This window comes from Neodiprion pinetum, chromosome 5, assembly GCF_021155775.2.
Source record: "Neodiprion pinetum isolate iyNeoPine1 chromosome 5, iyNeoPine1.2, whole genome shotgun sequence".
NCBI lineage: Eukaryota > Metazoa > Arthropoda > Insecta > Hymenoptera > Diprionidae > Neodiprion > Neodiprion pinetum.
The window spans coordinates 15,250,268-15,372,163 of NC_060236.1; the positions used below are offsets into that span (position 1 = coordinate 15,250,268).

General features: G+C 35.7%; 5 protein-coding genes and 1 long non-coding RNA gene across 12 annotated transcripts; 4 read left to right on the forward strand and 2 right to left on the reverse strand.

Annotated features, from left to right (window-relative positions):
* Positions 1-7,957: 7,957 nt before the first annotated feature.
* On the reverse strand, positions 7,958-69,414 carry LOC124220437 (transmembrane protein 135). 3 transcript variants are annotated; one of them, XM_046629313.2, is made up of 9 exons: positions 68,902-69,398; positions 67,394-67,524; positions 26,681-26,807; positions 18,681-18,835; positions 18,348-18,582; positions 18,023-18,190; positions 15,962-16,102; positions 12,052-12,218; positions 7,958-11,967 (listed from the first exon to the last, which is right to left on the reverse strand). In XM_046629313.2, the coding sequence occupies exons 1-9, from the start codon at positions 69,046-69,048 to the stop codon at positions 11,853-11,855; spliced, it is 1,386 nt and encodes a 461-aa protein (XP_046485269.1). In that variant the 5' UTR covers positions 69,049-69,398; the 3' UTR covers positions 7,958-11,852. The 3 variants fall into 3 exon arrangements, with proteins under 3 accessions (XP_046485269.1, XP_046485274.1, XP_068992903.1); XM_069136802.1 differs by lacking the exons at positions 7,958-11,967; positions 12,052-12,218; positions 15,962-16,102; ... (2 more) ...; positions 18,681-18,835; positions 26,681-26,807 and adding exons at positions 32,167-33,070; positions 33,154-33,421; positions 33,512-33,652 and having other exon boundaries at positions 68,902-69,414; XM_046629318.2 differs by lacking the exons at positions 7,958-11,967; positions 12,052-12,218; positions 15,962-16,102; ... (4 more) ...; positions 67,394-67,524; positions 68,902-69,398 and adding exons at positions 32,159-33,070; positions 33,154-33,421; positions 33,512-33,652; positions 33,734-34,570.
* On the forward strand, positions 30,664-31,978 carry LOC124220443 (uncharacterized). Its single transcript, XM_069136112.1, has 5 exons — positions 30,664-30,757; positions 30,974-31,159; positions 31,260-31,519; positions 31,634-31,763; positions 31,830-31,978. The coding sequence occupies exons 1-5, from the start codon at positions 30,664-30,666 to the stop codon at positions 31,976-31,978; spliced, it is 819 nt and encodes a 272-aa protein (XP_068992213.1).
* A 7,955-nt stretch (positions 69,415-77,369) lies between the features above and the next one.
* On the forward strand, positions 77,370-80,128 carry LOC124220440 (coiled-coil domain-containing protein 25). Of its 3 annotated transcripts, none has more exons than XM_046629327.2 (5): positions 77,370-77,564; positions 77,736-77,783; positions 78,342-78,429; positions 79,295-79,677; positions 79,906-80,128. In XM_046629327.2, the coding sequence occupies exons 3-5, from the start codon at positions 78,358-78,360 to the stop codon at positions 79,985-79,987; spliced, it is 537 nt and encodes a 178-aa protein (XP_046485283.1). In that variant the 5' UTR covers positions 77,370-77,564; positions 77,736-77,783; positions 78,342-78,357; the 3' UTR covers positions 79,988-80,128. The 3 variants fall into 3 exon arrangements, with proteins under 3 accessions (XP_046485283.1, XP_046485280.1, XP_046485282.1); XM_046629324.2 differs by having other exon boundaries at positions 77,373-77,586; positions 78,342-78,433; XM_046629326.2 differs by having other exon boundaries at positions 77,374-77,564; positions 78,342-78,433.
* Tgt (tRNA-guanine transglycosylase) lies at positions 79,807-88,183 on the reverse strand. 3 transcript variants are annotated; one of them, XM_069136804.1, is made up of 7 exons: positions 88,033-88,183; positions 86,087-86,176; positions 85,811-85,964; positions 84,227-84,359; positions 83,532-83,693; positions 83,249-83,417; positions 79,807-81,590 (listed from the first exon to the last, which is right to left on the reverse strand). In XM_069136804.1, exons 1-7 carry the CDS (start codon positions 88,093-88,095, stop codon positions 81,243-81,245), a joined length of 1,119 nt encoding a protein of 372 aa, XP_068992905.1. In that variant the 5' UTR covers positions 88,096-88,183; the 3' UTR covers positions 79,807-81,242. The 3 variants fall into 3 exon arrangements, with proteins under 3 accessions (XP_068992905.1, XP_046485273.1, XP_068992904.1); XM_046629317.2 differs by lacking the exon at positions 88,033-88,183 and adding an exon at positions 87,436-87,620; XM_069136803.1 differs by lacking the exon at positions 88,033-88,183 and adding an exon at positions 86,786-86,827.
* A 1,588-nt stretch (positions 88,184-89,771) lies between these two features.
* Positions 89,772-91,425, forward strand: LOC124220442 (uncharacterized). Its single transcript, XR_006883598.2, has 3 exons — positions 89,772-90,021; positions 90,266-90,502; positions 90,582-91,425. It is a non-coding gene; the product is annotated as an uncharacterized lncRNA (long non-coding RNA).
* Positions 91,426-92,246: 821 nt separating this feature from the next.
* On the forward strand, positions 92,247-121,594 carry DNApol-alpha180 (DNA polymerase alpha catalytic subunit). The gene is made up of 22 exons (XM_046629312.2): positions 92,247-92,552; positions 96,341-96,541; positions 96,701-97,010; positions 99,749-100,097; positions 103,319-103,711; positions 107,429-107,797; positions 109,426-109,636; positions 109,801-110,069; positions 111,004-111,120; positions 111,829-112,012; positions 112,257-112,394; positions 112,464-112,645; positions 112,944-113,184; positions 113,315-113,454; positions 113,553-113,758; positions 113,865-114,126; positions 114,574-114,748; positions 114,818-114,978; positions 115,785-116,033; positions 117,229-117,304; positions 118,999-119,141; positions 121,273-121,594. Exons 1-22 carry the CDS (start codon positions 92,537-92,539, stop codon positions 121,327-121,329), a joined length of 4,449 nt encoding a protein of 1,482 aa, XP_046485268.1. The 5' UTR covers positions 92,247-92,536; the 3' UTR covers positions 121,330-121,594.
* The last annotated feature ends 302 nt before the right edge of the window (positions 121,595-121,896 follow it).

A 121,896-nucleotide genomic window follows, 5' to 3' on the forward strand; every position in this document is an offset into this window, starting at 1 on the left:
TTATTCGTAAAGCACATGAAAATATCATACAGTCTTTGCACCGAACAAAACGATTATTTCATGTAAACAAATACTTTTTGCGGGTCAACAATATTTTCAATATTTCACAAGTGGTTCAATTTTATTTTTCTCAAACATTCATACCTACAGTTCTTCGGGGAATGTTTTTTGCGGAAGAAAATTTGTAGTTTCTGAACAGGATTCGGGATTTAAAAAAACAAGGAAACGCTATTTTATCAAATTTATTTTTTACACTATACAAAATGTTGTGTTACGTCCTTCAGACTTCATATTTCTCTTCCACGGTCTTATAATCTGTGGATTCGCTGTTAATGTCGAAGTATTTCAAAATTTCTGCTTCGAGACCGCGGAAATGTTCGTTCACTTGTAGTCCTAGTATTGTATGCCGACTTCGGTTCATAATATTTTGATTCACGGAGCTAAAATTGTCGTTTGGGCCCCACTTCCGATCGGGCAGTTGTCGGAAGATGCTCAGGAAGCGAAAAGCAAGGATATCATAGAATATAGAGAACATTTCTCGTAGAAATGTTTGAGAGAGAAATCGACGGAAGATGTTTTTCAACGCATGATGATTACAATCTGATCCTTACATTTCATGTATCCGGATATACATCTGGAAATCCTTGTAACTTTAAAGAACCTTTTCGTTTACACTGGTTAACCATTTCGACTCTGGGATTCTAAATTTTTACATGAAATTCGTTCTCAATGATCTCGAAAACATGAGTACACGAAGTTTTACTTAAATTCAATACAATTTTGTGCTATGGGTCGGTCACATTGGATCTGTCATTTTAAATATGAACATATTGCAAATTTGACTTCAGATTCGTGATCAGCGACCTCGATAACATTGAAACCCAAAATTTGGTTACAATTACAACCTTGGTGTACTTTTGCCGACTTTTGCGGCGACTTCACCCACTGTGCGTTGTCATGTTGAAGTATAATGTTTGTTCCAACGGATGTATAATCGAATAGGGATGGTCCAGGTGACTGTGAAACGTATGAAATAAAAAACAATCATGGCGGCATTATGTATACAATTGAATGAAACAAATACGGGATGATGATTTATTACTGCATTTCTACGCATCATATAAGGTAAGATAATTTATTGAATATGGAAATGTATAGCATACTATTGGATTACAGGTATTGAAATTTATATCAGTCAGGTAATCATTTCAATTGACATTTATATCAGGTAAGCAGTTAGTGATGCCGAAGAATCAATAGGTTGAGTTAGTGGTTGGTAGTCTCGTTGAAGTTGGTTCATTTTGATGAGACACGTAGAGAGTTAACTTTTGGCACACCTGCGGGCCACCTCTAGTATTTCGACATCATCTTGCCTAAGTGAAACGTCTTTCTGTTCCAACGGGTTGATAATATGGTAGGAATGGTCTGTGACTGTGAAACATCCAAAATAATAACACTAGTTTATATGGTTTCTGTTCGTAAAATGAAAAGTGATTTTTCTCAACAATTGAGGTGCACTCAGTTTCAAAAAAAATATAGAAATATCCAACACGTTGTTACGTCCGTGAACGTCGTTTATTCCCGAGCGGCAAGGAATAAACTGGTTCGGCTTCGCTTTTACATCCGGGGACAACCAGAAGTTGGGATAAGTGTTGTGTTATCAATAAATAACACTGATCGGAAAGAAAAAAAGAAATAAGGTTTTAGACATAAACCCTTGAACTATTTATTCTTATGAAAATAGAGTTTTTCTCTCTACCTCTGGCGGAGCCCGACTAACTGCAACATGGTTCGACACGTCTCTTAAGCTGGAATAACCACTTCATCAAAATCGAAAATGACCTATATGGGTATTTAGTGCTCTTTAGTTGCTAATTTGTTCCCCAAATTTTGATTTTGTTGCTCCAGTGATTTCGCCGAAATTGAGGGCGATGTCAAGTTTAAAAAAAGTTGGCAAAGCCAGGCAAACGGATGACGGAATATTAACGAAAAAATTATGAGAATTGGTTGCTAATTAGTTGCTCAAACAATACACTCATTTCGAACTGAAAGAATCAACCCCTGCTCCGGAAACCACCCCCAAGTCGTCACGTACAAACAATACGCTTGAAATGTAATTGAATGTACTGTACATTTTGTTTTCAACTAATAAATCACTAAATCACGTGAATTTGTCGTATCACCGATTTTGTTGCTCAACCCCCAACACCCGAAACTCACCCCCATGCCAACGGCGCTACACAGAAATGACAGAACGCGCGGATATAAAAATTCGTTAAAAATTGATTTCAGATCCGCGAATTAGTTGCTCTCGATGTACCGTATCACCGATTTTGTTGCTCAACCCCCAACACCCGAAACTCACCCCCATGCCAACGGCGCTACACAGAAATGACAGAACGCGCGGATATAAAAATTCGTCAAAAATTGATTTCAGATCCGCGAATTAGTTGCTCTCGATGTACCGTATCACCGATTTTGTTGCTCAACCCCCAACACCCGAAACTCACCCCCATGCCAACGGCGCTACACAGAAATGACAGAACGCGCGGATATAAAAATTCGTCAAAAATTGATTTCAGATCCGCGAATTAGTTGCTCTCGATGTACCGTATCACCGATTTTGTTGCTCAACCCCCAACACCCGAAACTCACCCCCATGCCAACGGCGCTACACAGAAATGACAGAACGCGCGGATATAAAAATTCGTCAAAAATTGATTTCAGATCCGCGAATTAGTTGCTCTCGATGTACCGTATCACCGATTTTGTTGCTCAACCCCCAACACCCGAAACTCACCCCCATGCCAACGGCGCTACACAGAAATGACAGAACGCGCGGATATAAAAATTCGTCAAAAATTGATTTCAGATCCGCGAATTAGTTGCTCTCGATGTACCGTATCACCGATTTTGTTGCTCAACCCCCAACACCCGAAACTCACCCCCATGCCAACGGCGCTACACAGAAATGACAGAACGCGCGGATATAAAAATTCGTCAAAAATTGATTTCAGATCCGCGAATTAGTTGCTCTCGATGTACCGTATCACCGATTTTGTTGCTCAACCCCCAACACCCGAAACTCACCCCCATGCCAACGGCGCTACACAGAAATGACAGAACGCGCGGATATAAAAATTCGTTAAAAATTGATTTCAGATCCGCGAATTAGTTGCTCTCGATGTACCGTATCACCGATTTTGTTGCTCAACCCCCAACACCCGAAACTCACCCCCATGCCAACGACTGTCATCTTGGACATAATTCCAAGTCATCAATATAAATTACAAGTTCTGAGATTTTCAGAAATATGTGCGTTATTCCGTTATTGCATAAAAAAAAAAAAAACATTACAGGGTTACCTGAGACTGCATTACAATACGTGACCCATTTTTACTCGGCCTTGAATGATATTTGGATTTTCTTGTTTTTCATGACATATACAGTTATATAAATCTCATCTTTATCCAAGTTTCAGTTTGTATTAATTATTTATTGTTAAAAAATCTTTTGTTTTGAGTGGAAATGATGCAAGGATATGTATACCTGCAATAAGTGGTAATTAAATTACAGGAATACATCTTCTGGCATTCTTGTTGCGTAAAATGAGACTTTTTTCAGATATTTGTATACGACATATTATATCAGTACCTCTTTGGGAAATTGATACGAGAGCGGAGGTGATAAGTTTGGAGGACAGGGATTTCGGATTCTTGGTCTCCTTTAGAAAATGCATAAAAATGGTATCTAATATGTTGAAACTGTTATGGGTAAAGTGTCGATCATGCGTTGCCCCCGTGTATGGGTGTTACCGTCCTCTAAAGGTGTAGAAAGACTACAAAATCCTCTACAAATGAACAAATGAGACTAGAGGTGAAATGAAATGCTGTTGAAATAATCGCGGAACAACCGACACATGTCATTAACATACCATAAACATAAACGCCTGTCAAGCCACGAGGAATTACATTGGGAGAATAAAATAATATTGGGCGTTCTACAGGCACTCAAAACTATTTAACTTGACACATTATTACAGCACGAATAGTTGGATTGGAAAGCCGAGTTGTAAAGTGGATAAGACTCGTGGGCGAGCTCATTCTCCGATCATGGCAATCTCATCAGCAGCGTTAACTTTGGACATTAGATATAGAGCCGAGCAACTTTGACACGTGAAACTCTAATTTTTATCAAGATAAGTTGACAAAGGGGTGATTTTAATGAATAAAGGGTGGAACGGCAGAATCCTAATAACAGCATATCAATGGAAAACGTGCGTTCCATCACTTTTCTGTACGTAGTTGGCATGGGGGTGAGTTTCGGGTGTTGGGGGTTGAGCAACAAAATCGGTGATACGGTACATCGAGAGCAACTAATTCGCGGATCTGAAATCAATTTTTGACGAATTTTTATATCCGCGCGTTCTGTCATTTCTGTGTAGCGCCGTTGGCATGGGGGTGAGTTTCGGGTGTTGGGGGTTGAGCAACAAAATCGGTGATACGGTACATCGAGAGCAACTAATTCGCGGATCTGAAATCAATTTTTAACGAATTTTTATATCCGCGCGTTCTGTCATTTCTGTGTAGCGCCGTTGGCATGGGGGTGAGTTTCGGGTGTTGGGGGTTGAGCAACAAAATCGGTGATACGGTACATCGAGAGCAACTAATTCGCGGATCTGAAATCAATTTTTAACGAATTTTTATATCCGCGCGTTCTGTCATTTCTGTGTAGCGCCGTTGGCATGGGGGTGAGTTTCGGGTGTTGGGGGTTGAGCAACAAAATCGGTGATACGACAAATTCACGTGATTTAGTGATTTATTAGTTGAAAACAAAATGTACAGTACATTCAATTACATTTCAAGCGTATTGTTTGTACGTGACGACTTGGGGGTGGTTTCCGGAGCAGGGGTTGATTCTTTCAGTTCGAAATGAGTGTATTGTTTGAGCAACTAATTAGCAACCAATTCTCATAATTTTTTCGTTAATATTCCGTCATCCGTTTGCCTGGCTTTGCCAACTTTTTTTAAACTTGACATCGCCCTCAATTTCGGCGAAATCACTGGAGCAACAAAATCAAAATTTGGGGAACAAATTAGCAACTAAAGAGCACTAAATACCCATATAGGTCATTTTCGATTTTGATGAAGTGGTTATTCCAGCTTAAGAGACGTTGGTTCGACTCGTGTTTCGGCCATATACACATATGTTACAATACATGCACTACACACATAAGTACATTACAACAGGTTGAATAACCGTTTGGATGTTTGGGATATCAACTATATATTTGTTTGAAGAATATGTGGAATAGTTTAAACGGAGAGTGTAGTTCACAATGTCGGTAAGAAAAGTTATACGTGAGGTTGTTGAGTGTTGAAATAGACTTGATCGTGTCGAACGTTGGAATAGGAATGGTACCGAGGTAAAGAGCAGGGGTAGAAGAAGGTGCGCAAATTCAAAATGGTGAGGAATAGAATTGGCAGAGTCGATAAAAAGCGAATGGCGTGAGCCACAACGGAAATAGGTAGGATAGGAATGAGACGATAAGGTTACTACAAGGATGATGGGAGAGTGACGATATGAGGGTGACGTGGGGCGATACGCCGGACGTAACAACGTCACGTTTCCGAAATACTTATTGTTTTTTATTTACAAAAAAAAATGCTTATAATACTTAAAAAATTAAAATTTTCAAAATCAAAAATTAAAAATGAATTGCCTTAGCTTTTTTCTTGCATTTATTTGTGTCTGTGTCCCATGAGTTATCATGAGTGATTGTTCATGAACATCAGCAAATTCATCTGAACTTGTGTCACTTTGAGTTTGAACTTCTTCGGATTCCGTGTTAGTGATCAATGTTTTGCTGCAACAACCGGGAGGTTCTGGAACTCGCTGTTTGTTTGAACAGTAAATAGATTTAGTAACCGAAGAAAAATCTCCATACATAATTTTATCTCTGCTCTTGCGATTAAAACCAAATGTCTTAGCGAGACAGAAGTAAGAGTCATTTTCGTGGCTGGATGGTTCCCTCTATATCATTGGCATATTAAAATTCAAAGATCTGTTTTCACCGGCAGCCCAGGAGCTTAGCGTTGTTCTACATCTATCACAAAATACGTGAGTAGCCCACTTTTTTGTCCTAGTTACAGACTGAAATTTTGAAATAACAAAAATATGCATCTTTCAGTGATTCCGTTATGGGATATCCTTTCTTACGACGTAATAAGTTCCCCACAAACGTAACAAAAACGGTCAGGATGCACTTTACATAACCTTTTTGACATTTTTAAAACAAATATTTATTTAACTGAACACTACACTGCATCAAAATTTTAGAATCAATTCAGAACCGACTTGTGGGTAGTCCCAAAATGAAACGTGATGAACTTTAGTCTTTGAAGTAATAAAAATAAAATAAATATATGTTTGCGTTTAGTTATTGCAACTAAGTAAAAGGATATCAGATTCACTGGAAAGACATAACTTTTTTTTTATTTTGTAAACTAGTGTAAGCAATTGAAGAAAAAATTCCATTTTATTTCTTCTCATTTTTCAAGCGTTTTTCATGTGAATCAATGTAATATAGCAGACACGGAATATAGTAGTGTATCGATGTCAACTGTGAGGTTTAGCGTAGTAGGCAGATTTCGTTTTTGACAGCATCGTTCGTTATTACCTTGAAGCTTCATGTTCCTCTTCTATCGGATTGGTAATTGAGACATATCCTAGGTGATGGTAGAGAACGTACAAATCAATAAACAGGTGAGTCATGCATTTGGTGAAAATGAAAAAGTTGAGACTCATCTACTTATCTTTCACATGTTGTGTCAATAAATGTAATCTAATGAGAATCAACGTACGTAACATACCGTGTGAATTGAGGTATCGTGACTCCTCTCCACTTATAGATGTGGTTAGCATTATATTGTCATATTCATGACGAACGAACAACCTTCTCCTGGTAATTTTCTTGCTAGCCATTTGTGCGTAACACAAATGTTTCTGATTGTTATTCAGGCTGTTCTGCAAATTTTTATGGATTACACAATATCGCATCTTTGTTAGTTTGATTCTTTATCAACACGTAGCTCAGGGAATCTGATTTATACAATCACAAGCGCTCGCAATGCAGGTGTCAGTCATGATTAACATCAATCGGCATGAAATCTCGGTCGCCGTACTTTTTCACTTTTACGAGACCCGATCACTGTTTCACACACTCAGTTATTTCGTAAAGTAATCGGCACAAACGATTTTTACCAAATTTACAAATTGAATTCAAAATTGGATAACATATGAATAAATTGTTGAATGTAAGACTACATTTGTATTTACCTCTAATCCAGTGCCGCCACATATGGCAAATTAACGGTACTGCTACGTAACAAGCGTAACAGCGTCTATCGGTCAGTTAGGATGAAGGACAAGCAGAGAAATGGTGAAGCGTTGTTTAGCCAAATTTCTTTCATTCAATGTATACCTCTAATAAATATATATTTCTCAAATAAAAGACTTAAATCCACCTTTATTTAAAATAAATAATAAATATTCATTTTAAATATGTTTACGATTGACAGCGTGACAGCGCCATGGGGTGGTTTGCTGCTATTACGGTCTAACGATCAACCGCGCCATCGGATGGTATAGTAATTGCTCTGCCAAGCGGCCATTTTTTTATCGAGTCACTTCACAACTTTATCATAAAATACCAACCGGATATGGATTTAGATTCATGCCAAAATTAATAGGCGGAGAGATTTTGATCGAATGCCTGTGTTTAAGACTTGAAGTCAATTGGTATATACGTCCGATCAGAATCTTCGATAATAAATTTCACGACCGAACTTGTAGCCACCTAGCGGCAACGCGACACGGGGGGATAACAAAAAAGATGGCTGGAGACATGAGCCACGCGTCAAGTGTACTCCTCTGTTATAATGATAAATAAAGCATATTATACAGTAATAAAGTGTTCATTTATTACAATAAATACGGAACCATTCAATCGATTTCGATCAGGCTTCAACACTGAGGTCGTAAGAACTCGGAGTACCAGCCATGTAACTCTTATTTGAGAATGGGTATGTTCCGATCTGCGAGCACTGTAAGGTGTGTCGTCAATTTAGTATACTGCGAAGCCGTTCCTGTATAGTTAGCTATACTGGTTACTGCTTAAAACGGAACGCAGTACAGTATACTGTGATCGACATTTTTTGGCGTTACTTTCATTTCATACATAATATTTGTTTCACATTGCAATAAACACAATTTATTCAAATTTTCCATTTTTGTTTTTAACGGCCGATATTTTTAAATGACAATATTCAATAATAATAATTATCAATAGTGGAAGCTGTTAAATTTCTGAACGCTGTTGATCACGTGATCAAAGCACTGAGAGCACCTTACCTCGAAAGCACCAGTGTTCACAGTAGAAAAATGGCGACGATTTATGACGTCATATATTTCCCTAGGATACTGCGACTGTATACTGTCCGTCTATAACGGAACGAATTTCTCCCCAGTAAGAGCACTGGACAGTGCTCGCAGTGTATATCGGAACATACCCAATATTCACTCGTTCCTGAGAATAACGCCATGCTTATACACGGTAAGATAGGGAAGTAGTTCGGCGGAGTAAATATGTAATTACTCTACCGAGAATCTTGATGCAAAAACTACGCAAATGGGCGATATATGCTATTAAATCGTAATTTTGAGCGTAGAACATTGAAAAATTATCTTAAAAAATCGTAGAAATTATTTTCATCAGGGAGTTTTTTTTCAACTTGATAACATCATACAGCTTTCTCAGACTTCAGATTTCCTAGGATTTGTTGTTTGCATTGCGATCTATGAATATTGATATCTTTATGAAAATACATTGAAACGTTTCGTACACGTGTGAAAATATGGTGTACCCTGAAACGTGGTTATTTATACGAATTATTGAGTGAAGAATCTCATTTGGAAAATTCAGTTTTCATTTTCAGCGGAGTGTAGCGCTAATTTCTCAGTGATACCACTGCCATCGTCTTCGATACTTCGAAATTTCGATGAAGGTAAGTTTCCGAATATTTAAAGGATATACGAATAGATATGAAAAATGTCCGTTAATACATTTAATGATATAAATAATTTCCTCACCTTAAGTCAAGTTTAATATACAACACATAAATAGATAACAAATTGTTTCGACTGTGTTTCAATGAATAATAATGGTAACAATTATGGGATGGAATGCATTTGTACATTTTAAGGGTACTGATAGTAAATTCTAATTATTCGATAAAATGAAAGACAAAATGTATATAAAAAAATATAAAATTTTTATGGGTGATTAAACCTAATGACATAAGCTTTTACGATTTTTTTTTTCATTCATGTGTTCTTGAGATATGAATTTTTGAAAAGTATTTTTTTCAATGTTTGTATTCAAGTACGAGTATACTTTAAGAAAAAAAAAAGAAAAAAACCTCATTATTGTCATTTGCGATATGATTTTTTCATTTAACCCTCAAACTTCACAATTTCGAAAGATTGGATACGTTTTTTTTTTTTTAAATACTCATAACAAACATTGTTTTTTTAAACAAATTATGCCGTCAAATTTGTCGTGGTCACATCTCATTTCATGTTTTTTTTCCAATTTCAAATTTTGTTCTGCAGAATAAAACGTCTGTATCAAATCAGACACCAGGTTTTTGTCAAATTTTGACTCCCTCTGGAACTCGTTTACTTAATTTTACTATCTTCAAGACTAGGGAGTGCTTTTAACAAAACTTTCGCGAGTTGAATCCTGCTATCAATATTAAATAATCTGTCCATGTTGCGATATTTTTTTCTACTAGGACAGCATACAATTCCTGGAAAAGTTGAATTTTTTTGTAATTAAATCTAAACTGATATGAATTTTTTCTATCGTACCTAACGCTAATTTAAGAAAATGTCAAATTTTTTTTTTGATTCTTTGTAGATTATTTTTTAATAAATGTCTATATAATCATGAAACACGTCTTTTTTGACCTGTCAAGTCACATCAGTTTAGATTTATATATTTACAAAAAAATCCGACTTTTCCACAAATTTCATGCTTTCCTAGTAGAAAGAAACATCACAGCATGGACAGATTATTGAATATTGATAGAAGGATTTAACTCGCAAAAGTTTTGTTAAAAATACTCCCTGATCTTCAAGATAGTACACTTAGCCAAACGAGTTCCAGAGTCAAAATTTAACAAAATCTTCTTGCCTGATTTGATGATACAGAAGTCATATTCTACAGAATTAAAAAATTAAAAGAAATTTTTTTTTTTAATTCATAACTCAATAACACACGAACGAAAAAAACCGAAAAAAATTGTAAAAGTTCATCTCATTAGGTGTAATCACCCATAAAAATTTTGATTGAATGAAAAATTCGAATTTTTATTCCCGTACGTTCTGGCGGAGAAAGCCCCATACATTATTTCCTTTTGCAGTCAATAAGTCTTCCACTAATTCAAAACCTGTTTACTAGGGTGGTAAAAAAAAATTATAGTTTTGGTCATTAAAATCCACATTACGGTCATTTGAAAACTACTGATTTTTACGAAGAAAGAGAAAATCGGTAGTGTTCTAATGATGATACTCATGCGTTGTTTTAGAAATTTGGAAAACTCGAAGAGGTCAGCTTCACGGATCTCTGCATGAATTTAACGAATATTTTAACTTTCAACGAAAAGCTACATTTTTCTATCACGAATGAATGAGAAATAAAAATTAAAAGAGCAACCTGTTGAACTTGAGCTAGAGAGCTCACCTTGCGGGAGGATTTGTTTTTTCTATCAAACACTGACATTTGAGGGGGTAAGAGCGAAAAAAAAACATTCTTTTTCAACCACCCTACTGTTTATACTCCAGAAATATGGTAAATGCTCTGAAAAAAATCAAGTAATGCGTATAAAAATTAAAAACGGCAAAAAATACGAGATTTATAAGTAGTTCAATTGTTTCTACATATCATGAATATCCGTATAATGATTTCACTTTATGATAAGTTTTACCAGGAATTACGAAGTTCGACAAACAGCAAAAAAATGGTTTACTGTTAAGGGCTTATCCCTCGCCCTTCGAATTAACCGATGAAAACAAAGAGAAAATATTCATGAAGCAATAGATGTGAACTTGCCGTCCATCTACAATGTACGCCAGCAAAACTAGTTTTCGTACAGTTTCACAAAATTAATTGACCTTTTGCAAACCAGCGCGACAGTTCCCATTAACAAGTAAAGGTTATTGAAAATTTTCTAAGGCACACATAACGCTGGATAATATTTAGCTTGAAACCACTGAATATCCGAATTTGAATCGGTTCGCAGGTGATCCATTACCTTAAAGTAGATATTATCATTATTATTACAAAAATGTCTTATAAAAATGACTTACTATCCTCAAATATATTTTCATGTTTGCATACAGCGTTTCATTATTTTTTACACTCCCCCCTCCTACGATAATAAACCTTTTTACTCTGTCCACCCAACTATAATTTTAGACTTTATTCAAGCAATTTTCTCGTTATCTGTTGATTACAGATAATTGTATTTTACCAAAAATGCCATGATTTGATATTCATACAATTAGTCACAATTTGATAATTGTTATAGTTTTTTCCTCGCGCCTACCTACAGAAATTTATGATACATTATAAAAAATTCGATTATTTAGGTATTGGCAAATATTCCTATATCAAGAAAAATATCCAATATGCATTGAATATAAGCAACTATAAGCCTCATAGGCTTGTTATGATTATGATCAATACCTTTCTTTCTTTGTTATAAAACGCGTGATGCATTTACTTCACGTTAAAACGAATAAGAAATCTGGTCAGTTGTTTGAGTTTTTCTGAGTACTTCTGCCAGAGAAGCACTAGTTCCTAAACCAAACTCATCCAACGGTTTTCTGGCCATTGTAGCTATTCTGTAATGAAAATCGAATTTTTTTGTCAACCATCAATTTACTTATAATCAATAATATCCAGTTGGTATGTTAAAACTGACGTACCTTCCTCCGGATAAATTGTGTAGGAATTTCCAGTACGAGGATCTCAAATTTTGCGGCTCAATAATCGCAGCATGAAAAAGAATCGCTGTACTAAAGCAATAAAGTACTATCATGAACCACTTGACCTCCGGTAGTTTTCCGGTGGCTACCCCACTATTCCAAAGTATCTGAAATTAAGAATATGCAAATATGTTTCGGAGGTAACAATTGTAGGTGCTTTTGAGACTGTCGACACAATCAGATTCTAAGGATAAGAGGTGGGGCATTTTTTTCGCTTGTAAGTTGGTCACGTAGAATGCGAGATATGCTATCATGTTTCGAAACTTTATCTCATGTCAGTTAATATGACGGATTACTTTCTTTCAATCAGTACCTGATATTGAACTTTGTTTAGGCAACGATTATTATATAGTAGGGCGGTTCCGAAAGGTGCCATTTTTCTAGATTCTGATCTCCAAGATATTTGCATTTTTTCGCTAAAAAATAGCTCACGCGATAGGGCTGGTCTGAATTTTTTTTTCTTTTATTACTACCTCAACGACGTTGAAATTTAAAAAAAAAAGCTATTTTCCACAATTTCGAAATTGGGGTATCCTGAAATCCTCCATCGGCTATGTTTTATATGACGAAACAAAAGTTTTTGCAAAACCTGAGGTACGTGCAATTTTTTTAGTGCCGAAAATTTTATATTGAAATACGTAAAAACTGATTTTTTTAACGTCCAAATATTAAAATATTTCGAATAAGAAGTTTCTTCTCTTCAAGCACTGTGTATATGGAGGACTATAATGTGTAGATGTTGTGTTTACCCTTTCGAATCCTTGCTTCCGATGAGAAGCCATGTAAGACAAGCAAAGCCGTCTAATGAATGATATGAATGAATGATATGATATATCTACACATTATAGTCCTCCGTATACACAGTGCTTGAAGAGAAGAAACTTCTTATTCACTCATAAACCGGGCACCGGAAAACAAATTCGAACTCACTGGTGATGAGAGAAATTAACGACAACAGAGTCAGGGCGGCTAGGTGGTCTAGTGGAGTAAGGCTCCGGTCAAGCATCTCTAGACACCAGGTTCGATTCCTGGCTTCGTCGTTAATTTTTCGAATTTACATTCTTTCATTAAAATATTTCACTGCTCTTTATTTCTCTTGTTACTTTACAATGAACAAGAGCTCACGCGAAACCGGATGAATGTTAGCGAATATTAAATACTGCCTCAACAAATTTTTTTTCTTTCAGGACTTTAGGAAAAGCCTTATAACGGAACGTTTATTGGGGTTTCATAAAAACTTTTGATTCACAAATGATAGCCACTGAAGGATTTAAGGATATCCTGACTTTGAAATTCCCGAAATAGCCTTTTTTCGAAATTTCAACGTCGTTGAGGCAGTAGAAAATTTTTTTTAGCCCAGCCCTTTCACGTGAGTTATATTTTAGTGAAGAAGTACGAAATCTGAAAAAGGCCCTTTTCTGAACCTCCCTATTATACAAGATGTATATTCTAAGTCGGGACAAATTTCTAGGGTGTATAAGGGCTATCAAGACAAGCATTTTGAGGTAAGACACGTATCGTGTTGTTGATTTCATACAAGAACACTGTAATGTGGTCTACGCCTGAATAAAATTTTTGATAAAAAACGATTACAACTGATTCATTATACCATGAACAAGCGCGCGGTACTAAAGCTTTCAAAGCAGACCATGGGTGTCTTAACTCAAAATGCTTTAGGCTAAGCAACCTAGAAAATAATAGGCGATTTTGTGACAAAAATCTCATCTGAAAACTAACTGTGCCACAATTTGAAGCACAGCTTGGAGATGAAAAATTCATGTTGATAACTCTCATTTCGGTAAAGGTTTATTTTATTAATGTTTAAAAGCGGAAAACCTGTTTCTTCAGTTTTTACAAAATGATGCATAGTAAAAATCAACATGTAATTGTGCCAAAACTACTGATCCAACAGCGCTCGCCTTTGCCCGCGGTAATCTGCATATAATTCGCTACTATGTCGCAGAAAGCCTACGCTACAACTTGTAAGTTGGCGGAGTTATAAATTTTTGAAAAATGATGGTTATTTAACGGTTTTTAGAGTTCTTTTCGATTAAAAATTACCCAATCTTGTCGATCTGAAGCTCATTTTGAAAGTATTTCAATTGTCTACAACTTTTCTCATTAGATTTCAAGGATTGTTTCATTAGTTTACATCCTAGAAGTACAAACTGAGGAAAAAATAGGTTGTCCGCTTTTAAACATTGATAAAAGAAAACCTTAACTGAACTGAGAGTTACAAACGTTTTCGTCCATAAGCCGTGCTTCGAATTGTGGCACAGTTAGTTTTCAGATGGGATGGTTGTCATAAAAAAACTTAGATTGATTAGTGTACTTGTCTTGGCACCCTCTAAACACCCTATAAATTTATCCCGAGTTAGACTATACAATTGAATGTTGATCGTGGTTATGGAGGTCGTGGAAACAAAAAAATCGGATAATTGTTAACGTTTCGGCCCGAGTGGGGGCCCTCTTCAGAACGAAAATTAATTTAGTTTATTGCCCACATCTTATCTGAAGATGTGTGTTGGATGAAAAACGAGCCAAGAACGGACGAACATCACAAAATAAAGGGCGAAGCAAGATGATCCGCCAACCGTTAAAGAGTGGAAATATAACGAGATAATTTTCAAAGTAATACATATTAGTCAAATATTATTTAAAAACTTGGATTAGGTCAACTTTATAAAATGTTAATTCGAGAATTTGAAAACTTTTAAAATTATTATTGCACCAGGAATGAAGTAATTAGAGTCAGCAACTTGTGGATCATCCGAACGTGTGGGCAAGAAGGAGGTGAATGTACAAACGTTAACAATTATCCGATTGTTTTGTTTCAACGACCTCCATAACCACGATCAACATTCATTTCAACTTCGAGGTCAAGAAAAATATATTGTTCATCATCTTAGACTATACACTGTGTATAGACATTTTGTACGTGATCAAAATCTATTATCAAAATATATCGTATAATTTAAAATAGAATTTTATCATAAGCTGATAAGTTACTGAACAAAAGTAAGACATTTTGGGTTGGGAAAGCCTAGAAAGCGCATAACTTATGCTAATCGATTTTTGGTGAATCATACTGTTCTATCTTGATAGGTAGCTACTTTCATTTTATTTTTAGAACTATTTTGAAATAGTCCGTATTTACAATCCAACGGTGAAAGTATTTGAAATTTGTCGTGATTTTATCTACATCAATAAAGACGCAAAATTCTGAGTAATAAATAAACATATGAGACATTCAGTCGCAAATCAAACAATTTTGACCGTCACTATTTTTAATTGCATTGAAATTTTTTTGAGGCGATAGGCAGCATTTCTAAACCTCCAATTGACTAAAAAAATAATTATAAATTCACCTTAGAATTACAAATATTCAAAGTTCCTCAAAGTTTCGCCTTTATTCAAATTGTTCAATAAAATTCTTTAAAATATCAGTTTTCATTTCGATCATTCTAAAATTGATCCCATGATGGAATAAAGTTTTTAAATATATTTCCGAGTATTACAAAAATTTTGAATTGACAAAACTTACAATTTTTGCTAGTATTTTTTTGGAAAATTTCAATACTACGAATTGATTGGCTTTTGGTTTTTATCCATTCAAATTTTCTTAGAGTCCGCAAAAAAAAAAAAAAAAGGAAAAACTCGTTTTATCAAGAGACCAATCGAGAATGATTCGTGTCGAATGAAATTTATTTGGCAAAATTTTCTAGACATTAACAAAAAGCGAAACTTTAAGAAGATTCAATAATTACTTGTTGAATATTACACTATTCATTGTATTTTCCTGTGAAATAGCAAACTTCTTTTATCATAAAAAATAATGCTTTATGTTCACCTGTAACGCTTTCCACATTACGTACAAAGCGATTGTATTATCTGGATACATCGTAAAAGCAACACTCGCCGCGATACCAGCTGGTATTGCATAATAGCGTGAATCTTTTCCAAAAGCTCTCCTCAACCCGCAAGACAGCATCTGGAATGTAAAATACAAACTCAAGGATATGGATGGGTTAGCGGTGGTGATATTTAATACAGATATATCATGTTGGTAAGTGTCTTCACCAGTCATCGAGTCAAAGTGGATGCGCCAATCATTTAACAGTTTTCAAACCAAAGTTATTTACAAGGTTCTGATCATTGCAGTCCGGAATAACATTATCATAGTAAATAATAATTGAATATATAATCATAACATATTGTAAAATCATCCTATATGAATTTTATCTTCAATTTGTTGAAACCGCGTAAAACTTAGGTTTGGTCCACCCCGAATGTTTGAAAATTTTAATTGCGACACTCTGATGTGTTAAATTTTATCTTCACTAGTTTTGATTGATTGTGAGTAAGCTTGTTGATCAAGCTAGCGGAATGACCTATCTGGAAATAGATTTTATCTCTTCTGCTGATTGGACTTGTCTGAAGAATGTCAAAAAGAAAACTTTTGTCTTGTAATGAGTTTCTTATGAGAGAGCGAAAGTTTTGAAGATTTTTAGGCGAGTTTCACGGAATTGTCGAAGAATTTTAGAACTAGTCCAGAAAAAATGATTACCTCAGTAATCGGAGTATTGCAAACTTTCTCGAACAAAGTATGAAAATCTCTGAAAATGTGTCCGATTTTGCGGGTAACCTTGAATGATTTTGGGTTTTTGTAAGAAAATCGACGAGTAAATTTATTCAGGTTTTTAGGCCGTTCCAATTTCGAATTAAGTAAATCTTTACAAACAATGATGAAATCAATTATTTTTCTACGTTATTTCAAAATTTTTCCGCAGAATTTTTTGAAGAAACTCAACATGTGTTTTAATTTTGTAAAAAATTCGATGAAATCTGAGACTTTTGTTAATACATTCTCGGCATAATTTTTCCACTAGGTAGTCACCGAAAAATATAAGTAGATAAGTTGAGTTGGAAATGCGTAATTCTCGCTTTTTCACCTCAACTAATCTCTAAACTATAATATTGAGGCAAAATTGCCGTGTAATTGAATAGTTACGCTAGTCTATCCGGTTTGTTGCCTTTAATTTGATTATACATTTTTGTATTTAGCATGCGTAAGCATTAACAGAAAAATATGAAAATTATTTCATTACATCGCAATATCTAAATATTTATATGTATACGACAAGGTATATATTTGGCATTATGAATTACCCTAGTCAACCAGAAAAACTGTTTTGTTGCCGTACTTTGCAAATGCTTTTTTTGCCTCGGTATGGGGCTAGTTAAATATGTTTGTAAAGAAAAAAAGAAACACCCATTTCTTTAGAAGAATCTATTTATTTAAAAAAAATAAAAAATGTGTTACGTCCGGTGTACCGCCACACGTCTCTCCCATCTCTTCACTCTTCCACATTCCTTGTAATAATCTTATAGTTTCTTTCCTGTTCTATTTCCATTCTGGCTCATGCCATTCGCTATTGACCTGACTCTGCTAATTCTGTTCCCCACTATTCTGGATTTTCGCACCTTTCGTCTATTTCTACTCTTTATCCCGGATTCATTCTTATTCCAACGTTCGATACGATCAATTCAAATCCAACACACAACAACCTCGCGTATAACTTTTTTCGCCAACATTGTGAACTATGCACTTCGTTTGGACTATTCCATAAATTTTTCAAACAAATATATAGTTGTTATCCCGAACATATAGACGGTTATTCAACTCTTGTCCTAACTTCCGGATGTCCTAGGACGTAAAACCGAACCAGTTCGTTCCTTACCGCTCGGGGATAAACAACGTTCACGGACGTAACAAATGTATGAACATTTTTACATTTAATTTTTCTTAAAGTATTGTGACGACCTTGAGAAGTTTTTTTTTTGTTGACCAGTGTTGTAATTACAGGTTTTATAAAAAAAAGACAGAAATAGATATGGAAATGCAACTTACTCTATATATTCCTGTAAATCCTCCAATAAACATTCCCAGGTACAAATTTTCTCTCCTAAATATTATCTGCTTGGCAATTTTTGGTCTACCGAATATTTTTTTCCACTGCAAAACCAATTTTATTGCTAATTGGACCCCAATTCCAATTCCGAACAGTTTAGTGCCTCCCTATAAATAACTCAAGTTGAAATATGCTGTGAAGTTCATTAGTTTTTATCAGATGACGTAAGCTATGTGTTTAGGGTCATTAAATCTATTTTTCCAGTAACCGAGAAGCTTGTTGAGATTTTTCCCGATTTAAGAAACTGTAGTTATTTTTACTCACCGATATAACGTAATGAGCACAACTGAAAGGATGTGGACAAGATAGATGTTTGTGCCGAGCTTTAAGTCTCTCAATTACATGTTTATACACAGCAAGGCCACGGTGGCAAGCATTAAATATTTGATTATTAGATTTATTGGTTATTCTACGTTTTTGTGAACATTTCGGGGCTAAAGTATGTGGCTCTCTTCTGATTTCACTGCAGTTATATCTCTCATATGGCCCAATAACAAATCTGAAGCAATAAAGGAAGATCCATCAGCGGGGTGTACTTCTATAATTTTACAAAGCACGTTACATCTTTTAAATGGTAAATATATTTAGTGTACTAACTGAAGGATTTTGAATATGGAATCCTGTTGGTTTTTCTCACTGCGAAAATAGTACAACATCATTGCTATACTAGCAGCAAAAATGTACACTTCACCACGTGGAATCACCGAGAAGTACCCTCTCCATACACCTGCTCTGAACACCGTTTCCGTAGCCTAAAAACATTTATTAAACAGATATATATATATATATATATATATTTGTGTATTGTCTTCGTGTTGAAATCATAATTAGTAGATTGTATACCACGGAGGTGAAGTAGGTCTTTTTGTGCCGAGCATAAGTTTACAATGTGAGTCGTATAGTCGGGGAGCTAGCGTCACGTTTTGTTGACTTGATGTGTAAACTAGTCACAACCCCTGTAAATGGCTCTACTATAAATATAGGAAAAACAATTTTGACTAAAAGTTATAGAAAACCGATTAATTACAAAGTTGTTATTAGTATTTTAACCCTTAGCGGCCACATGGGGTAACTCATTACCCCACGCTGAAAAACCTAGTTGTACAAGACATATATGGGTATTTCAAGACTTCTAACCAATCGTTTCTTATTTGTAGAAGAATTCTTCAACATTTCTAATGATTTTTATCACACTTGTCTACTACCGGCGGATATTACTTGTTATTTGTTACTTGTTAGACGTTACTTGTATCAATTTCAAAGGTTTTAGACCTCTAATTTCACTTTTTCTGAGCTTGGGGTAACTAGTTACCCCGTGTGGCCGCTAAGGGTTAATATCTAAATAATTATTAATGGAGTTATCGACTGAAACAGAAGAAAAAGTTCATTAAATGAACCAGAAGTCGTAATCAGTAAGTTTTATAAAAAAAAAATCATCCAAGAAAAAAGACGGGAAACTTAATGATCTATAATAACGGTTATTATAAGTGTTGGTCTAAAGTGCATGGTCGCCGAGATATAGGCAGATAACGTTTTCTCAGGATGGCGACTTTTTGCCATCGGAATTTGTCCGGATCTTGTGATTTTGTGCTCGGTACGTGATACTAAATCCGATTAAAAAATAAAATAACTGTTGTAATTTAGTGCGACGCAATATTAACCATTGACTGGCCTAAAGTATTATGGGCATGACACGACATTCGATTGCCGTTCATCAGGCGTATGCTCCATGAAACACATGGCACACCTTCAATTTCTTAAAGTGTAATCTGTTTACTCACAAAAAATCGAAAGTCTGTCAGTTTACAATAAATTTTAACCATTGTAAGCCATATTCTCCATGTGAGGCCCCCGACCGCCGCTGCACTAACTCCTCGTTTATTTGACTTGTCAAACTATCATATTCCACTGAAATGCTGTCAGACCGGTAATTTTGTGAGAATTATATCATAATGAACAGAAAATTCAAAGTCTGCTACTTTACACATGGACCCATTGAGTTTTTTACAAGGTGAGTTTGAGTGCCGAAAGACTTGCAATACTCTGCAATAGTGGTAGCAAAACGATTATTTATTATTTGTAACACTATAAAGAACCAATATACAAAGTTTGATATGTTTACCCATGGGTATGCAAAACTTTTCATTTAACAACATTTTAACTTGTTGTTGCTCCGCCATGTTTCGCTTACGCGCTAACTGTCTATAACCATTTTTATAAACACATCATAGACTATCTAACTTACAGGGGCATTTTGTGACGATAGCTCCCCGAATAGTAGGCGAGCGCATTCGCGAGCCAAAGACGAATATTGCAAATACGCTAGGCGAACAAAGCTTGGCCTCTATCGTGTGTTCGATATTTTATGTAATAAAACTCTGGTGCACAAGTTTTTTTCACAGCGCATGCAGTCGCCGACGACTCATATTGCAAACTTGATCTGCTTTTTAAACATGTACCAAACAGCTGGATGCAGCAAAAGCAACATGCTCTTATTGGCTGCTTGCTACGTACGTGGTGGTGGGGCTTCTGCTATATGCAACAATAACAACTGCTGTACGAAGTAGGTTCATGTCTACGTCCAACAGCAGCTTTCATGTACAGCAAGATGCTGAAGAAAATTCAGAATCATTGACCAATCAGAGCATTTTTGCTGCTGCTGCATCCGGCTGTTTGCTGCACGTAAAAAAGAAGCTTTATGCTTAGCGTGAAAAAACCTACTTTGCCTTCTTACAATTAGTACATATGCCCGCAGTTATTCCCGAACGGCTAATTTATCAAACAAGTTGATTACGATGGTAAAATGAAGTCAGCCTGCAGCGCTGCCGCCAGTCGGCCACAAACCCATTTTTTGTATTGTTGAAGTGTGTTATATATACGAAGATTAAACCTGTTTCGCGGCCCGGCGGTGATGGCGCTGCAGGCGGATTCCGCATTGCCAACGTTGTTTATTCAGCCAAAAAATTAACCGTCCACGAATCATTGCCCACATGTGTACACGCCTATTCCAACATTATTTGATCATATGTACTTTTCAATCTCTGTAGCGATTCTTATTTGGCGTTGGATAAAGGTGCGAACTAATACTTTGAACGTAGAACTCATAGTACAGTAATATCCAGTAATTCCTCAATCTTATGCGATAATGTTCAGGGGTTACCCCTAAATGTTTAAGCTTATGCGGAGGAGGATAGGCGGGTGAGGTGAGGTGCGTGTGTGTGTGTATGCGTGCGATGGCGGGGCAGGGGGCTTCAGCTACTATCTTGGGAAACACGTTTAACACATACCTCGTGAACCGTGCATCATACGATAAAAATAATAGAAACTTTTTGTGTAGATAATGAAATTCTTCAGAACTTTTATAGGGTTTTTTCCCAGTAGAGTGCATGGTTTTTGATTTACAATCTTTTCCAAATATGGTCATTACTAAATACAATATCGGCAACGGTTGATGAAACAGAAAAAATGGTGATAACCAAATTTTTACAATATGAAGTATATAGAATAAAATGTAGAATTTTCAATGTTTTCCAAGGGGTATGGCGATATTGACGTATGAGTGAGAATAACGTTAAAGTAAAATATCTACATATTTCAAACCTTCGTGATTAGAAAATGAAAAGTTCATAATTTTTAGTGGTTTTATAGGTATCATCTTGTAGCTGGATTCACCTGAAGCGAAATCAATTAATATTATTATGTTTCTTGTATTTCCGATACAATGTCCAGTTTTTCAAAGAGATTTCTTTTTCTGCCCTCTGCTGTTGTGCAGTCATGGTGTATCAAATCGAGACCTCAAACTGGTTGACACTAATCATAAGATAATAGAGAAACTAAAGTATTTCACCGCACCCGGTTAACGTTAATCTAGTGATGGTAGGTAAAGAAGCTTTCCGTAGATGAGGCGCTGAGCTGAAGTTGCCAAAACGTGTTTGAAACATAGCCTCGCGATACGTGCACCAAAATGAAGCCCTAATTAGAAAAAGAAAGCAACAGCGGGATACCGACCTCTCACTCCAATCGCTGAATTGGCGGGGGACACACCTATCTTTATACAAGTATACCTCCCTGCTTGCCTTATTGCTTTCCCTGCCTAGCGACTCTTCCCCACTCTTTCTACCGTGTAACAGTGAGATCGGTCTCCCACTGTGTCGCTTTCTCTGTCTACTTAGGGCTTCAGCTCGGTGTATGGACCGCGCAGTTTATCTCTATACCGAAAGAAATCTGTTGCGAGTATCGCATGGGATGCTATTGCTATTTTCGCATTCGAGTGTTCCATGCGAAAGAGGTACGACGAAGTTGCCATTATCGCATGATAACCATGCTATTTTAGTATGAAAATGTCCCATGCGAGAAAGACATGCACCGATGGGATTATCGCTCGAGAACAATGCGCTAAACGCACGAATACGCATATGCATATCTTCTTACGAAAAATTGCAAATTTTTTCGCGAAACGTGTGTTTCATTATTTCATTAGTAGAATGCGTCTGTAAAATTTAAGAAAAATCGGAATGATTGATTAAGATTTTTACCGAAAATCGTACAGTTTGACGTGGAACGAGTGATATTCTCACGCAAAGGTTGAACAAAGATAGAAATATGCTCCCCGTTAGTGAAAGAGAGATGATTTCCTCCCAACCCTATCTCTTCCGCTGCTAATTAAAAACAAGTATCTGAGAAACACAGATTTCTCCCAATTTTCCATCTTTCTCGGTGACACTCTCTCGGGCAGGGAAAGCCAACTGGTCAGAAAAAATACACGAGTGCCAAAAATTATTTCATTTAATTCTGCACGAAAGGAAAGGAATTCTTGAACCAACAAAATAGATTTTCTTCGAGTCAATTCACTTTAATCTAGTATAATAATTTATTCCAAATATAATAACTTTAAATAAACAATTTCTATGTACTTAATTTGTCAAAATGATTTAGTCAACTGAATTCCTCGATTCAACAAAAACCTTTCTGGTCGCTATCGAGTGAAGTATTGATTCAAATGAAGCTTCTAATGTTATTCCCAAATTAAGTTAACTAAATACCATTTCATTAGAAGTTTATGTACTGTTCCTCCATGTCGCGTGTTCGTTAGCAGAAACAATTGGGTACTTCCAATAAAATAAGTACATGAATCTAGTCAGCAAAAAATTTACATTGATCGAATGCTATACTATGTTGATCTAACCGGAGCTTGTTTGGCGTAACTGGTTAATCAGTTACACTAATTTGTTTACGAGGTAAAAGAAACACCACATGTTTCGAAACAAGTTGAGAATATATTCAACGTAAACATTAGTACTACTACTATATATACATCATACTGGTACATCCTACTAGTACTTTAAACGGCCACTAGGCGGTGAACTCTCTCGCTACGGAAGTAGTTTCAGAGATGGTTATAAAACCGGGTAGTCTGCTAAGGAAACAGATATGGAGAACGGAAGATAAATTTGTCATCAGACCTGTTACAAACGAAGAAAGCATAATACCAAGTTTCAAGTCATCCAAACTGATACTGACGACAAATAAGCAGAAACTATTGGTACATGGTCGATTCTTAATTCTACGTTACAACAATAAGTTTTTGAGTTTTATCCGATCAATATCGAGTAAATCCCACACAATTTTGATTTAACAGAATTATGAATGATATCATTACTGTAACTACAAATTTCACTACCTGCTTTAACCATTGAACTCTTGACTCAACAGAATATGAACAAGAATAAGCTTTACTTGTTTTGATAGAACAGTTTCATGTTTTTAAAATAAAACCATTGATCAGCGTTCAATCAGTTTTAGTCATTTCAATCACACATGTTCTTAATACAAAATTCACATTATCGCAAGAAACTCACGCCGTGTTATCTTGAATAAATTGATAATCAGCATGATCGTTCAGTCTTCATTCAATTGTATATTAAGTTGTCACAAGTATTTCATCCGACAAATTATTTTGTTGAACTAACAAGGAACATCCGCGAAGTGTCCGCCTCCGATTTTGATGAAACTTGGTAGGAATGTTAGGTACGTTAAAATAAGAGATACGTATTTTTTACATCGGCTGAAATTTATTTTGAGGGGGTGAACCCCCCCCCCTGAAATGCTATTTTTCACAGTTCTTAATATATTGCATAATAGAGCCTAATGTACAGATTGCAGGGAAACTTGCAGGGGAAATTGCAGGGGTTTCTGACGTTGCTCTTTCCAAATCTGAAGTCCAAATTTGAAAGTTCAAAATGGCGGATCCAACATCCGGAGATACAGGAGATACTACTGCTATCATTTCATCCCGTCATTGAACCAAAAATGGGTGAATTCTGAAGTACACCAGAAACAGATATGGATACCAATTTTCGTAGAGATGGCAGATATTGTAATGATTTTCTACCGCCGTTTTGGATTCGTCGCTTCGAATTCATAGTTTTCGTGGTCAGATCTATGACCAGCGACCTCTAAAACAGTTTCCACCGACTTTCGGTGAAGATTGATCGATCTTTCGTTATTGACGTCGGCCATGTTGGACCCGCCATTTTGAACTTTCAAATTTTGAAACAGCAACGTCAAAAACCCCTAGAAATCAAGTTTCCCTGCAATCTGTACATTACGTCCTATTATGCAATATATTAGAAATTGTCAAAAATAGCATTTTAGGGGGGTAGTTCACCCCCTTAAAATTGATTTCATAAGATTTTATAAAAAAAATACGCATCTCTTATTTTAGCGTACTTAAAATCCCTACCAAGTTTCATCAACATCGGAGGAAGACACTTCGCGGATGTTCTTGTAAGTAGGTAGTGATTTGCCGCATTCGACTACAGCATTTAGTTGAATCAATCGAATATTACTTGACTCAAATAATCCTTTCCCTCCGTGTATGGCAAAGATTTGAGATTGGTAGATCGCCCTGAGTCTGGATAGTAAACCGTAGATCTCGGGTCTGATCAAGTTGGCTATCCCTGCTCACGGCCAACACCGCGTTACAGCGAGCGTTCCAGCATTATTATATTTCAGTGATGGCTTGAAACAGGAATAGGCACATAGGTCAAGCTATGCCGTCCAGCGGCAGACAAGTACACGAAACATCAAAACGCGTTCGCCATCTAGTGGTAAGTGAGACAAAAGTCAAATCGAAAGTTTCGGCTAAATAATTAGCTGTGATAACGTATATCTGAATAGCCAATCGCGCTCAGGAACAGAATACTTGGCGTACAAGTGCGAAAAACATATGAATAAGAAACATACAAGTGAAACATCTTCACATGGCCTAATGGCAGAAATTGCCAGGACCAAGAGAATTGAACGTATGAACGAGAAGACGGTACAAGTGAAACAGGTATAACTGAGGTTTTACTGTAGTCTGAATAACTAGTTATAATTTTTAGATATTTTTGATGATTAACAAGACATTTTCCGACAAGAACATCAATTCTGTAAGAGATTGCATTATGAACGTACTTTTTTTCGCTCTGGCTCTCGGTTACTACAATTTACTGAAGGATTCATAAGTTGAAAACTTGGAAATCAAATTGTAAATAAAAAAATTCAAGTTGCAAAAATAATTTTTGGAATAATGAGGCATCAATCGAGATAGCTTGAATCATTGGACATCATTGCGAAATCAGTTAATTATCAATCACAAGATCGTGCTGGAAAAATCGCGCGGTAAGCATCGGGAATTTTGGAAAATCGTTGTGTCTTATGGTAAAGGCCAAATACGTAATTGCAATTCAATGTACTACAGCATTTCATTGAGTATCTACTGTTTTCTTGATTCTATCCAAGCCGAAAAACACTGAAAACTGCCCAGAACGCTCTAAAATCGCTGGAAATCAATGGCAATTAGTTGACACACTGGACATCAACGCAAATTACGTTATAAGGTAAAATTCAATTGAAATCACTCGAAATCAATGTATCTAACACCGTCGATGAGTAAATTGTGCTTGAAATTCTACAAAGAAGCTGGAGCAACTCGAGAATTATCTGGAATTCAGTAATACCTCAAAAATTGAAAGATACTAAAATTTTGCATATTGATTTCATCAAAGTTACTTTCATCACCTTAATATTACTGTAATTTCAACCTTGCCAAAACGTTATATTATACGCGTGGGATGTGTTTCATTGGTAAAATGAGACTGATATTTAAGTTTCGCAAATGGAGAATGTATAATTCGCATGTAAATGATTAATGCATATTTTTATCAACAAAAAAAAAAAAAATGAAAAAACTGAATTGAGAATTCAATCAGATCGCAGTGTTTTCAGAAAATTTTCTTGTTATTCGGAAAATTATACTGTGATCAATATTGTAATGGAGTTGGCGCAAAAATTTATCCTCTCATACTCAGAGAGTGCATAATTCGGTCTTCAAAATTGCGTCATCAATTTTTCGACCTTCCTTAAAGTAACGTTAGATACTGAGTATCCGTGACAAACAGCCACCTTTCCTAAACAAAATTCTTTTTAGCATAAGATTTGTCAATTGCAAGTGATTCAAAAGCGCATATAAAATGCAATATTTAGGTTTTTTTACAAGTGGTTTTCGACGGGGGGGGGGGCATTCAATTTGATGATTGAATGTTGAAACCTACGATGTTTGATACGTATAAACATAGCAGTGTACGCCGTGATGGCCTTTCTATCACAATGGCTGCGAGGTTGGACAAAAAAGATGGCAGGAACGATACTGTCAGAATGTTGAAGTTCCCAGATATCCGTCTGTAACAGAAATATTATAATTCATACAATAGCTACAATCGGACTTTACAGTTTTCAAACAAAAGAATTCCAATGAGTATTCATTATGCGCGGGCCATTATATTAACGAGCTATGACGATTTGTCCAATTTCATCTAATTGTAAAACTGTAAATTTATCGTAACTCCATATAACTTCCGCAAATATGATTAGGAGCTGGCCTTGAAACGCTACATTGAACTGCTATTTCAAGTGTACAGTTATGTTTCCAGTGAATTTATACTACTTGAGGAACGTTCGAATAGCCCCAGGCAAAATACAAAGTCAACACAAACACTAATGTGTGAAGAATATTGAATGACAGAAAACGCGAGACCTTTATAATATTATATGTATTACGTAGTAATAATTTTGTGAATATATTAACTATTTAAGGTTCCAATGCGTCGTTTTTATTATTCCTTTTCACTTATCTCTTTGTTTCTATTTATAAACAGCATCAAAGCATCAAATTGAAAAATTTGATAATTCGATGTCTGTGCAAAGCTGCAGCCATCCACCATGAATAAATCTTTTCTTAGACATTTCACGGTAGTGAATTGAACATTATATTTTACATTTTATTAAACGTATTAAACGTAGAAATGGTGATAAGGGGGCAATAAAGATACTTTTACTCCCGACAAAGTCATTTCTTGATGGTTGAAACTTCAAAACTTGGACGATTATCCACTTCCCCTGTAGTGTTTCCTGGCACTTCTCGAATCCAATTGGAAAAATAAACTCGCTATGATCAAAATAATATTTCCTCGCAATTTCGTTTACCGATGAGGCAGTCATAAGAGGAAATCGCACAATTTTCAATAATGTTAACACCTTTTTCGATAACACTCCACAGTGATACACCAGAATGAAGTTTCGGACAAAACCAGAAATCTCTATGTAAATTAGTCTCAGAGATCATGAATTGAATAGGGGTTTCGTGATTCCTGATAACGTCAAAGTACTAAACTATTTTGACGATCGGTCCCGAGGAACTTAAATTATCTTCTACAGTATTAACAGAACAGAATACTCAGTTCGCTCGTTGATGGAACATAGGTACAATAAACTGAACACTGAAAAACTTTATGTTCCCGAAAAGTCACTCAAAGGTCTCTGCTGATTTTTCTTGGGCTTGGGATGTCAAAAATTCTTCGTTTATCAGAGAAAATTCAATAATTCGTTGTTTTAAGGCGTATGGCTACAGGAGCAGGTATAAAATTATGTGCATATTCAACATTTTTTTTTAAATGAAAAAAAGTTTATTCATAAAAGTAATCACAGGTATATCAAACGTAGGTGTTGAGGTATAAAAAAAATTTTTTTTTTTATTCTTTCAAAAAGAAGATGGCCGCCCACAGCGCGTTTCCGGCCGCATATTTTGTTTGTTTACGCTCCGCTGCATGCAAAATTACATCCATAATTTTGGACCTCGAACAAAATAAAAAAATTTCGCGAAAACGAGTGTTTGTCGACTAGCGTCCTTCTCAAAGGCTAGGCTGTGCCTAACCGACTGAAACAGACGTTCGACAAGTCTAAACTTGTCTAGACTAGTCATGATTTCAATAACATCTGCCGTATACCTGCTCTAGTCCCCTAAAGTAGCTTCCCTCTAGCTCGTTGCGGACCAGGCGGCCTTGTACTAAAATTCGAAAACCGGGTATTTAGAGATTTTTCGCGGACATAATTTTTTGGGACATCATTTTTAAGGTCCTATTGGATCATTAAAAAAAAATCGATTTTTCGATATTTCTAGAGTGGTCTAACCCCTTAAAGTGACCAAAATCGAAAAATTAACATAGAATTACTTCAAAACTTGAATGGATTCTCTAGAACACAGCCTTTTAAACTGTGCAGCAGAGAGCCTGTGATTGTGAAATTAATTTAGCGCACCTAGGAACCCTGTAACTTGTTGCATTGAAGAGTTACACCGAATTTTCGAGTTTGGGGGTGATTTACCTCCGTTGGGGGTGGAGCATTTAATTCGCACGAGCAGTACCTATACCAAGAGCCTTTAATTCTAGAATGATTTTGACGCCTCTAGGAACCCTGTAACTTGTGCCGTCAAAGAGTTACACTGATTTTTCGAGTTCCGGGGGCGGTCTCACCTAGGGGTGGTTTTCAAAAAATTTGTTAAAGATGGATTCCTAGAGCCCTCAATGAGCCTTTAAGTCCGGCGTGAACAATATGTCGAAATGCCTCTTCGATGCCGTGGTTTTTGGCGTGACAGTTACAGGTTTATCTCGAGGTGGCACCGCCACAGGTTTATTTTATTAAACGTGGAGCTATTAATTCAAGAATAGCGCATTTAATGAGCCTTTAATTAGCCTTTAATTCTGGCCTCAACATTTTTTCGAAGTTTCTCCCCGTTTCCGCTATTTTTGGCTTGGTGGTTTCAGGTTTATCTCGAGCTGGCACTACTACAGGTTTTTTTTTTAAACACGGAGCATTTAATTCTCAAATAGAGCATTTAATTAACCTTTAATTAGCCCTCAATTATTCCTCAGGAGATTTATTGATTTTCGAATGTGGCGGTTCCAGCTTGATATAGCTACGCGGGTGCTGTAAACACGAGTCAGATGTTGCCCACCCGCACGTGTGATATGCGAGTCATACACGCTGTTTTCCAACTTCTGTGAAAAAAAAGTTTAATTTGAGAAGCAGACGAATGTTACATAGTATTTCAAAATAAGTAGATCAAGAGCAATCAAGAAGCATAGGCCCAGAGGCATAGGCCTAGCTTTATTTACTTCACGATATTCATGTTATGGATATGGATATTTACTTAACGCACAAACTTGAGGTTGAAATCAACTCAACCACGCGATGGTGGTGCGTAAAATCCGCGCGTAAAGTCAAGTTATCGGAAAGAGCACATGTGTCAAGAAGGCCCTAGATTGTAAAAATGAGAATGTCACAATCAGTTACAGGGTTACCCAACTGGCAATTTTGCGAAAAAAAATCCATCAACAAATAAATCGAACGGTCAATATTATCTGGCAATGAATTTTATGGCGATATTATAACAGATTTCGAGTTAAATATTTGGTATGAGGTAATTTTTCTATTCAAGACACTAGTGTGAAATTTTATACGTGTTTTTTCCGAAACTATGTTTTTCAAAACGGCGGGTACAATATCTCGAGCTGTAATCGATGAATCGTCTTCAAATTTAGAACACACACTCAAAGTGTATATATGTATTACTTTTTATTTTACTTTTTGGCTAACCAACAATTTTTTCGTTTTCGATGATAGTTTAATAGTCTCTCTATCTAATAAAAAAGTTTCAAACAAATGGACGTACAAAAAGATTATGATAACAATAGTAAAAAAAATATTATAATAACAATAGTATACGCATGAAGTTGGCGGTGGGGTGAGATCCCGAAAACAAAACAAAAAGCATCTAGCAAACCCTTTGACAGCTGTCATCGGCTGTTTATGACAGTCTTTGACAAATATCTTTATAGGTATCTGTTTCTGACGCGCAAAAAAATGAACATGCAAACGAAAATTATCAAGATGATTCCCGACGGGAATTGTCTTTTTCGTGCGTTGGCGTATTGTGTATACGGTACTCAAGATCGACACGCAGAGGTGAGACTGAGTATCGTTTCAAATATAGAGTGCGTTCCACTAAGCGTTCACAACGATCAAAATGCTCCTTTAGCCGTTCCACATAACGACCGCGGTCGTTGTGGTCGCGGCGAAAACGTCACTCATGACGTCATGACTAACGCTCACGCGAAGCTCACAACGACCCATCTCAAAAGGTGGGTCGGAGTGAGCGTTGAAAAAGTCAGCGGCACTTTCAAAACTAAAAGTCACAAAAATGGCGACCGTGACATTGACACTATATAATGCGGAAAAAGATATTTTAGTAGATGTGGATGTTTCTGCAGCAGATGCTCAACGTGCATCTACAGGTAAATATAATTATATGAAACAATTCTAAAAAAATTAATTACAGCTTATAATGAATACAAATATATTCATTTTTCCTTAATTCCCAATAACATAACCTATCTTTATGAATGAAAACTAAGTGAGCTGATGTTTAGAAATTGTGTGATTTTTTTTATTTAAAAAACTATGACAAATATTACAAACATTCACTCATGAAAATTTTATCTTTATTATAGATGCAGAATTTGCGACACGATTTTTGAATAAAGCTTTAAACGAACAACCACAAGCATCAACGTCTGTTGATCTTACTGATGAAAATCTTCAATTTTCTGAGGCTGACACAGATCAATTTATTAATCAAGAATTCCTCACTACAGAAGATACTGTTTATTCCAACTCTGAAACTCAAGAAAGCGAAGGTATTCATAAACAATGATCAATTGTATAATTATCTTCATTATTACATGTAGTATGTAACGGAGTTAATTAACTTTGTAATTGCATTTGTTTATATTTCAGCTTCTTTGTATAGGTGGAGCACGCCTTGTGTTTTGTTATTATTAGAGTCTTATAGAGCATTGGAAAAAGATTTTTATAGTGGAAAAATATCCCAAAAGAAAATTTGGGAAAAAGTTGCCAAAGAATTGAAGGTAAAAGGACATGATGTAACTGGACCACAATGTTCTTCAAAGCTACGAAGCTTAAAAAAAACTTACAAATCTATTAAAGATCATAATAATAAATCAGGAAATGACAGAAGGACTTGGCAGTTTTTTGATGTTCGTATAAATTCTTTAATAGTATTCTTAGCTTTAAAATGTAGCGAATTTTTTAATAATAATACAGACATTATTTCTTTCCAATCGTCGTAATGTATCATTAACTGTTATTAGATAATGGAAGAGATTTTTTCCAAAAAAGCTTGGTGTGATCCAGTTGCCGTTGCATCTTCTACGGGTTTATCAAAAAAATCATTAGAAACTAATGATAGTATGGGAGGATCTGATAGTGGATGTTCAATAAGTAGGTTAATTCTGTCTGAAAGCTTTGTTTCAATAAAATATTGTAAAAAATGGAATTTCATTTCAGAATCAAAGAAGACACCAGTTGCCACTTTATTAGGAAAAAGACTGAAGCAAAAAGAAGAACACGAAGCACAGAAAAATAAAAGACACAAAGAGCGAATGGAAATGGATGAAAAATTTCTCAACGTTCTAGAAAAATTAGCTAATAAATAATGAAAAATTTTAAATACTCCTTATAAATAAGTTTCAATATTTTTAAATTCTATTGAAAAAAAAAAATTTTAAAGCATTAAATTATACGTACAAACTAGATTATATCCTTTGTACTATTATTTAGTATTTTTTTTTATTAAAAACCAAAAAGTACATTTAATGTTATAATAATTCCTTAATAATAAGTTTTAATATTTTTAAATTCAATTGAAAAAAAAGTTTTAAACCATCAAATTCTACGTACAAACTAGATTATAACCTTTTCACGATTATTTAGTATTTTTTTTTATTAAAAACCAAAAAATACATTTTATGTTATTATAATTAATAAAGTTTCATATTTACAAAATTCAATTTTGTGCAATTTTTATGTTCAATTTTTGTTATTGACTTAAGATTATTATGGTATTAACAAATTTTTTGGAAAATTTGAAATTTTCATATTCCGTGAAAATATTTATTTTTCTTTGAAAAAATTTTCAACTGCCAAAGAAACTTTCATTACATTCTCATGATTTTAAGTGCTAAGGAATTATCATCCCGAACGGAAACATAGTTTACAATTAATCATCATAATTATTACAAAGAATTCATTATAATATCTCTTTTCAAAATTCCTGCATTACGTCTTACTTCGCGTGAATTATTACCATTATTTTCGTCATTAGGTTTGGGTATAGTGATAATAGTTATTTCATCTTCTCGTAAAATACAGATATTATGAATAACGCAACATGCAACAATATACTCTACCATTAAATCGACTCTTGCCATTGGTAGACAATTTAATAAGCTCCTCATTCGTCCTTTCAATAATCCGATGCATCTTTCAACAGTAACTCGAGCAGCTGATTGACGATAATTATATTTTTTCTGCTTCTCACTTAAATGTCCATTATCTCGATAAGGAGTAAGTAAGTGCTGATGTATTTCATAAGCAGAATCACCTAAAATATGACTGTCTTCAGGAAATGCATTGTCATCGTTCAAGTACTCTGCAACTTCTGACAAACGAAAAACTCTTTGATCATGAACAGATCCTGGATTTCCAGCATAACAATGGGTTATCAGAGCCTTGTGGTCACATACCAGCTACAAAACAAACTTAACTCCTTGTAAATCTATTAAATTATATACCAAAATTAATATACTTAAATGTAATAGTAATTAAATACCTGTAGTTGAACAGAATGGAATCCTTTCCGATTGATATAATCTACTGGACTTTGTTTTGGAGCATTTATACGAATGTGAGTCCCATCAATGGCTCCTATTGTTTTAGGAAAACCACTTGCTCTCTCAAATCCACGCATTACTTCAATAGCACCATCTCCCGTAGGCCATTGTATAAATCTTGAGGCTCTTCTGAATAAAGCATGACAAACTCGACGTACAGCCCTTACGGCAGTAGCTCGTCCTACGTTAAATCTGTCGCAGACGGATCTACCATAAAATTAAAAGGCCAAATTTTAGTAACATACTTCTGAACTGTGCTACATCAGACTAAGTAGTTTATTTCTAAAATGATGTAACCTGTAAGAATCTGTTGTAGCCATTTTCCAAATAGCAATCATTAATTGATGATAGGAGGAAATTGTAGGGCATCCAAGAACGTGTCGAACTAAATCTTCTCGTATTAAGTCATGTAAATAATTAAATGTATTTTTTGAAAGTCTGAAAATAACAACATAAACCTACATAAGATAAATTTTCTTAATTTACTATGTTATAGGTATGCGATAGGAAACCATTTACCTGAAATGACTTTTGAATTCATCATCTGAATAACGATAAACTACGTTATCGTAATCAATAATACGTGGTCGAAGTTTTCTTTTTTCACAATCATATTTTTGTAAAATTGTAGACCATTCTTCATCTGAACTGGATGAACTACTACTTTCTGGAGCATTATTACGACGCATTACTAAATATCCAACTGTTGCCGTCAAAGACATTTTAATAATATTTGAACGTAAGTTAATTAAATACAGCCCTGATTAGCAGTGTAATCAATAATTATTTGAGTTTATTTTTAAGGCTTACAGATTAAAACTTAACCTCTTCAATATTTTGTTTTCTTTTCACTAGCTCGCCATTTGTATTATTTACCTCCACGCTCAAAACGAACCATAATCTATTCCACTTGGGTTTATGACAGTAACGCTCGCAGGCAAGTGGAACGGGAAAAACTGTGGTCGTGAGCGTGATCGTTGTGAACGCTTAGTGGAACGCACCCATAGTGGATAATTAGTCTACATTTGCGGGTTTTATTACAGGTAATGAGTCAAACGGTGCTGTGATTAGGTCACCTGGTGATTACAAATCACATATGAATAAAAATGGAATATACGGGGGAGAAGCAGAATTAGCTGCAGCTGTGGACATTTTTAAGATATGTTTAATCGTGTATCGCGAAGAACAAGTTCATCCACACCGGATCGGATCACAAAATGAAACACAATTCTCGCTACTCTTCACCGGCGACGGAGACAGTGGACACTTTGATGTCTTACAGAACCAAAATAAAATTCAGATAGTGAGTAATAAGTATGAAAAGTAACAATCAAATAATAGTAAATCTAAATATATCACCATACAGTCAAAAGGACAGCCAGGATTTACGATGACAATGAAGAAAGGAGGAGTTTCAAGCAGCAGACAAGGCGATGAAGATGGTGGATGGTCGGAAGTATCACAAAAGAAAGAGGAAAATAAAATTGTAAGTGCGAAGAACCAAATAAGCCATAGAATAATATCCATCAAATATTCGTATAACCAGGTAAGAGGACGACCAGGATCGATGTTGACCACAAGAGAAAGAGGTGTTTTGCGGAATGAACAGCAACGCAAATATAAAGAAAAAAATAATATAAAGAAGGTTATTTTGGAGAATAACCGGCAGAGCGGTAGCAAAAATAATTCAGCAAGTCAAGGAGATAGATCGATATCAATAGAGAAGGAACACCAATTTTCAACCAACGAATGGAAGCTTAGATTGATGAAAAAAAGAAAAGTAAGCACAGAAGGAATTGAAGTGGACAGCAAGTGCAGACCTGTCATCAAATCAACATGAAGGAATTCGCCTGTCTACTAGACAATGCGTAAGGAAATAGTGAGGCGCGCAGCGCCGAGTGCCCGAGGCGCGTAGCGCCGAGATGGGGTTGGCGCGCGAAGCGCGCAGGGGCGAAGCCCCTAGTTATCAATAATATAATAATACAACGTATTCTTGAGCTGACAACATCAAAAAAAAAAACTACAAGAATTTTTTCCTCGTCACGAAATAGGGCTTCGTCAGCCGGAAGTTAATACAATTTAATTAATGAGCATATTTTTTTTTATGCCAGACCGCCGATAATTACGATATTATGTAGACCGATCGGCCGCGTACGAAAACCATGAAAAGATGCAAAAAAGACATATCATCATCAAATTGTATTTTTTTCTAATGAAACTTCTTGAATACACTCTTTAGGATGTACATGAGTTGGATATAAAAAAAAATATGAATATTGCATCAGCAGTTTTTACGAAATCAATTTCTGAAAAATTAGACTCTTTCGGCGCTCATCACAGTACAGTGACCCCTTAATATCACTCTAGGATTTTGGAAAATTCGATTATTTATTTTTTTGTTTAAACAATCTATTAGGGTCATAAAAATAATATACAGTTGGTCCTATAGTGAAAAAAAAATTCAAAAGGTTCAACTCTTGATGTCGCACACATTGCCTCGAAGCGCGCGTTGATTGCTCGTAAAGCTTTACACGCATTTTTCTCGTAACCACATTTTTTAAACTAGAAGGACAGATTAATTAAACACCGTTGCATACATCGATTTGAAATTTTGGCAGTAGCTACATAATTTCATTCTCTATGGGCGTACTTGGCCATTTTTTTTTTTTTTTTATTTAACGCAAACTTTTTTTTAGGAACTATTTACCGCATAGATGATAAAATTATTTGGTTTTTTGTTCTAGGTCTTATACTTTACGAGAAATCCGTGAAGGAGTTTTAAAAATAGGGAATTTCAGAGATTGGCTCTGTCACTGCCATTTTGAATCAAAATGATAATATAAATATTTTGTTCATACTTCAATATGTGTTAAATCAACCCTTTGAAATGAAAACTTATTCCTTTTTCCATACTCCCAGAATAAGTCGTTAAAGATAGGCTTTTGTTCAGGCCGTTAGAGTGGCGTTACCCTCTAAAAGCATGCGGCATTTTACGCATGCTCCTTAGATTTCGAAAACTAACTTTTCTATCTTAGGGTCCTGTATAGCGACAGGGTGTCTAGCTGGCAGGGAAATCTGGAAAACTGAGAATTGTCGGGGAATTTGTACGCGCCTAGAAAAACCGGAATATGGCAGGGAATTTTTATATTTTCTTCCTCATTAGTGTACGATTCTTGAAAATGTAGAAACTTACTCCCCCAGAGACAATTGAGGTGATCAATGTGAAAAGGGTACAATTGACAGAAAATATTGTTTTGGGGGGAATTTTAAGAATTGATAAATTGATATTGAGCACTACGTAAATTTTATGGAAAACATAAACAAGTACTAAAAACAGCTAATACTCTCAGATACAGGTTTTTACCTACATATTTCGAAAAAATGGTTAATCCTAATCTTTCGTTTGTTTCTCAAAATTGGAGTGCTTATTAATATGTTTGGTAATTGAGTTTAAGTAAAATTGAACTGAATGAAAAATTGGACTATTTTAACGTACAATGGAAACGTCTGTTGGCTATTTTTTAACTGATTTTCATGAAAAAAGTGAATTTGTCAGTAAAGTTAGGTTGAAATATGTCCTGGAAAAATTTCTATTCTCATTTGCAAAACCGGGAAATGTCAGAGAGTTTGATATGACATTGACGCTATCCACCCTGAACTGGAATAGATGAAAAATAATTTGTACGAGTATCCTATCCTAAATTTTGTGGGAGAGACCGGCGTCACGTCAGTAGTAACAGGGTGCCAATTGTTGTAGAGAAGATTACTCCGCCATATTGCCGATTTTATGTGAACCATTTGGACTCATTCACAGAGGTACCTGTCCTGTTTTTGTTCAGTAATGTTTCGCAGAATTTATGAAAATCCTCCCTATGCTATGTCCAATTATCTGTTCTTGCATTCGAACGTAAATATTTCCCTTCCACTATGATTTCATCGAGTATGTAAACCATGAGTGTTGTTAATAATTGATGTAAACTTTTTAAACGAACTGAGATGCTTTGACTATAAGTGACGTAGATTTTAATTTGAAGGTTATGATTCGGAGTACAGGATTTTCACTTGTTTATATACAATTACCGTAGATGTCAATTGTAAGATGCCAATTGGTGTCAATTATAACACTGTTCAAACCCCACTGATTCTTCCATGTTTATTCCTTACACAATTCCATATCCAATTTCAAAATCACTGCGAGGAAAAGGGTAAACAAAAAACCGAGTAAATCAGTCGACCGAGAATCTTTGGACGAAGATACATTTTATCTAATGTGCTTGGAGTCGTATTCTCAGAGCAAGAACGAACGGCTCCAATGCATCAAGTGTAAGAAATGGGCAATGCGTTATTGGTATGCAACAACTGTTAGTCTGATACTTTTATATATTGTTTAATTGTTGTCATTTATTTTGTAACAAAGATAGGGGAGAACGGGGCACGACGGACCCCCTTTAAAAATTTACCAAAAAAATTTATTTAGTCCGGCAAGGTGTCAATTGTAACATGTGTAGCAGTGTCTTGATTCGATTGTTAATAATAATACCGAGCGTTTTTTTTTTTTTTTTATAAATCTTCTCAATATTGTTACAACCGCCTCCGGTCTCCCTACATTATTGGAGATGAAGAATTCGCGAAAATTACGTGGTCTTTCTAGAATTCATATCGTTGGAAAAATGAAATCACTCAGAATCATTTTTAGGTAAAACTGATTTTTTTGCCAGAGTTCATAAAAGGAAGATTACGAATACGCTGCTCATTTTTATTTATTTTTTTTCAATTCATAATCGTTCGCGTATAAGTTCTCAACGCATTCACCGGTTTGGATGATTATTTTTTTTTTTTTTTATATGAAAGAGCTTGCGTCGCTGGAAGTCTCATGAAAATTTATAAATTGCAGACGGCCCCAAAAGTGGTCAGTTTTAGAGTTGTAGCCCGATGCGGTCAAAATTATTCTACGTCTATTCGCGCCTAAGTCCTCAACGGATTCATCGATTCCGAGGATCTTTTTCGAACTGAAAGTGCGTACTTCGCTGGTTGCCGTATGAAATTTTTAAAATGATATTGGTCCATTAATAGCCGGTTCTAGAACATCTAAATTTTCAGTCTAACGAGCCGCATTTTTCGTTGGTCTGCCCATATTGAAATACATACATGTCTATAGATGTATAAGCAAAAAAAAAAAAACTCAGATGGATTGAATAAAAGATTTTTAAAGAAAAAATATGACCCAATTCAAAATAATATGTTTAATTGAACAATACAACTACGCTCTAAAAGGAAGAAAAATATTTTTTTTTTATTTGTGATTTGATGAATCAAATTAAACTTTTCGTAGTTGGTGACAATTTTTTAATTTTGTAATTTTTTCTAATATAAATTAGATTATTGTCTATAAATCGCTATAAAGATTTGTGACAGATAATTATTTCCAATTCACGTGATTTTTTTTTGCATATATCTCTTTCCAAAGCTGGCCATTTAAGATATTACAAAAAAATTTCAAGGCCTCGATCAAATTTTTCAATATAAAAAAAAATTGTTGCAACAATTTTTTCACATGCTCAGGGTAGTTTCTTGGAAGATTTGTTCTGCTCTATAAATGGTATTGAATTATGAATATTCACACCATTTAGTTGCAGCAATGTTATTTAAAAGATTGTTTTAGGATCAGTATATTTTTTTTTTCAATACTCTCTTATTGATATGAAATATGACGACATCATCTGAGAAGGAAAAATCAAAACTTTTTGACAATTTCTAAACTATAAATGGCTTGCTAGAATCCCGCGATAAAAAACTGTGATATCTTGGGAGGCGCTCGGGTTATTAATAACGCAGTATCACTAAAGGCTATTGTACATTTATTACTCCGATTCTGTTACATACATTATCGAAGCGCTTTCTTCGAGGATCGGGAGCGAACTATAACTGAGATCGCGCTCTCTTGTACTCGCGCGGTTTCCGAGCCACATGATTAACATGAATCGTAATACACCACAACTCTTCCCTCTTATTTTTTTCTTACTTCTTTAATCGTTCGGAACGACGCAATAAACGGTGCGTTATCGTCGACTGACCTGGTATCGCTCGCAGTGCTGGTGTTCGCCTCCGGGAACTTTACAATTTAATCAATCAATATGTCATTTCCAGATTTTTCCGGATACGGCTTCACCTCTATACGTTACAGAAGACAGTTTCTGTATAATTTTTCCTTCGGTATGCTTATTGCTACGCGTGCTGAAATCATCGACCATTACTTTTTCGCCGATTTGTAATTCGACATTTCGCTTACCATTTTTGTCCCTAATTTGAGTTATTTGTTTATCGATAACATTCCCACCGACGTCTAGCCTGATTTGCCGCTCTTTACTATTTTGACAGTACACAAAGTAACGCATGTAGCATTGTTTAGTATAATTATTAGAGTGTTCCTCAAGCGTTCATTTCTGTATTTGAACCAGCTCAGCAGCTCATAAGTCGGTTAAAAAAAAATTAGAAAATATTAATTAAAAATTTCAGCATTCTAGTTCAACCAGAAAGGGTGTCTGTAAGCATAAATTCATTTTGAGTTTCGAATTTGGGCAGGAATCGCTAATAATCACTGACGATGAAAAATCTATGTGAAAAATGAATTATTACATCAGCTATTTGAACAGTATTTCTATCATAGCGGGGAAATGAGGAAAATATCATACCTTTATACGTTGACACTCCTGAAACAATTTAAACTTTGGCAGAAGAATTCTTTGAATACCGAAGATAAAAAAATGACGAATCATTTATAATTTAATTACAAATTGATCAGTCCTTATTCCCAATTTGCACTTATTATTCATTACTTGAAGTTGGCGATCGATCATCGTCGCCGAGTGTTTTAGTTTATCTCCAATATTCGAAGAATTCTTCTAATTTCTTTTTTTGGAGACGATCTGGAGAACTTTTCCAGATAAACTTTCTAAGGACCACTGTAATAATATATGACATTTTTGTTGAACTGTTTTTGAAAAAAGAATTTGCAAATTTTTGTAACTAATAGTAAGTGAAATAAAAAAATTGATAATTAATTATCCTGTATACTTCGATACTAACATAAATGCGTACTTGTGTTCTATTTCAAAATATTGATGGATCTATTTAGTAACTATTCTTTTTAAAGACCATTGTAAGGCTAAGTTATTATGTCAAATAATGACATATCTCTGTGTAAACAAATATTACTATGAATCATCAACAAGTTTGTAATTGACTTATTCTTTTGAATTAATTATGCTGTTGCATGCTTTGATGAGATGTGAAGTAGTTTTCTGTTCCGGAATATAACACAGAAATAAAATCAAAAAACTATACATCGTTACAACTGAATCAGTCTTTGATACCAAAGAATTAATGTTCTGTACATTTTCTCGTCAAAAAAACTGTCAGAAATTTGGGACCCCGAAGGCACCATAAATGATTTTGCATATACATATGTTCGCTCCTGACTGAAGAAGTTCCTACGTTGACCACCAGTGAACTCTGCCGGCAACTACAAGGATGGCGGCCACGGTGGTTCACTCTTAACCACAATCACCAGCGATGTTATAGGTACGTAAAACGAGGATGAGGTCAAAATTCGTAACAGTTTATAAAAAAAACTCTAGCTATTCCATTACTTTGAAAAGTTACTAAAATCACAAATCACCTCCCAATTGAAGCGAAGGATCCTAATAATTTTATAACTATAACCCGTGATAATAAATTCCAAGTAAAATGGTGATTTTTTTTCAATTTTATGACTTACGTTTACGTTACCAGCTTAACCTCGTGAATGAGTTTGGCATCGCTATTTGAATATTAACGCCCTATTTTGATACTAAATAACTGCACTAGTAGCGTTGCCTTCAGTGGCAAAAATTTGAGAAGACTTTTAGTGTCAATCAAAAATTCGAAGTAACCAAACAGCTGAGCCAAAAACTGCTTGACCTAGCACTAGCAAGTTGGTTGTTTCCAAATCAGTTGTTTGCAGGTTTGGTTGCTCCACTACTATGTACTCGTATGTACAAACCTACTCCCAAGCCAGTCGTTGCCTAATCTGGACCAAATTATTAAGCGCCTTGGTGAAAATGATTTCTAACATTTTCTACGAATTTTTATAAACATTGGAACATTTCTTACAATTTTTAACAAAAAAATTGTTTTCCTAAAAATTGTAAATATACATAGTTTCTCAGGAAAAATTTGGTATATTTTCATGAAAATGTGTATTTTTGTAGTAAAAAATCTACAAGACACTACAATTTTTAAAGAAAATTAACAAGTCTTCATGAATAACTATGCATATTTACAATTTTGTATGAAATAATACGAATCGTTACAATTTATATAAAAATTCGCAGCAGTCGAAATTTTCACCAGAGCATACCACTCGATTAATCTTTCACATTTATTTATTTCGAAAATAAGTATTTGTAAATTTTGTTGTTTCATCCTTCATGAGGAAAAACCATCCCTAAATTACCTATTCGTATAACAATTGGGGATAATTTTATCGGTGAGCTGATTGTGAGACTTTCATATTAAAAGTACTACTTTATTTATTTTGCATTTTTGTTTTTAAGTAAAAAATACATCATTATTATTAACTCTCTAATTTCATGTTGCAAAAGAATGTCATCGATAGCCATCCAATGTCAGAGAAGAAATGAAAAAAAAATGTAGAAATTATCAGCGATACATTCTTTTTTGTTTTACTACTATTAGCGGAGTGTCCAATGTGACCATTGACCACCATAGATTATATATTGTTTGGTTGTACTGGCAAGGGAACTGTAGTGGTAAATGAAGACGATTTTTCTTGACCTTGGTGAATTGTTGAATATTATTCTTGGATATGAAGGTCGGGAACATCAAAACACTTTTTTTGTGTTAACGTTTCAGCCCTGATGGGGGCCCTCCTCAGAACAATTTATTTAAAACATCTGTCACGATCAGAAATAATAAAATAATGTACAACTCAGTTATAACAAAATTAAATATGAAAGGTTTAGGTAATAAGCAGGGATGTTTATGCAAATATAAAGGAGCGGAATTACCTAGTGTGAACTGACACTTTCAATTACCGAAGAAAAGGAACCACTAGTATGTAGTGAATGCGTATTAGAATAATCGAATAAGAACAAAAGTTCATTTTTAAAAAAAAAACAAAAAAACATTACGACAGCGATACGAAACTCCCAAGCATTCATCCTTATTGTCAATTTAATAAAAACACATAGCGACCGATTTAGGTTTTGAGTCTGGAGCACTTTTGAACATGTGGAACGTCCAGTGTGTAGTGGGGGGAGACCGATATCAATCATTATCAGAGCAAGCACAGAGTCAACGGGTTAAATAGAAACCAGAATTTGTTAAGAAGGCAAAATCGAGAGCAAGCTCAGTCGGTAATAGATAGTTACGATGCGTATATCACAGAGGTGTAAATAGTACTCAGATGTTCAATATCTTGTCTTCGATTAACAGAATTGGGATGTGCAACAATATTGCACATTTCTAACAATAACCTATTGTAATACAATGGTTCAACGTCAATAATGCTGGCTTGAGAATAATTGAATGAATGGTTGAAATCAATGGCATGCCTCGTCAGTGCAGTGTAGTGGTAAATTTTGGTGAGCGGTCAGTAAATGCGTTACGTAAATTTCCGTTAACATTTCACTGCCAAGAACATAAATTCCATCAGTAAGACAATAAGATCAATGGATATCATAATATTAAGAATTATTATCTATTGTACATTGGAGAATACATTCAATATATCTATTAAAACTAAAAATGTATATAAACAATTAAGGAAAAGTTTACCTTGTATAAGAAGAGAATAAAATACTGGTCAGTATTACAAAATTCAAACGGGAGAGAAATGGTTCTTCAGATTAGATGACCAAAGACCATTGACATCTTCTCCAATAGATAAACGATGTAGATATATAAGATTTTGACACTTAATAAATAAATTAATAGTGAGATGTTCCACGAAGCACAAGTCATAAAATTAAAAAAGTTAAAAAAAAGGGTTAAAAAAGTTTCATAAGTTACAACGATGCTGACTACTGTAGTATTGGTATCCTTATCTCCCAGTTCTCCATATCAGAAACACTTTAGACAATGTGTGACATGTGGTCAGTAATAAGAGGTTTGTAAACATTGCTTAGGTGTTCGACGTCTCGTCTGAGGTTAACCGAATTTGAATGTCCTACAATATTGCACATTTCTAATAATAAGCGTTTATAATAATTAGGTTCTTCACCGAGGATGTTTACACTATCCTAATTAAAAGAATTGTTGATCTCATGTTTTGTTAGTGCCGTGTGTCAATCATCATTCTCATGCACATTACGTTGGTATTCTTTAAGCCTGGTATCGAGATGGCGGCCAGACTGTCCGATATAAACTTGATTGCAGTCTTTGCAAGATATTTTATAGACCACATTCAATCGTTTGCCCATAGGGATCCCATCCTTTCCAAAATCAAAGACCAGTTATAAATCCTTTGAATTTTTTCCCACAAACTTGACATTATATTTTGTAAACAACCTGTTCAAAGACTCAAAGAAACCAGATACATATGGGATGGAGATAAAGGTGGTGGCAGGTCTGTTGTTGTCATCTGCAGAAGCAGAATCAACATTGTTGTCAAGCAAATTATTGATGGGATAAGGAAACTGCCTGGAAAAAATTAAGAGAACAAGGTCCCTTAAGAAACAAAAACCTTGTTCCCTTGATTTTTTCAAAATTTCAATCAATCGGTCCAGGAAAACCGCTGAACCGATCGATCTACCGATTAAGGGGGACCTTTGGGGTACATTAGGCTGTAAAATTCTCTTCTAACCTATGCTTTCCCCCCAATATTGACGAAGATACAGTCGATTATCCAAAAAAAGGCAAAATGGCATTTTTTTGCTCTTTTTTCACGTTAACGCTACAGGTGGAAAAAATTTTTTTTGACATCAACCTTGACAGATTTTTGTAGGAAATTTTCTGTAGAAAAAGAAACTGCCCTTCGGCTCGCTGTGCGACCAGTAGTTCCAGAGATATCGGCACTTGAGTGAAAAAGGATCCTTTGGCATTCAAAATTCGATATCTCGAAGACAAATGGTCGTATCGAGGTTTAAAAAAAAGCATCTTGAAGCTGAATAAACAGGCTATGCGACCTATGCATTGGTTTAGCTCGGAAAAATTTTTCCATGCCCGTAGAGCGAAAAAAAAAATGTAAAAAATTTGGACAATTTTTTCTTCGTGCTTTATCCAAGGATTGCATGGCTAATAGTGCTTCAAAAAATTTTTAACCAGAAAATTCAAAAACTAGAGTCTTCAAGCTTCAAAGGCATTGTTTTTTTATTTCTTGTACGACCATTTTTCACTGAAATACAGCCTGTTGAAAATCACCAAAAAATTTCGAAAATTTTGATGTTCCCTTAATTTTTGCGAGGAGTATAGGTTAACGGGCCATCCCCTTACGTCACACGAATTTTAGAACTTTTAAACCCCTCCCCCCTCCTTGTCTCAGGTTGTCACATTTTTAGAACCCCCTCCCCCCTGATGTGACGTCACAAATTTTTCAAACTTATGCATATATTTAAAAATAATCGAAAGAAAACAGTTATTTTAATTTTCTTCTTATTTTTATTAAATAATCTTTAATAAAATCAACATAGAGTCAAATATTTATGATAACAGAAAGAAAAAACGACTAGTTAGGAATAGAAGTTAAATATTGTTGCGTGAGAGATAATCTTATAGCGAGAGTGCTAAATTATTAATAAAAATATCGATCAAGATCGAAAATTTTAAAAATTTTATATTCACATATAAATTTCGTGTTTTAGTATTTTAAATTTTAAAACGTGACGTCACAAAGCTTTTGACCCTCCCTGCCCCTTGTCACACTATGTCACATTACGGTGATACTCCCCCCCCCCCCCCCTCCCCCCCCATTAACATGTGACGTAATTTATGGATGGCCCCTAAGAGGGGAAAGGTAAGAATTGCGGATGACCTGACGAGAGAGGAAAGGAGAATTAAGAAAGTGATTGTGGAGGCGGCAATGAAAGACAGAGGAAAGGGGAGAAGGGTAAAGGTAGGTTATACGAAGATGTGGGTAGATGAGAAAGTGAGGTTGTGGGATGAAGCAGAAGGAGATTGGAGAGTACAGCAGGGAAACGAATAAGGGGGGAAAAGAAGAAAAAGGGGACGAGGAAGGATACGAAAGAGAGAGATGAAGGGGAGTATGAGAGTAAGAGAAAATATAGGATAGGTTTTTGGAATGTGGCGGGGTTGCGGAACAAGGGAAAAGACTTCTGGGAAGGGTTGAAAGATTGGGATGTTGCAATATTAGCGGAGACATGGGTGGATAAGAAAAAATGGGAGGAGATAAGGGAAAGTTGGAAAAGAAGTTTGGAAGCGATTATACCAAAAGGGAGAGGAAGGGCAAAGGGGTGATAGCACTAGGCGTGAAGGAGGATATTGAAGTAGGTAAAATAGGAAAGTGGGATATTGATGGATGGGTAGAAAGATAAGTTAAACTAGGGAAAGAATGGTGGTGGGTAATAGGGGTATATGTAAATGAGGATATGGAGAGAAAAAAGAAGCTAATGAGGGGATGGATGGAGGAAGTTGATAAGGATAAAACCGTGTTAATAGGGGGAGATTGTGATGTTAAGACAGGGACAGAAGGAGGGATAGAATATAATGAACAGGACGAAGAGGGTAGAAAGTCGAAACATAAAGTAGTGAATAAGGGAAGAAAAGAGTCATGCAAGTTCATCAATGAACGAGGGTGGGCAATAGCGAATGGGTGTGTGAGGGAGGAGGAAGAAGGGGAATGGACATTTGTAGGGGGGAGGGGATGTTCAGTTATAGATTTAGTATTGATTGATGAAAGAATTAAAGAAAGTATAGTGAAGTTGAGAGTAGAGGAAAGGACTGAATCGGATCAGATGCCAGTTGTAGTTAGGGTAGAAGTCAGGGGGTCTAAAAGTTGGTGGAGCAAGGCAGGAAGATGAGGGGGGGTATAGGAAGAGGAGTGTGGACGGAGGAAGGGGCACAGAAATGTAAGGAGGAATTTAGAAAGGAGGTTAGAGGAGAGTGAAATGTAGAGATGGAGTGGGAAAGTCTAAAGGAGAGGGTCAGAAAGGCTGTCGGGGAAACGGAGAAGGTGAGAGGGAGGAGTAAGCAGACATCGGGATGGTGGGGTGAAGAGTGTAGGGAAGGAAATCTGAGGGAGGCCTTGCAAAAGTTTAGAGACGGGAAAATAGACAGGAAAGTGTACTGTGAGGAAAAAAGGAAACATAGTAGACTGTGTGAAGGAAAAAAGAAAAAAGAAAAAGGAAAATGGGAAACTTGGGTAGGAAGTCTAAGGACAGAAAAACAAATCTGGGGGTGGTAAGCGAAGGGAGAAAGAAAACAAAGGGGATAAATAAGAACATAAGGATGGAAGCATGGGATTTACATATTAGAGAAGTTTTGGGAGGTGCAACAGAAAGGAGAAGTAGAGAAGGTAATAGGGGAGAGGAGGAGGGGGATATTACTTTACGGGAGGTCAAAGAAATGGTGAAAAAGTTGAAAGATAATAAAGCGATGGGGGAGGATGGGATTCCTAATGAAGCTTGGAAGTATGGGGGTGCAGAAATTACAAGGAAGTTGTGGGGAGTGTGCCAGAGGGTATGGAGAGAAGAAGAGTGGCCAGAGGACTGGAAAGAAGGGGTGGTGGTACCAATAGTAAAAAAGGGGAAAGGGAAAAGTGTAGAAGAATATAAAAAAGTTACGTTAACACAGACGGCGTATAAAATATATGTGGGAATACTGGAAAAAAGCTTAAAGGAAGAGGTGGAGAGCAAAAAGTTGTTGCCAGAAAGTCAGGCGAGATTTTGAGCAAGAAGGGGAACGATAGATAACATATACGTGATAAATTATTTGACAAATAGGGAAATTGCTAAAAATAAACGGCAAATAATAATACTAATGTATGTGGATTTCAAGGCGGCTTTTGACTCGGTCGACCGCGGGAGGTTAGTGGAAGACATGAGGAAGAGGGGGGTGAGGGAAGGATTGGTAAGAAGATGTGAGGAGGTGCTAAAAGAAACGTGGGGAAGGGTAAGAGTGGGGAAACAGGCAGGGGAAAAATTTGGACGGAAAAGGGAGTAAGGCAGGGCTGCCCACTGAGTCCCTTGTTATTCGTACTGTTTGTAGCGGATTTGGAGGACGAACTAGAGAAAGGGAGGTGGGGTGGAATATATTTATCCGGGAGAAAGAAGGTATATGCATTGGCGTACGCAGATGACGTGGCGTTGTTGGCAAAGGATGAAGATGATATGAAAGGTATGATTAGGACGTTGGAAAGGTATGTTAGTAGGAAAGGGTTGGAGGTTAATACGGGGAAAACGAAAATAATGAGGTGTAGGAAGGGGGGAGGGAGAAAAAGAAAGTGTTTTGGAATTGGCAGGGTAGGGAAATAGAAAAGGTGGACAAGTATAACTACCTAGGGTATGTGATGAAAGCAAATGGGGAACAAGGTGAGCACGTTAAGGAAAGGGTTAGGAAAGGAGCAAAAGTAATGGGGCAGGTATGGGGGATAGGAAAAAGAAAATTTGGGAAGGACTGGGGTAGAAGAATATGGTTGTTCGACAGGTTGGTATGGTCTGTGATTGGTTATGGAGTTGATATTTGGGGGTGGAAAACAAGAAAAGAAGTAGAGGATATGCAGGAAAGATATTTAAGATGGGTTCTTGGAGTATCCAGGAGGGTGGCAGGGTGCATGGTTAGGGAGGAATTACAAAGGGATATGTTGGAGCGAAGAGCAGGAATGAGAGCATGGGGTTATGAAAAGAGGTTAGAGGAAGGAAAAGGCGGGGAGTTTGCATGGAGATGTAGAATGGAAATAAGAGGGGGTGAGAGCGGGGACAGGATTAATGGGATGAGAAGCGGAGAGAAGAGACTTCTTCGAAGATAGAGGATGGGGATTGGTGGATGCGGAGAGAAGATGGGAGATGGGTGCAATGAGAGGCGAGGATTTAGTAAAAGTAGAAAGAAGGAGGCAGGAGGAAGAGAGATGGGAAAGAATTGTAGGTTCGAGAAGCAACAAGGAATATAAGTTTGTTAAGGGAAAGGGAGTGCCAGGATATCTTAAAAAAGGGTCGATGTAAAACTTCCGACTTTGAAATTGCCGGAGTTTGAAGGAGATTATAACGATTGGCTCTTCTTCAAGGATGCATATGTATACAAACGAAAGTATTTCGGTAATCCAGAAGTTTCAGTATTTGCGTAGCTCACTCAAGGGAGAAGCTTTACAGGTTATCGGCGGGTTGGAGACATCGGCAGAAAATTACGAGAGCGCTTGAGAGTTATTGGAAAATAATTATGAAAAAACCAAGTTGCTTATAAATGCTCACATCAGCAATTTCCTTAACTTTCCGGCTGTAGCGAAAGACAAGCCCGCGACTATAAAGCAACTTGTCGTGCACGTGCGCACACATCTTAAGGCGTTGAAAACGTTAATACTTCCCGTCAAGCATTGGGACGATCTCCTAATACATATGACAAAATGCAAATTTGATTACGTGACTCGGAAAGACTGGGAAGAAGAGTGCAATCGAGACAAGGAGAACCGGAAGACGTTAGAGGAATATTTAACGTTCTTAAATGAGAGATGTCGTACTCTGGAAATGATTGACAAAGGAAAAGTCAAACACGAGGCTTCAAAGCCTGCAACATCGAAGAAACAGGGCAGTTCGGTATCGTTGGCGACCGTTTCGCAACAGAACTGCGCAATTTGCAACAGTCCGCATGCAGTTTTCCAGTGTTCAAAATTTTTGCTGATGCCTGTGGCCAAGCGAATCGAAGAGGCAAAAACAAGGAGGTGTTGTCTAAGTTGTCTGGGTAAAGGACACTTTGCTCAAGTTTGCCGCGCATCCGCTTGTAAAAAATGCGGAAAGAAGCAGAACACACTCTTGCACCTCGGGCAAGAAGAAAAGCCAGCGACGACAGAAGAGTCATCGAAGAAAACGGTTATCGCACACTGTGTGAAAGGCCAAGAGAACCTCAAGGAGATTACAGATATATCATCAGTAGTCAGCTTCGTATGAAAGCCAAGCACGCAAATCGTGTTGTCAACTGCTCTCGTAGCCATTGAAGATGCAAACGGAATTCAACAAAGTTGCCGTGTCCTTCTAGATCCCGGTTCACAGTCAAATCTCATCACAAAGGAACTCGTCCGCGTCAGCAGATGGAACCTCCCATGTAAAAGACAAAACGAGATGATAAGCGGCGTGAATCAGACTCAAACAACTATCGGACGAATAGTTGAGGTCAAAATCAAGTCGATGCGTACCGCATATGAAGCGAAGATCGAATGTCTAGTGCTACCGCGCATTACCGAAAAACTACCGCAAGTAAGGATAGACACGAAGCTCATATTCTTGACGGAAAAACTAAATCTCACGGATCCGAGTTTTCACGAGCCAGGAGTCATAGACCTTCTTATTGGAGCTGGATTGTTCTGGGAAATGCTGTGTGCGGATTCCATCAAACAGGAAAAAGGGCTGCCAAGATTGCAAAATACGCTTCTAGGCTGGATCGTGGGAGGAGAGCTAATCGATGCAACGAACAAATGCTCTTCACGATTTTGCGGGTTGGTAACGAACGCAGCGTTGCAAACACAATTGGAGCGATTTTGGAATCAGGAGGAAACTCGGGAGACCCGACGTTGGACAAGAGAAGAGGCAGAATGTGAACGACAATTCTGTAAGACATTGAAACGTGATGCAAACGGGAGGTTCATTGTAGCCTTACCCCAGAAATCAAAGGCAGTACTGGGAGAATCAGAGTCACAAGCGAAAAGACAACTGTTTGCACTCGAAAAACGACTTAAGGCAAGTTCAGAGATCAAATCAAAATACATCGAATTTTTGAAAGAATACGAAGAGCAAGGACATATGTCTCTGGTGCCAGATGGTGCTCATTCTCGACCGGAAGACACATATGTGCTGCCGCATCAGCCGGTAGTTCGTCCGAAGAGTATTGCAACAAAGCTTCGGGTTGTGTTCAACGCCTCAGCAAAAACATCGCTCAGCACAGCCTTAAACGATCGGCTAATGATTGGGCCAAATCTTCTGAAGGATCTTTTCGATATTCTTCTGTGATTCAGAGCACATGAATTCGTTTTGACCGCCGACATTGCGGCCATGTTTCGACATGTCCTGGTGCGAGAGGAAGACCGTGACCTTCAAAGGATTCTTTGGAGATCGGATTCAACGCAACCGATTCAGTTGTACAGGATTAATACGGTTACCTACGGGACAGCGCCAGCGCCGTACTTGGCCACCCGCTGTTTCCGTCAACTAGCAGCCGAGGATGCGGAATTTCCGCAGGCAACAGAAGCACTCAATCGAGACTTCTATATAGACGACGTGCTTACGGGTACGGACACAATTGAGAAAGCAATCGCATTGCAACAGCAACTGTCACAGATTTTACAGCGAGGCCAGTTCAATCTAAGAAAATGGCCCTCGAACGACGACAAAATATTAGAAAGCTCATCGCAAAACAGAGAAGTGGACCCTCTTATGAGAATCGAGCAAGAAGGAGCAAAAAAGACGTTAGGCCTTCTATGGGATGCTAAGTTCGACGTTATGAAATATAAAGTACACATCGAGGAATCACCGAAAAGAACAAAAAGAGTGGTGTTGTCTACAATAGCACAGATTTTCGACCCGCTAGGCCTCTTGGCACCAGTACTCGTCAATGCAAAGAGCATAATGCAGCGGATGTGGCAGTTGCCAATAGGATGAGACGAAAGCCTGCTGCTGGATCTACAAGCAAGTTGGAAATAATACTACGGGTCGTTGCCAATAATTAACGACAAGCACATTTCGAGAAACATAAATCCGAAAAATTCCGAGGTAAGATTCGACCTCATCGGGTTTGGCGACGCCTCCGAAAAGGCCTACGGTGCGTGCATTTATGCAGTCTCGAGAAACTCGCAGGGTGTAATGATTTCACACCTAATCAGCTCCAAGAGTCGAGTGGCACCGCTCAAAACTATATCGCTACCTAAGCTTTAGCTGAACGCGGCACTATTACTTGCTAAACTGTGCAACACAGCGAAACCAGCTTTCGGCAACAAAATCCGGAACATAGTCCTCTGGAGCGACTCAACAATTGTATTGAGTTGGATCGCAACCTCGCCGAACATGCGCAAAACTTACGTTGCAAATTGTGTTACGCAGATTCAAGAGTTAACCCGAGAAGCATCGTGGTTGCATGTCCCGTCGAAGGACAACCCCGTGGATCTGATATCCAGAGGAATCTCGGTGGAGGAATGGATGCAAAGTAAGCTATGGTGGCACGGACCAGCGTGGCTGACCACAGGAGAATGGCCTAAGCAAAAGGCGATCGACATGGACACTTCGGAGATGAAAGTAGCAGCAGTACTCGCCGTAACGAGAGTGACATGCGATGCCCTGAAGGACTTCTCTTCATTTGACAAAATGCAACGAGTAATTGCATATTGCATTAGATTCAAGACGAACGCGTTACAAGTGAAGAGAAACGACGCGTTATTGGTGCAAGAACTCGCGCACGCGGAAACAGCAATCGCAAAGATGACGCAAGGAGAGTCGTTTTCACAAGAGCAACTCACGTTAAAGCAGAAACAGCAAGTACCAAAAGCAAGCAAACTCGCGCCACTCAGCCCTTATCTGGATGACGACGGAGGTATGAGAGTAGGTGGGAGACTGTCTCGAGCAAATATTACGGAAACAAAGAAGCACCCGGTCATCCTGCCGGACAGACACCACGTGACAAAGATTTTATTAAAAAGAGAGCATCAACGTTTGCTTCATTGCGGATCCAAGTAATTGTTGCATACGATTAGACAACGATACTGAATTCTCAACGGCCGTCGAGAATCTCAGAAAGTGACAAGAAGTTGTGTCGAATGTTATCGTCGCAATCCAAAATCACCAGAAGTATCAATGATTGATTTGCCACAAGAGCGCGTTCAAGGTTCACTGAAGCCCTTCACGAATGCTGGAGTGGACTATGCAGGGCCTTTACAGGTACGCGAGAGTCGCAGACGTGGAAGAGTGCATAGTTCTAAGGCTTGGTTCGCGGTGTTCGTATGCTTTGCAACAAAAGCAACGCATCTAGAGCTCGTCACGGAGTTGTCCACAGAAGCCTTTCTTTCTGCATTGCGAAGATTTGTGGCAAGGAGAGGAATCAGTTCACAGATAGTTTCCGACAATGGTACCAACTTTATCGGCGCAGCCCGCGAATTAAGAGAAGTTTATGATTTTTTGCAAAGGGAGCAACGAACGATCTCCGATCATTTGGCTAAGCAGCAAATTCAGTGGAAGTTCATACCACCAAGAGCGCCACATTTCGGTGACCTTTGGGAGGCGGCGGTCAAGTCGACAAAGCGTCATCTCAATACAGTGACCAAAGGTCTTGTATCGACATTTGAGGAGTATTACACACTTTTGACTGAAATTGAATCCATCCTAAACTCCCAACCTCTCACTCCGATATCAACCGATCCCAATAGCATCAAAGCGTTAACCCCAGTCCACTTCCTGATTGGGGACTTACTCGTATTGCCAGCGGAACACGATTACCTGGCAATTCCGGACAATAGACTTTCCAGGTGGCAACACCTGCAAAAGGTACGGCAGCACTTTTGGCAGAGATGGTCAAACGAATATCTGCAAGAGTTGCAAAAACGTCACAAGTGGTTAACTAAAGGTGACAACTTGAAAATCGGTACTTTGGTACTCTTGAAAGAAGATAACAACGCACCGCTTCATTGGATCATAAGGCGCGTAGTCGCAATGCACCCAGGAGATGACAACGTAGTAAGGGTGGCTACTGTGCGCACCTCAGGCGGGCTCTTTAAGAGAGCTGTGAGAAAGCTCTGTCCATTGCCAGAAGAAGAAGACTAAAATCGCAAAAAAGCCGGCCTCTGGCTTAATTAGTTTATTTTTTACCTACGTTTATTATAAATTTTCTATATTTCTTTATATCTTCTTCATTTAATAGAGTTCTCGTCAGAAATTTATTACTTTAATTTACTCTACTATGTTCCGACGAATGTTCAACCATGTCTTTTACGAAATACCGTTACTATAATTAATATCGTTATTCGCTGTCACTAGGCATGTTATATACAAGTATGTACAATAGTTTATTGAAAGAGAGTCTTTCAAGGGAGGCGGGATGTTCTCGAGTAGAGCGCCGCTCTTGGAGAAAAAGACGAAGCTTAGCGAAAAAGAAGAGAGAGCGAGTAGTAAGCAATATGGCGGCTATCAGCAAACAACGAAAAACAAAGACTCATACATTTGTGCAATAAAAACAAGCATTTTCATTTATCGTAAACATAGGTTAAGAGTGGTTGTGTAAGCAAAACGGGGGTCCGCAGATGTACCCCTGAAATTATGGGAGCAAATAAACATCATTATAACATGGAATGGCTCGTATACCATTGAAGAAATTAAAGTCATCTTGTGCTGTAAAACAATTACTTTTTGTTTCGGCGAAGTTTTAATTTTATCTGCCTGCTGCGACGTATCATGTGAGACATATGATAAAAATGAATCGATTTTTCTGGTTGACTGGCGCGTAAAAAACATTGGAGGTGAAAAAATTAAAATGGCTTGTCCCCACCGCTCTCGCGACTGTTTAAATTTTCACTAGAAGTTCGGACGGCCAGTTCAATAGATGCAGTCATTATGTGCAACCGAGCATCAATTGATATTACTGATTCTGACCTTTCAATTTTAAAATCATCACATGGTAGATGGCACAAAATTATATAAGTATGATATTGTTAAATTTATGAAACGAATACAACGAATGAGGGAAATCGAGATGTCTTTTATTTTATGAATCGGAACACGTCAGTTTAGCTCCAAGTCTATAGACTAATTCTCTTTCTCTTTTTCCATGCACGTGTCAAGTGCACATTATTGTACACCGATGAATACAAATCTCTACTTACTACGAACCCGACTATATATTGAATTACAATAATAATTAGTTATTTACTGTCACATTATTTCCGTATTCGGAGTAATTTGCATTACATTACTCATAATAAGTACTGCAATAATGGTAATTGTCGAAAAAATTATAAAAACATAAGGACTTCTTGCACCAGGAATAACAAATAATCACAATATTATCGCATCCTGGTATTTCACAATGTAAGGAACAAGTTTCTCCGAAACCGAAGTCCACAGGATTTTCGAATCTTTCTGGCTACACTTCTGTGTAACCACTTTTAAACTAAGAATACTTGAAAAGGTTGACATATTGTGGAGATGATAATTGATTGTGAGTCAGGGATTGCAATTCAATAATTTTATCGCTCAGATGTAAATTTAGATCATAATTCATCAATAAAACACTGCCAGAGAAATGTCTGACAAAATTTTTCCACACCCTAAATCCTTAAACGTCAAGGGGTTGGATCTCTCCGCTTGTTCCTTTAGGGATAATCTTCAATGTAACGTCTTTATTCGAAGGTGTTGCCTCACGTACAGCTGCAGGGCAGTGGCCACTCCATGAATCAATCAATAGTACACTTTCTGAACCAACGTTGGGGAAAAAAACATGTTGCAACCAAGTTTTAAAACGTTTTGAAAATATAATAATATAATATTTACTACTGTACACACAACTTTTTTATTTCCATAAGTGAATATGCATGAAATTTATAACCCATTTGTACCTGAAGTAAGTTTACCGGACTTCGATACTTCTATGTACACATTATCTGGTCTAAACAATGTATATTGCACAATTGGACCGAACATACATGACCGAATATTTTGGTTCTTTTAGGACCAAAAAAAGTGGGGAAAGAAGTATTCCTTCAGCTGATATAGTTGACTGAATTGTCTAACTGTGTGTAGTAGAAGCAGCTGACTGCACTAGACATTCCACCTTCTTTTTTCCTTGGACTGCTAAATTTCTTCCAGAATGCATCTCCAATTCGAAACCACTTTGATCTGAATTATACACATTCGATAAACCGTGTACTTTTATATTTTGCTTTACACCTTGTACAAATTGTTCAGCTGGTTCTCTCAAACTTTCGGCATTTTCAATCGTTTTTTTTGGTAATGAATTTATTAATTTTCCTCGATACAATACGATGGGCACTTTTGATTGAATTCACTCTATGTTCAGATGCTTTAAACCGAAAGTCTAGATGGCCTATTTCTTTTTGGGCTTGTAGCGCCCACCTTCGTAAATCACTATCGGACACTGGTAATCCAGCATCAACAGCGAATTCGAAGTTCCGCCATCTGCAGTCCACAAATTTCCTCGTTACTTACAGGCGTTTGAGTAATATAAATCGCTTGAAATGTTGTCACAAGTAACTGTACTCGTATAACGTTGAAGGGATTGATTTTCATCTTTGTTATGGAAAAGCATTAATGCACTTTCAAATTCAATTTAATCAAAACAATTTATGCAAACACACCACTGCCGATTTAAGAATATGAACTGAAAGCTGGCAGCATACAATGCTTCCAAAATTGCAAGGTCAGAATCAATAATATCAATTGATGCTCGGCTGCACATAATGACTGCATCTATTGAACTGGCCGCCCGAACTTCCAGTGAGAATTTAAACAGTCGCGAGAGCGGCGGGGACAAGCTATTTTAATTTTTTTACCTCTAATGTTTTTTACGCACCAGTCAACCAGAAAAACTGATTCATTTTTATCATATGTCTCGTATGATACGTCGCAACAGGCAGATAAAATTAAAACTTCGCCGAAACAGAAAGTAATTGTTTTGCATCGCAAGATAACTTTAATTTCTTCAATGGTATACAAGCCATTCCATGTTAACCTTCCGATTTTTTTCAATGTTTTGGAAAAGAATAATAACCAAAGTCCTAAATGTTTACAGAATTAGCCATGTTGATTCCAAAATTGTAAGCTCGCAATCGATTCCAGTAACCTCACAAACTACTAAAATACCGGGCTCCGAAAGATTTCACGAGCGTAAAAGAAACTATGCCAGAAACCGGTCGGCAATTTGTGGGCGTGGTTTTTGTTAGAAATAAATGTTTTGTAACCGAAATTTATTGAAACGAAGAAGCTCCTAGATTGTTACTTAGAAAGAGCTTTGTAATGTTAAATAAGACGAATTGAAGTAAAATAGTGCGATTCTAATGTGAATTCGGCTGCACGTGTATAAGGATAGTTCACCCCCTAAGTGACGTTATTTCGAAAAACGCAAAAACAGGTATCCCCTACTTTTTTCTGCTGTTTAAAATGCATTAATTTCATTAAAATCCGAACAATAGTTTTTTAGTTATAAACATTTTTCAACTTTCAACCCCTATAATTTTCGACTATTTAATCCTGTCGTAACCGGCCGAAATGCATTTTTCGTGATTCGTCATAGGAATTATTCTCCAATTGGTTTTATTCAAATATCTCAACTGGAAGTATGTGAAACTATGAAATAACCACTGAGGATGCCCAACTTTGGATGCTGATTTCACCCCTGTAATGATTCAAATATAACTGCGCAATGAACACGGCACGAGCGGATAAGGTTCCCAGGGAGTGGGACACCTGGTCACAAATTTAAAATTGAAGGAGTTTTTTGGTCTACGCTCTCTAGGAGGAAGGAGGTGCGGAGGTTCCCCTCTCTGAAATTAAGTCTTAACAGATCGAAAATCGACGAACGAATAATAATAAAGTAAATTTAAACTACAAGGACGAACATTTCAAATTAATTATTATACACTCCAAAAGTCAAGCCAAATATAAAGAGAGACGATGTAAAACGAAGAAACAACAAAAGTGAAATCCAAGAATACAGTGCCTCGACGAAAGACAGATATTTACAATTATTTATAATTTCAACAATATACACATGGAATGAATGAATTGTGGAATGGATGATGAATGAATTTTAAACCAAATAACCGCTCGTGTTTTAATGTATTTATAATTAAATTTAATTGCACTCTACTATTCGTACCTTATGAAATATACTTAATATTGATTACGGATAATTTTCAATTTTCAAAAAAGTCTTATAATTTGGCGCCCAACGCGAAGGCTCGAAAGCTGGCAAAAGTGTGAACAATTAGAGGTTAAGATAGAATTAAGAATTTAAAATTAATTGCATGGGTAGAGTAAAACGAACTCCAGTTTCTAGACCAAAAACTACACGTAGCGGCCAAAATATTCAATATATTAACATGTCACCTGGTTCGACAAATTAAAATTCAGACCGTGAAGACAATGCGACTGGAGGTGAAGGAGGTGATGATTTGAACAAATTGAGACTAGAACGACAAGAATTGGCTAACCAACAAAAAGAATTGGACAAGTCTTTGCGTGATAAGCAACAGCAGGACGCGATGATGGCAGAAATTCGATGTCTGACGGAAGAAAATGATGGACAACGTCAATTGGTAGAAAGATTGTCGGCAGTAGAACCAATTCAACAAAATCAAAATATTGAAGGAAGGTTAGTAGGAGGATTAATAAACTACTTTCAATCATTTCAAATAGAGATAAAAGTACCTAAATTTTCTGTGGAGGATAAGACAAATCCTAGAGAAATTTTAAATGACTTAGAAAGATATTTCGATGTGAAACACGTACCGACTGAACAAAAAATATTAGTCATTCATGGTGCATTAAATGGTAGAGCTCAAATTTGGTTTGATGAAAAAAAAAAGTAGGTTTAACGATTGGGAATGTTTTAAAACTGCATTTTTGAAAGAATTTTATTCCGTAGCTATAAGAATCAGGGGAAAAAATCGTCGGTCGATGCGTGAATTCAAAGGGAGTGAAAATAATTTGAAAACTTATTTTTTAAAACAAACTAAAGAAGCTCAGTATTTTGAACCCAAATTGACGGATTACGAAATAAATTACAGTATTATCCAACAACTGCCGATTGAAGTGAGGGAATCGTTAGTTGCAATTGATTTTTCCGACAATAATAAAGTTGAAGCCGCGTTAGCTCAGCTAGATTTAGCTTATGAAGAAAGAGAACGTGAGAAACCTCGAAATTCACAGTCTTATAGCAACAATTCGTATAATACCAGCGAAATCAATAAACCAGGTCATATTAACGCACAACCGAAATATCAACAGATTAGTCAACATAACGGGATATCTACAAATCCAAATTTTCAAAATACTGTACCAACAGCTGTTAGTGTTTGTTTACCAAACACAAGTTATCCGCCACCTACTTACTTTGGACAAAATCAAAGGTCGAATGGATATCATTTACAAACAACGAATCATAATAATAACAATAGTAATAACCAACGACAAAATTTAAACTGACTATCGGCGCGTTGAATCAAGGTCCAATAACGTGTCGTGACCCTTTTGATTGTATTACGGACCTATTTTATGATGTAACTGGTACTGAAAAAAATGTCCAAGAAAATTCAAGATTAACTGTACCAAAATGTCCACATATCTTAGTTACTGTTTTGGGGATTAAAATACATACACTTCTTGATACTGTCAAGTGACATGTATATCCGAAGAATTTTTCAATCGATTAATGACAACAATAAATTTAGATAGTCTCCCGGTTAGAAGAGTAATGGTAATCCCAGCTATTGGACGAAAAACTATAACTGTTAAAAAACAAGTTTTCTTACAATTGCATTTGGCAAATCAAGTTATAGAATATTTATGTCTTGTAATTCCACATTTATCTAATCGTATAATACTTGGTAATGATTGGTTATTGAAAAACGAAGTGATAATAAATTACAAAGATCGTATGTTAGAAGTTAACGGCGCGGCGGCGTTCATATCGGTATACCAACGGTGTTGTTTGATTTGGAACCTTTAAATAAATTGGTATCCTCTACAAATAATGGAGTAACTTTAATTCAAATGATAAATATGCAAAATGTTAATTTAGATTTAAGCGATGCAAATGATAAATTTGTTATTGATGAAGAAAATTGTGGAGTTGATGTGTTGATTCATAATGAACAACCACACTGCCATTTCGAAAATGAAATTGAATTGATAATTGATGAAAATAATATTTTTAATGATAAAAATGTTGATATACAGCATCTCAATTGTGAAATGTATAAAAACAATTTACCTCGTGAAAATGATTTTATTAGGTTAGTTAAAGCAATTGAAATAAATAATAATCATGAACAAGTACAAGAAACAAATGAGGTAACAAGATCTCAAAATTTAAAGAAAGATGAAAGATTTTTAATAAATGGAGAGAATACATAATTTTTTTAAAGAGTTTTCAAACTTCGTGCATAGTCTAACGACACTAAGTAATGTACAGATTGAAACTGTTTGCGCACTTCTTAAAAAGTACCAAGTTTTGTTTTCCAATAAACCCGGATGTACTCAAGTATATCAACATGAGATCAAAGTAACTAAACCAAATCCAATTGTACGAAAAACTTATCCAATTCCTTTAGCTTTGCGAGAGTTGGTAGACAAAGAGATAAAAAATTATGATAGCTATGGAAAGATTATTCTTGATGTGGATGATCTAGTTTTATTAAAGGTACCATTACCATCTAATGCAGCTGATAGAGTAACTCGTAATTTTTTTCACATATGAGGGATTCTCCGTCAACTCGGCCACTTTTTTTTCGACCATCTCAGATCTGCCCCATAATTGGTTATATCAAAGTACTACTAAAAGGTACTCTATGTGAATTTTTTCAGATTTTTTAATTAATTTTTTTATACCGGAACCTCGACCGAATTTGTGTGGCTTCATTTTTTTTACCCTAGAACCTCGATCCGTGCCACTCTGGCGATTTTTTGGCGATTTTGTCACACATATGGGCTATTCCGCGTCAACCGGATCAGTCATCTCTCAGATATTTTTTTAATTTGGCATGTGGCTTGTGTAGGGGGAGTTAGATTTTTGTGCCAAAGCGCGAATCTCATAATGCAAAATTCGATTTTTTATTAACAATAACAAATTAGACTTCCATTTTTTTCAAAAATTCATAACTTCGGCAAAAAATTGGACACAATATTTTTTTTTCAAATTACGCGGAAAGCTCCATAGAATTTAAAAAAAAATACGAAATGGTAAAAAAGAGTTGTTATCAATTGTTTATTTAACAATTAATTTTTCAAATATTTTTAAAACAGTGACTGAGACGACCAAAAAATTTTTTTAAAATTCTGACATGTTCCTTGAACTGTACTACCACCTGTGAATTAATTCCAGAGGGGCGTTTTTCTTCGTTTTCGAGTAAAAAATCATTAAAGGTGTTGATGCGCATGAAATTGCGGCGCGCCGAGTCTCTACGTAATGGCGGGCGGCCGGTTGCCGTCCACCGCTACCCTGCGGTGGCGTCGCAGCGTTATTTTAGAGTCATTTTCACGATGTAGGACATGATTGAAGAATCTGAAAAAAATACTGTACCTTCACAAGGCCTGCTCAAAGCGATAAGTGAAGTTTCAAGAATGTGTTTTTCACCGTTTTTTTATCACAGAGATTCAAAATAACGGTTTCACACCATGATAGTGCACATAAATGATAATAATTACATAACTTGCTACTTATTTTAGTACTGATAATCACCCCCGAAGATATGTGGAAGCTGCGAAATGAACGCACTTACAGTTATACATTTCATACAAATAAATCGCTTATTGTATGGATACAATCTATTAATCTTTGATCAAACTGGGCATTAAACTTAGAATGTGAGCAAAAGTTTTCATCATGACTTACATGGCTATCTTAGCGCATAGATTTACGGGTGAATGACTCATCAGAGGAAGAGTAAACCCTACATTCTACAGTTTTTATTGACAGAGGTAAAAATGAATGGAATCGTCGAGTGCCTTCGACCGTTATTGCTTGGTTCAATCGCGGCTTCAATAATTTTTCATGTTCTTCATGTTCGCTGTTGCTGCAGAAGTCAAACATGATATTTTTCAATGCACTCGCACTCCATTCGAATAATTGCCTTGGAGTCAAAATATGATTTTCATTGGGCCGCTGTAGGCTTGCACGTGCAGCAAATCTTTTCACAGTTCCACCAATGCTATCACATGGATTTTTTCCATGTGACGTTGCAAAGAAATGCCATTCAGCCTCGACATTAAAGTCGTCAAAATGATGAGTCAAATTGATGAAGTTACTTTTATTTTTATATTGTGCACTAGCACCGTCAGTAAAATAAATCATTTTTTTTGATAACTTCACTACCGAAGAACTCAAAAAGCCTACTGATTAGTTTCTTCTGAAACAGATGGACCGCGACTGTATTATGTTGTAAATTTTCTGAAATAATAACGAAGCTCTTATGCTTCAAGTCCTCATTTTCAACATAATACACAACAAAAGGATGGATGGTAGCTTGATTTTTATTCCAGTGGAAGCTTTGAATTTCATCTTGAACAACAAATGCATAGTTTTCAGCAAAGTCACCCAAAACTAAGAACTCCCCTGGTTGTAGACGACTTTTTCTGTCTTTCAAATATGCACTTTGCTGTTTAGCGATGAAATCATGTTTCTTGAGGGCTATCGTCTGTTCCTTTAGCGTCTCGAGGAACGTTTCCGTTTCTTGCGTGATCGTTTCTAAAACAGATCGATCCGTATGAGTCCACCGTTTGTAGCTGATACTTTTTACGAAATTATCGTCGAATAAACTTTCCATTTCATGTGTAACCATATCAAAACTTGGACAACTACTACAATCACCGACATAGCACAAAGGATTTGGAGAGTCACACGATATCTGCTTCATCAAATCGTGGTACGTTCTTTTGAATGTCTGACAAATTGAGCTAACCGCCACCAACATAAGTTTCACATTCTGGTGTATTTTGCAAACACAAACTGTATGCGTTCCTGTTGGTCCAGCTAAAATACACTGCTTTGGGCGGAGTTCCGCGAATTTTGTGAAACCAATTTTATCATTCGGATGCTGTTGCTTGAACGCGGCGTAAGCTTCCTTCAGATCACACAAAACAAGTCGTTTTTGGACTTGATGTTTTGAACCATCCACATCGCGAAGAGTGACAAAATCTTTCTGACCAGGCATGATCCGACTTATCTCATCAGAACAGTAAAATTCCATTACATAAGAGACAACATCATCACAAAGAGTGCGAGATGGTCTTGGATCTGGGGAGGATCCAAATCCACGCTCACTTTGCAATATTTTAGCTTTACGAGCCATTCTATATGAACAATCAAATTGTAACTCCAATTCTGTGGTGGACCAACTACGAGGACTCATTGTGAGATATTTAATTTTGTCCGCGACACAATTCACGTTGATAAACAATTCTTTCATATCACACAACAATTCTCAAGAAACATTTCCACACTGCTCTGTTCACTAATTGGTGAAGGTGAATCAAGATCGTCACCACTCGCATAATTATGATTTATATCAATTACCTCGTTTTTATCAGATGGAGTAATTGTGTTGCATTTGTACAATTTTATTCGACAATCCATGCACACATATTCTCCTAGGTCCGGAAACTTTTTCCGTAATGCTGGTGTCACTGGCTTTACCAAATTTCGGACCCAATTATGGCCAACCCTTTGGAAAGGATTACAGCACCGTTTCACAACTATTGTAGACATTGCTTTCAGAAATGAATTACTTGTGTGAAGAATGAGACTATATATTGCATTGATCGTTACACTGGTATTCGATTAAATGTTATGCATTTTGAAATGCTCGAAATTTATATTCGTTCAGAATAGTGCTTCACCCACCCAACAACCCTTCTGATTGGTTGAATTCCACCAATGGGGCTAACATAATGCAGGTGCAATTCTATGCACCTGATTTTAGCGAATCTATTTGCCTGAATTCTGTTATTTGACATTTGGTGACGTGTCTTCAACTGATTGAAAAATAGAATGACCAAATGACCCCTTCGCGGAATCGAGGTGGTGACCCAGATTACCTGGATAATAAAGAATTTAGGTGACGCATGCACAGGTGCAGGTATTCCATATCCTGGAACAACCCTTGACCTGTGTCCGTAATTCATGCGTGAATCATAATACGTCATAACAGATTTTGAATCTCTGTAATAAAAAAACGGTGAAAAACACATTCTTGAAACTTCACTTATCGCTTTGAGCAGGCCTTGTGAAGGTACAGTATTTTTTTCAGATTCTTCAATCATGTCCTACATCGTGAAAATGACTCTAAAATAACGCTGCGACGCCACCGCGGGGTAGCGATGGACGGCAACCGGCCGCCCGCCGTTACGTAGAGACTCGGCGCGCCGCAATTTCATGCGCATCGACACCTTTAATGATTTTTTACTCGAAAACGAAGAAAAACGCCCCTCTGGAATTAATTCACAGGTTGTAGTACAGTTTAAGGAACATGTCAGAATTTTAAAAAAATTTTTTGGTCGTCTCAGTCACTGTTTTAAAAATATTTGAAAAATTAATTGTTAAATAAACAATTGATAACAACTCTTTTTTACCATTTCATATTTTTTTTTAAATTCTATGGAGCTTTCCGCGTAATTTGAAAAAAAAAAATATTGTATCTAATTTTTTGCCGAAGTTATGAATTTTTGAAAAAAATGGAAGTCTAATTTGTTATTGTTAATAAAAAATCGAATTTTGCATTATAAGATTCGCGCTTTGGCACAAAAATCTAACTCCCCCTACACAATCCACATGCCAAATCAAAAAAATATCTGAGAGATGACTGATCCGGTTGACGCGGAATAGCCCATATTGGAAGACTGTAATTTTTTCAGCAAAAACAAGGGTCCTTTTTGAATAAAAAAAATAATTTCTTCCTTTTTTGGTAAAAAATCAGCGTTACTGAAACGTAAAAATTTTTTCAAAAATTCCTCTTGAAAGCTAACAAAAAACTACAACTTTTATGTAAAGTCATTTTTTTTCAGTTACTTCACGTTTCCGAGATATATTCATTTGAAAAAACGGCAATGTCTCAAATAATGAATTAAAAAATCTGAAAAAATTCACATAGAGTATCTTTTAGTAGTACTTTGATATAACCAATTATGGGGCAGATCTGAGATGGTCGAAAAAAAAGTGGCCGAGTTGACGGAGAATCCCTCATATGTAATATGATAATGTCTAAATGACCGTCTATGTATACTGTATACGTATATGTATAATGTATATTATCCGTAATTAACGTATTCTACGGATATTATACGTATTTCAGACGGCCACTTAGGCTTTATCTATACGTGTGTTCTATCTGTGAACTTACTCAAAATTGATCACGTGATGCCCAACTCTGCCATGTTAAATCACGAATTGAAATAAACTTGTCACAACGACTCGTAGCATTAATCAGTCATCAGGCAGTTAGCAATAAAAGTCTGCTAACCATTCTCAAATTACTGCACCAATTATTTCATATCTGCTTGACCTGCAAAAATCACCCGTACAACTCCCATAAGCCGCGTTTAATACCTGAAACTTCAGTACTGCCAGCCTGCATGTGAGACGCCAAACCTCAATGTGCTAATTTTCACCCAAAGAGCTTTCGCCATTATTTTCGGCACATAAAACATATGAAAACGTTGAAAATCAAATCAAAAAAGTTAAAAATTTATTTACCCGCATTGAAAATTTCATTAAAAGAAGTAAACCGTATGGTTAGGATTATTAAAAATTAACGAGCGAGGCAACTGAAATCAGGAGGTCCGGCATTAAACTAAGGAGGACACTTCAAGCACATGAACAAAAAACATGGCAGCCACTAAAAGTAGTCAAAAAATTCTCTGATTTTTTACTGTCTTTCCCTAACCAAATTCAGATACTTTCCCTCATTAAAATGCTAAGTAATAGTCCTAATAGAAGTAACTAATTAATATGATCATGAATTGATCGAAATTTAAAAATATGGACATAACCTATTGAATGGTGACGGAAAGAAATTTATACACATCCGAGCTTATGCACAGAAATATTCGTCTAAATTTATATTGTTACATAAACGTTTACAGCGACCATTTTCTAACTTATTTTCCGAAAATTTTAATACAATGTTCAGATCCTTATACAAACGTACTTATTACGCAGATAAGATATCCTTTATGGAGACTAAGACATCCTTTTATGTTATGCTAACCCCTGCTTCTTGTCCACCCTATTTATTATATCTTTATGGGTGCACAACGCTCGAAGAAATATACCCGAGAAGCAATGTTAGTTTTACGGAATTTATAAAAATGTCTCTCGTGTGAAATAAGACATTTTTCATCCAAAAAGCATTTTATTTCTCAACACGTTTTTATTAATTGGAAATGTCCAGCATTCGGTTTTTTCCAATTTTGATATTTCGTGGAAGAAGCTTAGCTTTTTCTCGTTCCGCTGGACCACCATTCATTTTCCCTGACCAACTGAGAAATTCTCTCACTTTTCTCCGACTTCCCGGACCAATTCAAGAATTTCCTGACTTTTCCCTAATTTCCAGTGGCTGACGAGTGGCCACCATGAAAAAGAGTATTTGAAAATATCCTCGATTTTGACTAGTTCGAAGATTTCCTGTTATATTTCTTTGTAGAACGATATGGATTGTCACATTTTCTTTCGTCCTACAAGCAATCATTTTTCATTTGTGTTGTAATTTAAAAAAGAAATCATCGTTCGTTTTCACTCTATCCTATTACGAAAGTATGGTCACGTAATGTCGCCATCGTAGTCACTCATGTATTATTATGTGACTCTCATTGTCTATACCGGGACAATCTCTTGAAACTTAAAAATCAACTGTGCATGCGCGAGTTTTATCGGCTGTTCGTGCAGACAGGCGATCTCGAGTTTCAACTGTCAAACTCTTTTTGGCGGCAATGTAGTTGATACGAATTGTCGAGGTTAGAATCTTAAATAATTGAGGTAGTGAATTGGAAAGGTTCGGGAAGCATTTGTTATTGAGTCGGAAAGTTGATTCTTCAAAGAACGGTCGGAATTTGATGCTTATGCTCTTTGAAAATTCAAACATACACATTTTGTGTACGGTGGCCCCCTGCATCGTAGACAAAAATATCGCTGCGGAAAGATTTCGCCGACCAATGAGATTGTATTATTTGGCGCATGCGCAATTTATTTTTAGGGCGTATAGTTGTATAGTACAGTAAGAGGGAATATCCCTAGGCTATGGCGACGCCATCTGTGCACCATACCACGCACACCGTTCCCGGCTGCATGCAGTTTTCGGGCGAGAGATTTCCTCTCTCGCGTGTGTATGTGCTTTCACCCAACCACGGACGCGCGTGCTGTACGCCCCGATAAATCTACGATTGCTTTAAATAAATACATCTTGAACTAAAACGATAGGTGCGACCAATAATTTATAATTATCTCCTACAAGAATTTGAGAAAAAAGCGGCACGGGACCTTTTCCCTTTCATTCAAACCGAAAGGTCACATTTGCGCATGAGACTTTATATTACTATACACGCGATATTTCATATTGGTATTTTTAGTATTTTTGTGACTTTCGCAGAACTATAAGTTACATCTCACTCCTGAATTCGCATTTATCCAGTGCTTTGCCAGAAATGTAAGGACCCCGAATACATAACCCACATCTACGTGTTCAAATAATTCTGACAACACAGGATAAGACATTGATACATAATACAGCACAACAAAAAAAAAAAAAGAAGGATTTATTGACATCTAATCTTACTTAAACCACTCAAACGTCAAGGGCAAAAAAACCACTGTTGACTAGTATAATAGATATATCTATAAAGCATAGCTGGTGAGCCTGTGAAAAAAACGAAATTGAAGTTTGCATTGTTTACGTAACTACTAATCGAGAAAAATAATCACCATTTTACAACTATAAATTCAATTTGTGTGGATTGTAGTTACAACATAAGAATTTGTCGATTTAATTGCAATGTAATTTACGATTTCACTACAATATAAAGTAAAATAGAGAATACTAAAAACTGTTTCGTTACTTAACGTTACGAACGTTGACTTAAGTAAAAAGTACAGTGACTGTAAGCTAAAGCACGAATAATCACGGCTTTAATCGTGTAGTTTAAAAAAAAAAAGGGTGGACTATCAATTTTAGAGAAGTTTGCAAAAGGTTTTTTTCAAAACTAATGTACTTATATCTCTGATTATCTCAATCAGGAAACTTTTTGTGCATCATACCTTAGGAAACAGAGGAAAATGGAGTAAGAAAACGCGCTCCATGACAAAAAAGCTGTCGATTGAAGCACACCGAGCACAGTTCGCCTGATGTCATCTTTTGAAGGAATCCTTCCTTTCATCAACAAAGTTACCTGCATTGTAAACAAAACACAATAGGTAGATCAATGATCGGTGACTGTGTTTTCTATGGTGTTTTCACAACAGTTTACAAACAATTTATTGTATAGTTAGACATACATTTGAAAAAAAAACAAGTGCCATTGTTTGCTGACATGCAGATTATAGGCAAACAATGCAAGTCAGTTTATAAAAATCAGTGTTAATACTGTATATGGGACATTCCATGCCAACTCAACCTGCTATTTCTAGGGTCAAAAAAGTAACTTCTGAATTACTTCAGGTTTTTCTGACCACTGGTTAAAAATTTGTCTTATTTTCGCGCTAATTTATACCCCAACATCGAAAAATTAAGTAATACAAAAATTCTTTGCAATGATGTGAATTAGAGGGAAATATTTTTTGCTGATTTCATTGACCACTCAATGCATTTTTTTTTTTCGCCAAACCAATCTAAAATCGCGATTATTATAGTGTTGGCCATCTTCGATTTTCATAAAATTTCTATCATATATTCCTGGTAAAAAAATTAAACTTTTGAGACATTGTCGAAGGTGGAGAAATCTTTGATTCAGAAGTCACAATCAAATGAATGTCAAAGAAACGAAAAATATGGGAGAACCTACTTGAAATAAATGTCTGCGGAATTGAATAATATCTTATTACTGAAATTACCAAAATCAAATTCGTTATTCATTTATTTAATATACTAGTGAAATTATCAAAATCAAATTAATTATTCATTTGTTTGATAAAGAAAAAAACGAGAGGTATATTTACATTTCTGCCGAAATGAGTTATATCTTACAACTGAAATTATCAAAATGAAATTAACTGTTCATTTAAGTGGTAAACAAAAAAGCGAGAGGTAAAAAGGAATACTAGGTATGTATGCATTTACTTCAGGTAGGTACCTACTCCCATTTTTTCGTTTCCTTGACATTCATTTGATTGTAACTGCTGCACCAAAAATTGCTCAATTTTCCGTAAGGTATCCAAAGTTTTGTATTTTCGCAAGGAATTTATGATGGAAATTTCATAAAAAATCAAGAATACCAACACTTTAGACTGGTTTTCCAAAAAAAAAAATTGCATCAAGTTGCCGAAATATCAACAAAAATTATTTCTTTTTCCTTCACGTCATCGCAAAGAATTTTTGTATAAACGTTTTTTTCGTACAACTGACGGATGTTGGGATATAAATTAGTGCGAAAATAGGATAGTTGTTTAACAATAAAAAAAAAAAATCTAAATGATTCAGGGTTTATTTTCTTTAACCCTGGAAATACTATGTTTAAGTTCGAGCCAAATCGGAAATAGTGAGGATTGGCGGCAGGTCGAGTTGACGTGAAATGCCCCATATGCATTTGCATACAAATATGCGCACTCACTAAATAGACGGTAGTATAAATCCGTAATGATTCTTGCAAGGCGTGGAGTCCCAGACCAGCGGTCGCGCTGACACATGAATTAGTCCAGGGATGAACATAGTCAATACAAGTTGCCGAAATTGAAAACTTGCTCAATCGAGGAGGCATATTTATTTCGTACCTTCGTCTTTTTTCTCTTTCACTCTTCACCCGTGCAGCACTACATGCGGATATTTAAAATTTTGCGGAGATAACCGTCGGGATAAACATATTACCGATCGTACGACAGTGGTTAGCAAATAACGGCGCAAATAAATTCTATATATCAACCATACACTTGCGCTGATAATTCTGCTGCGTCATGCGTTTCGTGTTTGAGAAGCCTTACGTCCTACTTATTAGTAAAAGCTGTACTGAACTGATAACGCTAAACGCTTAGGACAAAACTTTTAAGAACGACCAGACAACATCCACTCTCTACGACGCTGCGACAACTGACAACAACGGGACACTGATGACTGAACTGCGAATAGCCTTATAGAGAAAGTCAACGCATGTTATTAACTGGCCCCCTACCTGTCTGGATTGGTTGGAGCATAGACTTCTAGAGATAGACTGCGCGCTCTGTACACCGAGTTGGGGCCGTGACAAAACAGAGAAACAGCTGCAGGCATTCCCTTTCAGACTCTCACTTTAATGGGTGATTTGGCAGGGAAAACACTACGAAACCACGGTCGTATACCGGGACAATCTCTTGAAACTTGAAAATCAACTGCGCATGCGCCAAATAATTCAATCTCATTGGTCGGCGAAATCTTCCCGTGGCGATATTTTTGTCTGCGAAGCAGGAGGCCAGCGTACACAAAATGTGTACGTTTGAATTTTCAAAGAGCATAAGCATTAAATTCCGACCGTTCTTTGAAGAGTCAACTTTCCGACCCAATAACAAATGCTTCTCAAACCTTTCCGATTCACTACCTCAATTACTTGAGATTCTAACCTCGAAAATTCGTATCAACTACATCGCCGCCAGGAAGAGTTTGACAGCTGAAACTCATCCCGAGCCATCCCGGCCAGCCTGCACAAAGAGCCGATAAAACTCGCGCACGCGCAGTTGATTTTCAAGTTTCAAGATATTGTCCCAGTATACAGGTCAGAAAACTCAGTTGATCGGGAGGGGGGATCCCGCTTAAAGTATCATTCACAATTGACTTAGTGCTGTGGTTGGGGCAGTGGTAGTGTAATGCAGAAGTGTAAATGCGAATACCATGCAAGCGTTTATAATAATCGACTGTGAACAGTCACATCGTATTCGTGATTCTAAAATTTCGCACTGTACTATCACTGCCCCTACCACTGCACTAAGTCAATTGTGAATGATACTAAAGTGTAATACTTAAATATTATGACACTAAAGTATAATACTAAAGTATTATTTACAGTTGACTTAGTGTAGTGCTAGGGGCAGTGGTAGTGTGGTGTGATGTGACAGTGCAAAATAGCGTTCACAAATTGTCGATATTGCAGTGTAGAAAGATTTGACATTTCGAGCTTTAAGACATATTAAATGATATAACAAACTTTGTGGAGAATTATAAATAACTAGGGGCTTCGCCCCTCCCACCTTGGCGCTGCGCGCCTCATCGTTCAGCGCTTTGCGCCTCACTATTTCCATATACATTGTCTATTAGACAGTTGAATTCATTTATGCTGATTTGATGACAGGTCAACTATGAAGATATTTGTCAAAGACTGTCATAAACAGCCGATGACAGCTGTCAAAGGAAGTTTTGCTTGCTAGATGCTTTTTGTTTTGTTTTCGGCATCTCACCCCACCGCCAACTTCATGCGTATACTATTGTTATTATAATCTTTTTTACCTGTTGCTATTAAAGGCTTCAGGCTTCTTTTTCATTTGTTCAGGACTTTTTTATTAGAGAGAAAATGAATTTCTAATCAAAATAGTCTTGTGTACTGCCGCAATATTATTAAAAATATTTATTTGTAGGCACTTCTTTTTTTCTTAGCATCACGGAAGATTGCTAAAGATCGGTCCCATATTACCGGATTATTTTGTAATTTCTCGATAATTAATTGGTATATATCATGCATATTTTACGTCAATTGTATGTAAATATTTGAGGCAAATTTTCAAAGCATCTATTTTAATTGGTCGTGCGGTGGTTTGATTCGTGGTGCAATGGAGAAGCTTGGAGATTGCAAGGTTCTGCGGTCTTATTACAATTATTCACCTTTAACATTTCCCACCATCCAAGCATTTTGATTGGTTGATTAAACTTTGTAAACCAATCAAAATACTTGGATGGTGGGAATTGTGAAAAATGAAAAACCATAATAAGCCCCTTGTACTGTTCCCACTCCCACTACTGTCTACACAAATCGATTGCGAACGCTCACATGGTATACGTATTTCCAAGCTTCCGCACTGCCGCACTGCACTATCACTGTACCAAGTCAATTGTGAATGATACTTTACTGTCCATAAATAGTATAGTTCTAAGATTGGCCACATGGTTAGCGATATGCAAGGATCCCGGGCACTGATATACCAGAGAATATCTTGAAAGTTCGCAGTCGGTCATCGCCGACTCGGCACCACTCAAGTTCTTCGTCTATTTCTCGCAGGCTGGCCATCCCATCTTTAATTTTAAACTGTGAAAGGCCGTAAAACGATTGCATCGACGACGACGACCGGTATGCTTTGACAGGGAATGCCTCATAAATAAAACGAAAACAATCGTCGTCGTCGTCGATGCAATCATTTTACGGCCTTTCAGAGTAAAATTAAAGATGTTATGACCAGCTTGCGAGAAACAGAGGAAGAACTTGAGTGGTTCCGAGTCGGCGGTGACAGATTGCGTACTTTCAAGATATTATCTCGGTATGTAGGTGTATAGTTTTGCAATGTTTCGTCAACCAATCAGAAAGCTTAGATGGTGGGAAATGTGAAATTACATATTCGAATCCGCATGTATACGCCGTTGACTGAGGATATGCCTATATCCTCAATCACGTGTACGCCGTACACGAGCACACAGATTTATTGCAAGTCGGATTAGAGATCGGCTATATCGGTAGGAGGTGTTTGCACGTCATATACCTACAAATAAAAACTATGTCCTTAGTGAACAGAGTCAGGAGTACGGAACTCAAGTCCGTGCCAGACTACATCTATTACAATATTTATTCAACTACTAGTAAATATAAAAGTGTATTGTGTGACAGATTATTATTAACGTCGTTAAGCAAGAGTCTTTCACTCGCGCTCTTTGTGAGAAAGAAAAAGCACGGCTATACCAGAGATGAGTAGGGAGATCTCCAACGCTCGGCTTTTCGTGATACCAGCTAGATTGGAGCGTCGACGTGACACCTAGGCGGCCACGCACCGAAGGTGGCCCATTTCCGACCTGACACCTAGGCGGCCATGCACCGAAGGTGGCCCACAATCGTGTATATATAGATATACTCGGTCCCTCGAGCAAGTGGTTGCCAATCGCATCCTTGTCCCCGCTCGCACAGATGTTTCCAGGAATGCAAGAATTGGGATTTTTTTGTTTCAGTTATGAATGTCAGCGAATAAAAGTATCTCCAGATTTGATAAATCTTGGAATCAATTAGCGGACGCTGAACCAAATTAATTAACTATTCCCAGTCCGAATACTTTTTTTTTTTTTTTTAATATATATTATTTTTTTATTGATATGAAAATATGTGACGCCTGGTATTCTCGAATATTTGTGCACGCAGTCTATGGAAAAATATACGAAGCCAGCTCGATAACATTTATGCAAAATGTGCAATGGGCAAGTGGTTGGGGAAAATTTTTTTTTTCTCGAACTGAATCTTCCAGAGAAGCATCAGCGAATTCCAAGCAAGCTCCATAAACATACCGAGCAAACACGCGCTCACGGACGTAGCTGTGGTGTGGCTGAGTGGATACCACATGAGGATGAATTTTCAATCACAGGTTTTTGCGCGAAGTTTTCCTGTATTTAAGTTAATTACTGCTGCCTTTGTTATAATACTGCATTCAAGTCGTAAACAAAACACTAAAAAATAAGTTAACCACTTAATGTAAAACAAAATGTTAGATTGAGCTTAAAATTTAAGCCGGAGTTACATAAACTAAGATAATTACAAGTGCAACATTGTAAATATTGTACATTTATTGTTCACCTAAATAAATATGGTTTCCTCCTCAAAAAAAAAAAAAAAATGAGGATGGAGTGATGCGGGACACGGGTTCGATCGCAGTTCACTCTTTTTATTTTTTTTTAAATTCAATCCCGGCTTTTGTTTTAGTATTTTCGGAGAGAAAAAACAAATGAAAGAAAGAAAATTTCCAGAGCCGGTCGATTTTTTCCTTCTTTCCTTTTGCTTTTTGTTTTACTGAACCCACCCTTTTTGTAGTGGGGGTAACCCAGAAGAGAACAAATAATTGAAACAATAAAATTCCGAGTGTGAATCGATTTGTTCCTCGTTTTTGGCGCCTCTTTTTTAATAAGGAAAAGTTTTGACAGTAATGAAAAATAGAGATTACTAAAAACAAATGTATTGTTTTTTAATAACACCGGCCCACAAAAAAAAAAAAAGTGGTCTGTACTTTTGACCGGACCTACCTATCTTTATGTATTTTGACGCGCTGAATCCGAATCTGGAGTCAGTTTTGCCCGTACACCCTCAAAATTTTGAGTAAATTGCAAAAGACCATAAAAATCGCCAAAAATTAGCAGTTTTGGTAAGAAAAAAATTTGTGGAACTATAGACCAAGTATGATTTTTATGCATTTTGGTCCGCTAAACCCAAATCTGAAGTTTATTCAACCATAAGCCTTTTAAAATTTAATTGGGTCAGTGTTATTAAAAAACAACACATTTGTTTTTAGTAATCTCTATTTTCCATTACTGTCAAAACTTTTCCTTATTAAAAAAAAAACGCCCATTTTATATCAGTCTTGACGAGCATTTCTTAGGAATTCTGAGAGATGCGAGATCGGAACGACAAAATTAATTCAGTAGCAACAATGTATGGACCCCTCTCCTCTTCGGATATTGACAGCCAGTTAAGAGGCTTCACAGTGTTCAGTTTAATGCCAGCAGCTCTCGAGGTATCAAGATGGTAAGTGAATTACATAATTATTTTACATGCATGCAAAAACCGGCAGGTTTGACGCTCGTCTATTTACTTTGTAGATTAAAAAGAGAAAAAATGGGAAGGACCTGTAGTCGTATTTTATACTTTATTTAATTTTCCTTGAATTGTCAAACGTTTTTATTTTTGATTGTATAGGAAGAAGATGTGTGGGGAATTCCATTCTAGTGCCCAAGAATGTAGTACACATTTTCGATCGTTTTAACTTTTTTTTTTTTGGGAAAACATGTTCCTCAATTTCCAAATTTCCTTAATTTTTTGGTATTCAAATCGATTCTTAACAATTTTGCGCACAGGTGGGATTTCTTTAATTATTTTTTCCCTAAACCTGAGGATATTTCCCATCTGAGATCACTGTCGAAAGGCGAGATTCCGGAAATCATTAATTACCTTTTTTTCTAATTAAAAAGAAAATCACATAAGGCCACTAAGAGCTCGAAATGAAAATCTGAAAAAATTAGAGATGGTTTTTTGTATTCGAAGCCATTAACGTGAAAAATCCGTTTAACGACCATCCTAATAGATATACATTGTATGTTGGGCATTCCACGTCAAATTTGCAACCCATGTACCTCACCCTCTTCGCTTTTGATAATTGTTTGGTATGATGCTGCAACCACGGTTTCAATCGACTTAAAACAGCGTCGCAATTTTTTGCAGATTTCTTTAGCCACCACTGAAATAGAAAAAAATTGAAAAACCAATTCCGAAAACGCTTCTTTCAAAATTCTGAAAAAATTCACACTGATTTTATAATTAAAAATATGATTCTTAAGCACGAGACGATAATGGGATCTCTACATTTACTATAGTTTTCGCAAGTTTTTAGTTTTCTTGGATCTTTGAATAACTTGAAAAAAAAGAATGAAATGGTATGAACTATATTCAGGCCTTCTGGCATTCCTCTAGATTTCAGAAAAATTGAAATCCATTAATAATAGAGAAATTTATGACCGAATAAATAAATAGCAACTCCAATTCCGGCATGAGAAAAAAAACTTGCTAGAAAAGTAGTGATGTGACTTATGTGATTTTCTTTTTAATTAGAAAAAAAGGTAATTAATGATTTCCGGAATCTCGCCTATCGACAGTGATCTCAGATAGGAAATATCCTCAGGTTTAGGGAAAAAATAATTAAAGAAATCCCACCTGTGCGCAAAATTGTTAAGAATCGATTTGAATACCAAAAAATTAAGGAAATTTGGAAATTGAGGAACATGTTTTCCCAAAAAAAAAAAGTTAAAACGATCGAAAATGTGTACTACATTCTTGGGCACTAGAATGGAATTCCCCACACATCTTCTTCCTATACAATCAAAAATAAAAACGTTTGACAATTCAAGGAAAATTAAATAAAGTATAAAATACGACTACAGGTCCTTCCCATTTTTTCTCTTTTTAATCTATAAAGTAAATAGACGAGCGTCAAACCTGCCGGTTTTTGCATGCATGTAAAATAATTATGTAATTCACTTACCATCTTGATACCTCGAGAGCTGCTGGCATTAAACTGAACACTGTGAAGCCTCTTAACTGGCTGTCAATATCCGAAGAGGAGAGGGGTCCATACATTGTTGCTACTGAATTAATTTTGTCGTTCCGATCTCGCATCTCTCAGAATTCCTAAGAAATGCTCGTCAAGACTGATATAAAATGGGCGTTTTTTTTTTAATAAGGAAAAGTTTTGACAGTAATGGAAAATAGAGATTACTAAAAACAAATGTGTTGTTTTTTAATAACACTGACCCAATTAAATTTTAAAAGGCTTATGGTTGAATAAACTTCAGATTTGGGTTTAGCGGACCAAAATGCATAAAAATCATACTTGGTCTATAGTTCCACAAATTTTTTTCTTACCAAAACTGCTAATTTTTGGCGATTTTTATGGTCTTTTGCAATTTACTCAAAATTTTGAGGGTGTACGGGCAAAACTGACTCCAGATTCGGATTCAGCGCGTCAAAATACATAAAGATAGGTAGGTCCGGTCAAAAGTACAGACCACTTTTTTTTTTTTTGTGGGCCGGTGTTATTAAAAAACAATACATTTGTTTTTAGTAATCTCTATTTTTCATTACTGTCAAAACTTTTCCTTATTAAAAAAGAGGCGCCAAAAACGAGGAACAAATCGATTCACACTCGGAATTTTATTGTTTCAATTATTTGTTCTCTTCTGGGTTACCCCCACTACAAAAAGGGTGGGTTCAGTAAAACAAAAAGCAAAAGGAAAGAAGGAAAAAATCGACCGGCTCTGGAAATTTTCTTTCTTTCATTTGTTTTTTCTCTCCGAAAATACTAAAACAAAAGCCGGGATTGAATTTAAAAAAAAATAAAAAGAGTGAACTGCGATCGAACCCGTGTCCCGCATCACTCCATCCTCATTTTTTTTTTTTTTTTGAGGAGGAAACCATATTTATTTAGGTGAACAATAAATGTACAATATTTACAATGTTGCACTTGTAATTATCTTAGTTTATGTAACTCCGGCTTAAATTTTAAGCTCAATCTAACATTTTGTTTTACATTAAGTGGTTAACTTATTTTTTAGTGTTTTGTTTACGACTTGAATGCAGTATTATAACAAAGGCAGCAGTAATTAACTTAAATACAGGAAAACTTCGCGCAAAAACCTGTGATTGAAAATTCATCCTCATGTGGTATCCACTCAGCCACACCACAGCTACGTCCGTGAGCGCGTGTTTGCTCGGTATGTTTATGGAGCTTGCTTGGAATTCGCTGATGCTTCTCTGGAAGATTCAGTTCGAGAAAAAAAAAATTTTCCCCAACCACTTGCCCATTGCACATTTTGCATAAATGTTATCGAGCTGGCTTCGTATATTTTTCCATAGACTGCGTGCACAAATATTCGAGAATACCAGGCGTCACATATTTTCATATCAATAAAAAAATAATATATATTAAAAAAAAAAAAAAAAGTATTCGGACTGGGAATAGTTAATTAATTTGGTTCAGCGTCCGCTAATTGATTCCAAGATTTATCAAATCTGGAGATACTTTTATTCGCTGACATTCATAACTGAAACAAAAAAATCCCAATTCTTGCATTCCTGGAAACATCTGTGCGAGCGGGGACAAGGATGCGATTGGCAACCACTTGCTCGAGGGACCGAGTATATCTATATATACACGATTGTGGGCCACCTTCGGTGCATGGCCGCCTAGGTGTCAGGTCGGAAATGGGCCACCTTCGGTGCGTGGCCGCCTAGGTGTCACGTCGACGCTCCAATCTAGCTGGTATCACGAAAAGCCGAGCGTTGGAGATCTCCCTACTCATCTCTGGCTATACTGCGAACAGTGCATGCGCGAGCATGTAGCTATTCCATTCTGCGGACTTGGCCATTTTCATGCAATAAAATGAACCAACTTTTACATGCGGTGTTCGGTCTTCTTTCGTCGCATACCTATCTCTACTTGAGTGGTTGCAATGCAACAGTAACCAAGGAGTGAACTGTCATGAAAACATACATGAAAAAGTAACGACCGCTGTAAAATGGTATTTTATTTCATGAGTGACGGTAAGATTATTTACCATCTCATCATTTTAATAAACTAAGTAAAATTATTAAATATATGTGTACGGAAAAATACTATGAATTATTAACTTATTCCTTCGTAGATTTTAAGGTTAGGTTAAGTTCGATTATTAACTGTTATATTATTTTAGTGGTTCAGCCTCCCGTAACGCTTTTTATGGGTCTCGACAAGTATGAAAGTAAGATACCTTTTAACCTATTCTTTGTTTTAATCAATTTATTTTTTTTATATACTTTACTACCAACATGTTTTGGTAGTTTACCAATCACTAGGATTGCCTTAAAATTGAAGTATGTAATGTGTAAACGCTTTGAAGCATTCATATTTAATTTCCTGTCAACTCATTCGTCAGCAAAGATTTAAGAAATTATCGTTGGATAATATTTTCCACCATTTTTTTTTTCTAAATCACGAACTATCTCTGTTTGATAGAACTTTTTTTACTTAATAATATCCAGCTGTCAGATATGATGTTCAGCACGGTTCAAAAACTTTCTTAATCATATAGTAAAATTCAATGAAATTATCACAAAACTTATTTGAAACCCAACACTAGTGGGTAAAATTTTTGTCCAATTTGTATTTGGTGATCCAAATCTTTGAATGGGTCTTGACCCGTAACATTCCCAATTTGGTTGACTTTTTTTAATATTATTTAACACATCAAAAGTTTCCATCTGCTGGAACTTGATTCCAAGATGATTATTCTATGCATATTCAAGATCTCTGTTTTTAGATGAAGATCTCATAAAATGGGGTTGGCCGGAAGATGTCTGGTTCCATGTCGACAAATTCTCATCAGCTCATGTTTACTTGAGGTTAAAGCAAGTATGTTTTCGCTATGTGAGCCAATGAAAACTGCTGAAAAGAATGACATTCTTGTTCATATAGAACTGGACTATGATCATTTTTCTTCTATTTGCGACACTAACAATAAGGTTTCCTCAACAGTCTTCAGATTTTGAAAGCTATCTTGGTTGAATTCAAGAATTAACATTCGCAAATTAACAGTAAAATTCTTTTTTTTAAGGCGGTACATATGAGTAAATGACTGAAAAACTGGGTGGATTCTGGGAATACTTATCTACAACCAATTATTCAATTTGATGTAGGTTTGTTTTATTTAAAAGTGTGTGGATCGAGTTTCATTAGGACTTTTGTTTTTAGAATCAATTATTCAGAAGCATAATTCTTATTGTATTACCAATAACGTCAACCATTTCACTTGGTGACATGATTTCTGTACTTCAAATTTGAAGACAGTATTTTTCCTTTTACTCTTCAGCATGATCTGATTTTTTTTTTAAATGTAGTGACTGCTTGATGTTGAAAATCGATATTTTGCTCGAAGTTTAGAGATATTTTATTTATTTGAGAAATTACAATGTACAATCTCATTACGATAAGCTATCTAAGAATATTACGAAATGGCTAAGCCGTTTGTGATATCGCAAGCACTCGTGTTATCAAGCGAAATGGTTGGGATTACCATCAATAACATTGCTTTTTGTTAATCGATGGTGGTGAAAAGAAAAAATATGTAAATAAATCTTGATTTACACACTTTTGAATAAAATCAGCTCTTGCTAAATTAAATAATTGAATGTCAATAAATAAATTCTTCAAATTCATCCACTTTTTCAATTGACTACTTATAAATACCCCTCAATGTCGTTATATACTTGGCAGGGTCAAACAATAGATGATATTCCTGGGACTGTTCTGGAGGATGCAGCTCAATTGGTAAAAGCTAACAGTATAGAGGGTAATAAAATGAACGACATCGATGTTGTTTACACAATGTGGTCAAACCTGAAGAAAACGCAAGGAATGGAGGTTGGTCAAGTTGGTTTCCATAAAGAGAAGGAAGTGCGTAAAATGCGAGTTGCGAAACGCTTAAATACAGTCGTTAACCGATTGAACAAAACAAAGAGAGAAGAACATCCGAATTTCATGGCAGAGAGGGAAAACAGGGACCGAAGTGAACGTGATGATAAAAAGAAACTTCTCAGGGAACAGAAGGAGAACGAAAAAGCAGAAGAAAAGAGAAGGCAGGAAGAAGCAGAAATGAGGTAACAAATGAGCATTTCAAAAATCCTAATTAAAATCCTAAATGCCATTTGGCAATCATATGCTCTAAAATTTAATTTAGTTTATCAGTCAAGTGAAATTTCACTTTTATTATCATACACTACCTTGCATACAGAGTTAATTATTTCACGATTCAATGTACAATTCATTCATTCGTCGATTTACCTTTTTGCACTGCTTAAGTTTTTTTTTTTGCATCTGGTTTCCAGAAGCTACAATTCGCTGTTCAGCCCAAACAACATGACAACGAATACCGAGAACACTGGCTATGATTCGGACGACTTTATGTGATGCGTCTATTCTCAATGCTAACTAATATTACAAAATTGATTTATTGGTCGACTATGTCAACATTTACCTATCTTATATTCAGCCTGCTGTATTACTTTACAACATGCAATATTTAAAAAGAAAAAAAAAAAAAACTCATTAGTTGTCTGGCCATGTTTCGTACCTTACCATTTATCGTATTATAATGCTAGTTTTGTAGCTTCAAGTAGATATGTTAGCACAGCAGAATTCAGCATCAATCCAGATCTTTTCTGTGCAAGAAATTTCTCATAAAATGTAACTGATGAAACATAGTTTTATGATGAAGTTCACGCAAGCTGTGATTCAATGAAACACTGATTTGTAATCAATATTAAACATTATTATTTCCATCTTTTTTTACTACCAATAGATATATTTTCACAACGGACCAACTTGCCTATGGATGAATGCTGTCAATCGCGCGTTTCCATAGTATAACTACAGAGTTTAAATTGAATTTTTTTATAATCAAATTAGCAACAATGATAGCATATATATTTTTTTTCGGCAGAATGAAAGTTTAAATATTAGTTTCTCCATACAGAAGTGTACCTAAAATATAGGATTGTTGCGATAGGATTTTTCATGTGACTTTTCCCATTTAAATACGTAATTTATAAAAATATACCTATTCGTTTATTTACCGAATTTTTCACCATAACGGTGAGTACGGTAATTCTTATATGAATATAAGAAAATAATTGTATAGATAATCCAATTACTTTGAAAACTGATATTAGCTTTTCTAGGTTGGAGCAGGATCAAAAATCAGGAGTAAAATCAGGGCTTTTTGTATCTTGTTCGAAATGTTAAACTAAAGACGACTTTTCAAGTTCAACGAAAATAAATATTATGTATTATATTAATATTATTATGTATACAAAATTGAATCCAGTCCAGCTGTTGAGTTACATGGAATGAGGCACCTCTAGTTATTAAACTTGAGCTAAAAATCCTGTAGGTTGGGTAGATTTTTAGTTCAGTAAAAACGCATGTTAAGCTTTTGCTTCAGTAAAATAAAAAATAAAAAAAAGCTGTTTCAAAAACATGGGTTAGTGAACAGAAAAAGGAAAAATTTCACTAATTACAAAATGTAATTACAAATTCAAGCTGCAGGAAAAGTATGCAGTGAGTTCAGAATTCAGATGACTGTTTTCAACCAATGGAACGACAAGAAAGCCAAACCTTGTCTATTTAGTTTTAATTAAATTTATTTTCTAGTGTATTGAAGTAATCATTTCGATAATTTAATATCAACAGCTTCCAGTGCCTCTGTTATCCACGTTGGATATTCTCCATCCGGGTATAACTCTAACATAAATTTTCGAACAAACTGGGGAAATGTCTGCTCTTTGATACTGTCCCTGATATCTCTCATCAGTCTCAATTGGAAGTTGATGTTATGCACGCTCAGCAAGTGACAGGCCACGGTTTCCTGTGTCACTATTTGGTGTAAATAGGCACGAGTATAGTTCTTACAGGTTGAACAATCACAGGAATCGTCTATTGGTGCCGTGTCGTATTTGTACTGCTTTTGTCTCAAATTTAACTGACCTGTCCGTATCAGCGCACAGCCAAATCTCTGTAATGTTGTAATAGATGCACTGTTAATACTTAATATTAAGGCTTTGCGATGAATCGATTAATTATAGACGCTGATGAATTGGCTCTTTCACTTAATCGATTTTCGATTAGGCGATTTATGAATGATTTTATTTTTTATTTTATTATATTCACAAACAGGTAATAATAATAATAACCTTTATTTATTACAATTTTATTTCTAAACAAGGAAGAAAGGAGAATAGTAAAGCAGGTTGACAGTCGCAATAGAAACACCTGCATTGGCATGAGGGATAAGGGAAACTCCCGAAAACTTTGTCCAGGTGTAGCCGGACCCGAGTCCAAATCACCAACCAGCAACTCAGCGCCTGAATGGCGACCCGTCTTAAATTTTTGCAAGTTGCCATTCAGAGCCTTATTGGCAGGCCGGGGACTTGAACCCATGTCTTCCCACTCCGTACTCTGGTGCTAGCACCTAAGCTACTACGGTCAGTGGTACATAGTGTTTCGCTGAAATGATAGATGCAGCAATTCAAAGGGAACCCACAGGATGTAACAAGATAACGTGCACGTGGGCCCGATACTAAAAACTAACGTATGATCTAATTCACTTATAGATGAGATTGATGTTCGTGACCGTGTAGATAGTCTATAGATTCAATTTAGTTGGGTGACAGTCAGGGATAAAATGATGCAATTATAACAATCAGCTATGTTTTTTCAAAATGACGTTCCGGCAGGACCCCTCCTACCATCATCAGGTTTCTTTAATGTAAAATCAATCACAATTTTTACATGAGAATTTTTAGTGTTTACAAATTTACTAATGTACATAAATGCCACTGTTTATTGTTTAACCTTATTATTGAAACTAATGTGAAAAACTGAATTGTTCAAATCTTACATATATCGACATTCCTAAACGTTTGCGATGTTTGTTGCATGATATTCGAGAAGGAAGTGACTACCCACCTACCTATACCGATAGGACTGTTATCTTAATATTTATTTCAACAACTATGTTTGAACAGTAAGAAACCTGATGATGGTAGGTGGGGTCCTGCCGAAACGTCGTTTTGAAAAAAACATAACTGATTGCTATAATTGCATCATTTCATCTCTGACCGTCACCTAACTGAATTGAATCTGTAGAATTCACTGATACTAAGTCATTCGATATTGCTAGTGTGGAGAAAGAAAAACGTTAGACCAACATGTATTTCTATTCATTCTTGTGAGCTAAAGTTTTAATTTATCTTTAATAACGTTATGGCTGCACCTTAACATTTCCAGCAAATTCAGACGTTGGTTGAAAGTCGTGATAGCGGTGGAAACATGGTTTTTTTCATTGCGACTGTTTTTTCGATTGATCGCTTTGCTAATTGTTCTATTGATTAATTTTCCAAAGAATGGACTGATCAAGAATTTTGTTTCACTGTTCTTTCAATTAATCAAATAACTGGTCTCTTCCACTAATATTTTTACGATTAATCCATTGATCTGTTCTTTCAATTAATTGTTTTTCGGATGGAACAATGGATGGAAGTCTACGATTAATCGCACAGCCCTACTTCATAAAAAAAAAAGATGTTTTTGTGATTTTATTCCACAACCTTTCATGAAAATAACGTCTGCGGTAAAAATTCACCTAATTTGAAACATAAAAATTTCAATTACCGCTGTTCTGGTTGGAAAGACACAGTCGAACATATCCACTCCCAAAGCGCAGCATACGACTAAATCAACAGCAAATCCAACCCCCATTAAATACCTTGGTTTATCGACCGGTAGAACATTGGTTGACAAATGTACCATTCTCCAAAAATCATTCTTGCTTTCTCCACCACTGAAAATAACCATCAGATCAGACAAATAGTTACACATCACAACTACTAAACATCGCATATCTTATTTAGTAGTGTCGATAATTATCGACAATAAGCAATATATCCAAAATCACCTCAAACCTCCTATGGCAAAACCATTGACTTGCCGCTGTGTCAACAATTTAGCACTCTTTGTTCTGAGCTGTGGATCCAGTCCGCCTTGAACAATAGGAAAAATATTTTGCTCATCAGATTTCTGATGAGCCAAAAGGCACCTGTCTACCCATCTTGTGGTTCTAATGAGTGCAGAGAGAAAAAAGAATTTTATTATTCAGTGGCAGTATTGAAAGTCGGTTGCATTATGGTGGAATAATTTTTATTCCCAACTCAACTGTGATGGGCACTTTATTGACCTAAAAATTGAGACAAAAGTAGAATTTGACATACTTTTTTCCCGCATCTGCGGAAGAAAAGTTCTTATTCCCCACATTTGTAGAAACAAAGTTTTTATTTTCCGCTCATTTGCGGGAAAAAAGTAGCACTTTTGTTTAATGGGGACCACTTTTTAAGTGAATAAAGTGGCCACAGTTATCGAGAATAAAATCCTGTATGCAACAGCGGAATAAAACCGATTATTTCCTTGGGTGATTATTGTCTGCGCTTTGCTCAGGCAGGACACCCAGCCTCAGGAATAATCTTTGACTTTATTCCCTTATCACCTAATGTTAATATCTCTCAAACAGATTCTAGTCCAGCATCTGCAACTATTTTTTCTCCAATTATCGTGGACAGCAGGAAACAATAGTTTTTTTTTGCTCAAGTGAATTACCTATGCATTGCCTCTTCAACTCGAGGCCCGGTTACTTTTGCATGGACCACATCATCCAGCTGCATTATGATATCTGCACCAATTGTGTTTTGTATCTCAATTGAGTGTTCCGGTGTCAACACACATTCAGATCCTGAAAACAACTTACACAACAAAGAATTAAGGAATATCGCACCAATTCTAAATACTAATAAATGTGGAGTACTTGATTCACAGAAAATAATTTCTTTCAGCTCTAGGGAATATACTGTCTAAGCAAATGTTCCGAATGAGCGATGATATATTTGTAGCTAAGAATAGAATTTTTTTTCTTTTCATTAATTTATTAGATCGTGTGTGAAAATTGAAAATTGTTCAGGTTAACAACTCACTCTTTGCAAGGAATTTGAAAAGGTGATTTATAGTAACAAAAATGAGAAGTTCTTCATCGCGAACTTCATTGAGTTTTATTATACTTTTAATCAGTGATAATAGTACACTTGGCCAAGTGGATTTCACTCTAAAATGTTAAACCAATTTCAAATTAAATTTGCAATGTACATCTGCATATGACACTTGGTCAGAAAAACCAGGACAAAGTAAAAACATGTTAATAATCAGAGGATTAACTCCGCATTTACTACTTATATGTGAACGTTTCTGTTAACTTCAGTATATTACCGAATTCAGAGAGTAAAATTTGAGAAAGTTTCAAAAGTGGAAGCGAGCAAGCATACTGCAAGAACGTAACATTTAAGAATTCAATACTAATATTTGTTTTAGTGCTTATTATTAGCTTGTGAAATTTTAAAGAATATTATTCTCATTTTATTCTGATCCAATAAATGCTACGTCATTTTTTCATGCAAATTAGTTGCATAATAATAACAATAATAATTATCATTCCAGTCTCACCATGCCCTTTCGGATATGTCTTCATAAATGAATAGCTTTTGTGGGGTGTAGTAAGGATGGACTAGTGACAATCATTATGCGCCCGCAGCTGTCTTAAGATGTTTAATAGGAACACCTGCATTCGCACAAGGGACAAAGAAAACTGCAGAAAACCTCACCTGGGTATAGCCAGACTGAGTTCAAACCTCAGCTTACCGATTTGGCACCTGAACGACGCGACATATGTCACATTTTTTGTGAGCTGCCGCTCAGATCCTCCTCGACATGCCAGGGATTTGAACTCAGGTCCGCCAGTTTCACAGTCTCGCATGCTACGCTACTACGGTTGGTTCTACATTGGCTACTATATTGGCATAAACAGGAATGATAATAACAAATGCACAAATTTTGATTATTTCTAGAATATTTTCATGCTGGGATTAATATTTGGCAGAAATAGCTGTTTTAAATTTAAGAAAAAGCTACAGCTGTGGCTGATCGGACATTTTTTGGTGGAGATAGCCTTTAGCAAAATTTTTCAGAACTTTACTGTTACCTTAAGAATCTTCCAATTTCTCCTGATTATGTCGTATTTTAGAGCTTGACACAACATTGATAATCTAAAAATTTAACTACTGGACAACTGATTGGTGTGATAATTGATCAACTTAAATCGGCAACAGATTTTAGCGATGATTAGGTATATATTACCGTCATAGGGAGAACGGAACGTTACACCCTCTTCAGTGATATGTGCGAGTTGAAGTAAAGAGACCATTTGAAATCCACCTGAATCAGTGAGAAGAGCTCTTTTCCAATTCATAAATTGGTGCAAGCCACCTGCCATTTGCAAAATAGTTGTACCCTTAAACATTTAAATATGTAATTAACAGGTGACCAGAATTAATGGAATCATAAATCACGAAATTATCATTTCAAATCATGTAGAAATGATTGAAGAAAATTCTTGGACAAAGTTCAACTAACTGGTCTTGTTCCGAGGTGATACGTATTTCCGAGAATTATTTGACAGTCCAATTTTTCCAACTGCTGAGGCAGCAGCCCCTTCAGGGTTCCCTGTAAAAAAGATTGCTAAAAATATTGTAAACTATGCATTTATATTTCAAGGGCACAATCTTGTTTTCTACATGTTTCGTAGGTTCGTTACGCCCGATCAAATTAGCTAATGATGGAATGTTATTTCTAAACATTTGAGGAACTGAAATGTCCTTTTAGTTTGCGATATGCTGATTAGTAATAATGATACAAACAAGAAACGTTAAACATTTTGTGTTACATATGCAATCATGATATTATTAATGTAGCTATGAGATCCAAAATGCTTCAATAGTTTGAGATCGGTTGGCAAAAAATCAAAACTTTTTATTAGATTTATTATGAAATGCTCGTACACTATGTGTTTATTAAATTATATTAAATGGAAACTATAGAGATATTGTCAAAAATACAAACATAGTAAATACCAGAATTATGCATAAAAGCTTAAATATCCATGCCTCGTTTCAAATCTCTTCATAAAATAGTTAAAAAACGTAGAACAACTATTTAATTTCATACTACATTGCCAGATTTTTACTATAAAGCCTCTGAAACAAATTTACTTCTTCTCAGTAATTAATTCAATATTGGCATTTGTTGATCATAGGGTGTTTTCGTGTTACCTACATTTTCTATACATTTTATGTATGTCATTTTATTGACATATTTCGCATTCATACTTGTCAGGCAAAGTCGCATGGACGTATATTGCTTGGAAAGAATGGGTTACCAATACGAAGCATGGTTTTTACATAGCATACTGCGGCCTATTACACGAGTTTTTAATAACGAATTTTCTAGACTTTTTATATTTTCGTGTGAGGATACTATCACTGTATATTTCAAAAGTGTAGAAAGTGTAGCTAACACGACAAGTCAATAATGAATATCGATGCTTTCAATGTAAAATCAATGCAAAAAGTGTCACAGTAAATCGGAGAAAGTGTGCTTAATAACATGCAACATCGTGAAGTGAAATCGAACAAATACACTAGATTTTTAACGACTTTGAAGCAGTTTGAAATGAAGCATCGAGATCTGAGCTTTCATTTATATTAATTCCAGTATTTTTTCTTTGTGTATTTTTAACGAGGGATCTCTACAGCCTGCTAATATAATAATTTCACGAATACACAACGTACGATCATCCCGTAATATAGTTCTTCAAGATACGAACCTCCTTAACCAAATCTGTCAGAATTGTGTATCTGTCAAAAACTAGCTAACCTAACTACTTGTATTGTACCAGTACATGGCGTGACTTTTGTAGCCTCTACCTGAGTGCCAACCGGCATAAATACCGGAGTGTCAACATCGTGATGCGGTAGAATCATTAATCCAGTTCGAGCTTTCGAAGTTGAACATGTTTCTGCAATTTTAAAAGTCAAAGGGACTCGGCATGGCTGTTTGCGGTCCATGGCGTAATACTGTGCACAGGAGGTTCGTAAAGTTAGCAACCGAAGTTAAGATAATCAACTGAAAGCAGTTTAGATCGTTTGCGCGTGCCTTGAATATGAGGAATATCACTCGCTCTCGTTTGGGCGGTCATTCGTTTTTGGGAAAAATTTAAGTAAAGTTAGGATGCTGAATTTCAGCACCCGGATTTTGAAAATGATATCATGCGAAAGACTAATAGAATTTCAGATACATTGTGGTGCCAATCGTTTGCGCGTCGTTTGCGCAACCAGCAGCACGAAATAATTTAGCAGAAAACATGAAAAATGACCAGTAAAAGAATTATTTTCTCTAATATACCCGGAAATGAACACGGGTAACTAACAAAATAATGAAGTAGATATAAATATTGCGAGAGGTATTGCACTAGGTCTTGAATTAATTCAAGCAATATGTTTATTCTCACTTTCAGACGCTACCGATTTAGCAGTTTTTTGCTCTTCGGTTATACATCCGGATTTTTCCTTCAGAATTACTGACATTTTTCACACAGTTAATTAAAATTTGATTTTTCATTGGGCTCGCTAGATGATGCTTATGATGCTTAGGATGTTTTACGCATCCTCTCGATGCATTGTTGGGAAGAACCGAAGAATCGTATTGTTATGATGCTTTCTGAATTTCTCTGGTAAGCTGAGCAATGATTGGCTGTTGCAAGATTCTCTTACGCGGCAGCACTGGCAGCACTGCTGGCTTATCCTGTACAAGGTCCCTAGATTAGACAGGTCAAGACACGTGTGTTCCAGTTTTTCTCACTATAACGTGGGCAAAAATGTTCTATGCGCGTTCGCCCAAAAAATATCAAATTTACATTACCGCATTAACCAGTTTTGACCAATCTTGCTCAATTTTTTGAGGTTCAGCATTAACGAGTTGCGCCCTTCGTGTCCTGACGTTCACGAAATAAATAGAAGCACGTATATATTTTGAGGTTAATCATTGTGACAGGTCAGGAATCAGAACCACACCGGGTGCTTTCCATTTAGAGCACAGTGTGACACAGTGTACAAATTTCTATTGTAAGCGGCCAATCCGGGCAAAGGAATAGACCAGAAATGTTTACACCGTGTCATATTGTGCTCTAAATGGAAACCATCTATTGTCATACGAAACTTTTGGCGCATTCTCACTAATTATTTTGACCATGCGTGTCTTGACCTGTCTAATCTAGGGACCTTGATCCTGTACATATAGGCCGTGTTCGAAAATTGACTGACAGTACTGTCGCCAATCTTTTATCTCTTTTGCCCTTCCAAGTTCGTGGATAGCTCTGATTCTGTCCTAGGGAATTTTCAGTACTGTCAGTCAATTTACGAACACGGCCATAGGGTGCTATTTCGGCCGTGTTCGAAAATTGACTGACAGTACTGTCAGCCATCTTTCACCTATTTTGCGCTGCCGAGTTCATGAACAGCTCTGTCTCTGTCCTAGGGAATTTTTAGTACTGGCAGTCAATTTACGAACACGGCCTTCATGAGCGGTAAAAAGCAGCAGTGGTTCAGTAACTTAGTAGTCTTCACTAGCATCAGTCTGGTAATTTTACGCAGCAGCAGCGCTGCTCATGAAATAGGTCGACTGTTCTTGTGATCTTGTGGCTTGTCGTTCGAAAAACTAAACTGCGAGCAGCAGAAACTTGCGCCGGAAGTGATAGGGGAAAACTGCTGCTGCTGCTGCTTTTTACTGCTCATGAAATAGCACCCATATACGTTGGGTGCTTTCCATTTACTGACTCAAGTCGACTTGTGTCGCTATTTCTGGTGTATTCCTTTGCCCAGATTGGCCGGTTACACCAGAAATAGCGACACTAGTCGATTTGAGTCAGTAAATGGAAGGCACCCATACATGTTCTAACCAGAGAGAAACCTTTCAAGGTCCTTCGTCAACGACTTGAATTCTCTAGCTAAATTTGTTTTAGTAATAACGACTAAACCATTGACTATCAGACATGGGAATACATCATCAAACATCAACAAACGACCAACAAAGAATTAAAAAGAAATCAATTTATTTGGGTGTCAATGACGGCCTAAGTATAGGTATAATATTGACCTGTTTTCTACCTGTAGCGCGATTCTGTAACTCGTTATGCTGTCGTTATGGACTCATAACGACAAGTTTCGTTATGCTACCGACCGCGTCGCTGTTATAACGACAAATGCGATTCTGTACACTATTCTTAGCGAGTTTTGTCGTTATTAGTAACGAAAAGTATCGTTATGATGTCGTTACGGTGCGAGCGGATAGCGAGGCTCAGAGACCCCCTCGGTACGCTATAACGACGATTATAACGACACTTTGCACACGAGCTAGAGGAGTGGTGTGCGTTTCCCATATTTTTCTCGACTCCGAGAAAGTGCTTCGAAAAGTGCTCCGAAAGTGAAAAATAATTACGACGTTTGAAATAACAAGTAAGTAAGTTGAATTTTGCAGTAATTAGGAATTATCAATGCAGATTGACTTCAGAAAAAATTGTAGAATAGATTTCATTATTTTCTAAAAAAGAATAACATAACCTATAAATTGTAGTGTTGCTCCGAAGAACCCACAAAGTTGCTTCCACAAATATAATTATTCATTAATTTCATTAATAATTCATTTCTACTATTAAGTCTATTATTTACGCTGTTTCTTTGATTATCTTCAATCTCAAAGGATCATGGCTATCGAATACCTTGCTTGGGATGTATTCGTTCTTGAGGAAAGATTACGTCGACTCGAACGTCGTGTGGAAAGAAGGCGACTGAGAGATGCTCAGAATCCTTTTCAGCTACCACGAGAAGAGTTTCTCAGCCTTTTTCGCCTGCCTCAAGAAGCTGTGATGAATCTTGGTTAACACCTTAAGCGCAGTCAAAGCGAAAATATTTTTCACTGTTCAGCAAAGCAGCATAGGTTCAGTTTGAGTTTTATATACATAATATGCATATTATATTTAGTCTACTTTTTTCTAAATCAACATATTTTCCATCAGGTGATGCTGGATATCCGTTGGAGCCTTGGCTGTTAACACCTCTGGCCAATTTTCCTGAAGATACGCGACAACATCAAAATACACAACAACTATGTAAGGCTAGAAGCGTCGTCGAGCGGTTTTTTGGAGTTTTTAAATCTGTGTGGAGATGCTTGTCATACCAGCGAGTCTTGATGTACGAACCAGCGTTCGCAGCGAAAATTGTTAATGCGTGTGCAGTACTGCACAACATGAGAGTGCAACTACGATTAAACAATGAAGATGACGAACAATTAGCACCGATAGCTCATCCTGTAGAGAATGATGTTGATCCGATGGATCAAGATGAAGAATACAACAGACGAGAACCACGCGCTTTGGCTCAACGAATTCAACAACAAATTATGAGAGAAAGATTTACCAACATCCGTGATGCGGAAGAATAGAATACAGAATATGGAATGATGTTTATGGTTAAATTGCCAACAAGTATAATGTTTAAAGGTGATGAGAGAAATTAACGACAACAGAGTCAGGGCGGTGTTACGCTCCGACGTACCGCCTTGGCGTACCTTTTTCAAAATTCCATGTCATTTCATTTCTTTAATATCTTCAATGCACAAATATTATTTCATCAAAATCTCATAGGCTCATAGGAGTAAGGCTCCGGTCAAGCATCTCTAGACGCCAGGTTCGATTCCTGGCTCCGTCGTTAATTTTTCAAACTCACCAATTTTTCGAATTTACATTCCTTCAACTATAATGTTTACAATTGATTGTACATAAAGAAATATTCAATTGTGTTTTTAAAGTATAACTTTATTTTATAAAAAATATTCACCCTTTTTAACTTGAACAAAAAATAAAAACGCGAAAAATCTTTATTCTAAACTAGACCTCAATTTTTTTTTCAAGTGGTATTGTTTTTAAATAGCTTTGCCTCCATGAAATTAACAAACTCAAAGACTTCTTGAAGTATTGAAAATATTAAAGCTACAGTTATGATCTTTAGTAAAAAATGGGAGTAGTTATATAATTTTACTCTTCAGAATATTGGTTCTACGTGAAGAACCCAATGGTGGTCCATGCAAAAAGAATAGTGAGGAAAACGTAGAAGCAGTAAACGCTGCATGGGGATTCACGACACGTGGTCAAAGGGCTCCTTTTAAGAGTATGAGTGCAAATAAATTTTTTTATTTGTATTAAAATTTATTAAAAGTATTAAACGGTGTTAAGATATAATAACAATGATGATATTTATATTTACAATGTTCACTATATGATGGATTTGCACTGACTGTGACTGAGTGATTGTGCGCGCCTCGATTTAAACCTTCATGCGCGCCACCGCGGCACGAATTTCAACTATTTTAAGGCGAGTTTCGATAAAATTCTAGTTACTTACTAAGGATTTGTCACAATACGTCACTTCCAGTCGGTATCCATAACGACGATTCGTTATCCCATTCTGTAACGTCGAAGTGTTGCTATTCGTAGTTACGGAATCGCACCGTCGTTATGAGATTGTCGTTACACGCGGCGAAATTCGTTATCGTTACGATAGCGTTCCGAATCGTTATTCTTATAACGAGTTACAGAATCGCCCTACTGCTTCTCTTATTAGTTTTAACTTGACCCGTCAGGAGGCAGATCTTTCTTTTTCCATCTTAACAGTGTAATGAGTGTTGGTAGTATTCTTACCGTCTTTTTTAGTGGTTGGCACCTTGCGGCAATTTTCCCGCTAATTTTACTGTAGTAGGTTGTGAAATTTTGTTTACACGTCGGTGCAGTTGCTCGGCTCTTAGCAGCCACGTGTTTTATAAATCATATTTTCTGCTTCCCTCCTAATCTGTGGTGTAGATTATGATTTTATGATCTTCTTATTCGCTCCATAGAACGCAGAGTGTTCCGTTGTGGAGTGTTAGTGTTAGCTTTATGACGTTTGGATTGTTCGTTTGTTTCGCTCTTACATCAGCATGGATGAACCTGCATGTAAGTCTTTCTAATTTAACGTGCATTTTTCAATGTCAAGTCGTATTCCCTCGACAAATAATCCATTTTAAAATTATTGGCTTGACGAAGATCTATAGATATCCTAAAACCTTATTATTGTCAATCTCGATATCGTCACATATCCATTGCATTCTTTGTCACGATTAATGTCACCGGTGTCACCTGTTATAACTCGCCCCATACTAGCTTAGAGACCACTGCGATACCATCGGATTATGTGAGATTGAAACTTGTAACGTCAATGTGACCATGCGATTTTGATAATTGCTATTTCGCAATTTGAGGATGGTCTGAAATCCGGTAAACTGTAATGGAGCATCAATTCACTCATGTTTTGCCCATTCAAGTCCTTCAAAGATATACCGAAGCTATAGAATGGTAATTTTTCTTTCGACATTATTTGGTTATCCAAATGTTACAAATTTCGGTCTCATATGCAAGTTATGGTCAGCTTTTGTGAAGATCTGCAGTTTGATAACTGTGGAAATACGTAACCTTATGTACATAGTAAAGGGGATGCATTACTGATCCTACAAACTTTTTCTAAAAATACAATATTTTGACCACTAATAAATTTCTAACGAAATGAGTTTTTACCATGCTGTTTGAATCGACTGTATTCCGTATCTTGTATCTACCAATTATTAGTCCTACTAATATCGAGATTTTTTTTTCATAACCTGCATTATACAACTGCTCTACTAAATACAAATTTCAAAATTATTATAATAGCATAAGGGCACGAGGTCGAAGTTAGTCATGTTATCGTGATGAAACATTGAGACAAAAGTTAATATTTTACTATTTCAAAATAACTTCTGAAGGAATTAAGTTTCCAAAATATGAAAAAGTTTTGCTTCAATGCGGCTTATGAATTCCTGGGAAATGCTCAGGTTATGAAATAATAGTTTTTCTTTTAAATGCTTCGTTAAGTTAGGAATTTAATCCCATGATGAAAAATGATTGTACAGAACAATTGATTTGTCATCACAGACCAAGTATCGGGTAATACGATTTTAAAAAAACTATTGGCCATAGAACGACAAAAGAAACTCCAATTCATTAAAATGTAATCCACTTTCGCTGGTTTACAAATTGTTGAACCAATTATTTCACAAACAAATACTCAAGCTGTGTTACTCCAAGTTGCAACTCGAAACACCACCTTGGATTAATTATTTTCAAGGTTTCTGTGACACTTTAAATTTTACTTAAAGGAATGCCGGACACATGTAACGTATTTGCATTGCTGAAGAACGTTAGCAATTATTTTCGTTTTTTTCAGTAGAGTAGATGCGCCGATAGTTGGTTATCTTTGCATACCGTAATTTTCAGCACACAATTTATGTATTGGGGGCACAAATTAATTCGGTCCGTTCTCAAAAGATGGATCTATAAACGTGGCTCTAAAAACATTCAATTTTTAAGTAGTAACAGCTGATTGCCCTGGTTTTAGACAAATTGGACACCTGCCGATAACATCCAGTTTGTATTGTTGTGAGTTTCATATAAAACGTTTTTTGTTACGCTGTTGAAAATGTCAGTTTTTTTGATAACTAAACACCATTTGTGGGAAGTTTTAATTTTTTGTTTTAATTGGAAAAAAAGTTCAGCTAAAGCTCATCGTATGCTTGTGAAAGTTTACGGTGACAATGCTCCAACTGACAAGTCACGTAGAGAATGGTTTCGGCGCTTCAAAAGTGGTGATTTCAGCGTTGAAGATAGACCTTGCTCGGGACAGCTGAAATTCGTAGACGATGAATTACAGGCATTACTCAATGAAGATCCGAGTCAAACGCAAAACGAGACTATAATTACTTCGTTTGAACCGTGCATTACGAGAAAAACGACCGGAATATAAGGAAAGACATGATAAAGTTTTTTGCATGACAACGCTCGGCCTCATGTCGCAAAAGTTGTCAAAAAATATTTAGAAACGAACAAATGGGATTTCTTACCGCACGCGCCACATTCTCCGGACATTACTCCTTCTGACTACGGGCTGTTTCGACGGATGCAACACGATTTGGCAGGTCACCGCTTCACTTGTTTCGAAGAAATCGAAAATTGGCTTCAAAATTGGGATTGCCTCAAAAGACGAGAAGTTTTTCTTACACGGGATTCCGAAATTGCCTGAGAGGTGGGGAAAAGTTGTAAGCAGTGATGGACAATATTTTGATTAATTTGTTAATTCATTATCTTTTGAAATAAATGCATTTTTTGAGCGAAAAAAACGGACCGAAATAATTTGTACCTCCAATATAACTATACAATATGAATTTAAATAATGATGAATGGAATGATCAGGCGGCTTTCTTCAAGTTCAAGGCTTTCGATGTGCAATCAAACAAGTTTTTTTTTTTCCATCCGAACTACTGCGTATGACACAACCTGCTACGCAATGTTCTTCTCCCACCCTTAATGCTTAATGTATTATTTTTTGCAGTACAGATTGTTGTACAAAATATAAGTCACATCTATCTTAGCAAAGATTACAAATCACAAAAGCATACAAATTTTGTTTAAATTAAGCATAGTATCGATATTATTTTAGACTAAATTTGTAAGTGGCTGACAACTGGAAGTGGCTGGCTTACCTGTGCATCTGTCTTATGATATCCGTGAAAACAAGCTCTGAAAATAACAAAATATACGTAATTCATACAAAATTTGAAAGACAGGGTGGCCACCCGTCTGGAAAACCGGAAAAACCGGGAAATGTCAGGGAATTTTGTATGTCAGGGAAAAGTCAGGGAAATGTCAGGGAATTTTTTGGTTGGTCAGGGATATTTTATAGAACTCACGGATTTCAAAAGCGTTGTCCATAAAATTGAGATGCTATCACCGCATCGTCACAATTTTTCTTCTCTCCTTATTGACGATTATAAGCTTAGTTGTTGATTGTCACATGAATTCAGTAGTACGAGCAGACATCGGTTTGATTTATCTATGGCCGTCACTGCGTGTGGAGACGCACGTTCACCGACGCCTAATAGTCTAGAAAAAACGAAGCCTCAATTTTTTGGCGATAACTCAAAAAGTAAAAGCGCTAGCGAAAATTTTAAAAAGATTCTTAAAGAGGAGGAAATTTCCAATAAAAAAATACGAGCACCTGGAATTCTATCTTCAGTATTAGTAATTTTAATTTAACGCTGAACATAGGGCTCTGCGCAACTGTTACGGCATAGACGCGCCGCGTCTAGACAGTACACCGCATAAGATAATTGTTTTGCTGTATTAGATATCAATTTAAATATTTGGATAAATTGTGGTGTATTCTTAACACTTAAAAGAAAAATGTCCCGTTGGAAAAAAATTTTTAAGTTTATTTTTCAAAGAGTTACACATTCGTTAATTAGTCATAATTCTTCGAACCTCGATTTTCATTGCGAACAGCATAAATGTTCAAATAATAGCTCTAAAAGTATTTCGCTTCTTGGAGCCCCTTCGTAAGTATATACTTAACAAAACCACGGAAATGGAAATTTTAATTTTTTGTCAACTTTCAAAAATCATAATGAACGGAACGAACAACTTTTAAAAACTTTTATAACTTTAATATATTTGGCCATACTTTACCTAGGTTACTATAGTTTTTAGTGATTTCTGCAGAAATTGTGCATCAAAATGTTAGGGAAAAATAATGATTTTAGTCAGGGAAAACCGGGAAATGTCAGGGAATTCCGTGAGCGGAATTGAGTGGCCACCCTGAAAGAGTAAAAGCGAACAAATAATCATAATGAACCTTTATTTTGAAAATTTTTCAGCTCTACAGACAGGACGGTCAAGGCGTCAGAAGATTGATAAAAAGGGGCGCTATTCTGCTTTGGAGAAGCTGAAACAGTTGAAAGGGAGCAAGAACAAGTATCACGTTGACGAGCTGGCCAACGTGTACGAAGAAGTCGATGAGAGCGAGTACAGTAAAAAGGTTCAAGAACGTCAAATCGATGATTGGATTGTTGATGATGGTGAATGGCACTTTCAAAAATTACGGTTTCAATATTTTCTTGGCAATGATCAAAAACTTTGCAAATTTTTAGTCAATAAACTAAATAAATAAATGTTTTTCTTTGCAATTATGTTGTTGGTTTTTGTAGTGAAAAACTGATTTTATTCGTGAAATTCAGATGGTAATGGATATGTCGAGGATGGTAGAGAGATATTTGATGATGATTTGGACAGTGAGAGTATTCAGCAAGCGTCACAGACGAAGGAATCTGGACCTCGGAAAAAGAAGAGTAATTCAAACAAAGGGAAAGGAAATATTAGGAACATGCTCGTAGGAATGCCCTCTAAGAAAGAGACCCAAGTGAAGCTGGATGATGATGATATATTGAACGACCTTATGGCAGAGTTGAAAAGTGGTAAACAAGATGTGCAGCCAAAGAAAACTCGTGAACCAAATAAATTTTTAGTCAGGCCTCACACCAAGTTACGGTGAGTTCAATTAAAGCAAATTCTTTCAATCTATTTAATTTCTGAGTATTGGTACTTGATTCATCCGATGATATTCATTAACATGTACATGAATGGCAGGGTGAAAATAATCGCGCTTTTATCGTGCATGTCCAATTTCATCAAGAGGTAAATCGCTTTTGAAATTGTGTACGCTTCATTTCCTTACTCTAAAGTTTCCACGCATCTCCTTCTAATGTCTCGCCCAACAATAACTTCAAGCTCATTTCAAATTTTTTCAAATCTCTTCAACAGTTGTAAAGTCCTTGAATATCTACAGAAATGTCCAAAAATTCTTCAAAATCTTTCTACAATATCTCCCATCATTTCATGCGTTTCATAATACCAACTCTCTCAAATTACCAGCGCATTCTGGTCTTTTTTATGGCAAAACACCGTTCAAAGACAATGGTAGAAGTATGGTCATGTGAGAAGCTAACTCGACTGTGTATAAGAAATGAATATGTAGAAGCAACACAAAAAACTGCCTTCTTTCTGGAGAACTCCATTTAAAAATTCTTTGTCGGAATGATTTAATTACAGAGTAAGTCTGGATATTTACTGCTCCGACTTTAAGAGACAGGGTGGCGACAGGCCGGGAAAACCGGGAAAAACGGGGATAGGTAATTATAATGGGCCATAGAGAAAAATATATTTTTTTTCTATTAATCTTTTTCAAACTTAAGGTGTGCTTCGTAAATTCAGTTAAGCTAACTGATGGGAATGGTATTGTTCAAGTTCCAATTATTTGTGTGAAACGAAGCAATAATACGTATTTTTTAGATACAAATTTATATAATCAAGGTGCACAACTTTTGGAGCTTTTGGTCATAAAAACTGCCCAACATTATCTAAGTTTCATGGGAAAATGTGAGGGAATTTTCTTCGCGCAAAAGTGTCGCTACCCTGACAGGGTATTTCAGTATGGATGAATTTTTTTTTTTGCTTGTTTTTAGGTATTGTGCAGAAATTACTAAATATTTTGATGTCAGCCTTATTTTTAGTTATTTAGTAATATTTGAGAATATTCTGTGAATCTTAGGAAGTAAATATAGTGAAAATTATACGCACTACAATACTTATAGCACAGATTGCCTATCAGTTTAACACACAAATTTACTTAACTTTATTCGTTAATCATATAGAGATATTTGTACTAAAAATACATATCTTGCTCAAAGTTAAACGATCAGTTCGTGAGGTGTTATGAACGCCAGATTGATGAATGCAGTTTCGAGAAAAATGCGATATAAGTTTTCATATCGTTTCGATGAGGCTTAAACTAAACACTACCTAATGTAAACAAAATTGTTGACACTTACTGGTCAATCTATCAGCCCGGATCATAATTACATATGAGTTTTCGAACAGTCCCTGTTTTTATCGAGGCAGTAGCCTCTATACTGCACGAAGAATTCTTAAAATTGCTACATCATTACCACTTTTGCGAATTTCACCAAAATATTTTACATACATATATATTAGGGTGTCCCATTTCTACGGGCTTGACGCATTTTCTTAACGCATACCCTTCAAATCTTTTTCAAATAATTCAAAAACAATGACCTAATTTTTTCAGATTTTCATCTTAACTGTAACCTGTGCCGACAACAGGACGGATTTACCCATTTAAAATAAACGTGTTTATACAAATACATGCAATCTTGGGGAATTGCGTGGTGTGATGATGTGAATTGTTGGTCAGACTAATAGCACTAATGACTACTAAAACCTCGCAGTTGCCGATTTTTTTTGAATCCTATTACTTTTGTAATAAAATATATACCTACTCAGAATGTGTCCGAAACACGTGTATTAAAATATTCCCTCATTTATTATATAATATATAATAATATATATACAATAATTTCCCATTTAAAAACGGGGAAATCCACTCTGTTGTTGGCACGGGTTAGAGATTATATAAAGATCTGAAAAAATTGGGTAATTTTTTTTGAATTATTTGAAAAAGATGGGAAAAGGGGGGTATGTGTTGAAAAACACCCTAAATATGAGACATCACAATATAAATACATACATACATATATATATATATATTTATTTATGGGTGTTCCAAGAGAATTTTGATTCAGAGAGTTTGAAATAATTAGAAGAATCTTCCATAGTCTTGGAAGTTTTGGGGGTGCTTTATCTTATATCCTTAAATATTCTAAAACTCTACTTTTGTCTAGAAATGCATTAGATTTTCCTCAGTTACCCATTGGATAAAAGTTCTAATTGTTTCCGACTACCCTGTAACGCCATTTATTCACGTTGACGATATTTATTAAAGACAACGCTGTTAGCACAAGGAATTTGAAGATGATCATAAAATTATGCCACTAAACATGAATTTCTTGATTCAGAGTTGAACGACATAACAAGTTTACTTTTTGTCGTTCAAAAACAAATTGGCTTAAACGGATTTTTTTGTACATTATATTTTTCTTCAATTGGTTTTGAATTTGATGCGAATATAGAGTTGATAAGCTGAACGATTTAGGTTTCAGTAACTTACTGGAACTGGCAAAATGTCAGGGTCAACTAGGTCTTAGGTCCTGGAAATCTTGGAAATGTAATGGAATTTCTTTCCCAAAATTTTGTGGCCACCCTGATTAAACATCAGCCAAATTGCAGTTAATATGACCTCTCAGCTTTTTTTTGAGTGAACTCAAATGTATAGAAGTGAACGGTTTAAAAATTTTTTTATGTTAAATTAGGACAAATGAAAAAATAACAGTGCCACCCAAGTGGCAGAAGCCATTGCTTAATGTGGAATCCGCCAGTCAGCAAATAGATGATAACAGTGAAGACGAACAGCTGTTTGATATAGCTACCAGAAGTGAGAAGAGCATGAAAAAGGAAACGGATCTTAAAACTACATCACAGTTCTGCCCATCATCCGTCAGTATAAGTCAAGCGATTGATGATGACAGTGATATCGAAACGCAAAATTATAGTTGTAAAAGTTCAGAAGCTCCTTTTCGAACTCTGGAAAAGGCAAAACCTAGTCACACAAATCACATAGTCGATAGCATGGAAGAGGACATCAACCATTATACTGATGATGTAAGCCCAATCAATTTTACCTCTCAACCATGTTTCAGACGACTGAGATATATATATATAAGGTTGAAGTTAGTAACGTTAGTAATTCTTAAGGGGCCATTCTAGAAAGGAAAAAAATATGCCAATTTTTGGATTTTGTTTTTATTGACATTTTTTTAATGATAAAATGATTCGAAATTCTGTCAAGGAGTTTTTATCATAGTACCAATAAAATGTAAAAAATATAATTTTTTTGTAGTGATTGATAACAAAGTGTCGGCTGTACAATATTTCTTCGCTGAGGTCGTTTTTTTTTTATAAGGGTGTTCAGGCGGGTCAGTATCGCCGGCAATTCTTGAGCTAAAACAAAAAACCAAATCTTCTCCGATTATGCATGAAAACAGCAAGAGAACTTATGTAGTATCTTTTTGAAATATTGATTTTTGCGAAAATGGCGCATTATTAAACAAAAGTTCAAGATTTTAGGAAAAAAGTTTGTAACAAAAGAACTACGCAATATATCGACAATATCCTATGTACTTCTCCAGAGAATCTAGTTTTGAATGTACAGTTGAATTTTGAAGTCGATTGATAAAGATTTATTCAACTTATGAATTTACCCAGTTTGAAAAACATGGTTTCGAGAGAAACGCCTTTATAGTTTTGTCTTCGGTTTTGATACTAATTTTGTATTAGATGAAGTTTCAATTTTTCATACCCTTATTTGGTGATTTCTGGGGTATATGAGAGGCCTTCTGCCGCATTCGCAGCTTTTTCACGGACTGATTGCTACAGCCTTGAGCTTGATTCTATTGAAGCGCTCACCGTTACGTTATTTCACTCAATTGCTCATAACTTTTTCAATTTTTGGAAATTCGACATCTCTTTTGGGCCAAAATATTCTTGAAAGGTGTAATAATATGGAGAAAAGAAAAAAAAAAACCGATTTCTTGCAAATTCTAGAGTGGCCTATTCCCTTAATGGGATATATATGAGTAGATGGTCGAAGAATGGGTAAACTTTAGATATTTACAGCTCGAAAATCGATTATTTAATTCACTTGACGTTTGTTCTACTCAAAAATATGCTGATCGAGCTATAATTTGTAATTTGTTTTTAACAGAATCAATCGAGAGGAAGCATCGTTATTAATAATAACCTCACCATTTTTGCTCAGCGACATGTTTTATAGTACGCGAGATATCATGTGTGTGAATTTGGTTCAGCACTTTTTTAAAGTAATAGTTATGAAAGTTATGTTAAATTGTGCCATCACCGTTTTCCAAAAAATTGAAACGGTTTCCAAAAAATGTCTCCCAAGTCGGCGGCTATCCGGAAAATCGTAAAAATCGAAAACCTGATAAGCCCAGCAAAAATTGTTTTGGGTTGTGCTAGATTTGTGCTAACTTGTACCATACCAGAGATCGTACGCACAGAGAATATCTGGAAAATTGGGAACACTCAGGGAATTTCTTACAGCAGGGAAAAGTCATTCAAAAGTCACGGATAATCAAAAATAAAACTGGAATGTTGAGTCGGTCGAAGAAATAAACTCGTTCTTATACAGAGTACAGAGTAAGGTATCACCTTTAGAGAAAAAAAACAAGGTTGCACTCAAAATTTTGTTTCATCGCACCACTTTATACATTCTATATATATTACTTAATACCAAACCTTGTTTCGCTTTTTTCTTACCGCAACTCTCAGGCTATGGTTTGTAAATTGATAGTCAGACAGTAAGATAGTTATTAGGTCATATTGAAGGTATTAGTATTGGGTAAAAAAAAATCGTCATTAATCAGCGTCATATTCCTTGATGGGTTACTGAAAAAATCTTATTTTCGGGCTATTATAGATTACATAGAAAAGTCGCGGAATTTCAGATTTCATAAAAACGTACGAATCCTGCGTACTTCATCTTTGAGAATGTCCGTATATCACAAAATAAAATAAAAATAAACACCAATGTGAAAAAAAAATTTGGAGTAGGTTCTACCGAGCTTGTAACGACTCGTTCTGTACTCTGTTTTTACGCAAACTTGCAAAAAAATTGAAAAACACCAAATAATTCAGAAAATCATATGAGAGACTACAAGAAACGAACACAAAACAAGCACTTTTGAGAGTTTGCAAGTTTTTCGATTGTGCTGTGTTGTGCCAAGGTTGTGCCAACTTGTGTATTTTCGTCTATGTTTTTCGAGATTTTTAAATGTTTTTTCAGTTCTTTCAAAGTTTTTGGCTGTACAGAATACAAAACAAGTTGGTACAAGTTCGGTACAAACCAGCTCAATGGAAGAAATTTTAAAATCTTGGAAGTGCTTGCTGGTTGTCTGTTTTTTTGAAACTTGGTACAAGCTTGGCACAAAACCTATTACAATTTGTTTTTGACATATGTATTTTTTTCCGTGATAAACGGACGTTCTCAAAAAACGTAGTACGGCACAAGTTAGCACAAATTTAGCACAACCTAGCACATCTTTTTTTCTTCAGATACCTCAAGAGTGCTGGGCTTATCAAATTTCCAATTTCTGTGAACTTTAGGAAAACCGTGGACTTAGAACATGTGAGTAGAACTCACCGCAAATTTCATGATTATTATTTTCAAAAAGTGCTGGGCCAACTTCACACACATCTCAAAAAGGGTTGAATCGATTTACTTCAAATTTAGAGACCGTTTTCTTGGACAGTTCAACCTCCTTGCGCCAATTTGAATTTTCTTTTGCCGGTAGAAAATGGCCACAGTTTGAAGTTGAAATACGATTTCTCGTCCAAAATTAACAACTTTATTGTTTAATCAGCAACAAAATTTAATAATTCACAAAAGTGTGGGATCGTGGCAAAAAGAATAAACTATCGAAGAATACTATCTCGAATTTTAAAGTAAATCAATCAAGCCACTTTTCAGATGTTGAGGGTAGCACAAAATATGTCAACAAGTGAGATGGTCGAGGATTTCGTCAGTAATAATGTTTTCTATTATTGGTTTCAATTAGAAAAAAATATGTTAATGAAGCTTGTTACACATACTTTTCAGTAAAACAAATCCGAATAGACCCTCCAATTACCAATAACATGTTCATGTCTGACTTTCCAGAATCTTAGATTATGTGTGCTAATTCAGAAGCGTAATTAAAATAGAATCCTGATGATGGTACTATTGCTCTTTTTTATCAAAACATACGTAATTTGGGTACTTCACCGTCTTCAATTACGATGACATAAGGAATTCATCTTTTATTCAGTTATCAAGTTTCGACTTTGAAGATTCAAATCAAGCATTTACGGACACGTCGAAGACAACCAAAGCCTTGCAACCAGAATTAAAGGGAAAAACCGTAAAGCCGTCAGTTACGAACGAGGATATGCTGAGTGATTTATGGGATGATGATTTTGGAGAACAAATAACGGAGATGGAAATATCGGTTGATAATTCAAACCTTCCTTTACACGTCAATGAAACAGGTGAAAAAATATTTAGATTCTACTGGTGGGATGCCTTCGAAGATCCTTACAAACAACCTGGCGTGGTCTACTTATTTGGCAAAGTTTATATTGAGACAGCTAAGGCCTATGTTTCCTGTTGCATTGCGGTCAAGAATATTGACAGGAGAATCTACCTCCTACCGAGAGAACATGTGAGTATTTCTACCTCATCCAGTTTTAACAATTAAGTGGGGCCAATACATTTGGGACTAGCCTTATGAAACAATAATGTTGAACCTTGATAATCCAAACATCTGTCATCCGAATCACGATCGCTTTACTTCACGATCACCAAACCCTCTATAATTCGAACTTCAACTTGCTGGTTTTTTATCATTTTATTTTTTTTTTATTACGCCCGCGTTTTTGGTGTTTTATTACGTAGTATGTATCTTTTTGAAAAACGGCGCGAATTTTTTAATTTATATGCATGTCGAAAGACTGCGCGCAATTACAATGTTGCAAACAAAGTGTTCGATCAAACATGTTCAAGCTTGATTGCCCTGTCAGCGTATTAGTGGCCTCGCATATTCATTCTTATCGATAGTTTTTAGTAAACTCCCAAAAAAACTTAGCTGAATAGATAGTCCGTATTATAACAAATATGTGTATGACATATTTTTTGAATATTTCTTGAGCGCTGAACATCGTGTCACCTAACATTAGTGTTCGATTATCTGAACTAGGCCCAGTCCCAATTGGTTTGAACAATCGAGGTTCTACTGTATTATTTCCATCAGATTAACCTCACAACACCTTTGGGTCATTTCTTCATTGTTTTCAAAAATGCGAATTAGGATAAAATGATGATATCGGACATCCAATATTATTCGGTATTCAGTGTCATTAAATTTGGAAATTAGAGGTCATGCATTTGCATAAGTTTCTGAGTGCAATATAATAGCAGTTTATACCAACGTCGACATACGTTCGCAGTCACATTAGTTCATGTGTATAAAAGGTCAGACCAATAACTTACGGCAATGATTCACGTCGAAAACTGCGATTCCTAAAATATTAGTACCTTTAAATCGTATTTTCTTCCATAATTTTCAACATGAAGAGCTGCTAATTTTTTCACGTGTTACAGAAACTAACTCAAACCATTAATCGGATTGGATTGTCAATATTATCATAATATCATAATTCAGTAGTAATCTTTGATGAAAATAATACTCTAACAAAATTCAGTGAACATACAATATTATTAACCTTTAGAGGACGGAGATTTGGGATTCTTGGTCTCCTTCAGAAAATGTATAAAAAAGGTATCTAATATGTTAAAACTATCATGATTAAAATGTCGATTATGCGTCGCCCCAATATACGGGTGTTCACGTCCTCTAAAGGTTGATTCGTAAGGCCTAGTCTCAGGGATATCAACCTCCTCAGACCTCCCTTAAACTAGAGTGGCAAATATTTTTTGAGACTGTATGTGCATGGTTTAGGTGAATTCAGGTTGGTAATAACGATCCCATGGCCATCCCGGGTGAAAAAACCTCAGTCATTTTTCTGTAAATCTCTGCAAATTAACTCTACGAATTTTTCTACGAATTCAAATTTCGTAATCTGCAGAGGAAATTCGAAGTCTTTCCTCTGTAAATCTCTTCACCGTAAGCAGTCCGGAAGCACATAATTTCTGCATGTTTCTGAAAATATCTAATGAACTGTGCAAATCTCTGAAAATTTTTCTGAGAATCTCTGCAAATTAATTCCGTCATTTTTCTGTAAATGCGGACACTTGTAAGAGAAGAATCAGACTTTATTTCTCATAATCGAAAATTTATCCGCCATCTCCGGCACAAATGTTTCTCTTAGAAATCTGGCAAAATTTCTCTGATAAATGCGGGATTTCTTTGCAATTCTCATACTCACGGAACACAGACATACACCGCACACAACAATATCACGCAATAATAATGCACGTCAAAATTCAACTTAGTACAATACATTATACACATCTATTATATAACTCAAACGTAGAAATACATAACGGAATTTTTTTAGTAAATCTAAGTATTTGAAATATTACACTACCCAGGAGAAAGTACATCATGGTCAAGACTGAATAGCCAATTTAAAAATAGTTTTTCTGTAAGACTGCATTTGGAAGATGGATTTGATTTTTGAAAGTTGAAATTGTTATGGGATAGAATGAGTAGACTTCGATGAGTGGCTACTCAAACCTACTCAATGCCCAGCCAAGGTGTTGGAAGGCTATTTTAGGGTTTGTACACGTCGATTATGCACTTACGTGCCACTACTTCCAATGCAGGGAATGACAGAAAAAGGAAAAGATCAGTTTTAAAGAACACACACGATTTAAATGGTATAGTTAGTTTATTGTTAATGACCAAATTATTGAATTATGACAGTGGTCAATGTAAAGGAGTCGGCTTGGGAAAAGGGTTTGGATTGGGATGGGAAGATATAATTAGAAGTGACTCGCACGAAAGCTAGGATGGGAGCAATGAGTTTAGAGAATATAGAAGACTCGCTAGTTGAGGTATAGAGATGAACCTGTTGACCCAGTGAAGATAAGACTAGGATGCAGGGTGTAAAGTGACTAAGACTGTGGGAACGGAATATGAGGACTGGAGAATGTAACAAAATTATAGGGAATGGATAAGTTTTTGTCAGTTAAAATTTCTTGTATTCTTCATTAATTTGAATATGAAAAATTGGAATATTTTAATTCAAGAAATGTTCTCTGCAAAACGTTGAAAAAGATTGCGTCGCTTTACCTGTAAGCAGAGGTATTTCTAAATGTCTCTGTGTAATGAGAAACGCAGAGTATTCCCTGAACAACTCTGCCGCAGGTAATTTTTGTGCACTTTTCTGAAACTACGTTATTCTCGTAAAATTTACCAGCCGCTATTTTCAGTCTTTTCAAATATTCACAGATTCTCACAGAATTTTACAGATTTTCTTTAGATTTCTTCAGTTTTTTTTTACGATTTTACTTTCTGAAAAACTTTACTTTTCTCTTTCTTCTCGTTTTGAGTTTTTCAGAGAAACAATAGAGAAATGACAAAGTTTATTTTCACCAGGGATCCTATTCTGTAAATCTAGGCTCGTTATAGAAAAGTTCTCAACTGTCCGATGGAATCATTAAAATAATTTTTTGTGCTTGCAAAACCTTGAAAAAAAAAAATCGATTTTTCACAGAACACTGTTTTTCTGTCATTGAAGATATATAAAAAAAAAAATGGACTTCATTTTCCGAAAATTAGACTTTTCTATACAAAAAATATATTAGTACATTTTTTTTCAACAGCTAGAAGTGTCAAAAATTTGAAGACTAATATTCAATGAGAAGGCATGTTAAAATCTATGTGTTTCTGATAAACGATCAGGTTCAAAGGCATAAACATCGAAAGATATTCATATCTTAGTACCCATAATCACATAACAAAGTTGGCCGAATGGGCCATATAATATATTTGATTTCGTTGATACTGGAGTCTACATCAGTTTTTTTTTTTTAATTTACTTTCAATAACATGAGAAAGAATAGATATAAAGCAAAAAAATTCCTTCAGTCGGGAAAGTTTAACACGTTCGCTGCTGATGAAAATGTTAACACCATCCCCTGAAGTTGATCTTTAGTTTCAGTGTAATAATTTGACACACTATTCGAGTCATCGGCATCTGGTGGAAAGCTGTTGTGACTCAATAGTTTAGTCATTGGCAGTGAACGTGTTGATATCCTAGCCATAATTTTAAAATCTTCGTTTCTCCATCTTTACTGCTTCTTTTCTCTTCTCGGTATATAATATTTGACTGTTTAATTCGAGATGAAATATTCTAATCATTAATATAAAAGCATTAAAGCGGAGAACAATGAAAAATCTCATGTTTCTTCTTAGGCAAAACCTACAGACACTGCCGAGGAATCAGAAACAAAAGCGATTTCGATGATGGACGTTTATAAAGAGTTTAACGAATACGCAAACAAGAATGGCATCAAGAGTTTCCGCTCTTGTACAGTTACAAAGAGTTATGCATTTGAGAAAAAGGGTGTACCTAAAACATCGGAATACTTGGAAGTTAAATACCCAGCCAAAGATCCCGCTATTGCTTCCAATTATAGTGGACCTACGATTGAACAAGTGTTCGGAACATCTGTCAATGCACTGGAGCTACTGCTGATTGAGCGAAAAATTAAAGGTCCGTGCTGGTTGGATGTCAAATGCCCATTGCCTACCAATAGTCCAGTCAGCTGGTGTAAAGTGGAGGTAAATTAAGGTGTTTTGTTTTTTTTTGTGCATATACTTGAAGTGATTGGAAATAATATTTGCATCGTACAATGGTATTGTTGAATTTCTAATTATTTATGTGAAACGAAGCAGTAATATGTATTTTTTAGATCATAATTTATGTATTCAATGAACACAACTTTTGGAGCTTTTGGTCATAAAAGTTGCATAACATTACCTAAGCTTCGTGGGAAAAGGTCGGGAAATTCTTAATTTTTTTTACAAGAAAAGTCATGGAAAAGTCGACAAATTTTATTTGAGCAAAATTGTCGCCACCCTAACTGGTTTTGGCCGATGGTCACCGAATTTCAGGTCTGGCCAGAATCTCGTTCCTTACTATCTTATAAACAGTGCTATAGTTTTGGGTCCCAAATAGTTCTTGACTGCCCGGAATTCGCGATCGAAGGAATTACCCTTAGGATCTACTCGATTTACTTAAAAATTTTACTAAATATAGTTCAAGTTGTGAAAAAAGTGTGGTACACAATTATCAGCTGGAGGTTTTTTTTTGTTCACTGGCAATAAATTGTTATAAATTTATTGTTACCAAATTTTTTTTTTCAATCATTTATTGCCGGCAATCAAAAAAATACTTCCAGCTAAAAATTATACCACAGTGCCTAAGTAATAGGAATCTATTTGAAAAATTGAACCCGTTTCTTGAAAAAGCCTGGAACAAAAAATATTTATTTACCAATTCTCTAATCCATACAAATACTTTCTCGATGAATCAAAAAACAGCTCTTCTGATGAGAGAGTACAAAAAGTATCATTGAACTAACCAGAAATAGAAAAAAAAAAATCTGAAAAAAGTACAGAAAGTTTTTAAAACTTGAATAAATAACAAACAACTCTACCTGTGAAGGTTCCAAACCTGGTTGCAAAAAGAGAAAGATTTCATTTCGAAGCACTAACTGCGTTTTTTTGTAGGCTTCTCGTATGTCTCTAATATATGATGAACGAGAATGGAATGAATTTCAGTGCATTTCAGAATATCTTAATTTGATGCAGAAAAAGTGAACATAATGACCGTGCATACATGTATAAGTACGGAAAAAGCATTAATTTTCGAATGATCGATAAAACCGCAACGTTGAAGTTTTTCCGGAGTTGAAGATCCCAACTTTTAGGGTGTGACAAAAAATTTTCTGTACTTATATGTGTACCCACAAGTTTTCCATGCCCGGCCATATCGATTTTCAAAACTTGTGTATTGCTTCACCCTATTGGCAGGAACGCAGTATAATAGGTGTGGACCACGTGCTCCGAAATTGGATAAATACATTTTCCGAAATACATAACTTTTTAATCACTTTACTGTCACTAAATGTTCACTTCGAATATTTGTAGTCACTTTTTTCCCTTTTTCTGACCGAGGAGACTGCTATGAGTCATGTAATTTCGATAGTTGATTTCTTTTGAAGCTCACATCGTTTACAATAAAACCATACAAATGTCTGATCAATGAATAAATGTTTTGATTTTGATATTGTGAATTTACAATCACATTGGGCCCTTGTGATTTCAACTGTCATCTTCGAACTAAACCAAAGAGCCGAATTGTGCATTTCCTATTAAACGAAGTAGCCAATATCTCTCTTTCACAGGTCAATTGTTTGAAGGCGGAAAACATATCGGTATCAATAAGCAAATATAGCACTCCACCACCTCCGTTGATTGTGGCAACACTTAATGTGCGAATATCCTTTAATACAAAATCGCAGCAGAACGAAATTGCCATGATAGGAGTTCTTCTGCATAATAAATATCATATTGACCAGCCATCACCGAAGCCCCCGTTTGTACAGCATTTTTGTTGTAAGTTTCCTGCTCTCTTCTGTTAACGTTCTTTTTTTTTTTGATATTCGCATAAGTTTTTTTCATTGTGAATATAGTGAAACTTAAATATTTCTCAAACATTCTTGTTCGAAAATTACTGCTCAAATATTCTAATGAGAAAATTTGTTTGTTCCAAATCGAAGTGATTACTAGACCAGAAGATGCGGGCTGGGTAATGTATTCGAAAGATTCTCTAATCAGAAGAACCCAAACGGAATTAATTCACTGCGACAAAGAGCGAAACTTGCTTGAAGAACTATTGAATAGACTGCAAAAAGCAGATCCAGACTTGTTAGTCGGATGTGACTGCGGATTTCAGTTTGATGTTCTCATGCACAGAATGTTCAACTTGAGAATACCAAACTGGAGCAGAGTTGGAAGGTTGAAGCGCACTCTACCTCCCATGTACAAGGTAAAGAAATTTACATCCGTTACGAGATCTCTACTCGAAATATTCACTTTCTGTATGTAATTGGATGTTTTCTATTCGAATTTGATATTAATAAAATCAATTGTTCTGCAGTTTGATATAATCTCAAGATAGCACACGAACTGTCGAAGTTGTGTAATATTTATTGAAATCCTGGAATTTCAAGATTCCTTTGCCCCTGTAAAATCTGTTGCAATCGCGTGAAATCTTTTGAAATTCTCAAATTGTAAGAAATCCTTCGAATCGCGTGAAATCAGTTGAAATCTCGCAAAATCTTTTCAAATATACCTTTGAAATTTTAGAATAGAGGAAATCTCTGAATCCCCCATAAAGTCTTTAAAAATCCTTTGAAATATTATAAAAACCTGTGAAATCTCTGGAAGATTATGAAATCTTGTGAAATCTTTTAAATCATGGGAAATCTCACAGACCTAAAGCCCAGTGTACACACAAACTGATGAGTGACGAACCCCTTGTCTTGCACCTTTTTTCTGTCTCAATCGGAAGTTAGAACAGTGATCCCGGACTTTTGGACAGTACTACAATTGTTCGTTATACAGAGAGTCGAAGAGTCGCATAAAAGTGGCAAAGTCACTATGCCACACATCTTAGAGTTATTTGGAAATTCACACCATGCTAAAACAGAATCAAAAACGTTAATCTAATATAAAAATACCTCTGCTGATTTCAATGTCTTGAACATTGATGATTTCTGCCTTCACCGATCACTTTGCATTAGAATTTGATGTAATACAGAGACGGTAATGTAGACAAACTAAAATCACCGCGTAGTCGCCAATTTTTAGGGAATCTAAATTGTGAGACACGATTTTATATATTTTATAGAAAAAACTTAGTAACGATAAAAACAAATTTTAAATTTGAAAGCAACACAACGCGAATTTCTTTTTTACAGGGCAAAGTTTTGATAGGGCAAGTACTGAGTGGTCGGTTGCTTTGCGACATCCAGACGTCAGCGAAAGAGTTAAACCTTAAAGTCAGGAGTTATGATTTGCAGTCACTTTGTACAAATGTAAGTAATTTTATCTTGTTTCATATCGTGGCTAAAATGGGATTAAGAAACAATTACATACAACTAAAAAAATTTGGGGTCAAAACAACAATCAAAAAAGGATACAGTAACAGCTTAGTTACAGAATAACTTGTAACAACAAAGCTGGACTCTTGTCTTTTATGTTAAACCTGCACCACAATACATTCACTTGTCACTCTAGCTGAAATTGTTTAACACTTACTCATATTTCAGCACAGTAAGGACTTTTGTCCAGTGATCACTACCTATATCTTGAAGTAATTATCTAAGTGTATGCAGACAAAATAAATGAATCCTGCAATGTCTAATGAATTGATCAAACTAGTTCGTAACTTTTGCACTAACTTTTTTACAAAAATGCTTTTTTTCCTTAGTCATTCATTATACGATATGTTGAGCAAGGTTCCATACATTTGTGATGCTAAGAATGTAGCAGACTTTGGAATTATAACTGTCAGTTGAAATACTTTTGCCTTTTTCGTGAATATTAACCACTCTTTGATGTTCAAATCATATTTTTGTTAAAATTAGGTATCGTTATAGTGTAATATTTCTGGGTTAGCAGATGCGTTACTTCTGATGATGGTGCGAGAATATTGTTAATTTTTGGGTAATAAAAACGAATTGTAATTGTGCCATATTTTATCTGAGAACATTCATTGAAGAAAACCTTTATATTACATGCAGGTCTTGAAGGGGAAAGAAAAAGATTGCAGAGAAATTAAGCCAGAGGATACCGCAAAGTATTATGCTAATATTGAGAAACTAGTGGAACTGGTGAGACTTACAATGCTTGACGCATCACGCATTATCATGATAATGTTCGAACTCAACGTCATGCCTCTAGCACTACAGATCACTTGCATTGCTGGTATGGAAATCGAGAAATACTTTTTACCTTTAATGAACTTACATAGATTTAATACTTGTGAACATCTCGACATTCAATGATGTGCCGCCAAAAATTTGATGATTCTGTTTTTTGTGAAATTGTGTACAACATTTCGATGTCACAAAAACTGGACGGAATATTCTTGTGTTCAAGTAAATTGAATCGAGAAGTGTGCTCCTTGAGACTTTATAATCAACTCGCATGTATCATGACGTTTATGCAGGAAATATTCTTTCGAGAACTCTGACCGCTGGCCGAGCCGAGAGAAACGAGTATCTTTTGCTACACGCTTTTAATGATAGAGGCTATATTACACCTGATAAACGAAACACTAAGGCAGATAAGAACAACATTGAAAAGGGTAAGTAATCATGCACTTGTAGCAAAATATTCTGTCAGAAATGTATGAAATTTGTATTCTTATCTTCAGATGAAAGTAATTCTCGTAAAAAGAAAGCAGCCTATGCGGGTGGTTTGGTTTTGGAACCTAAAAAAGGATTTTACGACACTTTGATTTTACTCATGGACTTCAATTCTTTGTATCCAAGTATCATACAAGAGTATAATATATGCTTTACCACCGTTCCTGGAGCTGCCTACAGCGACAGTACAGTAAGTATTGTTACGCAGCTTAACTTGAAAGTTGAAATACAAGGAAGAGATCAAATCTCAGGAAGATAGATTGAACAGTTATATGAAAAGGCCAATAGGTAATGTTATCAAAAGCCATTAAAAGGGTTGTTTTACCATCTAAAAATAAAATTAGCCAAGTATAAAACAATAAGCATCGAGTATCTTTGTCCACCTAACATTCCTGTAGAATTTGATCAAAATGTTCTTTGTTAGTTGACCAAGTTTTTGCTAACACGTTGATGTTCTTCTTCACAATGTTTATTTATTCTGGATATAGGAACTTTGTATTCCTGAAACATGTTTGGAGCCAGGAGTCATTCCAACAGAAATCCGTAAACTAGTCGAGAGCCGTGTCCAAGTTAAGAATCTTATGAAGGCATCCAATATTTCTCCCGAATTGCGAATGCAGTACAACATTAGGCAGTTGGCCCTTAAACTGACTGCCAATTCTATGTATGGATGTTTAGGAGCGACACATTGCCGATTTTACGCCAAGGGATTGGCAGCATTGGTCACAGGTACATACATACAAATGCATTGTGATATAACGCATTACATTTAAAAACAAGTATCACAATACTGGTTAAAAAAACGAACTAAATGCGCGCATATATATAGATATATATTTTCGTGATTTGTTGATTTCAGCAAAAGGGCGAGAAATCTTAATTAATACAAAAGATTTAGTGGAGAGATTGAACTATCAAGTTATCTATGGTGACACTGATTCGATTATGATCAATACAAATGTTCTAGATTATGAACAAGTGTTTGCAATTGGTAAACAAGTGAGTTGACAAAAATATAAAGGTTTCTTTACCTTATTTGGTATATCTCTGAGTGTGAAGTTGCATAATAATGAACTTGCCCTAAATCGTTTTCCCAGATCAAACAGGAAGTGAACAAGCTTTACAAAAAAGTAGAATTGGACATTGATGGTGTGTTCAAGTATCTCTTGCTTTTGCAAAAGAAAAAATACGCTGCAGTTACAATGACTAAACTACCCAATGGTCAGATAGAAACGACGCAGGAACACAAGGGTTTAGATATAGTCAGGAGAGATTGGTGCCAATTAGCCTGTGAAGTAGGAAGGTTTGTTTTCTTTTAGAATATGTAGTCATGTCTCACAATCGGTGCTACTTTTCCGTGAGGGAATAGTTGTCTTGTTACAGCTAAAAATCTATGAGATGTTATTTAGGAATGTACTGGACCAATTGCTGTGTGAACAGCCATTTGATGCAAGGTTAGAAAATATATTTGAAATCTTGCGGGTTGTTTCAAAATCGCTGAAGGAAGGTAATGTTCCACTTTCGTCGCTTGTTATAACAAAACAGTTATCAAAGAATCCAAGTGATTATCCAGACAAAAAACAAGCTCATGTCAGTGTTGCTTTACGCTTAAACGAGAAAGGCGGACGTATGTGGAAGGCTGGCGATACAGTACCGTACATTATTTGCGGGGTGATTAATTATCAGCTGCATAATATCTGTGTTAAGGGGATCAGAAAGGTTTGAACGGGTGTCGGGTAAAAATGGAATAAAATTTGAATTGCATTTTTAAATAAATGAATAGATTTGCATCAATTTGTTCGTTCAGATGTTTTTAAATAAATTTATGTTTATGCAAATCACTGATTATCTTTGAAAAAATGTGATAATTAAGGATGATATTGATGGTACAAGATGATCATGCATTTCCTGTACCGTTTCATTCTTGTCATGATTCCAGATGAATGAATTGAAATATTTTAATTGGCCTTGCGCTAAAATGTTTGTGAACGATTGTACAAATAGAATATGTGAGTAACAAAAAATTTAACTTCTTTGGAAGCTTCAAACCTTTTTGCTCACCTTGATACTTCGCATAAATGAGAGATATTTTTTTCACATTTATCTATTTCCCAAAAGGACGGTACAGATAAATCTGCAACTGAAAGAGCGTACCATGTTGACGAGTTGAAGAACAGCGAGACTTTGAAAATAGATGTCAACTACTATTTACTTAGCCAGTTATTCCCAGTCATAATGCGAATTTGCGATCCCATTGATGGCATTGACGACGTTTTGCTGTCAGAGCATTTAGGTTTGTTTTATGTGTAATGATGGAGCACTTTTTTACATAACATTACATGAATAAAGATCATTTTCACAGGTTTGGAGGGGATCTATAAACCAAAGCAGCACTTTGAGCATGAGGAGGCATTACCATTGCTGGATGATGACAAATTCAAATATTGTGACCACTTGAAATTCACATGCCAAAATGAAATGTGTCGAACAGAAATAACTATGGATGGGGCTTTTACAAATACTGTAATGTCTGCTTATTCGTAGATGAATTCTTAAAGATATGTGGAGTGTACAGTTAGCCTAAAAATATGTTGAAACAAAAATTTATGACTAAAAAAAAAAGATTACACAAAGCGTAAATTCTCATCCATTACTTAAATATGATAAAGAGTTCCTGTCATTTCGAAAAAATGTTCGAACACTGAATTTCAACCATAATTACACATTGTTATTAATAACGTCAGGAAAATCACATTATTTTACTAATTCGTTTTACGGAAAAATCCACATCTTTCTTCCGATTTTAATAATCGATACTTACTTTATCCATAAATGAATACGTTACTAATCGTCTAAAACACATTTTTTCTCAAACTCGCAGGTAGATGAAAAAAAAAAAGATGAAGTATACAATCTTTATGACTTGTAGATAATAAACTAGTGATTTAGCAATAAACACATTATTGTTACTAAAAATCTAACCCACACGATCCATGAAGAATTCATTCACGAATGAAATGTGCTATTCCTAATCAAAATCGAATGAACAACTTGGATTTTTTGGTGAATAATTATAGAATAACGTTCCTCCGAAACTGTGAACATAATTGAGTATTTCTATTTAAAATTCAGTGTTTGAAGAACGTTTTTTGTGTCACGGACTTTTTCAGTTATATCTGTGTAATTATAGTTAACTTCAGTGCTACTTTGTAAATCTTCGTTTTATCACACTTTTGTTCAATGATTTCTCGACCCGACTGTACGTTTCATATATCTTTAACTGAACTCTCGAAGCTGTTATTACAATAAGAATATTTACCTTGTTTCAGCCCACTGGTTTGACGCCAGTGCTATCAAAATGCTCGAACACAGATTGCTCCATGGCTCCGTGGCAGTACTTACCAACCATTCAAAATCGGCTTCAACTAGCCATCCGGGCTGCAATCGACCAGTATTACGAAGGCTGGATGGAGTGTGAGGATCCGGCATGTTTTAACAAGACTCGAAGAGTTCCTCAACAGATCTTTGGGATACACCCAGTCTGTGACCTCTGTCAAAAGTGTGTCATGTACAGAATTGTGAGTTGACTGATGATGAGTAGCTAGAAAATCCGCGTGCATCTTAACTTAGAGAATTTTAGTGATTTTAGTCATAAAGAGCCGATTTTCCGCGGCATATTTGATATAAAAAAGGTAGTGTAAGGTTCGTGGAGTCGTTTTAAAACTAGTCAAACCCTGAACTTCCAGCTACGATTTAGCTTTGGCACTTTTATTTTGCAAATATTTTTATTTAATAACCAAGCATTCGAAGTATGGTATACATATAACCGTACTGAAGATTTTATAAATCCGGAAAGTATCCTTGAGTTTCACTTGTTTGTTGCTGATTTGTTCCTTTTGATTTTATTTGCTCTTGTTTATTCGTTGATTGTAAGTTAATTTCTAAAAATACAAAGATGCTCGATGTTGTCCAGCAGATTCAGCTTGTTTCGGAGTGATTAGAGTCGCTTGGGTTTAAAAATTTTCTGCTATGCCACGTGATTATTTCTTCGAACCTCAAATTAGCATCAAAATTGCGTTGCCAATTCTAATAAAATACTATCAACTAAATAAAACTGATGCTCCGAGAAACAATACCCTACACATTGATGCGTCTTTATTTAATTGAAACACTTTAGACTGAACATAACTTAATTTACCACAAAATTGGCAAAACTTTCGTTGCAGCCTTACAAAATTTTTTCAACTTTGATTCACAGGCCAAAATTATTAGAAATATATATGCTGGATTGCCCAGTATCGAGTCTTGGGAAAGTCCGTGAATTTCATGCGTGATGTAGTAACAGTAGGACATCCTGGTCACCGTTAAAGACCTGTTCCTTGAAGATTCAAGTGTTTCACAAAATTTTTAACGTAAACTGAGTAGTCGAAAAGAATTTAGCGAAAATTTTGCATTTTTTTTGTCACCCAGCAAAAAAAAAATCGTCAAATGTGATTTTATAGGCTTTCCTGTCCAAGTAAATCGAATATTTCAATCTCAGCTTTCTCAAATACTTCGAAGTACGCAGGAAGCCGTTACTTTCGCCAATATTTTACGCCATTGGCACCAAAATTTACTAATTTCCGTTGTTGTCGATCTTAATTCTGTATGATGTCCTAGTTTTGGATAAAAAGCAACTTAGATTATCTTCCTGTAAAGTTGAAACTATAACACAGAGCTTTTCATAATTCACGCATGAAACTATATTCAGATTTATACTCTTTCTTTTTTCAGTACACTGAAACCCAATTGTACAACCAGATCAGTTATTACCACCATATACTAGACATCAACAAACCAACATACAAACGTAAGAACAAATTGAATTATTATTTATTTTTGAGGAACACATTTTTTATTCCACATTACCCTGATCAGAAGACTATATCTACATGTATAAGTACATGACGTCTAAAAAAGTGCGTGAATTTTGGGGGAATACTTTTATTCCTAACTCTAAATTCCCCTAAAATTCACGCACTTTTGTGTCTCATCGTACATGTCGGCAACCAATTATTCAATTCGATTGAGTTTTATTTTGTTCAAAAGCATATGAAGCGAGCATTATGTACATTTTAAACGTTTTTGTTTATTAGAAGTAATTGATTGGAAGTATTGTTGTTTACAATAACATTAACCACTTTACTTCGAAGGAGACTATATTCTTAGATACTTTGTACTAATTTTTACGATCTGTTTTTTTTTACTCCACAAAATGGAGTTCGTTTGAAGTAGAAATTCATTTTTACGTATGAAATTGACGACTTTTTCATTTAATTGACAAAAAGACTTGAGATGATTGAAAAAAATGGGGTCGTTTAAATAAAGATAGACTATCGAAGAATACTCTCTTCAAATTAGAAATAAATCCATTGAATCGATTTTGAAATATCGAGTACATCGCAAAACATTTCATTGAGCAAACTGGTTGACATTATTGGCAATAACAATGCTTCCTATTGATGTTAATAAAAATAGTATGTGAATAAAATTTGATTTACTTTTGGATAAAGCAAATGTATCGTATTGATTAATTATCTGCTGATGTATAAATTCCGAAAATTCACTCACTTTTTAGTCGTTTAGTTGAGAGTTGAAAATTCTTGAATGCTGGTCACATATTCTACTTGGCCTACAGCAGACGTTTATTTTTTACGTAAAAAAGATAATTAAGTTTCGGCCAAATCAAAAATGTCATCTTTCAAAGTCTTGCCAAGTTACTATGTAATTTCATGTGCATGAACACATTTTCTCCTATGAAGTTATTGTAATCATGAACAAAAACACCATATGGAATCAACATACAATCATCACACCGCATATGAAAACCATCTAATAATATTCATTATCATCCTTTTACACTACTTTCCTATATTCAAATTGTATATCCTTCTACAACCCTGAACTGAGAACGTCTTCGATTTTTTAAGCATTCTTGGCGTTACTACGAACAAACTATTGCGTGGAATTTTTTACATATGGAAGGATTCGAAAAAAATTAATTTCGAAAACGAGAAAGATATTACATTTTTTTTTCAAAATCCACTCATCTGAGATTTATCCTTGTGAAAAAAGTTATATTGAAAAAAATCAGCAAGTCTTCATTGTTAGTGGTTCGTGGTATGAAATTTGTGGCAGCCGACCCCGTTGAATAGATCACTTACCTATTGCAGAATAATAACACACCAACTGTGTGCTTACATTTACTACACAGGCTACCTTTGCAACTACACCACATTCCACAAACTTTCCTGTCCGCACTTATTTCACTTTCTATTCTTTGAAATTCTTCTTTTAAATCAGATGTTTGCTGGCAATGTGCAATCATACGGCAATTTTTCTTCACATCTGCACGTTTGTTGCAGTTTAATATGTGACCAGCATTCAAGAGTTTTTCACCCTCCACAAAGTTTCCAAAAATCTTTTCTTGAATCTTTTTTGTAGGATTCTTGATAGTTAGTGAACTGCACAAAAAAATGATTACGAAATGTTTCCTTTTTTTAGATTTAGGATCGCAGCTTTCCACTGATGTAAGAAATGCGTACAACATACTTAGGGAATTCGTGGAAAAGCAATTACGAAGCAGTGCTTATTCGATTGTTAATCTGACGCAGCTGTTCTCATATCTTGATTCCAACTGGACGAAGGTAAAAGTGTTGCACGATCAAAATAGTTTATCATTTATTTGTGGTTATGACGATTATTTGGAAAAAATTGATTACACCACATTTGATTTTAGTGTAAATGTTATGTCTGCTCATGAGTATGCAAGCCTCATGTGAATCATAAATTCTTTCCAACCAATTATTGCAAAACCTCATTGTTTATCGTGTAGCTTGCATATGCTAGTTTTTTCTTTTCAATAAATACTTCTTGGATGCTTTGCCAAAAATGTTCAAATTAGTTTGTCATTTCTTTTTTTCTCCAAATTGTATTTCACTTTCAACTCTAAATTTTTTTCCCAATTTGCCATACAAATGAGTAATTATATGTATAAATAAAATTTCAATACTATCAGCCTGTGATACTGAACTCTATATTTTTCTCTTCACACTTTTGATATGATATACTTTCATATGATTTTGATAAACACTTCGAAAATATTTCATTCAGCAGCACTTACTGTATGAAATCCGGGAATATTTTGACAATAATGTAAAGATGTTTTAGATGTTTGCATTAAAATGATAATATCTGGGCCATTATTACTTACGAGCAGTACAAAGCTTGTGAATGAGTTGAGCCACGCTTGACACCGAATTACGATATTTCCCTAGTCAATCTCATAATTCAGAGTAAGGTTCGAACTAATTACTGATTAATCATAATTTTTTTATCTTCAATATTGAATGTGTTATAAAAATTTCGTCATGATTGAACCCAAAACAGTTATGAACCCTAACATTTTTAATTATGCATTATGCAATACTTGATTCAAAATTAACTTTGAAGTTTTGAAGGGTATGAGTTTCATTCATTCCAGCTATTACTATATCTGTGTAATTAGAGCTGGAATATGAAATTACCATGAAGATAGATAAATGTTTTTTACACTATTTAACTTTCATGAATACGTGCTACAGTCAAAAAACTGTTGATGAAATATTAATAATATGCATTAAATATAAGCTTTTTTGATTTTATTGATAATTTTAAAATTAACAATATGCGACAGCTTCATTTTATAAACATCAAAAAATCAGTTTACTTTTCATTGGTAACAATAAAAATACGATATAAGTTTTACAACTAGTGTAAATCGCATTGTTGCTTCCGTATTTTTCTTCACTTGTTATTGAAGAAATTTCCTGGTGTATTATAGTGGTAGTTCAGATTTTGATGTTCAAAATGAGGTAACTTTTTCTTGTATTTCGACAGAATCAAATTATATCTGTAATATGGATAAAAATTTTTTTATATTTACTTTTAGGATAGCAGAATCATCAACCAGGGGAACGATATTCATTAAAACTGTGTACTCATACTACTTCAGTTGCCCAAGCTAGGTGTTATAATAGCTGTGAAAAATAATAAATCGGACAGTCGCAAAGGGGAACAAAGAATGTTTCAAATGCGTTTTTCTGTTTGTATAAGAGTGATTTAGTAATTCTTTCAACTGAAATTTTGAATAAAGAAACCGATATTTATCGAAAACTAGCCGAAGAAGAATAGAGCCAAGTAACCTAATATCTAGCTCGATCTTTTTTTCAACCTGTCTTAGTTTACCATTGAATATTGTTGGTTCTGTCCTTGTTTCACACTGAGCAGTACTGTACACCCCTTGATCCAGGTGTGTTCTTACATACAATTTTCCGTTTATTTTAAATGTAGAAATGTGGTGAAATAATGAATGATATTTTACAATATGTTATACGGCTGGCTGTGACACATAAATTTCTATCGAATCCAGTATGTAGTTTGAAGCAAGATGATTGTGATGAGGAAAAGTTTCTGCAAAGCTTTTTGTGTAATAATTTTGCAGTCCTATTGCCGAATTTTACAGGTAACTCAAGGGCCAGAGCATAATAGCAAATCTATGAATATCATAAATTTGTGATATTATAATTTGATTTGAATTCCAAATTTTGTCTTAGCTAATTGTATCTCAGAAAATTTGACAATGAGACACCTACGAGAAAAAATTGAGATGTTGACTATTCTTATAATTATAACACTGAACTGGTGAATTTGTACATGTGAAAACAAAATGAATATCTTTTAAATAATAAACGCTAACTTTTAATGAGAAATATACATTTTTAATACAACCCTTCACAGCAGAAGGGAATGGCTGGACCACGATTTTACATAGAGGTCTCTCAACTCCGACGATGAGGGTGATGCTCTTGACCAAGTCAAATTCTGTTGCTCAATTTGAGGCCGCTAGAGGTGCTGCATTCGAGGGGTAACACCAGTCAATAGGAATTTTGAGTTTGGGTTCTAGACGTCAAATTTTCATTTCTTCCACGTAACTAATAAAAGAAAAAATAGATTTATTAGATAAAGTTTGCGCATGTAGAAACTAGAACGATATTTCAGATTTTCAGAAAAATTACCTATTTTCTCAAACATTTATTGTAAATAACAATTAAACAAACTTCAGTTCCATATTTAAATAACTTTTATTAAAAAATAATAAATAATCACAGATTAATAAAATGAAAATATATTTTGAGATTGCATATTTAAATAAGGAAATGATTTTATAGATTAAATAATAACCAAAATATTCAGGTAGTATTTATAAAGTTTGCTTTTGTCTTTTTTACTTTGATAAATAAGTCTTGAAGTTTTTGTTTGATAGATATGACCAAAAACTTCAAAAACATAAACTCGAAGAAAAAAAATAATTTTTGCTGACCTGTGATTAATTATTATTTTTGAATAAAAGTGATCCTATCA

Coding starts and splice junctions, on each gene's coding strand:
- LOC124220443 (XM_069136112.1), top strand. CDS start 30,664: ATGGCGACCGTGACATTGACACTATATAATGCGGAAAAAGATATTTTA. Junction 31,520..31,633: donor GGACTTGGCAGTTTTTTGAT/GTTCGTATAAAT, acceptor AACTGTTATTAG/ATAATGGAAGAGATTTTTTC. Junction 31,764..31,829: donor TGATAGTGGATGTTCAATAA/GTAGGTTAATTC, acceptor ATTTCATTTCAG/AATCAAAGAAGACACCAGTT.
- LOC124220437 (XM_046629313.2), bottom strand. CDS start 69,048: ATGCCTCCTCGATTGAGCAAGTTTTCAATTTCGGCAACTTGTATTGAC. Junction 18,583..18,680: donor TCCATATTCAAAATCCTTCA/GTTAGTACACTA, acceptor TTATTGCTTCAG/ATTTGTTATTGGGCCATATG. Junction 12,219..15,961: donor TAATGTGGAAAGCGTTACAG/GTGAACATAAAG, acceptor TCTTAATTTCAG/ATACTTTGGAATAGTGGGGT.
- LOC124220440 (XM_046629324.2), top strand. CDS start 77,562: ATGGTATTTTATTTCATGAGTGACG. Junction 77,587..77,735: donor ATTTTATTTCATGAGTGACG/GTAAGATTATTT, acceptor ATATTATTTTAG/TGGTTCAGCCTCCCGTAACG. Junction 78,434..79,294: donor TTTACTTGAGGTTAAAGCAA/GTATGTTTTCGC, acceptor TATACTTGGCAG/GGTCAAACAATAGATGATAT.
- Tgt (XM_046629317.2), bottom strand. CDS start 87,576: ATGGACCGCAAACAGCCATGCCGAGTCCCTTTGACTTTTAAAATTGCA. Junction 85,965..86,086: donor ATCACCTCGGAACAAGACCA/GTTAGTTGAACT, acceptor TAAATGTTTAAG/GGTACAACTATTTTGCAAAT. Junction 81,591..83,248: donor TCTTTCCAACCAGAACAGCG/GTAATTGAAATT, acceptor ACAACATTACAG/AGATTTGGCTGTGCGCTGAT.
- DNApol-alpha180 (XM_046629312.2), top strand. Junction 103,712..107,428: donor ACCTCCTACCGAGAGAACAT/GTGAGTATTTCT, acceptor GTTTCTTCTTAG/GCAAAACCTACAGACACTGC. Junction 111,121..111,828: donor TGCAGTCACTTTGTACAAAT/GTAAGTAATTTT, acceptor TATTACATGCAG/GTCTTGAAGGGGAAAGAAAA.